Source organism: Sminthopsis crassicaudata, chromosome 1 (genome assembly GCF_048593235.1).
Source record: "Sminthopsis crassicaudata isolate SCR6 chromosome 1, ASM4859323v1, whole genome shotgun sequence".
NCBI classification, from domain to species: domain Eukaryota; kingdom Metazoa; phylum Chordata; class Mammalia; order Dasyuromorphia; family Dasyuridae; genus Sminthopsis; species Sminthopsis crassicaudata.
This window is the reverse complement of record NC_133617.1, coordinates 334,601,463-334,744,053: the sequence shown is the minus strand read 5'-3', so window position 1 is coordinate 334,744,053 and position 142,591 is coordinate 334,601,463. Positions and strand designations below refer to the sequence as shown.

Sequence of the window (142,591 nt, the reverse complement as noted above, 5' to 3'; positions counted from 1 at the left end):
GTTCATATCCTTTGATCCAGCAATGTCTCTACTGGGCTTATATACCAAAGAGATCTTAAAGCAGGGAAAGGGACTCACATGTGCAAAAATGTTGGTGGCAGCCCCTTTTTTGTAGTGGCAAGAAATTGGAAACTGAATGAATGCCCATCAATTATAGAATTATAGAATAAATTATGGTATATGAATGTTATGGAATATGTTTGTTCTATAAGAAATGACCAGCAAGATGATTTCAGAGAGACCTGGAGAGACTTATATGAACTGATGCTAAGTGAAATGAGCAGATCCAGGAGATCATCATACACAGCAACAATAAGACTATACAATGATCAGTTCTGATGGAAGTGGCAAATGACAAAATGACTTAAACCAATTCCAATTTTTCAGTGATGAAGAGAGCCATCTATATCCAGAGAGAGGACTGTGGGAACTGAGTGTGGTTCACACACAGCATTTTCACTCTTTTTGTTGTTTGCTTGCATTTTATATTGTTTCTCTCTCTCTCTCTCTCTCTCTCTCTCTCTCTCTCTCTCTCTCTCTCTCTCTCTTCTTACTGGCTTGATTTGATTTTTCTTGTGCAGCATGATAATTGCAAAAATATGTATGCATATATTGGATTTAACATATATTTCTACCATGCTAAAAAAAATATGGTTCTTTAAAAAAAAGCACAACATAATTATCTCTTCTTTTTCATGTGGCAAAGACATAGTTTAAAACGTTAAAGTATTGTGAAAATGGTCAAATTACAAAGAGAGTTATAGGAAAGGATTTATTAAAAAATATCATGAACTCCTATGGCACTCTGATGAAATTCATGAGTCTTTTTCAGAAGAATGTTTTTAAATACATAAAATAAAATATACACGATTATAAAGGAAATAAGTTATATTTTATACATACATATGTATGCAATTATATATATAATTTATGAGTCTATGTGTGTGTATACATATGTGTAGATACATATATGTACAATTAGAGTTTTTCCATTTTACAATATATCTCTAATTGAACAGAGAAGAAAAACAGAAGTCACAGTGATACTAGTTATAAGTAAATAGTTGGTGACCTCATTTAGCCCTTCATCACTATAATTTATTATTTTACCTCATACAATATTATATACAACAGTACCAAAGAATATGAAAACAATATTTGAGTATGTTTTGATGTCTTCTGAAATCTTTTGGTCTAGTTCCATGTACCCACTACACTATAAGGGCAGGGAAATGAAATTGGTTAAAAAGTTGTTCAAACTTGATTTTGCATTAACTAGACTGCTGAAAAGTTTACTTAGTTCCTACAAAAGCAAAAATTAGTGTGTTCATGATTCACTTTACAATTATATGCTATCTAATAAAAAAGCAACATTTCCTTATATTACTAAAAAAAAAAATCCAACAGAAAAGAGAAAAAGAAAAATTTCTTTCAAAATTACTATAGAAAATATAAAGTACTTGGAAGCCTACATATCAATGCACACAAAGAAATTATTTAAATATAATTATAAAACTCTTATTACAGAAATAAAGTCAGCTTCAAATAACTAGAAAAATATTAATTGCTCAAGGGGTGGCTAAACCAACATAATTTAAAAACCAGTACTACTTGAATTAATTTATTTACTCAATGTCATAACAACAAAGGCCCTCAAGGGATTACTTTTTTAAGAGCTAAAAAAAAAAAAATTTACATATTCACATGGAAAAATAAAAGATCAAGAATCTCGATGAAAATAATTGAGGAAGAAGTAGAAAAGAAATCTAGCAGTACTGAGGGAGAAGGGGTTTAGTTATCAAAAATATACTGGGAGTTTCAGACCAGTGTCTCAGGTATCTCAAAAGAGTTTGTAGGCTTGGTCTATCTCCAAATCAAGATGCATTGCCATTAAGAAAAGGGACAGATTTAAGTTGCCATAAGGCAAGTAATTCCTAATGAACTCTCAATGCCAAAAGATGGACTAAATTCTAAAAAAAAAAAAGGAGTTTAACAGGGGATTATACCACTGACTGGTGGGCTGATCCTTAATAACTTGCAGGATTCTTTAAAGCCAATGGCATTATATTTTATATATATATATATATATATATATATATATATATATATATATATATATGTAGAATGTTTCCTTGTAAATTGAATGAGGACCTTTATCATTGTAGTATTCACCTAGTTGATCTCCTACTAGTTTCCAATTATATGGCCCTATTTCTTCTTCCTTTAAGAACCAAGAGGATGTGCGTTCTAATGTGCCCAAGAGTCTAGCAATCTGTTCCCAAGTTACAATTGAGCCTTGTCCCTTGGTCAACTTAAGTATGCTTTCTATAGTGCCCCTTCCAGGTGGGGGTGGGGGTGGGGCTGGAAATGGAGGATAATTTTTTTCTAATATCTGCCCCATTTCATCTAGAAAAGGTTACTAGTTTAGCCCTTAACAAAGTAAGTTCCCTGTTTGTTTATTAAAACACTCACCCTATTTTCTGGTCACTAGGGGACTTTTTAAGTGAAAGAAGGGTCCTTGGTCTACAAGTTGGGCACCAAATGTGAGGACTGAGTTAGCACCCTGGATGCCCTAGAATCAGCCAGAGTCAGGATAAGCAAAAGTTCTTGGTCTTTATTCTTGGTCTTTATGGATATAAGTGAATTGGAATGGACACAGGACATCTGTGACCTTTCTTTTCCTCCTTTACCACCAAAGTGACTCTGACTTGTCTTACTCCACCCCCTAGTCCCTCCTACAATTCTCTGTATACACCAAATGATTGGGCCAGCACAGAATAGTGAGAAGGGCCATTTTTCAAGCATATTCTAATAGAGTATTGTCCAATAAGTAATTAGCCTTAAGTGCTTGGTTGTCCAAGTGCACCTTCTCAGAGTTTCAGCCCTTGATAGGGAAGGAAATGAAGCAATAGGGAATGACTTAAACTTCTTGAGCAGAGCATGACTTTCTAATCTGTGTTTTGGGAGTATTACTTTGTTCATCTGTGTGGAAAATGGATTGGAAACAGGAAAGATTTAAGAGAGAATAGTAAGGAGAGTCTTGCTATGATTCAGGAAGAGATGATGAAGACCTTGTCTAAGGAGGTGTCTCTGTGAGCAGAATCTAGATAGAAAAATGTAATATAGCACATGATCGAGGTGAAAAAAGAGATCTAGCAAAATACTCTGGGAAAATTTGAGGAGAGAGTACATTCCAGACACAAAGGCTATTCTTCATAAAAAGAATTAGAATGTTGAGTTTGACATATAACTAGTATATTGAGTGAAGAAGAATGTACAATAAGACTGAAAAAGCAGATTGAAGCCAAACTGTGAAGAGCCTTAAATGTAAGGAATTTTTATTTTATCCTATAGGCATTAGGGAGTCATGAAAGTTGTTGTTCAAGGGTGTTAGGATTACTAAGTGAGAACTGAGGTTGTCTGGATAGTGACAAGGTGAGAATTCAGGTTTTCTGGACAATTACAAGGTGAGAACTCAGGTTGACTTGATAGAGGGGGCAAGCACATTGGCTGGGGTGGTTCTTCCCAGAAGCCCTTGCATTATCCCACGCCCATTCTCTGGGAGGATAAAAGAGACAGCACTGGGCCCAGAGAGCAGATCGGCCTGGAGAAGGATAAGAGTTGGAGGAGATTCAGAGCCAGGATTGAAGAAGAAGACTCTGAATTGCATCAGGCTTGACGGGGCTCTCTGCAGGAAGGGAAGTCACTTCTTTGGACAAGAGTTAACAGCAACTGCCTGGAGACAACGGTTCGTTACAGGAAGAAGAATCTGTTGGAGAGATTTGAGTAGACACAGCAGATCTCTTCCCAGAGAGCGATCTGGCAGCTTCTGGAGACGACAGCACGCTACACAAGGGAATTTTAAATATTATTTTGGCAATATAGGAAGGACAAATTACAGATGAAAAGAATGAAAGAGGACTATAGCTAGGGAGGTTATTATAATAGCTAAAATAGAAAGTGATTAGCATCTGAAATAGGTGGCAAATAAGGTGAAGAAAAAGAAAATCTGTGAGAATAATAACTAATATTTGCACAGTCATTTAAGATTTGTGTTGCTCACATGTCATTTTTCATGACCCCATTTGCGATTATCTTGGCAAAGTGGTTTGCCATTTCCTTCTTCATTTCATTTGCCATTTCCTTATCCTTATAGATGAGAAAACTGAGGCAGAGAGGATTAACTGATTTGCCCAGGATCACACAGCTAGTAACTATTGGAGACTGAATTTGAACTGATGAAGACGAGTCTTCTTGATTCCAAACTTCATGATCTATCCACTACTCTACCTAGCTACACTTTTAAGATTTTAAAAACCTTATAAATGTTTTATTTTATCTATATAAGAACTCTAGGATTAATGAAGTTTGGCATCCCTAAAACCTCTTGGGATTCGGCTCAAGGGTAGGGCATTTTGGGGATTCCCTTCTGGTGGCACAGAGGTTCTCTGTAAAGGAATTTACAGACCCAAAAACCTAGATTGATAAAAAGATGTTTATTATAGGAATTGGAAGTAAGGTTAGAAATCCTGACAGAAAGGCATAAAGTTTGGTTCGGGAAATAGGTGAGGAAAAAGAAAGCATAACACTGGAAAAGAATATTATTCCAGTGGGCAGATCTATGGAAAATGGAGCTTTGCACTGAGAATGCAGTTCTCAGTGGACAGAAAGTCCTAGCAGCAAAGGGAGCTGCCTAGGTCCATCTGCAAAGACTTTAGTTGATGGAAGCTCATTATATTGGTTGTCTTGGTGGGAGTTGGGAAACCCAAGCAGATCAGAACCAGTAGGGGCTGAGCAACCCAAGCAAGTCAGAATGGGGGCATGGACCACCAGAGCAGATCAGAACGAGTGGGGGGTGGGTAAGCCCAAGTTGGCTCAGATCTAGTGGGGGTTGGGACAAGCCTGGATCTCCTATTGGAATTCAAAGGGATGCTTTTGACCAGGATTTGTGAATCAAAGGCCCTGGAATCCAGGAAAGACAACTTTGTGTGGGGAGGATATACCTTAGCCAGGAGGGGCTGAGAATCTGAAAGGAATCACAGATCAATAGGAAATACAATTTCTTAAAGGGACTCCAATCCACTTCAGGATGAAGCTAGTAATTACTACCCCCATTTTAGAGATAAGGAGAATTGAAGCAATGGAAGTTAAGTGAAGAAATAATATAGAGATAGAATCATCAGAACTTGGTAACTACTTATATTGTGAGACAGAAGGAAAGGAAAGAGTCAGAGAAGAGTAAAAAAAAGCTCAATGATTAGAACCTGGGGACCATCAATAATCTAGCAGTCATTCAACTTATACTTTATTTACCTACATTGTGTTAGATGGGGTAAGAGACAAGAGTCTTACCAAGAACTCTGCAGACTCACTGATGAAGCCAGGAAAAATTTTTTATTCATGATCTTGTAAGAACAAATGTCCAAAAGAATAGGAATATCCTTAAAATGCCAAAGCATGACTTTTTGAACCCTATTCCCTAAATGCAAGTCCCTTTCCTAATTCCCCACTGGTTGGGTAAACAGAATTTACAGCCTATCTGAAGCCCCTAATTTCTCCACTTAGGTCCCCACTCCTAATTACATCTCCCATTGGCTTTCACTTTATTTGGTCATAGTTCCCTGTAATTATAGGCATAAGTGAACATGTTCTTTGTCACATAAAGTGTTGTCACATAAATGCTACCTCCTCCATGCAGAAGCAAAACTTGTAACTACATTTTCTACAGTGCTGAGAATATATATAAAGAGAATTAAATAAAACCAATTCACAAGGAGTTAGTATTTTAATGTCAGTAGAAATATCAACCAACCAGGAGATTCTCCTTTCTTCTTCAATGAGTTCAGCGAATGACTCACCTTATTTCTCTCCTATCTACATCTTACCCTCATACTAAGGGATTTAAAAAATATATAAATTGATACTCCCTCAAATAACTTAACATCTCAGTTTTTTCAATTTATTTGTTTTCAAAGACATACTTTTCATTTCACTTCAGCTATGCACAAAGATAATATCTTTGTTTTTATAATCACCTACAAAACCTATTTTCATGTTATGAATTCTTAAATTACCTTATCTGATCTCATTCTGTTGTCATTCCACCTCTTCTTCTGTCTTGTAGCCCTAATATTTTTCTTTGTCCTCATTGTACCCTCCAATTCTTTTTCAGTTCTTTCTCAAGACATTACCCTTATATCAGATGTACTCTTCTCTTTTCCTCATTTTTATTTCTTGATGAGTCAGTTCTACTCTATACCATCCTTTTCTCTTAATTCCTCTGCCTCTTTATTCAATCCATGATTTTGCTTTGACAACTCTGAATTTGGATTACTTCTACTGCCTTAGTTCCTTTTCACATATTGTTAAGCAAAATTGGAGAAAATTGTAAAACCAGGAGTAACAGGTCCACTATAAATTTATGTTATGTCTTCTCAACTAGGCCCTCACTGCAGCAAGGCAATCCTTTTATACTTGTCTAACCAATTCTCTATCCCCCACAAAATTCAATAGTAATTCAGTCTCATATTGAATCCTTTTCAAATCTTTTCATTCTCCTTTAAATCTTTCATGATTCCCTACAACCTATTCTCTTAGTTGGGAACCTTGTCTTATATTTAACTCAAAAAAATGGAGGCCATTCATTGATAAGTTAAGCCTGAGTCACCAAGAATTCCCTCTTTTCTTCCCCTCTTCATTTCACTTCAATTAAATGCCTCATTTTCCCTTGTCTAAAATGAAGAGTCCTTGTTGAGGCAAACCCTTCTACATGCACATGATCCTATTTCATCCCATCTTCTCCAGCAGATTGCCCTCTTGATTGTCTCTTTTCTTACTAATCTCCAATTTTTCCCTGTACCCTAGCCTATCTTTTGCAAACTTAGAAACTCTTCATTTGATCTATCCATCCCGGTAGAGAACTCCCAGGAAGCTAGAAACTCCAGTAACTGGGATGTTCTCCTTCTCCTAAAATAAGTCAAAGATGCATATATCCTTGAAATTATGAGAAAACATAAGGTCCTGGCACCATTACTGGGGCATTGTGAACTTTACAAAGATTGAGTCGCTAGAAACTAATAACATACTTCAGAGAGTTAGATCATAGAAAACAGAAACTAGTGTTGGTCACAGAACAATGCCTTTCATAATAACATATAGTTTTAAGATATATGAACAATATGATTTCTCTTCATAAACAGCTCTGTTAAATTATCAGCAACCCCATCTCCTTATTTTCAACTGCCACTAACCATTTGTGTTGTGTTGAGCCCCCAATGTGGGGCTCTCTGATCCTGTCAGGTCCTGATCACATCAAGAAGCCCACAAGGGAAGCAGAAATCTGACAGGGCACCAGTTTCAAAGATGGTCTTTTAGTACTCCCAAGTGGAAGGCAAAAAGCCTAAATCAAGGTAAGGGGAAAGCTACAGCAGGGCCACTTACCAATATAGCTCATCTTCACTTTCACTTTTCCAAACAAATGGAGACATAAAACAATAGAAGGGCAAATAGTTAAAGGACTAAAGAATGAAGGGAAAGATTTTAAACTTTTCCAATTAATCATGTTACAAAGGAGAGTAAGGGCTAAGAAAAATAAGTTAAGAGCATTTCTACAGGATGTTTACAACAATGGGCCCTGGTTCCCCCAATGGCCCACAAATCATTATTAGTGAATGGAAAGTGGTCAGAGAAATTTTATACAAAGCATGTAAAGAGAAAGTCCCTCAGGCAGTCTTTTTTGATACTCTCTTTTTGTATAACATTATAAAAATTTGCTTATCAAAACCAGGAGAGGTAGAGGGTAAGAATAGAACTTTGAAAATCAATTTTGATAAACAAAAAGGGGAGAGAAGTCCCCCAAGAACAGTTTTGCTAAAGCACTATATGTCATTATCTCACATTGAATAACATGTCCCACATCCCAGCTGACTTATTTTTTCCTTTGCTACCTCATTTTCCTCAAACAAAGAGGAATAGAAAAGGTTAAGGGGCCAGTTCTGCTGATGTGGAAGGATGTTAATGGGATATGGAGAGGCCCTGATAAGGTAATAATTTGGGGTCAAGGGTTTTTTTGTATTTCCACAGATGAAGGAGACATATGGATCTTGGAAAGATATAACTGTCCTGTGCAAATTGATCCAGCACCCAAAAATAAAAGAAAAGAAAACTCACAGACTACACCATTAGGGTAATCGAGCAGCATGGGTCCTATACTGGCTCTAATGGTGGAGAAGGAAAAACCAAAATCTTCTGGGATATTATACAAAGCCTACCTTGGGTGAGAGTAGTTGGATGGGAAGAATACATTCCTGAAATTCTCTTGTATGGTAGTGAATCACAATATTTAGTTAAGGAATTTTGGTATTTATGAGGATGGAGAGGACTCAAATAGTTCAATAAATAAGTCTGATTTTACTGGACTTAATAAAGATCCTCCCCCATGTATTACCATAAATGCTAGCTTTGACAGCTATAATATGATACAACCTATTCATTTTCATTATAAATATGGCTCTTTTCACAGGTTTTTGGCTAGTAAGAATGTTGTAACCCTCCAATTGCATAAAAAAGGCTTTAAGTCTGTATTGCCACAAAGCATACATTTCTTCACTCTAATAGCTACTGTTAAGAGTATATTGGGGAGTGAAACAAGATTGCCCACTATCATTATTACTATTCAATATAGTACTAGAAACTCTAGCCTTGGCAATAAGAGCCGAGAAAGAGATTCAAGGAATTAGAGTAGGAAATGAGGAAATCAAAATATTACTTTTTGCAGATGACATGATGGTATACTTAGAGAACCCCAAAGACTCTGCTAAAAAGCTATTAGAAATAATTCAGAATTTTAGCAAAGTTGCAGGATACAAAATAAATCCACATCAATCCTCAGCATTTTTATACATTACCAACACAATCCAACAGCAAGAGATACAAAGAGAAATTCCATTCAAAATAACAGTTGATAGTATCAAATATTTGGGAATATATCTACCAAAGGAGAGTCAGGAATTATATAAGGAAAATTACAAAACACTTGCCACAAAAATAAAGTCAGATTTAAATAATTGGAAAGGCCGAGCGAATATAATTAAAATGACAATACTCCCTAGACTAATCTATTTATTTAGTGCTATACCAATCAGACTTCCAAGAAACTATTTTAATAACCTAGAAAAAATAACAACAGAATTCATATGGAACAACAAAAGGTCGAGAATTTCAAGGGAAGTAATGAAAAAAAAAAATTAAGTGAAGGTGGTCTAGCTGTACCTGATCTAGAACTGTATTATAAAGCAACAGTCACCAAAACCATTTGGTATTGGCTAAGAAATAGACTAGTTGATCAGTGGCATAGGTTAGGTTCACAGGGCAAGATAGTGAATAAAAATAGCAATCTAATGTTTGACAAACCCAAAGATCCCAAATTTTGGGATAAGAATTCATTATTTGACAAAAACTGCTGGGAAAACTGGAAATTAGTATGGCAGAAACTAGGCATGGACCCACATTTAACACCACATACTAAGATTAGATCAAAATGGGTCCAAGATTTAGGCATAAAGAATGAAATCATAAATAAATTGGAGGAACATGGGATGGTTTACCTCTCAGACTTGTGGAGGAGGAAGGAGTTGGTATCCAAGGGAGAACTAGAGACCATTATTGATCACAAAATAGAAAATTTTGATTACACCAAATTAAAAAGTTTCTGCACAAACAAAACTAATGCAAACAAGATTAGAAGGGAAGTAACAAATTGGGAAAACATTTTTACAGTTAAAGGTTCTGATAAAGGCCTCATCTCCAAAATATACAGAGAATTGACTTTAATTTATAAGAAATCAAGCCATTCTCCAATTGATAAATGGTCAAAGGATATGAACAGACAATTTTCAGATGATGAAATTAAAACTATTTCCACTCATATGAAAGAGTGTTCCAAATCACTATTGATCAGAGAAATGCAAATTAAGACAACTCTGAGATATCATTACACACCTGTCAGATTGGCTAAGATGACAGGAACAAATAACAATGAATGTTGGAGGGGCTGTGGGAAAACTGGGACACTGATGCATTGTTGGTGGAGTTGTGAAAGAATCCAACCATTCTGGAGAGCAATCTGGAATTATGCCCAAAAAGTTATCAAAATGTGCATACCCTTTGACCCAGCCATACTACTACTGGGCTTATACCCCAAGGAACTACTAAAGAAGGGAAAGGGACTTGTATGTGCCAAAATGTTTGTGGCAGCCCTTTTCATAGTGGCTAGAAACTGGAAAATGAATGGATGTCCATCAATTGGAGAATGGTTGGGTAAATTATGGTATATGAATGTTATGGAATATTATTGTTCTGTAAGAAATGACCAACAGGAGGAATACAGAGAGGCTTGGAGAGACTTACATCAACTGATGCTAAGTGAAACGAGCAGAACCAGAAGATCATTATACACTTCAACAATGATACTGTATAAGGATGTATTCTGATGGAAGTGGATATCTTCAACATAGAGAAGAGCTAATCCAATTCCAATTGATCAATGATGGACAGAATCAGCTACATCCAGAAAAGGAACACTGGGAAATGAGTGTAAACTGTGAGCATTGTTTTTTTGTTTGTTTGTTTTTGTTTTTGTTTTGTTTCTCTTCCCAGATTATTTTTACCTTGTGAATACAATCCTTCCTTTGCAACAATAAGAACAACAAAATTCAGTTCTGCACATATATATTGTACTTATGATATACTATAAGATATTTAATATGTATGGGAATGCCCGCCATCCAGGGAAGGGGGTGGAAGGAAGGAGGGGAAAAACTCAGAACAGAAGGGAGTACAAGGGATAATGCTGTAAAAAAAAAATTACCTATGCATATGTACTACCAAAGAAAATGTTATAATTATAAAAATTAATTACAAAAAAAGAGTATATTGGGACAGAAATGTGAAACAACAACTCCCAGTTGGGGAATCCATATATCAGCCTACCACAGTAGGTACACAAATACATATACATATAAGTCAAAATACAGCAAATGATATGAGTCCAGATAGGGACTTATGGGGATCTGAAGAAGTTGATCCTCCTTTTCTGAACTACAGAACAGAGCAGAGACTTTGTCATACAATTTGGAATCACACTTATGTGTCCTAGTACAATGACTCTTGTAATTGCCATATGCATGGGGGATACCCCAAACCAAATTGGTGGGGAAGTAATCAAAAGGGGAATGATCAGGTTTGGAAATCATATTACCATTTGCTCCTATAGAGAATATTATCAGAAGAGAAATAAGAATGCATCATATAATGCTATCATGAAGGCATCTTTGGAGAATGATTATGCCTTCATATGGGGAAAAATTGGCCAGGTGACAATAGCAAAGTTAGGAGTTTATTATATTACTTGCAGGGAATACAAGGTTTCTGAATGCATAGAAAGTAAAGTTAATACCAGTGTTGTGTTTGTTATTATGAAGCCTTCATTTAATATGTTACCTATACAGAGTGATTATTGGTATCACACTCGAGCAGACCATTCCTTGGAGAACATTTAACATTTACTCAGCAAAAAAAAAAAAAAAAAAAAAAAAAAAAAAAAAAAAAAAGGAAAGAAATTAAGAAAGAAAGAAAGAAAGAAAGAAAGAAAGAAGGAAAGAAAAAATAAAAGATGTATTTCATGTATTGTTTTTGGTATAATTGCATTAATTTCTATTTTAGCTTCTACTGCCTCAATTGCTATATCTGTAACCACTATTCAAAATCAAGTGATTTCAAGCTAACTATTTGCATGAACTTATTCTGAACATCTCTAATAGGTTTGCTATACAGAACAAAATTAATAAGGAGTTTTATGAATCTATAAATCAATTAAGGGAAGATGTCCTTGAAATAGGACAAGTAGAAATATTGAGGATTAGACAAAGATTGGTGTATGATTACAGGTTTACTAGTTTCTATATGATTAATAGGGAATACAATGAGTCAGAGTGGGAATGGGATAAAATTAGAAATTACCTTAAAGGATTATGGGGAAATTCAAATGTTATATTGGATATTGAAGATCTTCAAAAGAGTACTAATGTGTTAAATAAAGAATCACATGAAAATCTAGATGCCTAAACAACTATTGATTGGATTGAGAGAGCATAAGGAACATTCAGTGTCATTGGGCATGAAATTACACTCATATCATTTGCTGTAATTTGACTTCTATATATCTGCATCTGTGGGCCTACTCTGATAGGTTATTTTCTGACTATTGTTAAGAGTTGCAGACAATATCCGAAGGCAGTATCTCAGACTTCAAAATTTGAGAGCCTCTCAATAAACAAAAAAGGGGGAATCTGTAGAGAACTCCCAGGAAGCTAGAAACTTCAGTAACTATGATGTTCTCCTCCTCCTAAAATCAATCAAGGTTTCATTTAACCTTGAAATCATGAGAAAACATAAGGTCCTGGCACATTTACTGGGCATTGAAAACTTTACACAAGATTGAATCCCTAAAAACTAACAACATGCTTCAGAGTTAGGTCATAGAAAACAGAAACCAGGATTGGTCACAGAACAATGCCTTTTATAATAACATATGGTTTTGAATGGGATTGATTAGATGAAGTTTTCTCAGTTTGAGACTAAGTCACATGATCCCTATTGACCTTGGGTTGCAGGGGGTCCCAGTTAGAAATCAGACCCACAGGAAGCAGACAACACTGGTCAAGGACATATCCTTTTAGTCTATCCAATGAAAAGACTTGGGCCTTTTGCTTTTTAAATCCCGGACAAGCTGGAAGTTGGTCAGGTTCCATGAGTATATCGCGGGAGGTGGGATGGCTCCTAGGTGTGTGTCTGGGCCTCTTCCTGCAGGGACTAAATAAATGCTCTCTCTTTGTTCCTGAAGATGTCTCTGCTTAGGTAATTTGGAAAAGGGGGTCTAGCACCCATCCCACACAATTTTAAGACATAAGCAACATGATTTCTCTTAATAAACAGCTCTGTTGAATTATCAACAACCCCCATCTCTTTATTTTCAACTGCCACTAGCCTATTTGTGTTGTGTTGGTAACAACATAGCCCTGCTGGCTACATTCTATATTTTTCTTTCCTTTGGTGGCTACAAAGTTGTCCGCAATCAATTTCTCTACTTCTGTTCTTTACTTTTCTTAGCTCTTTGCAGTTTGGTTTCCTACTTCATCATTCAACTGAAACTGCTCTCTCCCTATTTACCCATGATCTCTTAATTGCCAGATCTAATGGCCTTTTCTTAATTCTTATCCTTCTTCACTTCTTTGTAGCCTTTGTTCTGTTCAATTGTTCTTTTCTCCTTGATGTTTTTGAAGGGTTTTTATGGCACTGCTCTCTCCTGGTTCTCCTCCTACCTGTCTGATTGCTCCTTGAGCTCCTTTAATAGATCTTCATCTAGCTGCAGCTTATCATTAACATCCTCAGGACATTATTTACAGTCTTCTTCTCTATACTATTCATGCCTTTACACTATTTTGTTTGGCTCTCATAGAATCAATTATCATCTTTATGCAGATGATTCTCAGATTTCACTATGTATCCTTAAAATTTCTCCTCACCTCCAGTCTTGCATCTCTTGACTTGGACATCTTAAACCTACTATGCCCCCAAAAGAATTCATTTTCCTTTATAAAACCTCCCCTCTTCTTAATTTCCTTATTACTATAGAATACTACCATGTTCCAGTCACTCAGACTTGAATCCTAGATGTCATACTCCTTACTCTCTCTCCATATATAGTCAGTTGCCAATTTGCCAGTTTGCCTGTTGATTTTACCTTTAGAAAATGCTAGTTTAAGCTTCTTTCTTTCCTGACAATGTCATCATCCTGAAGCAGGTCCTCATTACTTTATGTTTGCATTTTTGAAATACCCTTCTAGTTGGTCTCTTTTTCAAGTTTCTCCCTACTCTACTTTATCTTCCACTCAATTAGCAAATTATTTTTCCTTATGAGCATGTCTAACCATGTCTCCCTTCCATTCAATAAAATCTAGTGACTCCATATTACTTCCAAGGATTAAATGTAAAATCCTCTGACTTTTAAAGCCTTTCATAATCCAGTGCTCTTCTACCTTTCCAGTCTTTTTATACCTTTTTCCCTTCATGTGCTTTATGATCTTGTGACATTGGCCTCCTTACTGTGCCCCAATCAGGACATTCCATTAACCAATTCCACAAATTTTTCACTTGTCCTCCAGGGCTGAAATTCTCTCCCTCCTTATCTTTACTTCCAAGCTTCTTTGGTTTTCTTAACTTCTTATTCAGAATCTCAACTTCTCTAAGAATTTTCTGATGGCCTTTAATGTTGGTGCCTTTCCTCTGAAATGACAGTCAACTGTGTCTATCTTATTTGTAGTTTTGTACATTGTCTCCATTTGATTGTAAGTTTTCTGAAGGCCTTTCTTTGCATCTCAAGGACTTAGCAAGGTGTCTGGCACATACCAATAGAAAGTTAATAAAGTCTTAATCACCTGAGACATTCCCTGTCATATAAGGAATGCTTAAGAAATGGTTGTTAATTGATTTCAATGTTAGAAGGAATACATATGTTCATGAAATTACAGGTTTGTTGTAATATGATATTCATTTAACAAACACTTACTACATGTCTTAAATGCATTATTGTAGATTAGGTTTAGGTAATGGTGATAGGCATTATATGGTATGTGAAATAATGAAGTGACTTTGGTATCAGGGAAAAAGCTACAAATGAACAGAGATAATGAAAGAGTCAAATGCTCTTGTAAAGATAGGCTTTTGATTTTTATTATTTACTATATTTTTACTGAAGGTAATTAACCAGTATATATATATATATATATATATATATATATGTATATATATATATATATATATATATGTGTATATATATATATATATATATATATATATATATATATATATATATATAATATTTAACATATACTTTAACATGTTTAACATGTATGGAACTGCCTGCCATCTAGGGGAGGTGGTGGAGGGAAAGAGGGGAAAAGTTAGAACAGAAGTGTTTGCAATGTTGAAAAATTATCCATGCATATGTTTTGTCAATAAAAATCTATAATAATAAGAAAACATTTCACTTCTTACTTTTATTCCAACTCTACCTGTCTGGGTAGCACTTTAATATGAAGTTTCATACTGGGATGAGGATTAGATTTATTATTGGCCCAAATTATAAAAAACAATCAATTTATAATATTGCCTAATTTATACTCCAGAATTCATATCACTTGAATCTCTCCTTGTCTTCCAACCCCTTCTTTTCTCCCCTCCCCTCTATTCTATTCCACAAAAATAAAACCCTTTATATAGCTTAAGGCAAGATCAAACTTACAAGCAATATGAGTAATACACCAAGCCAGTGTATTGTGTTTACTCACTGTATCTGGTAGGCTAAAAGCCAGTCACTTATTAAACAAAACAAACTAACCACCAGTCTCAATACTTTCCCCACCATTGGTTGATTTCAATGAGCTCATGCGGGAAGAGGTGCTTGGGGTTCTTGGGATTCATAATTCCTGAATAGACAAAAAAAAAAATGCTTCTTTAGCAACCTGGCTAAGAAGCTGGTCTCATTATTGTCAATGCACAGCTATAGGAAGAAAGGCCCTCTTGTACTTTGATAACTTAAGGGCTCAATAAAAACTGGTTAATTACCTTCAGTAAAAATATTGCTGGGCAAAGCCATTCTTGAAGCAGTAGAATAAAGGATTTCACAGCACATTTCTAATTGTAAGAAATATTTCACGGGTACCAAATTACACATTATACAGAATACCAGGAAAACAATAAAGAAAAAATATGAAGTTAATTAAAAAAAGAAAAAGAAAATGGCTGGAAGTAAAGCAAGTATCAAAATACAAAATTCTGTAGTATGTCATTGGGTACCTGTTGCTGTTCATTCTTCATTCTTGAAGAGGACCAATGATATCATGAAGGTGATGTGTTACCTTAAGCATGAACTGGGCTTAAGTGAAGCAGAACTCTCTACAAAATCTCAGCTTCACTCTCTCCTCCAGAATCCTCAAAGTCCAGTGGCAAGACAAAGTCAAGATGACTGGCAATGGCTCAAGGTACAGTGGGTGGTGACCTTGACCTTTTTAAATGAAGGTCTTTTCCAGGTCTCAGTTTGAGGCAACATTACAGAGAGTAAAAAGAACAGTTGCCTTAAGTCTACAGATTTGTGAACTAGATCCAGGGCAGGGAGCAACTGAGGTTAAACAGGTTGCCCATAGCTATTTCCATACTCTGAGCTCAAACCTCAGACCAAAGAGGAAAATATGGATGAAAGGGCAGGGCTCTGGACAGAAATCAAAATAGCTTTCTCAGATAGAGGGGTTCTTTTAGTACAATGATTCTCAACCTTACTTTTGTGTCACATTCTAATTTTTTTTAATTCATTTTATATTCATGTTTAATACTTTTGATCTCCTATGTATTCTTTTAAAATTATTAAAGCTTTTTATTTTCAAAATATATACATGGATAATTTTCAACATTCATCCTTGGAAAACTTTGTGTTGCAGATTTTTTCCCTCTCTTCCTGCCATCCCCTACCCTAAATGGCAAGTAATTCAATATATGTTAAACATGTGCAATTCTTCCATACATATTTTCACAATTATCATGCTGCACAAGAAAAATCAGATCAAAAAGAAAAAATGAGAAAGAAAACAAAATGCAAGCAAACAACAACAAAAGTGAAAAATACTATTTTGTGATCCATACTCAGTTTCCATAGTCCTCTCTTTCTGGGTGCAGAGAACTGCATCATAAAAAGAACTGGCCTGAATCATCTCATTGTTGAAAAGATCATCAAAATTGATCATCATATAATTTTGCTGTTGCCATGTACACTGATCTCCTAGTTATGTTCACTTCACTTAGCATCAGCTCATGTAAGTCTCTCCAGGCCTCTCTGAAATCATCCTGCAATAATATTCCATAACACTCATATACCATAACTTATTCAGCCATTCCCCAACTGATGGGCATCCTTTCAGTTTCCAGTTTCTTGCCATTACAAAAAGGGTTGCCACAAACATTTCTCCATATCCTATGTATTCTTTTAACTATTATGTATTTTTGTCTATTATTTATATTGTGTCAAACAGAATTATTTTTTCAGTTCTCCACATATTGACATGATTTTTATTATAATCATGATATTTCAATATCTAATAAAATTAGTAAACAAGGAATGGTTAATTTAAAGTAACTTAAAAAACAATGATTCATGGTTAGAGCACCAGCCCTGAAGTCAGGAGGACTTGAATTCAAATCTCATCTCAGACACTTAACACTTCCTAGCTGTGTGACCCTAGGAAGTCACTTAATAGCCTCAGCAAAATAAAAAAAAAAAAAAAAAAAAAAAAAAAAAAAAAAAAAAAAAAGAAAGAAAGAAAGAAAGAAAAGGAAAGGAAAAACAATGATTCAGATAAATATTTATTGCTGAAACTATTTATTTTAAATAAGCAGTCATGTAAAACACATTTCCATATTAGTCATGTTGTGCAAGAAAACCTAGACTAAAATTAATATATATATATATATATACACACATATACTTCAATATACATTCTGACACCATCAGTTCTTTCTCTGGATATGGGTGTAATTTTTATCATAAATCCAATTGTCTTGTATATTTGTATTGCTAAGAATAGCTAAGTCACTCACAGTTGATTATCTTTCAATGTTGCTTTTACTGTGTACAATGTTCTTGGAGCTCTGCTCATTTCACTTTGAATAGTTAATGTAACCCTTTCCAGGTTTTTGAGAGCACAATATAATGACTCAATTTAAGAAAAGGATACAATATTAAAACAGATTTTGGTAGAATTGTTATGTAGCTATGATTTGAAATTGAGAGTTCATTTCAAATGTTAAACTTGTGATTAAAAACATAGCCTAGGTAATACTGCTTAAAAAACTCTGAATTATGAAATTTTATGTAAATTTTTAAAAAAAATTTCAGAATGAAAATCATTCTGAATTTAGCTTTAAAAATATATTAGCTTCAGCTGCAGTTTGGAAAATATATATTTATTCAGTTTTTAAAATAGCTTTTTATTTTCAAAATACATGCAAGGAGAGTTTTCAACTTTCACCTCTGCAAATCCTGTGTTCTAATTTTTTTCTTCCTCCCTTCCTTCTTCCTCCCCTTCCCTAAACAGCAAGTAATCCAACATAGGTTAAACATGTGCAATTCTTCTAAACATTTCTGTATTTATCGTGCTCCAGAAGAAAAATCAGATCAAAAAGGAAAAAAAAAAAAAGCAAGCAAACAACAACAAAAAATGTGCAAATACTATGTTGTGATCTACATTCAGTCCCTCCTTCTGGATGCAGATGACTCTCTCCATCACAAGTCTGTTGGAAATGGCTCAAATCACATAATTGTTGAAAGGAGTCAAGTCCATCAGTGTTGATCATTATATAATCTTGATGTTGTAGCATACAATGTTTTCTTGGTTCAGCTCACTTCATACAGCATCAGTTCATGTAAGTCTCTCCAGGCCTTTCAGGTTATTTCTAAATGATAGCATATTTCATTCCAGTAACTGGAAGAGATGCTTAATAAATGCTTATTTAAGGAATTCCATTCATAAGTTTAATTAATATTATGCAGAATATAAAAATCAACACATGGGGCATCAAACCATCAGATTTCAAATTAATATTTAAAATGCCTATTTCTTCCCCCCACAGAATACCATTAAAATTCCATTAATCACTAATTTTTAAATGTTCAAAGCTGATGATATTGATGGAACACTTGCTTTTCCTCTTAGCATCTTAGAAAACTAATAAAGTTGTATAATGTGGTAGTCATAAATGATTTATGTGGCAGAGCTTGGGTATAGACCTAGGTTTTGGTACTCTTTCCTCTGCATCATCCTTCCTTTGTCTAGGTAGACTTCATTCATAGTTTCCTTCTTCCTTAAAACTTCTGATAAAATTGTTTTTAGGACTTTTTTGGTACTAAGATATAAACATAATTTTTTTCAGGCTTTTGTGATCATGGGATTATTAGTTTATCTAGTCAGAACTGCTGGTTAAGGAAACAGGATAGGGCAGTTAAAGTATAAGGTTACATAGGCAGTGAGAGAACACTATTTCATTACTAGAATGAAATGATCATCTCCATGAAAAATTAGACTTGACAGGGCCCTGAGTTTCAAAGAAGTTAAATTATTTGTCCAAGGTTGCAGAAACGTCACCTTTTGACAAATGTCACATAGTCAAAGCTCTGTTTTTTCTTTGTAGTAAAGTATGGCTGTGAGAATTGGACTATAAGGAAAGCTGAGCACTGCTCAATCAATGCCTTTGGATGGTAGACATGAAAATCCTTTGGACAGCAAGGAGATAAAATTCAATCAATATTTAAATAAATTCAGGCTATTGATATTAAAATTGATCCCATGTCATTTTCGTATTGATACTATTTACAATAACTTGATTTTTTTCCCCACAACTATCATATTTTTTGTCTCTGAACTTAGTTTAGCTTCCCTATAAAAAGTTTAAGTTTAAAAATTCAGTTCTCCTGCCACACGAAATTTAACTGACTTTCAAGAATGTGTGAGAAAGCAAGAGAGTTTGGACCTTATGCCTCTGTTCTACCAAGTTGTCCTTCAAGGATGTTTGATTTGCTGTCCCAAAGCCTGGGCCACTATCTTGAATCTGCACTCAGATAATGAGCACTTCTTAGAGAACAAGGTGGAGGTTATTGCTAGTTCCCATTACCAAATTTCCAATCTATGCCTCAATTCTATAATCAATGATGTTGCCCTTAATTTCATGTGATCTACCCTGCTCTGGTCTTTGTTCTATTGTTCTTTAAGCCCTGTATAAAAGGAATTGTTCTCTTGCTCAGAGTCTTTGGTATTAATGGTAGGCAAGTCATGAACCCCATTTATTGATAGGTAGCTTGTCTTCACTAATATTGTCTTGCTTGAAATCTGGCTCAGTTTACACTTTTATCAAAATCTCAATCCTGACACTATTCACTGAAAGGTCAAATACTAAAGCTGAAACTTAAAACATGTTTGGCCACATAATAAAAAAAACAAAAACCTGACTCATTGAAAATTGACTTTTTGTTAGTAAAGATTGAAGGTAAAAGGAAAAGATAGCAGAGGATAATATGGTAGATAGTGTCATGGAAAAGATTAATATGAACCTGGACAGATTTGGAGAGATAATGGAGGACAGAAGGGCTAGGGTATATAAAATCACAGAATTGAATACAACTGGTCAACAAAAGCTAGGAATAGAAAGGAAGCCTTTTCTTATTGCAGGGCACTATCCACTGCTTTTTAGGTGTTCTATTAACAACTGTTTTTTCAAATTGTTGTTCAACACTCTCAGCTCAGATATTTCTGTATAATCTAGGAAACAAAATAATGTTTAACAAAGAATTTTCCTTATCCTCATAACTGTTGAGGCAAAAGAAAAAAAAAAAGAATTCATGACTATAAAAGTTGTGCTTGTGGGGTTTTTTTGGGGGGTCCACGAAAAACAAAAACAGTATTCTTACCAATGCATGATAAATTTAACATTATTATTTTTGGCTGATGTTGCAAGAAAATAAAGCATATTTCTAAGTGTTATAAATGCTTTTACAAATAATTAATGATCAGATTTGGCTTGCTTATTTAGAATTATATATCTGGAATTCATGAGACCTTAAGGCAGATTAATCCCCCCTTACTCATTGTACAGATAGAGGACACCTTGACCCTAGAAGTTAAGTGACTTGCCCAAGATTACAAGGGTATTAATTCAGAAGCAGTATTTGAACCCAAAGTTACATGGATGGTAATATTCAGTGGCAGTATTTGAACTCAGATGTTCTAATTCAAAATCGAACATCCTTTACAGTATTGCAAAATGGAAAAGCCTATTTTTTTTTTATTATAGCTTTTTAGTTACCAGATATATGCATGGGTAATTTTACAGCATTGACAATTGCCAAACCTTTTTCCAATTTTTCCCCTCTTTTCCCTCCCCCCCCCCATGGCAGGTTGACCAATACATGTTCAATATGTTAAAGTATAAATTAAATACAATATATGTATACATGTCCAAACAGTTGTTTTGCTGTACAAAAAGAATCAGACTTTGAAACAGTGTACAATTAGCCTGTGAAGGAAATCCAAAATGTAGGTGGACAAAATTATAGGGATTGGGAATTCTATGTAGTGGTTCATAGTCATCTCCCAGGGTTCTTTCGCTGGGTGCAGCTGGTTCAGTTCATTACTGGAAAAGCCTATTTGTTAACCAAGAATAAGGAATTTTTTGGACATTCAAAGTAATGTTATAGACTTTCTTCCAGTTTTAGACGGTTAAGCAATGTCATCCTTTCCTCGAATTTTATTAAAATTGATTTTTGATTTTCAAAGGCTTCCTGGGGTTCTCCCGTAATTACAGTAAATTACATTAGAATATATAATTTAAGTTATTTCTACAGACAATCTTTTATTTTTTTTTAATCTGATAGTGCGATAGCTCTAAATATTTGGGACAAATTTTAAGCAGGGCTGACCTATCACAAATAGGTCCATATTTTGGAATCCTTCAATTCTTTACAGCTCTTTATAGTAGTCTGCATTAAACTGGTTTCGCTGGTTAAATAACAGACTTTGGTGAAGGTCGGGGAAGTCAGCTGAGATCCTGCCCCAGCCTCTGCACACTCCCACTCTAAGTGGCCACTCTGGTCTTATCAGCCTTCCAGGGTAACAAGTTCATCCGCGTACTTCCACCCTTCCTCTTCGCTACGTTTGTCTCAAGTTCAGCAACTTCATTTATTCAGGTTTTTTTTCCTTTAAAAAAACCCCTTTTTTTTTTTTTTGTATTGCGAATTTAATAACCATCATAAACATTTCAACAAAGAATAAAAAGGATTGTATATAAAACTGCAAACGCTTTAAAAAGTATTAAAAATGATGACAAGTTCGTGACAAAATTGCCCAATTTGTCTCTTAAAAAATTCAACTTTGTGTATTTTTAAAATGTGTTGATGCTTTTTTTTTTTTTTTTTTGGTTGCATTTTTGACATTTTCCACTCAGATCCTCCTCCCCTGCCAGTCCCTCATGGACGCCTTTCCGTGTAACAGTCATGCCAAATGAAAGGGAAAGTCCGTGTCTGAAAATAAACTTTCCTGCACTAGCAGCTCGCCAGCCCAGGCTCACGCTTCACGGTCACTAGGTTAACGCACCTTCCCACCTTCCCAGCAGGAAGGAAACTTACAGCCTCCACAATTTCACCCCCGCCCTCCCCCCCCCATCCAGGAGTCGGAGGGCACGGAGCTGCCCCAGCCGGACGTGACGCTAATCCCGTCGTTGATGGCGTTCAAGTTCCTTCCGGTCTCCACTGTATGCCTGGGCCTACTCCCCCCCTCCACATCCCCCACCCCTCCCCCTTACCTTCTCACTTTCTTCCTCCCTCTCTCACTTTCTATCTCTCCACCTCTTTCCCCCGCCTCACTACCCCTCACGCACGGCTCCACCTAGCTCTCCCCTTCCTCGCCCTCCCCCTTCCCTCCTCTTTCCCCTCCCCCCGCCTCCGCCCGGAAGGCTCCAGTGTCGGGAGCATCCGCGGCTGCGTCACCGCCGCCCCCCCCCCAGACAAGATGGACACCGCCGAAGAAGGTAACGCGCTGTCGCCTCCTCCCCGTCCGCCCCCGTGACACCCGCACCCTCGCTCCCCCCTCGTCTCCCCGCCCCCGGGCTGTGACAATCTCCCTCAGTCACCGCTGTCCCCGGGTCTCTCGTTGCTATCCCCTGGGCTTCCTTGAAGGGGGAAATGATGGGCGAGGGATCAGTTTCCCGGGCACGGGAGCAGGCGACCTGGGAACCCCGGGGCCGCCCGGAGGCGCCTCCTCCTCCTCCTCTGCTGCCCTGGCACACGCGTGGAGGGCGGGAGTCGCGGCTGCAGGCACCTTGTCCCCCTTTTCCGGCTTCCCGCGGGTGGCGCGCGCCCCTGGCTCGCGAGTGGGATGCTGTGAATGGGGGTGGTGGGGGTGGTAGAGAGCAGTGGAGGGGTGGGGGGAGGGGTGTCCAGGCCGGATTTCCACTGCGAGAAGGGAGCAAGGTTGGAATCGTTCCCACCCAGACTGACCTGCGGATGGGTCAGGCCGTCTCGGGGCGAGGTGACCGGATCGCTGGACTGGAGGGCAGGGGGCAGCCGCGTCGAAGGTGATTAACTTCAGTTTGCCTTACCTCTCTGCGGAGAGGAAGGGGAGGAGGAGAGGTGAAAGGTAGTGTTTGTTTTGGGGTTAAAGGTTTTCCCCATAGGGCATCTCTAGCGCTCTTTTTCCCACTTTGTCCAGTACTGAGGTAGGCTGTAGAAGCCGACTCTTTCTCCCTTTCCTCCTTCCCAACTTGTCTGGCAGTCACCAGCGCCCCAGAAAGAGAAGGGGGCTTCGACCTGCAAAATGCAGCCCCCTCCTCGAAAACGGAGGGATGGGGGATTTCCTTGAAGCCTTCCTTGATTTCCTTTTTTTTCCTCTCTCTTCCTTCTCTCCAGAATTGTGTTGCTTCTTAATCCCTTCCCCCTTGAAAAAATGTCGATAAATTTCTTTGTTGACCTGGAAAACAAGTAACATTGCCTTTGTCACTGCAGTAGAGTGAACTGGCCTGATTAAAAACCAGGTCCTTTTTGCCAACTTGTGTTTGAAAGTTTGTTTACTAAGTCAGCAAAGAAAGGTTAAAAAAAAAAAAAAAGGTTATTGGTAGGAGAGTTGCAACTTCATTCATAAATATATCTTGTTTGCAGTGTAGTTTCACATCCATCCCTGTGTTACTGGAGCTTGATATAAAAATATACATGGTGATGTGTTTATAGTTAATAATCTGATTATATATAGTGAATTAAGTTTATGCTTATTAAAAAAAAAAAAAAAACTTTTCCAGTCGCTTAGTAATGCATTATATGCTTAATAGTATAGTAAATTACAAAGGGGATTGTGAAAGGACTTGTGGTGTAAGTGGGGAGAGAGAGCCTTGAGCCAGAGTTATGATCTTGGGTTGAGGAAATCTTGATTCCACTACTATTAATTGTGTACCATGGACAAGTCATTTAACCAATTCAGTTTTCTCATCTCTTTGTTTGGGGATTTAATTCGTGCTGTGCTTCACTCAGTGGGTTATTGTAAAGAAAGTGTTAAATAAGTGTCAGTGAATTTCCATATTTTGAATTCAGAGAATTGCTATATGTTTTAATTTTCCCAAAAAAATTTGGATTTATACATAATGAAGTAAATATTATTTAATTCAATGATATATGATAAATTGCATAGTTTCAGAATTTATATAAAACAAGTTGGATATCTAACCAAAGTTATAACTGTTATGATTAGGCAAAAGGGGCAATTAAAAAATATTCTAAGTTTCCAGTTTTTAGTATAGTAGATTTAATTTTATAGAATTTATTTCTGATATTTTCTGAAGTGTTTTTATATCCTAATAGTTAAGACTGAAATGATTGTTTTCTTTGTTAGATGATTTTGATAAATTATTTCATTTTTGAGACGTCTTTATGTCATTAATAGGTATTTGCCTCACCCTTTCCCCAAAAATTCTTAATATGTTCTTGAATACCCACTCCAGTAAAGGAAACCACTCAGAGTTCAGAATGGCTGTCTTTTGTCAGAAATTTCTGAAATTCAGGTTTTCTCTCAACTAGACATTTCTGAACTCAACTTCTAATCTGAAAATTTGGAAAGATTGAATTTGCTCTTTTATTCTGATCTATTGGGTAAATTTGTATATAGTAGTCTTTTGGCCAGAACTTTCTCAATAGTTTCTAAGAGATTCACACAATGTGAGTACTAAATGGGACTTTAGAGATTTTGTTCAGCCCTTTATTTTTTAGATAAGGATATACAAAAGACTCAGGAGAGGTGAAATGAACTGCCTTAATGCCATGTCTAGGAAATGACAGTTGTGGGGTGTGTGATCTACATCTCTACTAATTCATGATGGTGAATCTTCTGCCCTGCAGCATTTTGAAGTCTTCTGGGCCAGTAAAGAGGTTATATTATTTTCAGTATAATTTTTGTGTTAAAATATTTTATTGTATACTGGGTTTTTTGTTTTCTGAAAATTGGCAGGAAGCGTGGCAAGGTAGAAAAGAAGTCTGTCAGAGTCAGGAGATTAGAACTTAATGCAGGCATTTAATTTTGGGGTAGTATACCAAAACATATTATTTCATTAATACAAATGAGTACTTCTTTCATAGATGAATGTGGAATTCTGGTTATGTCTTAGACTCATGAAATAAGCTACTATAACTGAAAAATATGTCATTTCCTAGTAGTAGCCAGTCTGGAGATGATGAATCTCTTTGAACGAGGCTGATTTACTTCCATGCCTTTCCAGCTGGATAGGAAGTGTGAGACTTTACTTATTTCAAGACAAAAAAGCTGTAGAGTTTTATTCTCTTCCCATTAGCAGAAAATTAGAGAAAGCAAAAAAGTGTTGTGTTGGCAATGATAAAGGCAACCTCATCCTTCAGAGTAAAACATAACATCAAAATAGAATGAAGAATGAATGGAATACTCATTCCCCTCACAATCTTCCCCAGACAGGTCCTGTGATTTGTTGGCCATTCCTTCCTCCCAGGATTTTATTATAGCCTACTGGCGAATGACATACATCTGAAGACAGAAACCTTCTATCAGCTAGCTCCCTTGGTGTGAAGTCAGACAGAATAACACAGTCCCAAAAAAAGTCTGTCCTTTGGAAAGCATTTAGCCCAGGACAGCTGTTTGTGAAAGCAACAGGATTCATTTCAGGTACAACTTAAAAACATTTTAATCAGTAAAAAACTGGAGTAGACCTTATGTTTCAGTGTCATAGTAAATAATTGAATTTCATTTGAAAACTTTAAAAGTTATTTCTAGTGATGTTGGAGGACATTGAATCAAAATACTTTTAATTTTTGGTGAATTGAGATCATAAATTTCTTTATGAAAAAGTTAGTGGGTGGCTCATAGTAGATGTAATAAGATGAAGTTTATAATCCCAAAATAATTGTGCACAAGAAGCACTATATAAAATATAGTAATGATAATAGTTGCCATTTATATAGTGCCTAAAGTTTACAAAACAGTTTACATGTATATATTTTATCTCATTTGAATCTTATCAATTATGTGAGATAATATCACAAATTTTAGTATCCACATTGTAGAGATGATTAGACACATCTTTTATTTTAGTATATTACATGGGCTCTGTAACATTTAAGTATATTTCTTGTTGACTGCTATAGAGTAAGTATGCATTGGTATTAAACAGGTGACATTAGCTTTGCTTCTGATAGAATACTTTTTTATGTTTAATTTAAAAGTAAAAGAAAACCTTTGAGTTTGGGTTTTTTTTTTTTTGTTTTTTTTTTTTTTGTTTTTTGGTAGATTGTTTTTTATATATGTATTTTACATCTTGAGTATAATGGAATCGGAGTGCATTGATCAGAGTTCTTAAATCCTTCAAAGATGTTTGTCTACACACAATGTTTTTGTTATTGTATAAATTGGTCTTCTAGTTCTGTCCACTTAACTCCTCTCTGTTCCATTCATATAATTTGGTCATCTGTTCTCTTACTAATGGATACCCCTTTAGTATCCAGTTCTTTGTCACTAATTAAAAAGCTTAAAGCAAGATATATTCATTAAAAGTTTTACCATTACCAAAGAGGATGTCCAGTGTAGAGTCTGGCTCCCGGAAGACAGATTTCCTGTAAACAGTGACATCTTAGAAGAAACTGGCATGATTGTACTAAAGCCTCAGAACATTGCATCCCAGCATATTTGTACAGGAAAAATCAAGTGGATGAAAAATGCTTACTTTTCTAGACTATGATAAACATTTGAATGATGGATAACCTATTTCAAGGTCATCAGCATATATGTATCTTGGACAAATAATGCAAACTTGACAGTGACCTATTCCCAGGATAGGAGGAGGATAGTGGACTAGTTTGCTTTTGGGAAATTCTACAGTGCTTTTAATGACCCCAAACTTCTCCCTGGAGGGAAAAAAAAATGTTTCAGGTGATATTATATAAATCATGAATACTGATGTCTTAAGAACTAAAGTTGAGTATCACTTAAAGGCCTATGTTAGGCATAAGTAAGCTGCAGTATATATTTTATGTCAATATTACTGTTTAGTTGTTTGAGAACTATAAAAAGGATCTCTCCTCAGGGAGAGGTATGTGATTAGAAGAATTTGACTAGTCAGTTAATGAGAGTGAGAGAGAAATAGTGAACAGTTCTTGCTTTTTGTATCAGTGAAAAAGTCAAGAATTCTGAAAGAAAATTCTTAATGCATTATGTAGGATATGAGTAGAATGACCTAGTTGGAAGAGCCTTCAACTGAAAGTTTTACTTCCACTCCTGAAAAACACTTGCTATTTTGGAAGCATATTAACATGTTTAATACGTACAGCTAAGAATCACATAGGATGATAAGCCATGGATGTGCCACAATCTGATCCTTTGGAGACAGTACCCACAAGAATGAAATCACAGATCCATTGAAGCATGGGAGAAGAGAATAGACTAGTTAAAATACTTATAAGAATGAGTGAAGAACATATATATTGTTTATGTATATATATGTGTGTGTGTATATTTGATGACAAGTTACTGTGAGCATCATTTATTTTGTTATGTTGCTTCATAATATAGCATTGGTATCAGGAGCTATTGAATGGTATAGAGTTGTTTATTTCTTTGCTATATCTCTAGATTAAGTCTTTTTGTCTGCTTTTTATAGCTGTCATATACTCCCCTCTTACAGCTTTTCTAGTTTGTTTACCTTCAACCTTCTCTGCATCAGAGAAAGGAATAAAATGTAGTAGCTAGTGCCTTCTATCAGATTACCATCATTCATGTTATATATAATTTTTATGTACATATGTGTGTTTTATATCCCTGATTAAAATGTGATGGTTTTGAGGCTGGACATGTTTTTGCCTTTCTTTATATATCCAGCATGAGATCTATTTGAATCATACGATTTGAGAATTGCAAGGAATGTTGGTGACCCTCTAGTATAAGGTATATCCTAAAGGAATCCCCTACTATAACATAACCAATAAGTATGTTTCCAGCTTCTTTTTTGAAGACTTCCAGAGGGAGAATTTATTTCCTCATTTCTCACATGGCTGCATCACTTTAGGAGTTGAGGCTTCCACTGATTTTTCTGTTTCCCAGAAATTATTGAAATAACTTCATTATTTTGTAAGAGCTAAATCAGCCTTGATACTCTGCTTCATCTTTGTACCTGTTTCTGATTTTAGATTGGAACCAGAAACTCTAAACAATACAATTGATTAAAAACTAACTGGAGCTGTCCTAGTCTCTATTCCTGAGCCAGTGAACTATCTGGAGCTGACTAGACATTGTCCTTCCCGTTTCTTGATTGTTTTGCAAGTCTCCCAAACTCTCCTCTCCCAAGATTACCTGGCTTTTTTTGTGTTTTTTTTTTTTTTTTTTTTGTTAATTATTCCAAACAGCTTAATCTAGTAAAACTCTTGAGATACATAACCCTATTCATTGGCGTGCTAGCTGTACTCTCAGCTATATATAAAACATATTCTTAGCTCCCTGCTTGGTACCCACTTGCTATGTGGAACCCCAAACAGCAACTTTAATTGCACCAGTTAAAGATTACCATTTTTCTTGTATTGACTGCTCATTAAAGTTCAGGTTGACACCTCTATTTAAGAAATTAAATGACTTAGACATCTTTTCATTTCTCACCTGCCTGCTGCATTCCTTTGAGATTTTGCTTGATTGACTTCTCCAGGGTGCTGATTTTTTTATCTTCTCATCTTTCTTTTAGTTTGCTTTTGTGCTATATTCCCAGGTTAAATTGTAAATTTCTTTAGGGTAGGGACTATTTTTTTTTTTCTAATTTGTATCATTAGTGCTTAGAATAGTGCCTGGCACATAGTAGATACTTAAAAATGTTTACCTGTTGACTATCTTTCCCCCCTTCCCCCCCCCCCAATTGGGGCTAAATAACTTGTTCAGGGTCACACTGCTAGGAAGTGTTAAGTGTCTGAGACCAGATTTGAACTCAGGTTGTCCTGACTTCAGGGCTGGTGCTCTATCCACTGCTGTTGATTACCTCTTGAGGCAGCCCATTCTACTTTTGACAGCCCTAATTGTTAGGAATTTTTTCCTGATATCAAACCAAAGCTGTCCACTTTATGACTTCCATAACTAGCTTCTAAGGCTAAATAGAACAAATTTAATCTCTTTACAATCATAGATCTTCAGCTCTTTAGATTTGGGATCCTTCACTATGTGGACAAAATTCTAAATAATAAAAGGGTCAAAAATTGTAGAAGCAGTAACCATGGGTCTTGAAATAGAAATGAGGAACAAGGGTATGTTTATTCCTTTTAACACTATTGTATGAAGGTCATTCTGGTACTAGAGGAAATAAGAGTGGTCAAGTATACAGAATTTTGGTGGGGTGGAACCAGTTTTTGCCTAATGGAAGACTGAAAGAATTTGAAAGGAAGAAGTCTGAAAAACAAAGGATAGTTTAACAAATAGGAAGGGTTTGAGGAAGATCATTTAGGATGAGAACTAGGAAGAGTTGGACTAAAAAAAAAAATGAATGGGGATGAGGAAATGAGTTGGAGAAGGGAGTTTTGGCATCTTTTATCTACCTAGTAGTTTAATGTGATTGTATTTCCTGTTTAATCTTTTATAATACTTTGTAAATAAGTCTTTTTTGGTAATATGTTATAGCCTGTTTATATCTGCCATGTGTTGTTTCAGTAATCTTTGTGACTCTGGAAATACTGATGCTTGGATGATGTGATGTTCTGTGTTTAAGGCTATATAGCATTACCAGAAAAAAGTTAATAACAAAATGATGAATGTTTGTGAAGGGTATACTTAGAGATTACTGAAAGCTCTGAAAATTATTCAAATACAATTTCTTTCTTTCTCCATTTTATTCCTTAGCTGCTATTCATTGTTTGAAGTGTCTTTCCCAAGTCAGATTTTGATTGACTAACTCAGTGTAGCAGATGCAATGATCTTCTTTTCTAGCTTCATGCTATGCTGTCAAAAATAGTTATTCTTCATATATTTGGTTTTTTTTTTCCCTATATCAGTATCTCTTCTTGAGTGTTTGTAGATCGATCTCACTGCAGATCACACACACAAATGTGTGAACTAACATTTTGGGGACTGATTAAATTAGCATCATGCTACCCTAACCCTAAAAGAGAGACCTTAACACTTTTACTTGTATTCTGTAAAGGATAACCTTCATACTTATATTGGATCCTCTTTGAATATTTGTCTCCTTGTTTTAATCTTTTCTTGATAGATATTATCAGATCATTGTTGAATATTTTTCTTGTTATCTGCAAAACAAATCTACACTTTTTTCATATCTAAAAATGTATATTACATTCATTATTCTAATAAGTAAGTAGCATGTTTCATCATCTTCTGAAGTCATGATTGGTCATTACATTAATCTTAGTTTTCAAAGCTATTTTTCTTTACAGTATTGTTACTGTTTGAATTGTGCTGGTTCTCCTCACTTCCTTCAACAGTTCATATATGTTTTTGAAACTCCTTTTCCACATTTCTTGTGGTACAATAATAGTTCATTATATTCATATGCCATAATTTGTTCAGCTATTTTTCTGCTATTCATGGTTGCCTCTTTTATTTTCAGCTCTTTTCTGTTACAAAAAGAATAATTACAATTTTTTTTTTTTTTTTAAAGAATGAGTATTTTTTCTTTTTCTTTGGGTATAAACCTGGTAGTTTTATCAGTGGATCGCAGGGTATATAACCACAGTTCAGAAACTTTTTGTATATAATTCCAAATTGTTTCCCAGAATGTCTGGATCAACTCACAGTGCCACCAGAAATGTCTTTCTTTCCACAGCCTCTCCACCAATTGTAACTTTTCCTTTTGGTGGGTAGGGGTTATCTTTGCCAGTTTGAAGAATATGAGTGGAGTCTCAGAATTATTTTAATTTTTTTAATTATTAATGACTTGGACTCTTGGCTTGCAGTCTTTCCAAGTTAAATAATTTAGTGTCAGTGCTATAGCTGGCCTTCATTCTGTTTTTGTCTTCATTGAAGACATCTGAAATAGCTGAAAATATCATGCTAAGAATATGGGAGCAAGCACATAGCCCTGCTTCATTCCATTGAGAAAGTGTGAAAGCTTTGTTCATTATCTAGAACCCATGCAAACATGCCATCGTGTAACTGGTATACAATACTGATGAAAAAACAAATTTTGCCATGATTTTTTGTATGCCCTTGTGACTGATAGTAGTCTTTGGTTAGCTCAACTAACTTTGTATACAAATCTCTGTTCTGCTTTTGCCATTTCTTCCGAAATTATAGGGCATCAAACACCATATGAATCATTCCTTAGTCCTTTGTGAAGCCACACTAGCTCTCATGTAGACGATCATCAATTGAGAAGGACTCGGGCAAAAATCTTGCTGGCAATGATTAAGAGAGTCACAATCACTCTTGTGATTGTCACAGGACAACCTGTTTCCTTTTCTTTTATAGAGATGGACAATGGAGACATCCTTGATCTCCTGAGGGATAACTTCAGCTTGTTATATAATCTGGAAGATTTCTGTCAGCTTTTGTATGAGCACTGGATCTTCTGATTTGTAGATCTCTGCTGGAATGGAATCAACACTAAGAAGAATGATTCTCTATAGCCAGCACTGTACCATCCATACAGGAAACCATCAGTTATAATAAATGGAGAAATTTTGAATGTTGTAGATAAGTTCACTTGCTGTGGCAGTATAGTTTCCTGGATGTACATATCGATGACGAGGTTGATGAATGTATTGCCAGAGTTAGATTTGCATTTGGGAAGTCCCTAAAGAAAGTATGGAAGAGAAGAGGTGTTAGACTGCCTACCAAAATGAAAGTCTACAGACCTTATTATTGTATACCTATGAAAGTCTACCAGCGCCATGCCAGGAAGTTGAACCACTTCTATTTGAATTACCTTAGGAAGATTCTGAAATTCACTTTGAAAGAAAAGGTTGTTTCCTGAGAACTGCCAGGCGTTCATACATTGTTATAGAGAGTTCAGCTGTGATGAATTGGTCATGTTACTTTAATGCCTAACATATATTTGTCTAACAGACTATTTTATGGAGAAGTCATGCAAGACTAGTGTTCACATAGAGGGCAGAAGTAATAGTCGGACATTCTGAAAGTCTCTCTGAAGAACTTTGATATTGATTGTGATACATGAGTCAATACTATCCAACATGGCATACCCACATCAAAGAAGTTGCTGTGTTCTGTAAGCTAGGCAGAATTTGTAGTATCTCAAAAAAAGTGTGAGGGGGTAGCTAGGTGGCACAGTGGACACAGTACTAACTAGCCTTGGAGTCAGGAGGACCTGAGTTAAAATCTGGTCTCAGACACTTAACTTGTCCTACCTGGGCAAATAACTTAACCCCAATTGCCTGAGCAAAAAAAAAAAAGAAAGAAAGAAATGTGAAATACTCAAATTTAGAGAAATCTCCATTCCAAACCTGTGCCCAACCTGTGGTAGAACTTTCTGAACTCATGTTGGATACACCTTATACACTGACCTTGACATCATGATGCCATTTTGATCCTCTTTGAGTACTGAAGGAAAACAATAGTTCCTTGGAGCAGTTTTTTTTTTTTTTTTTTTTTTTTTGGTACTTGTCTGATGTTCTTTCTTTCTTTGAAAACTCTCTTTTCATATCTTTTGACTATATCTGGTAGGGGAACTTCTTATTATTCTGTATATATAAATCAGTTCCTTGTAGACCTTGACTATTAGACCTTTATCACAAAACTTGCCTTGAAGATTTTTTTTCCTCAGTTAACTATTTCCTTTATAATATTAATTGCATGGATTTTGTCTGTATAAAGATATCCCTAGTTTAATTCTAGATTCCTTTCAGAATTATGGCTAAGAGAACAATTTTCTTCCTTATGTTTATCATTTGCATACAACATGACTTTTTATATCTAGAGTATGTATGTAGTTATAGCTTAATGTAACGTAGTATAAAAATCTGATTTTAATTTAAAATCTGCTAGATTACTTTCCAGTTTTTGTTGACTAGTGAACCCTTATTCCAGTAAAGTCTGGGTTTATCAGACACAAAGCTGGTAGATTTGTTTTCTTCTGTATGTTATTCTACTGATGAACCTCTCTTTTTAAATCTGTACAAATTGGGGGGGTTAATTTTTTTTTTTTATATTTACAAAGCATATGGGTAATTTTTTCAGTATTGACTCTTGCAAAACCTTTTGTTCCAAATTTACTCCTCCTTCGCCCCACTCCCTCCCCTAACCTTCCAGGTAGTCCAATACATGTTGAATATGTTGAAATAAGTGTCAAAGCCAATATATGTATACATATTTATATAGTTATCATCTGTACAAATTGTTATGCACTCTATAGTGCATTTTGACATCTGATACTGCTAGGTCTCCTTCCTTCTTGTTTTTTTTTTTTTCCCCCCATTATTTCTCTTTCGACTCTTGACTGTTCTTCTAGATGAATTTTAGTCTTCCCCCCCAAAAAAAAAACTCTCTAAAGTAACCATAAGAAGCTCTCTTATGAGGCCCTCCAGCTACTAAAGCAGATTAGCAACCATTCTCCACTTAAAGTGTAATGGGATCATGATATTATAGATCTAGACCTGAAAGGGATTTTAAAAGGTCATTGAGTCCAAATCCTTTAATATACATGTGAGAAAACTGATGCCCAGAAAGGTTAAATGATGTGCCAAGAGTCATACAATATCTGAGGTACAATACAAACCCAGGCCTTCCTGATTTATAGTTTTAGAGAATTGTCTGGAGGCATTGAGAAATTATTTGCCCTAGGTTCCACATTTAACCTAATATGTATGAGACTTGAATTCAGATCTTCTGAATGAGGCTGCCTTTTTTTGTCATTATGCCATGGTTTCTCTTGGTCAATTGGGAAACACTTATCAATGCTTAGCTATTTGCCAGTCACTGTGATAAGTAATGTAAGGTAAGGTAAGGTAAAAGTGTGCCCTGTTCTTTAGGAGTTTATGTGCTAATGGAAGAGGCACTTAATAAAATATCTAAGTAAATTCAAAATAGTTGTATACATATTAGATTGAAAGTTATCTTGGGGAGGCACTAGTAGCTGAGTGGTGGTAGAGATAATGGGCTAGGAAAGAATTCCTTCAGAAGATGGGATTTGAAGTGAGTCTTGAAGGAAGGTAAGGAAAACCAGAAGGAAGTATGGAGGGCTAGAATTCTACACATTATTGCCCATGCATAGGCACAAAGGCAGGAAATGGGAGTGTCTGGTACATAGCAGAATGTAGGCCAGTAGTGTTGGAGCATAGTGGGGGGTGGGGTAGGGAGAGGAAAGGGGAGTTAAGTGTAAGAAGTTTGGAATGATAGAAAAGTCCAGATTGAAAGGAATTTTAAGTGCCAAACTAAGCTTTATATTTGATCATGGAGGTAATGAGCCACTGGAGTTTATTTGAATAGGGAATGGCATGATCAGTCCTTCACTTTAGAAAAATCTCTTTGATAACTGAATGGAGGATAGATTGGAGTGGGGAGATAGATAAATTAAAAGGTTTTGAGGTAGTCTAGGATAGAAGTGATAAGCTCTGAAGTAGGATTGTAACTAAGTGAAGAGATATGAAGCTTGAATCATCATAATTGTACATAACACTTCAAATTTTGCAAAGTACATCTGTCACATTTTATCCTGAAATAAACTCTTGGAGCTAAGTATTCTAGGTGTAGTGTTAAAGTGCATAACAACATAGGATTCATTGATTTCTACATGTAAAAAACATGAATGAAGCTTTTACATGGTTAGGTAAAGAACTTTTCTATAGAGCTCTAACTTTTTTTTTTGTGAATGATGCAACATGAAGACAGTTGCATTTATAACAAAGCCTAGGCAACTGCCCCAAGGGACAAAATTGATTTCACTCTATTGCTACTTCTCAGATCTAGTTAAACTTTGGTTTGTTTTGGTTGATATTTGGGATTATATTTGAATTAAAATATTATTATTAAATAGTCTTCAGTTTGGTAAGACAGTTTTGTCTTTATTCTTATTGGTTTATTGTAGCAAAAACTTTTGTCATTATTGATAAAATGTCTTTAAAAAAATGTCAGGATTGTGGTGTAGTGGAATGGTGATAAATTTGGAGTCAGTCCATTAGTTACCTGGAATTTATTAAGTGTCTGCTATGTGCTAAGCACTGAAGTCACAAAGAAGGGTCCATTATAGGGATAAGGATAATTGTAAGAATAAATTAGAGGTAATCTCAGAAGGCAATAGCCTTAAGGGAAATCAAAAAAGGCTTCTTGTGGAAGGGGAATTTTTATTTGAGACTTGAAAAGAGCCAGAGAAGCTCCAGAGTAGGTGGAGATGGGGACCAGGAAATTGGGGAGGGAGGTGAGGATGGAGGGCAGAATATTCCAGTCATGAGAGATAATCTGTGGAAACACTTGGAATATGGAGATGAAGTATCTTGGTAAAGGATCAGCTGAGATGCCAGTGTCTCTGGGTTGAGTACAAAGAAGACAGATAAGATAGGGAGGGGCCTAGGTGTGAAGAGGTTTGAATACATTACTAAAAAAGAATCTGTGCTCCTTGTATTCTCTTAAAATGTAAAGGTCTTAGAAGGTGGGGACTCTGTTTCTTTTAGTTATGAGAGAGAGATGGGGAGAGACAGTGAAAGAGGGAGAAGGAGAGGGTTGACAAGGGCATTAAATGCCCTCTCCAAAAAATTATATTTGATCCTTGAGGTAATATATAATAATAAATTTATTGAGCAGAGGTATAGTATGGGTAGTGATGATTACTCTAGGATAGTAGTTATCATACTAAAGTCCAGGGTATAGTATGTTTATACAGCAGTGCAACTAGTGTTACTTGTACTTCACTTGTTTAGTTATGTCTGACTCTATGTGATCCTGTGGACTATATAACACCAATACTGTCTGTCTGTGGATTTTTCTTTTTTTATTTTTTTAAATTAATTTTTATAATTATAACATTTTCTTTGACAGTACATATGCATAGGTAATTTTTTTTTTTTTTACAACATTATCCCTTGTACTCCCTTCTGTTCTGAATTTTTCCCCTCCTTCCCTCTACCTCCTCCCCTAGATGGCAGGCATTCCCATACATATTAAATATCTTATAGTATATCCAAGGTACAATATATATGTGCAGAACTGAATTTTGTTGTTGTTGTTGCAAAGGAAGGATTGTATTCGGAAGGCAAAAATAATCTGGGAAGAAAAACAAAACAAACAAACAAACAAAAACAATGCTCACAGTTTACACTCATTTCCCAGTGTTCCTTTTCTGAATGTAGCTGATTCTGTCCATCATTGATCAATTGGAATTGGATTAGCTCTTCTCTATGTTGAAGATATCTACTTCATGAATTTTTCTTGACAAAGATATTGAAGTGGTTTGCCATTTCTTTCTCCAGTAGATTAAGGTAAATAGAGATTAAGTGCCTTGCCTAGGAATCATGGCTAGTAAGTGTCTGGATTTGAATTCATGTCTTCCTGATTCCAAGATTAGTGCTCTACTCACTGAACTAATTAGCTCTTAGCCATACTACTCAGCAAGTCAAAGTTTAGATTTGATTGAAGCCAAAATTATGAGGAGGAGGCTTCTATGACTAGAGCACAAAATTTTATTGCTCTCAGACTAATAGGGAATAGTTTTTTAATGACATCCTATCTCACCTGGTTTTTAAAAATAGGAACATTTCAATAATACTTCATTTATATACATAATTAAGATTTTAAAAACCTTTGACTCATAGCACCCAGTGAATAGATAGCATAAATAATAACTATTTTATAATTGAGGACATAGAAGCTCTATGAGGTAACTTTCTTAAGCACATAGTTACTAAGTTTCTGAATCAGTATTTGAAACCAAGTGTTTCTGAGGCCAGATCTACATACATCTAGATAATGTATCTATTTTTTATTCCCCCCCCCTCCCTCTTTCTATTTTCCTTTCTTCCTGCTTGCTTTCTTGGCTGCCTTTCTTCTTTTCTTTCCTTCTTGCCTGCCTGCCTGCAACCACACAATAAAAATCCAAGCAAAATCTTTAAGAATATTTGCGATAAAGTTAGGGAAATAAAGCAGTAATATTTACTAAAACATTGAACAATGCAGTTTAAAAAATATTTGTTGAAATACCCACTATAGTTTTTGGGGTGCTAGCTTTGGCAGCACATATACTAACATTGGAATGATATAGAGAAGATTAGCTTGGCCCCTGCACAAGGGTGATATGCGATTTGTGAAAAAGTATAGTTCCTGGGGATGCAGAGAAAAAAATGATAAAGTTTTTATGCTCAAATAACTTTACTTTGGTTAGAGAATGAACGCAAAATATATTCACAAGAAAATAGAAAATAATTTAGAAGATAAGAGAGCATTACTATTGTGAGGATTAAGAATGGCTTCATGGAGTAGATGATACTTGTAATGAGTTAAGTCTGATTTGGAGTGCAGTCTAGGTCTATTTGACAATAGAAAAGTATGAAAATGGGAGTTGTTCTTGAACAGCTTTTAGTCCAATTTGGCAGGAATGCATTTTAAGGGAAATAATATGAACTGTATTAAGAAATATAGGTAAAATCCAGATTATGGAAAGGGTTAAATGACAAGTCATTTAACCTTATTTGCCTCCATTTTTTCATTTGTAAAATGCGCTGGAAAAGGAAATGGCAAATCACTCCAGGATCTTTGCAGAGAAAATACCAATATGGTCAGAGTTGGACTCTACTGAAAAACAATTGGATTTAGACTTTAGAATGTAATCTAAGTTAATAAACATCTTCAAGTGAAGAAAATATTAGGCTAATTTGTGCATAACCCCCCCCTTCTACTCACTGCTAAATTTTTTTTTTTTTTTTTTTGCTAGGCAGTTGGGAGTAAGTGACTTGCCTAGGGTTACACAGCTAAGAAATGTTAAGTGTCTGAGGTTGGTTTGAACTCAGGTCCTCCTGACTCCAAGGCCAGTGTAAATTTTCCATGAATAAAAATATATACTTGATCCACACTAATGCTCCATACTCTTGAATTTTGGATTTTAACTAGAGATACTATAATGGTAATCAGTAATTGATACCTAATAGCTATTGTGAAGTTATGGAGGTAAAGGAGACAGACCAAGGGGTCTATATATACTCCTGGCCAGGTGTACATTGTAGAGCATTATAATACCCAGGGACTGTGTCCAAGACCCAGACCCATATAGGAGCAAGCAGTGCAGGGCATAGGACAAGTGCCAGTTGGAAATTTTGTCACTTTGCTACTCAGTTCCCAGTCACAGATCTAGAGGAAACTGATGAGGAAGCCTGTACCTAGGCATGTAGTTTAAGGATATAGGATGGTCTCAGGCCTTAGCCTGTATAGCAAATAAGGGGGATGCTAAGCCAATATCAGTGGTATCTCAGACCCCAAGGTTAGATCAGGGTTTTAGGACTAGTTTCTAATCCATTCCTAAAGAATAACCAGGGCAGGAATATTAATTTATTGTTTTGTTGATCTGAAGTAGCATAGCTTTTCAGCTGGCTGATATGGACTGAGTCTAATAGTAGTCTGCTTTTGCTTAGTCCTAGATCCAGATCAGAAACTTGTAAAACTCAAACCAGGGATTAGAACCTTCCCTGGATTAGACTATTTTTTGAAACACTGAAAGGTAGCAGGTTCTCATTGGGAGCAGTCTCTGAAAGTCTAGAATAACACAGCACTCAGGACCCCCCAAAAGAGGCAACAAAACCAGCCCAAACTTTTCCTCCAGGAAGGTGCAGATTACAGCCATAACAACTGAGTTCAAAATCAGGAAATAGACTGGAAGAATGAACAAACAAAAGAGTTTAACCATGAAAAGTTATTATGGTGATAAGATAGCTCAAAATGCAAAAACACAAGAAAGGAATGACTTTAAAACATCTACTATCAAACTCTCATAAAGAAAAGCAGCTTGGGCACAATTTTAACTAGAATTCCTGGAAGAAGTGAAGTAACAGTTTAAAAAAATGCAATGAGTGTGCTAGAGGAAAAAAAGAGAGTTATAGAGAAAAGAATTGGAAAAGGAATTAACAGTGTGGCACAAGAAGCACAAAACCATTCCCAAGCCACAAACTAGAATGGATCAAATAGAAGCCATTAATTCCTCGAGACAGTAAGAAATATTAAAACAAAGTTAAAAAAAAGAGAAGAAAGTATAATTTAAATCATAGCATAATTGACTGATCTAGAAAACAGATGTGAAAAAAATTGAATCATTGGACTATCTGAAAACTATGGTTTAAAAAGATCCTCAACATCCTGTTTTTAGACATCATAAATGAAAACTTCCCAGAGCTCTAAGAACCAGAAGATAAAATGGAATTAGAATGAATGGGTTGCCTCCTGAAAGAACCCCCAAAACTTCCTAAAAAGACTGAAAATCCCAGGAACATTCTAGTCAAAATCTAGAGCTTCCAAAGAAAAACCAGAAAGAAGCAGAAAGAATTCATGTAATAAGGAGCCACAGTAAGGATCACACATGATTTAGCTCCCACTCTGAAGAAGTGGAGAGCTTGAAATACAGTATAAGGTGAAGGGTATTTTTATGTCTATATTTCCATGTAACTATATATGAACATATTATCAAGAATAATTTGCTCAGCAAATTATGATTGTATTACTCTGTAGTATAATTATATTATCCTGTAGCAGTTTGGAGGGAAAAAAAGGGGGAGCCTTTAATGAAATAGGAAGCCAAGTATTACTGATTAAAAAAAAAAAATCAGAGTTTGGTAGACAAAGGAATCCAAAGAAACATAAAAGGCAAACATGTACTATAATAAAGGACTAAACTATAGTAAAGTACACTTAGCTTCCAGTATGGGGTGATGATTCATGTATATCCTCTGAACCCTATCATCATCAGGAGTCCTCAAATCTAATTAGAAGGTCTGAGAGTAGTTCTAGTATGTCTTAAAAGAAGAATTGAAAGGAAGGGGAACAGGAATACATTGAGGATGAGGGAAGAGAAAAGAAAGTTAGGGAAAATTATAATCAGAGTACACAGAGTATAGACAAAAAAGGAAGGTGTAGGGGGAGTAGTTGATGCTTGAATTTCACTCTCATATGAACTGGTCAGAAGAGAGAAAATATATACATAATTGGGTATAGAAATACATTTCATTCAACAAAGAACTAGGAAGGAAGAGGGGAGAAAAGGAGACTTGAGGGAGAATAGCTTAAGGAAGGGATTGGCCCTAAGCAAAACATTTGTTTAAGGATGTATAAAAATATTTTAAACTCTTTTTTTTTGAAGTAGCAAAGAATTAGAATCTGAAGGGGTGTGCATCAGTAGCTGATTGATTATGGATTTGATGGTGTGCTGTTATACTGAAAGAAATGATCAAGGGAATGGTTTCAGAGAAATCTAGGGAGACTTGTATGAACTGAAATAAAATGAAGTGACAGAACCAGAACAATTTGTACTTTTGACAGTAATACTTAGAGACAGCTTTGAAATAATTAGGAACTGGTCAGAATAATACTAAACCATAATTTTTGAGGACTAATGAAAATAATGATATATTTTCTGATAGAGAAATGAAGGATTCAAAGTGCAGAATGAAATATGTCTACATACAGATTTTTTTTCTTTTAGACATGACCAGTGCACAAATTTTTTTCTATACGTATTTGTAACCAGAGTTTCGTTTTTTTACTTTCTCATTTGAAGGTGGGAAGGGGAGGATGATGGGCAGTGGGGAGTAAAGACAGATTTTTGTTGATTTTTAAAAATTGGAATTAAAAAATATCAAGTTATAGAGAACCATAAGCCATTTGTAATATATATATACATATATATATATATATATATATATATATATATATATATATATATATATATATATATATATATATATAGTTTTTTGTAATATAATATAGTTTTTTGTTTATTACCAGAATATGGAAAAGATATGTGATTTATTCATCTTGGGAAATTCCTAATATAACAGCTCCCTTCAAAATCATATTTAGTTTATCAATTTTGCCAGACTGTCTCCTTTTATGTGGTTTGATATGGACTTATGAATGGGATCCTGGCATAAAGGACTGGTCAGGAAGAACTGGGTTCAAGTACTGCCTTTTATACATAATTAGGAATGTGACCTTGATCAAGTCACTTCTCACTGCTCCAGGCAACCATCCGACTTTATAAGTTACTGATGAGCTATGATCTGCAGCGCTAGAGAGTTATCATAATGAGGAAACAGATTTGGATCAAAGTTTTGCATAGTATATAATGAAATTTTATTTTTATGAAATGATTGTGATATGAGGTTTTAATTAATTTTTGTCTTCAGTAAAGACTAATTTAGGTCAGCTTTACATTATTTTACTTTCTTTCTGTCTTGAGTATTATAGGATTCACACATGTGCTTTCTTTCCCACCAACTCTTATTTCAACTAGCCAGTTTCTGGTTATTTTCAGAAATGCACTTAGAACATTATCTTGGTCATGACATTCCCCAAAATTAAGAGTTTTACTACTTATTTTAAACCTAAAAACTAGCAATGGGAGGTAAAATTCGCATATTCATTACTAACCTGTTATTTTGTTATAAGCATTTTCTTTTTTTTTTTAAATTATTAAAGCTTTTTATTTACAAAACATATACATGGGTAATTTTTCAACATTGACCCTTGCAAAACTTTCTGTTCCAAATTTTTCCCTCCCTCAGGTAGTCCAATATATGTTAAATATGTTAAATCCAATATATGTATACATATTTATACAGTTATCTTGCTGCACAAGAAAAATCAGATCTAGAAAGAAAAAAAACCTGAGAAGGAAAACAAAATGCAAGCAAACATCAACAGAAAGGGTGAAATTGCTATGTTGTGGTCCACACTCAGTTCCCACAGGCCTATCTCTGAAGGTAGGTGGCTCTCTTCATCACTGAACAATTGGAATTGGTTTGAATTATCTCATTGCTGAAGAGAGCCACGTCCATCAGAATAATCAGCTTATAGTCTTGTTGTTGCCATGTATAATGATCTCCTGGTTTTGCTCAGTTCACGTGGGTCTCTCTAGGCTTCTCTGAAATCATCCTGCTGGTCATTTGTTACAGAACAATATAATTCCATAACATTCATATACCATAACTTATTCAGCCATTCTCCAATTCAGGGGCATCCATTTAGTTTCTAGTATCTAGTCACAACAAAAAGGGCTGCTATATTACTGGAAGACCTCAACTTTACCCTCTCAGAACTAGATAAGTCTAACCAAAAAATAAAGAAGAAACAAAGTTAAGGAGATAAATAGTTTTTTTTTTTTTTAAATATGGTAGAGCTCTGGAGAAATTTGAATATATTAAAAGGGTTTGCACAAATAAAATCAATGCAGCCAAGATTAGAAGGAAAGCAGAAAACAGGAAAAATATTTTATGGCAAGTTTTTTTGTGATAATATAATTAAATCACTTTTATAAGAATATGAGTTATTCCCCAATTGTTTGATGGCCAAAAGATATGAGCAGAAAGTTCTCAGAAGAAGGATTCATATCCATAATCATATGAAAAAAATGCTCTAATTCACTATCTTGGTTGTTTTGTTTTGTTTTGTGAGACAATTGGGATTTAGTGACTTGTCCAGGGTCACACAGGCAGTCAGGTAGTACTGAGTATTAAGTGTTTGAGACCAGATTTAAACTTGGGTCCTCCAGACTCTAGGACTGGTGCTCTATCCATTGTACCATCTAACTGCTCTCTAAATCTCTAGAGAAAGAACTGATGGAGACTGAATGAAGATTGAAACATAGTTTTTTAACTTTACTATTTTTCTTTATGTTTTCTCTTATAGCGTGATTCATCTGGAAATGCTTTGCATAATTATACATGTCTAACCTATGTCAAATTGCTTACCTTTTCAATAAGGGTAGAAATGAATGCAGGAGGAAGAGAATTTGTATTGAGTGTTTAACAAATTAATGTTAAAAATACTCTTCATGTAATTGGAAAAAATTCTTTTAAAAAAACAATTTGGCCATCTCCCAATAGATGGGTATCTTCCCAGCTCCCCACCCCCAGTTCTTGGCTATCAAAAAAAAGTGTTACTATAAATATTTTGGTGTCTATGGGAATTTTCTTATTGATGACTTTCTTGGGGTTTAAGCCCAGTAATGGGAGTCTCTGATTCAAAAAGTATAGACATTTAGTCACTTTATATGCATAATTTCAAATTACTTATAACATTTCACTGTTTCAACTAAGTATTAGTGTGCCTATCATTTCACAATCCCTCCAGCATTGACTATTGCCATTTTTTTGTCATCTTTGCTATTTTGCAGTGTCAGGTAAAACCTCAGGGTTGTTCTGTTTTGTATTTCTTTCATTATAAATGTTTAGCACATTCTTTCATGTAGTTGACAATTCTTTGGTTGACTGTTATTTTCTTTGACTTTTTATTTTGGGAATGGGTTTTAGTTATACATATTTGTTAATTATTTACTTATCTTGCATACCTATATTTAAGCCAAATAGTGTAGCATCCAAATTTTTAAAGGAAAAATTAAATAAAGTATGTAGTAGACCATAAAGATCATTAAAGCTCATTGTTTAAAAGAGTCCCAACCATCAGAGTTAATTATCACATAATTTTCTTGTTGTTGTGTACATTGTTCTCTTGGTTCCAGTCTACTTTGTATCTAGTTCATGTAAATCCTCTCTGAAATCATCCTGCTGATTATTTCTGACAGAACAATAATAATATTCCATAATACTCATATGCCATACTTATTCAGCCATTTTCCAACTAATGGGCATCCACTCAGTTTCCATTTGTTGCCAAACAGAACAGGATTCAACTTGTTCAAATTGAATTTAGAGCATATTACCAGGACCAGAATTTAGAAGTTATAGAAAAATTTCACTCAGTATGAGGAAAAAGTTCCTAACAATCAGATTTTAAAAATAGGATGTTTCTTTGAAAGGTAGAGAGGTTTTCATTCATTATTGGTCTTCAAGAAAAGGCTTAGTGACAACTCTTGAAATTTTCTACTTTCAACCAAAAATTATTTTTTGTGGTGGTGTTGATGATGATGATAATGATGCAAGTCAGAGGCTCATTTTATGCTTACTTCACTTTCTTGATATGAAAATAATAAGCTTTTGATTTTTTGATACATTAAGCAACAAACTTTTTTATATTCTTTTAACTTTTAAAGTGGGTGAATTGTTTGAGAAATTGTTCCCTATGTCCCAGATAAAACTTAATTTTTAAACTCAAGATATTTTCCATAATTTTTGTCTGAAGGTTTCCTTTTTGAAGCACAAGGAGCATTTCATTTTTTTTGTGTGTGTCTTTGTGTCCCTGGTATCTAGCAAAGTATTTTTAACATTTAATAAATACTTTTTGGATTTGTTGAAATCTTCAAGATCTAGCCTTCTTTATTTAGCTTTTTAGAATCCCCTAGTTAGAAAAGATCTCTCTTGCAAGTCGTCTATGCCACTCTGTTGTCCTTATGCTCATTTATATTCTAAAACATGCTCTATATATGTGTGTATATATGTCTTAAATCTTTTGTCCTGCTGTCTTTTGGAACCTCAGTCTAAAGGCACTAGGAAATTGTTTGCTGAATTGATATGGAAGGTATACCTACCTAGGATCATAGAATTATCAGAAAGTAGGAATGTTTAGTCCTTTAAATTTTATCTTTAGCACCTAGTACATAATAGGTGCTTAACAAGTGTTAATCGATTAAGTGATTTATTGATTCTAGATATACTGGAAGGGTCCTCAGAGACCAACTAGTGCAAATCCTTTTTTTTTGTAGATGAGATTCTAAGGTTAACCAGCTGCACTATATTGCTAAGATTACTATAATTCAGCGATGAAATCACAAGATACTGTTGTATAAGCTAACTGTACTTTTCTGGAAAAGAAATGTAGAAATTAAAAGAATTTTTGAAGTAAAGAATAATAGATGTCCTTTTTATGAATTAAATCTTTAATATATAGGTGTGTGTATGTGTGTGTATATATATATATATATAATTGAGGCATTTCAAGAGGTTAAAAAGAAAAGATACATTTAAAGATTTTTACAAATTTTAATGTAGAAAGACTTTTTAAAAAAGCAAAACAGGACTTCCTTCCAGCTTACCAGTTTTGGATAATTGACTTTTAACCATCAATTTAAATGTTCCTTTATTAGATAGATTTTAAGAGAAAAAGAAACAATTTGACCCAAAAAGATCTTTTATTGCCAATTAATATGTGTAACAGTTATGTTAAATATGTATTTAGGAATATAATACATTTTTACTCAAAAAGTTGCTAACGGTTAGACACTACTATCTCTGAATAGAAGTCACTACATGGTTCAGATAAGCTATGATTTTCTCTAGTTTTCTATGATTTTAGAGAGGCTTACATCGGAAAATTACTTTCTTTTGTTATCCATTTGTATATGATATGCCATATACTATAGTTAAGTTTCTCAATAACAATATACTCATTTCTCAATACCTAATAAGTAATTATAAAATACCTAATTTGTGGTTTTGTCTCTTTGCTAAGCACTGGGAATATAAAAATAGGATCAGTATTATACCAGATAAGTCATCAAATGACCTTTCCTTGTGGTTTAGTACATTGACATTGCACTCAAGTTTACCTTTTTTCATACCCTGTGAAGCATTTTGCAAAAATACTACTGTTGAATAGTAGATATATAAACAAAAGATACTATTTCAGCTCTTCTCTGCATGAAATTCTTTTTGAATCTTTACAGATTCTTTTGTTCTTGTGATTTTCATTAAGGAATAATCATTTTAGAGTCAGCTTCCAAATTTCAATTATATGCATGCCAACCTATTGCTATTTTACAGCATAATGCCATTCCTAATTTGCTACATTATAACATTTTTGGATTTATTTCATTTTATAAAGATGCTTAAGCCATGCATAAATGAATTTTTATTCTTGATCAACAGACATATGTAGGGTGTGTCGATCAGAAGGAACACCTGAGAAACCGCTATATCATCCGTGTGTATGTACTGGCAGTATTAAATTTATCCATCAAGAATGGTGAGTAGAGTTTTTAGAAATTATATTTCAAAACTCATTTTTGTTGCTAGTGTAATTTATTATTTAAATGTAGAAATTCCTTTATTTTTGATATATTATTATTTGTTGGGATTTTAAAAAAAAGTAGGCATCCCAAATTTTCATAGGGAGAAATAAAAAGATAAACTAAATATAATTAATTTCATGGATTTAAAATCACTTTATTTACATTGTCTTTTATGTAAGATTTTTTCTCAGGGCTTATATTTATTAGCCAGTTGGCAAAACAGGTTTCTTTAAAGCCAATAAATTAATTTAAAGTATTTATATATGCATCAGTGAATAGAAAGGGAAAGCATTACATTCATAGAGGACTCAGATAGCTATTATACCCAGACTTTTCTACAATATCTGAATTTGGGCATCCTGTTTATTTAGTACATAGACTAAGGCTAGGAGATGAATGAACAAGGTCACTTCAATTAGGCTGGATTCAAAAAAATGGATAGAATACAAGATATAGTTTTGAGTTTTGAGTATAGAAGAAGGAACTTGGAAGGAAGTTATATTTGCTTCCTTGCTTCAAGCTTCGTGAAAAAGACAGTTAAAAGCAGGATTTAATAATGTCAATTCATTTCATGTGAAATAACTTACTCAATAACAACATGCTCAATTCTTAACACCTAATAAGTTGTTATAGAGTACCTACTTTATGGTTTTGATTCCTTGCTAAGAACTGGGATTATAAAGACAGGATCAGTGTGAATAATTGACATCATAAATGCCAAATCACAGAATTTGAAAGTTGGAAGAGACATCAGTGGCCATTTAGTCTAAAATATGTGAGATGTGAAAGGAATCTCACCTATGACAAACCTAAAAAAAACCGATCATCCAGCTTCTGCTTGAAAATTTTCTAAGGAGGAGGGAACCCAACAATGATGCTTTCTTCCCTTTATTTTGTAACTTTAATGACAATACTATATGATATTTTGAGGGAAAGCATGAATATCTTATTTTTAAAACTCTAAAAGATTAACATTGTGCCCCAAATTGCTAACTTCCCTAATAAAATATTATGGATATATCATCCATGTATTTACCTAAATACTTCTCGAATTTATATTTTCAGCTTTTACTATCTGTTGGAGGTAAGGAATTCCATGTGTTGACTACCTGCTGGGTAAAGTAGTATATGTGCACCAATAAGAAATTAAAAGTTTTTTGAAGATAAAGACAGTGTCTTAGTTATAGAGTACTTACTTTATGCTTCGTCTCTGTGCTAGGCACTGGGGATCTAAAAATAGGATCAGTATGAACAATATGACATCATAAATGCCATCGAGAATTGGGCAAAAAAATCACAAAATTTGAGGTTGGAAGAGACATCAGTAGCTATCTAGTCTAACACATATGTGAAAGGAATCCCAATGTCTTATTTATCTCACTGTTTAGCACTGTGACCTGCAAAATAAAATGGTGCAAAATAAATATTTATTGAATTTTTATTTATACAAAATTCTTTCAGATTTCAATGTTTCAGAGCATTTCTTCACTGTTATTAGTCAATGGTTCTGCAAAAACTTTGTTGGCCAAAACAACAATACTGAGGGAGAGAGCAGGGAACATTCTTTTAAATAAGATCTCTGCTGTTCCTTTGCTTATAGTGGTAGCTTTCCTTGGGCTGGGCCAACCACAATTTTCTGATTGGCTAATAAAGTCATATTGACTAGTATTCCCTGAGTTGGGGGATTTGTGATAACAGAGGACAACCACCATTTACAATAGGTTCTCCACAGTGGAATACCAGACTTGTTTTTTAATGTTATTTTGAAATAATGTTGATTAAGAGATTATATGAAGCATGTTTGTCTTCTAGTGTTTGGTGAACATAATATTTGTCCTGCCAATAAAATTCAAGAATTTAAAAAACTTGACTCATCTATCTCCCTTTCAGTTGTTACAGATTGAAGAGTCATAATTACTTGTTCTTTTCTCATATATCTTCTAATTTCTTAGTTGTCCTGCTGTCTTTTCTGTATAGAATCTTTTTAAATAAGGCTTTAAGTAAGAATTATATATGTTTTTCCAAGTGCAAAAAGAAAAAGATTTGAAAAAGAAAACAATCTTTGGTGATGAATTTCACAAACCTATGATTAGTATTAGATTAATATTATTAGTATTAGATGCCATGTGGATGAACAGTGGTATAATGGAAATAACATTCAGGATTCTTCATCTGTTAAGTGGAGGAATTGAAAATAGCTACATATTTCAAATTTAAAAGTATAAAGAAGTAGGAACTTTTGTTAAATAAATGTAGATGGTGTCTGGGGAACAAAATAAAAATCAAAAAAATCTGAACCTTATAGAGCTGGATGGAAGATTTGAAAGCATCTTATTCGGTTTTATTAGTCCATTAAGGTTTTTCTGAGACTAGATTTTTTTTTTTTTCTTAAAATAGTTTCAGAAGTAATTATGTATTACTTGGCCTTTATGCACTTTGTGCTTAAGCCAACCTGGTCTCTACTTTTTGTTCTCTCTATAAAACATTCCATCTTTTGCCTCTGTTTCTTTCAGACTGATCTCCAGGTCTGGAACATTTCTCCCTTCTTATCTCTGCCTCTTAGAATTTCCAGATCCATTCAAAGTTCAGTTCACCTTTTACACGAGGAGATTTTCCCTAAATCCCAAGTTGTGTGTATTTATTTTCTATTTTCTTGTTTATGAACATTCCCTCCAGTAAAACATTAGTTCCTTCAGAGCAGAAGCTATCTAATTTTATATTATTCTCAATATCTGGTACATAGCAGACAATAAATGCTTGTTGGTTAATGTACAATTAGTTTTATAGATAATTTTTAAGCTTCTCAAAAGTAAATATGTTCATAATCTTTTTTGTTGTTGTTAGTTTTCATTTCAATGACTTTTTCTTTCTTATTACATCACTGAAGGTACCATTAGATCTTTAATTGGAAATTCTAGCATTGGGACATAATCATTTGAGGGAGGTTATGCTTCTTCCCTGTGATAGTCCTATCTGCCTTGTGGTCCTCTTTGTAGTCCCATGCTCCTCTGTGACTACTGTGAGGAAGAAGATAACTCTTCCTTTCCCCCTAACTCTTATCCCCATAATCTCTTTACTGTTCTGGTATCATTATGTAGTTGTTCAAAATATTATGTAGTTCTACAAAATGCCAAAATTAAGTGCAGTGTTTTGAAGATGGGGAAACTTTTTGTGAAAAAATGAAAATTATAGTTAATTTATAACCTTAAACTTTAAAAATGTATTTTGTACATGAAAAATATTTTTGCAATATATTTATATTTTATAAATATTATATATTTCTAATTTCAGCTTAGTTCAATGGTTGAAACACAGCAGAAAAGAATACTGTGAACTATGCAAACACAGATTTGCTTTCACACCAAGTAAGTATAGTATTAACAATGTCTTTGTGTGTATTATATCTTTGAAATTTTGAAGTAATATTCTTTATTCTTTCTTTTCATATTTCATTCCTCCTTGATTTTTAATATAAAAAAGTATTCTGAGCTCCTTTTTCTTCTTACCTGGTTTGTTATTAAAAACATCTCAGATTTGCTGTATTGTACCACCAGAGCTATTATGACTTTATTTGTTAAATATCTAAAATATTGAATTAAATTTAACAAATATTTATGCTTGCAAACTTTGAGGCAAAAATACAAGTCACTTGCCCTCAAAAGAGTTTAAATTATACTTCAATATTTAACAAAATATTTATAACACTTTATTAAGCAGGAATAAGTTGCTGATCCATTGAAGGAAAGGTGTGAGAAAAATTAATCAGCCTTTTTTCCTTATTATACAATACTTCTTAAATAGAAACATCCATTAAATTTATTTATGGATGTGTGTGTGTTTTTTCTGCAGCATAAATTCTGCAAAGGTAAATTTTTTTGAGTATTTTGAATGATTAAAGTGTGTGCCGTAGAAATAAACATTATTGACTTTGCATTTTTCCTCCCCACTGGATAAATAGGAATTTTTGATAAAGGAAGCTTCTCTCTTCCTTTGATAAAGTATACTTAATTATAATACTTTCTCTGGAAATTCTTGTACCTGAGTGGGATGAAATGGATTTGACTTCTGACTCTGCCACTTATCTTATTCAAGGACTTGGTTTCTTCAATAATCAGTATCACAAAAGTCAATTTTGTTATTAATTGCTTAGAACTGAAAAATTATCACATGCAACTTTAAAAAATTTATGTCTTTTGGCCTTATAGCAAATTAAAAATCTCAACTATTCCATGTTAGTAGAGTAAGGAAAGGGGGAAAGGATACAGAAATCGGTTTTGATGCTATCCTTGAGTCTGCTAGTGAAGCTTTGCTGCTAATAGTATGAAAAGAAGTAGAAGGATGCTAAGTGAACTCAGGATGAATGAGCATCAGTTCTGTTTTTTTCTAACCTTCTTTTGAATTCTTGGTGTCCTAAACTATGTAGATAGGTGAATTTGCTTTATCTTTGGTTTCTATTTTGGAGAAGTTATGGGAGAAAATGTCTAGTCCACCATCATGTTGCTCTTGTGACCCAAACTCTGTCACAATAACTTCTAGTAAGGATATAGCTCTTCTGGGATATATAACTCTTATCTTTCCTGTAAGCCATTCCTTGTAACAAATATTAAAGAAAAGAGGAAAAAAAAGCAGTTTAACAAAGTCGGTATGCACATCAGATGATCTGGTAATATATACAATATTCCACATACTTTGGAAAGAAGGGAGGAAAGTACATTTCTTAGTAGTTTTTCTCCTAGCAATGTTATCTTTTCTCTGAATTCTTTGAAACATATTATTTCCAAATCAAGGTTACATGTCAAACTTTTCTGAATTAATTTTCAGTTACATCTGAAGTCTTCTTTCTCCCTTCCCCAAGAAATCCAATCAATTCTGCTTCAACAACTAATTCTTCCATTTTGATGAGAATCTGGTCCAGAATTAGAAGCTTCCTTCCTTGATTTTCCCATTTTTTTGAAAGATGGCATCATTAATATGGATCCAGAAATTAATAGTTGCTTTACTTTTGCAAGAGAATATTCCAACAAATTTCCACATAGTTGAAGTTCCTCTTAATGCTATATTTTATATAATGCCATGCTATAATCTTGTGATCTATTTCTTTCTCTCTGAAGTCAATCTACAGTTGTTGTTGTTTTTCCCATGACAGTAAAAGTTCTCTTTTTGGCAGTCAGATGCTAAGCAAATGATGTATTTGATACTCTCATTGTTGTTACTGATAAGCCAAATCTTGAGTTTTATATCCTGACTTTGATAAATTATAAGACAAAAATAATGAGCGCATATAACATATTACAGGTCTTAACATTCTGTTAAATGAAGATTGAAATAATTTAATCCATTTAACCTTGAGCAGTGGAGATATGTTGGGTGTTTTCAACATGTATGACATTTTGGATGTCTTCAAGTATTTAAAGGATTATTTGTCATCTCGACACTAAAAAACAGAATTGGTGTCAGAGGCAGAGAAATTGTTGAGAGGCCAATTTTGGCTCAGTAATAAGGTTAATAGTCCTAAATTTTAAAGCTGTTTAAAAATATAATGAGGTTTTTCTTTAGATATTAAGTTCCTGAATGTTGGATGTTTTCTAATTGATTCTGGATTATCATTTGTTTGAAGTGCTATAGGAGAATTCTGCTTATGTATTTGTTGGATACTTTTCCTTTTTTGAGATTCTGTGTTTTGGGGTAAATGAATTATTATGATCTTGATTTCATTTATTAAAACTATTTATCTGAACTGTCTTATTAAGAATCATATCCTGTCACAAAAATTAAGCTCTAGATACATAATAGCTTTTGTATAAATAATTTAAATATTTTTTGATATATTTTGTTTTGAAACTACATATCCCTCCAGCAAAGACTCAATACAAACTGCATTTCCTTGAAAATTTATTAGCTCTTACAGAAAAGAGGACTGGATCAATTTTATAATAATGATCATATGATACTAATATTGATTTTTTTTTATTAGAGTTTTGTGGCCTCTCAATATTGTTATTTATTCATTCTATACAGTGGGTTGTTTTTTTTTTTTTTTTTTAGTTCAGCTTTTTATATAAGTAGCTATTTTTTTAACAAAATATAAATTTTTTGAGTTCCATTTTTTTTTCTTTCAGTTTATTCCCCAGATATGCCTTCAAGGCTACCAATCCAAGATATTTTTGCTGGACTGGTTACAAGTATTGGCACAGCAATACGTTACTGGTTTCACTATACACTTGTGGCCTTTGCATGGTTGGGAGTTGTACCTCTTACAGCATGTAAGTATTAGTTTTTCAGTTAGGGATTTCTTAAATATTGTTTAATAATAGATACCATTATATGATGTTATTTCATGTGATATTCTTTAATGATTATATAAAGTATATATTCTTAAACATAAAGAAATTTCACTTAAAGAAGTTGGGCTCTAGATAATTCAGGCCAATTCCAAGAGACTTGTGATGGAGAGAACTATCCGCATCCAGAAAAAGGACTGTGGGGGCTGAATGTGAATCACAACATAGTATTTTCACTATTTTTGTTGCTATTTGATTGTTTTTTTTTTCTATCTTTTTTTTTCCCTTTTTGATGTGGTTTTTCTTGTGCAGCATGATAAATGTGGAAATATGTGTAGTAGAATTGTGCATGTTTAACATATTGAATTACTTGCTGTTAAAGGGAGGAGTAAGGGATGAGAGAGGGAGAAAAATTTGGAACACAAAGTTTTTGCAAGGATGAATGTTGAAAACTATATTTCTATATATTTTGAAAATAAAAAGGTATTATTTTAAAAATAATATTAAAATATAGTGATAAATACTTGTATTAGTAATTCATTTTTGGCAGTTTAATCTAGACAGACATTTCCCAAAGAGAATATAGGAAAGAAAAAATGAACAAAATATGGAAAATATTATTTAGATGACCAAACTTATACTCTGGACAAATGATGGATTTTAATTCCTTCAGTCATATTGTAATTATCCTCAAATTTTGGATTTTTAGGAAGTTTATGTCATGCCCACTAGGATTTCATTTTCTCTTCTACCTTGTTTTTATTTTTATTTTTTAATTTTTAAGTTTTAAAATTTTATTTTAATACTTTATTATTTTTCTAATTACATATATAGTTTTCAACATTCATTTTTGTAAGATTTTGAGTTCTAAATTTTTTTTCTCCCTCCCTCTCTCCCTTCCTTACCTTCTCCATTCCCAGAACAGAAAGAAATTTGATATGTTATTTATGTGCAATCATTTTAGAAAATATTTCCATATGAGTTAAATTGGAAAAGAAAGATCAGATGAAAAGGGGAAAAATAGAGAGAAAAAATAAAATAACAAATGTGAAAGTAGTATGCTTTGATCTGCATAGAAAAAGTCTACATAGTTCTTCTTCCATATGTGAATGACATTTTCCATCCTAAATCAGTTGGAATTATTTTTCCACCTTGTTTCTAAAACTTGCTTGTAAGGCTAAATCTGGTATATATGGGTGCCTACTGAAATGAATGGCATAATGATCTCAAGTAGGCAAAGTGAACTGAAAAGGCTCCTCTTCTCTCTACCCTTTTCTCTCCTTCAAAAACAACAAAAATACCCTCATGTTCTGTGATAATGAAAGATGTTTCAAGGCAGATTTAATATATTCTGTAAGGTAGATGACTTATATAAGAGATATAGTGGGAAATTCTAGAGTGTGAAGTTAAACATGAACAAAAAGTTCTTTGAATATTTTATTTGATTTACCTGAATTTGAGAAATTTAAGTAATTGATACTAAATTTAAGTGATTCTAATTATAATTTATGGGGCAGATAGTATTTTAAAAGAATTTAATAGTATTTATATTTTGATTCACTCTAAGGATTTGATGTCCTCATAAGAGAATGTAACTTAATATATGATTACAAATATGAGCATTATAAATCCCCAATTAAATACCAAATTTGAAATTCTGAAAATAAAATGGGAGAGTAATAAAACTGAAAGAAAACTATTGAATTAAATAAAACTAAGAGTTGGTTTTATGAAAACCAAAAAAATAGATAAACTTTTAGTTAATTTGAAATATAAACATTATAAATTTTTTTTAAAAGTTGCTATTGTTATAGTATTTTTAAAAAATGTTTTTTGTTTTTGGATAGGCCGTATCTACAAGTGCTTGTTTACTGGCTCTGTGAGCTCACTATTGACACTGCCATTAGATATGCTGTCAACGTAAGTATAAACGAGTATAATATGAAAAAAAATACTTGATTTAAATGATTCATTTTCTCTCCCCCCCCCTTTGCTTTCTCCCTTTCTTCCTTTCTTCCTTCTTTCCTCTTCCCTTTCTCCCTTCCCTCCCTCCCTCCTCTCCTCTTCCTCATCTGTTAGGGTAAAATGACTTGCTTAGGGTCATACAGGTAGTGTCAATCAAGTATCTGAGTAAGATTTGAATTCAGAGCCTCCGGATCCAGGGCCAGTGTGCTCTATCCACTGCACCACCTAACTGTCCTGGGAATGATTCATTTTTATTGCTTATTTGTTTTTCTTTATTAAAATTTAAGATTTCTCCCTTACCTTGTGGGAAAGCATATACTTTTTATAGCTCTTTGTATTATCTTTGAAATAACTCATTCATATTAGATTTGTAATTTTATAAATACATTGTTTATATAGGATATTCCACTTAAAGCTACATACTTAAAGGATGGTTTTATAACTTAAGATATGTTTTCAATAGAATAATTAATTTATACAGTAAGTTCACATTGAATTCATTAATGACTTTACAAACAAAACAAAAACTCCAAAAAAACAGCAATTATTTTGAGTTGAATTATATTGCATTTGTCTGTTTCATGACATTTAGGATTATACTCTCTGATAACATTTCACCTAGTTGTCTTGGTGCTTCTTAATTCTAATGTGTAAAGTATTTGTAACTTTCTAAAAATAGAAGAGAGAGCACTTGGCTCCCTGTTAATAGTCTTCTTAGAAGCAATGTAAATTGTTGACCTCATTTCATAGTTTTGCCCATTTCAGATTTACTTGGTTCTTATATTTAGCCTTTATTAACTCTTTCTACTGATCCTTATTTTAATTAGGAAAAGACTAAAAGGATCTATCTAGAAGGATACATTGAAAAATCTTCTAAAAGCACATATATCCTTGCAATTAACTTAAAAAGAAAAGATAGGAAAAGCATAGTATTTTACACTTTTAGTAGACTTTATAGCTATATTCCTCTTAGATTAACCCAGAGTATTGTAGGTCCCTTGCATGTACTGGAAGCATATTTCTTTAAATTGTTTAAAACTGATCATTACATTTAGAACTTTAAACCTAATTTCCACAATGTGAAAAATCAAGAGTTTTGCAACAGTCTTATTAACTTTGTAAACTGAATTTAGATTGGAATAGAAATTTGTTTCTTTATTACACTTAATGTAATTAAAAAAAAAAAAAACACCTGACATATATTTAAGGTTTGAAAAGTATTTTGCATATCATTTGAGCTCTGTGAAATAGATAATATAGATAATAGCCCCTTTTTATAGATAAGCTATTAACTTAAGTTTTGTGACTTTCTTGTGATCATGCACTAGCAAATATAGGAAACCAGATTTGAATTGAAGTCTTTCTGATTTCTTAAGTTTAGAATTGCATCTAATACAATGCAGCTCTCTTTAAAATATAATTTCTGTGTCTGTTTTTCATATATAAAGTGGAAATTTTAAGAGGAATGAATTTTGAAAGTTATGGAAGTTAAATGTTAAAAGTCCTTTCTTAGGGAGGAAAAACACGGAATGTTTATCATGAAGATCTGAAAGGATAATAAATAAAGGGCTTCTTAGAAGATAAGGCAATGAAAAATTAAAAGTAGAAAAAATATTATGAATGAGTAAATTAAAAGAAAAAGTTGGATCTTGCCCTACTGAGACCTTAATTTCTATGTTTCCTTTTTATTTCTATGGTTGTTGAAGTCCAGAAAAGGCAAAAGTCTGGCATTCATATCCTATACCAGGGAAACTTGGTCAGGACCCAAACAAATCATAAGTATTTGATATGCCTTAGGTAAACTCCCCTAGAATTATGATGCAATCCCTCCTCCCTGGGGGAAAGGAAAAACCATACCAGGCTTGGGATTACAGGGTTAAGTGTGTGGACCTGTTGAAAAAAAATTCCCAGAATAGATGAAACCATTAAAAATATAATGAATATAACATCAGGGAGGATTCAAAATATATGACAACACATACCAATTTAAGAAAGTATAAATATTAGTAGAAGAAATTACATTTATTTATTAATTTATTTCCTTTTAAATTGAAATTTTATTCTGTACCTTCTTTTCTAATTGGTTAATTTTCATTTTTCCTTAATATTCTTCATCTGTTTGGAACCTTCAACACACAAATCATTTTTTATAGTTTTATTTTATGGGTAATGGATAATTTATTGAATATGTAAATGAAGTCATTTTGAATTATTTTCATTACTGTGGAAATAATTATGTATATTTCTTTTTAATAGGGAAAATTTATTGGCAGATTGTTTGCAGGGTTGTTTTGTGGTGACCTGCACTCTTTGTGCATTTATCAGCCTTGTGTGGTTGCGAGAACAAATAGTCCATGGTGGAGCACCACAGTGGTTGGAACAAAATCATGCTCAACCTCTCAATGCTGCTGGACAACAAAATGAGGTAAGGTGCTTGTTTTAACTTTAGTTGTTATGGAATTATTTCTGATTATTCATGATCTGAGCATCTATTTGCTTCTTTTCTCACAGGTATATTTGTAAATTAATCATACATGATATTGAAATAAGCAATGAACACATGGAGAAATAAATTAATTTCTCTTTTTGATACCTGGGATGATATTTAGTAACTCTCACTTGAAAACAGAAAAGCTTTGTCCTGTTCCCAAATCTGTTTCTGAATTGCTTTATGGATTTAAGAAAATAATTTTATTCTTTTCCCTCACCTTGTTTTCTTCAGTTAGATAATGCTAATCCAGTCAGAACTATGAGCAATGTTATAGTTAGAGAAATTGGAAATTTATGCTTCCACTTTTGTGATTACCTGTAGAAGTATCCTTAATTTTTTTCTTCTTTATGTGGGTGTTAGCAGGCACAGGATCAGATATTAAAGCCCGAAAAACAGTTGGTGGACTTGAGGAATATTTTAAAGATTATATAGATTAACAAATGGATGATGTTTAACTTTATTTGGTAATTGTGCTGACTGTATAATTATTTTGAGTACTCACCAGAACTAGGGGAGAGCTACAGAAAGATAACATTTTTTAGACTATTAGGCATAAAACAGTGATCCAAACTTTTGCCAAAAGTGTCATTGTCACTTTGTATGCAGAAAGCTTTTGGTGTCCTAGTTTTCACTTTCCCTCACGTATTTGTTAAGTAGCGATAACACAGGTACTTAGCTGATTAGGAGGATATATAATATATAAAAATATGTGAATATATTGTTAGTGACCAAGCAAGACCATTGGAAAGTACTAACTGGAACAGTTAGTGAAAAGCCGGAAACTATTTAACTAACAGGAATTTCAAGCCTAATGTAGTGTATCTAGGTATATACACTTCATCACTATTCTATTTATGGAATGTTAAATACTAATAAACTGCACTGTTATCTTTTTGTATAGTAAGTTGTTTAAAATATATGAACATATTCCAAATAATAAATGAAAGTTTGTATATTTGGTGTCAAATGAAGTAATCATTTTCTTACAAATTGATAAAAAACATAGCAAAACTAAGAAAAGTTTTCCACATATCTGGAATATCTCATCAATTTAGGCTCCAGGTGTGGGAAATGGTGCTGAAAATGTGGCAATTGATCAGCCTGCTAACCCACCAGCTGAGGATGCAGTAGTAGGGGAAAACCCTGAAATTCAGGAAGAACAAGCTGATGAAGAGGAGGAAGACAATGAGGATGAAGAAGATGCTGTAGTTGAAGATGCAGCAGATGCTAATAATGGGGCACAAGGTAACAGCTAGTAAGATAGCATTTCTTTTTTAATTTAAATTTAATTTTAATCAAAAGAATGTTTTATTTTTAATATTCATAAATCTTAAAATATTTTAACTTACTATTCTTGTCTTTGCATGTTTTGTATAGACTATAAATATGAACTGTCATTTATATATGCATGCATACACACATATACTTATATTTCTTATAGGAAAGGATGAATGACAGCTAGATAGTAGTTTTTGAAGTGTTATTAAAGTTTGAGCTAATTTATTAAATTTCTTCTAGTGTTTCAAATAGATGTGTTTTGAAAGAATTAAAGTACCTTCCAGGTACTATGCTCATAATGAATTTCTTTTTTACTTCCTTCTCAATAGTAAGATTAGGTTTAGTATTTGTGTATAAGTATCTGCAAGGTACTCAATTCAAATATAGTTCCTATAATATTTGTAGTACAAGGTACCTTTAAACTATAATTATTATTTCAGATGATATGAACTGGAATGCTTTAGAATGGGATCGAGCTGCAGAAGAATTAACATGGGAGAGAGTGAGTAAGAGCCCTTTTTATCAAGTACTAGAAGTTGTAAGCTCTCATTTTCAGAGTTGCCTAAATTTTCAATTAAAATTAATTGTACAATATTTAGTAAGTTATTATTTCTATTTAGATTAAGTTGGTGATTCAATGGACATTTTTAGAAAAAAGTATGATACCACAGTTGGTTTTATTATGGGTGAATTTTATTATTTTATTATTGATATTAAAGTTTCTTTTTCAGCTATCTTCATAAGTAATACAGTCTGTCCTAATGTGGTAAAGTATTGAAGTATATTTTGAAGACTATATTACTGAATTTTTTTTTCAGTGACAAACAGTGCATTTCCCCCCAAAATATTTGAAGAAAAGAATGAAACAAAAGAATATTATGTGCCTAGGAGAACATCAGAGAGGATTCAAAATATATGACAACAAATACCAATTTAAGAAAGTATAAATATTAGTAGAAGAAATTATATTTATTTATTAATTTATTTCCTTTTAAATTAATATTTTATTCTGTACCTTCTTTTCTAATTGGTTAACTTTTTTTAATAAGCTACTTGTTTTTCTTGGATGGGTTTAATTTTTTTTCTTTAGTTTTTCCTCAATGTCTCTCATTTATTTGGTTTTTGAATTCTTTTTTGAGTTCTATAAATGCTCTCTGGACATAAAGCCATTTCACATTTTGGGGGGGTAGAATTTCTAGCTTTTTTTTTTTTTTAACTAAAGTATCCTTCTCTGAAGATGAATCCTGGTCTTATCTGTTCCGAAAATATATTTCATTGGTGGGTTTCTTTCTTCTTTGCCATTTTTTTTTTTTTTTAATAAGAGGTATTAGTGTAAGAGCCTCTAATTGAGGGGTAGAGGGATGGTGCCATGTCATGCTTCCCTTCAGCTCTCCACTCTAATCAGGAACCCCAAACCAGGAGCTTCCTCTTCCTGCAAGTGCCCACAGTCAGCAGTGTCCCTTCCTGCTGCCTCTGTACTCACCAGGTACTGGTTCCTTTTTTGCCCAGGGCCTTGTCCCAGCCTTACAGCTGGGCTTGGTGTTCTTAGTCAGTTGAAGTTCACTCTGTATTCCCAGACAAACCCCCAATGGACAAAACAGTTCTGTTGGTTCCTGCTGAGGCTCCGGCCACACCCAGCCAGCTCATGGGATCCCCACTTGATGTTTCTGGAGATCTAGCCTGGAGGTGTCTACACTTCAGACAGGTTAATCCCCTAATCCCAGCCTGGGTCTTTCATCAGATCTTGTCGGGTTGTATCAGAAGAACCCCAGTCTGCCCCAAATCTTGGTTTTTCACCAGTTTTTGATCAACCTGACATGCAAATTTGTTCTATTTGTGGGGGAAATCTGGAGAGCTTAAAATTGGCCAACTTGTGCCATCTTCCCAGAATCCTCTCCCCCAAATCAGTGCATTTTGAGAGCATTTTAAACTTGTATTACAAATCACTGCTAGTTTTAGTTGAATTACTAAATACTTTTTCAAAGTGTAAAATAATAAATTCATGTGTAAACAGAATGATAGTTTCAAACATGCCTGTATTGACTGTGCTAATGAAATACGTAATGCTACAACTAAGCAACCAAGATATTATGTTTATTTAGACTTCTTTCAGGGAAATGGAAAAAAATAGCATTCTAATCAATGAAATGTACATGAATGGAAATGATCTAATATGAACTCTTAGTACTTCCTTGCTAAGCAAAAATGCATAAAGGTAAAGAAGGTTCTTAAGAATAGAAAAGCGTGCTGACTGTTATTATATAATTATTTTAATTTTTTTTTTTTCCTTAGATGCTTGGACTTGATGGGTCACTAGTTTTCCTAGTAAGTAAACTTATCCTGTTTTAAGAATAGAATTGTGTTTCACTTCTTTAATCCCTGTTTCTCTTGATAATTTGAATGTCTTAAGATTTATAGCAGTATAACTTAAAAATAGATTTTTGTTATCTTTTGTTTTTATATTGCTTAGATTTTCCCTGTATACTTCCCTTCTTCCTGCCAGAGCCATATAGCAAATATTTAAAAAAAAAAAATAAAAAGTTGAGCAAAACTAGTTAATACATCCCCAAAATGTAATGTTATTCATTATGCCACATTTGTGAACTCCTTGCCTCTGAAAGGGAATAAGGAAGAGGATTATTGAACAGGGTAATTTTATATTTTAGATTACAAGACCACTTAACTTTTGTTTAGTATCAAGAAAAATGTTTGTATTTATTGTATGAAAATGCATTTTAAAGAAAAAGTATAATTTTGAATAAAAGTTTAAAATATTTATTAAGATTAATTATGTGAAGTACTTTGTTCAGTGCTGGGGAAAATATAAAGATAAGGCATGGACCTTTATTTCAGTCTAATACGAGAATATGACAAAACAATTGTAATATGAATTGGAACATGTGAGTTAAATAAGAGATGCAGCACAAATATGTAAGAATCCAGTCATTTTTTTACAATTCAGTATTTAGAAAATAATGAAACCAAAGCAATTCTTCGAGTATACAATGGGCAAAACTTTAATGCTGTTCTTTATTATCTACTTTCTTCTCTCTAGTGATCTTCAATTCTAATTTTTTTTATATCCAAGAAACATTTTTTTATTGTTTCTAAAATACCACTCAGAGATATATCTGTTAGAGGCTATATTCTCCCCTAGGAGGGATGTCTGACTGTGTTCTCAGGCTCTCCAGGGCTAAAAATATGATATAAAACTGTGTGTGTGTGTGTGTGTGTGTGTGTGTGTGTGTGTGTGTATGTGTGTGTGTATTTATATATATTCTAAGGTCATTAGTTCCTAAGAAGGAGACCATTTCATGTGTGGAAAGATAGCCATTATGAAGGCCTATGTATAGGATATGGAATATTGTATATGGGAAACTGTAAGAAGGTCTGTTTTGCAGCATCATAGAGTGAGTGAAAGGAAATAATATATAAAACTGGAAAGATAATTTCTGCTAGGTTATGAAGAGCTTTGACTACTAGTAGAAAAATTTATATTTGATCCTAGAGGTTGGAAGGAACCATGGAGTTTGATTAAGAAAGTTTTGCAAGATGTGTGGCTTAGGAAAATGACTTTGGAGTAGGAAGATAACTAAGGTATAGAAACCAATTAGAAGATTTTTATAATAGTTCTAAGTGAGGAGTGGTGACTAGAACTCAAGTGGTAACTGCCTGAGTTAAGAAAAAGAAACATATAAAGGAGATGTACTGAAAGTGAAAATAGCTAAATTTGAAAAATTGTTGGATATATGAATGGAAAGAAAGTGAGGAATCAACATTGACAACAAAGTTCATATTTGGAAGAATTGTGGTACCCTTGGAAGTGACAGGGAGATTTGGTGCTTCTGGGGATTTTTCTTTTTTTGACTTAATTTTTTATTGCTTTATATTCTTCCAAATACATGCAAGCATTCACTTTTGTAAAATCTTGTGTTTCAAATTATTTTTCTCCCTCCCCCTAGGGACTTTTCAAAAGGAAAAGCATACTTTTTTTATCTGTTGAATTAGAGATGCCTGTGGTACATCCAGTTTGACATGTCTAAGATATGTAGATTTGGAAATTATCTATATGCAGATAATTATTAAATCCATCGTAGCTGATGAATTCACCAGTTGAAAAGAGTGTAGAAAGAATTCCCAAGACAGTCTTGTAGTATCCTCTTAAAGGGTATAGCATGGATGATAATACAGCAAAAGGCAGGAAGAGTAGTCAAACAGTTTAGAAGAGAATCAAGAGAATAAGATAACATGAAAACCCAGAGAATAGGGAGTCGTAAGCAGTGACCAAGAGGTCATGAAGATGGAAGATTAAGAAAAAGCTAGATTTGACAATGAAAAGATCATCACTAACTTTGGATAGAGAAATTTCAATTGAGTTCATAAGCCAGACTGCAAAGAGTTGAGAAGTGAGAAGAAAGAATGGAGACAGACAAGGAAGGATAGATTGCTTTTTTTTATAGAAATTTGACAGTCACAGGGAAAAGAGAGGATGTTAACTTGAAAAGATTTAGCAAGGGTTATTAAAGATGGGGGAGACATGGACTTGGTTAGCCATCTTTATAGGAAGGAACTGATGATAAAGGTGAAGATAAAGATTAACAATTGAAAAACAGTGATTGGGGGGCCAAACTGTTGAGGAAAGATACATGGCAAAAGGTGTGTATGGTATCTTTTTTTTTTTTTTTTTTTTTTTTTTTTTTTAAATGTTATTTTCATTTGGACTGGTTTATTTAGGTAGAACATGGTAATCAAGAAGTTGAAATTAGGGGGCAGCTAGGTGACGCAGTAGATAGAGCACCAGCCTTGAATTCAGGAGGACCCGAGTTCAAATCTGATCTCAGACACTTAGCACTTCCTAGCTGTGTGACCCTGGGCAAGTCACTTAATCCCAGCCTCAAAGGGGGGGGGGGAGGGAAGAAGTTGATTAAATCATAAGCCAGTTTGTTTTACACAGAGAGAAACTGTAAAGTGCCCATAGTATCTCATAGGCCTAGCCAGCTCTCACAGACTGGTTACGTGCTTATAGGTGAAATTAGGTTATATTTATTACTTTAAAAACAAACCAAAAAAAAAACCAATTTTAACTCTTAGAAAAACAGTTCATTTCACAATAGTGATATGATGGCATCACCTTTGTACAGAAAATAGAACAGAATTTGCTTTTCGGAATGCTTGATTTTTTTAATAATTTAATAAAATAATTATATTGAATTGTTTTAAATAATACTATTGAAAGTATCAAACATTGCACTAAAAATTATTCATTTATTGAGTTTTCCTAGGAAAAGTCTCACTGAAATATTGTTTTTTTAAGTTAGAAATACTCATATACTTTAAGACTTTAGATTTGAAAATTTAAGAATTAAAATCTTTCTAATTAAAAATTACCTATATCTAACATTTTGTGTTACTTAAATTTACAATGTGAACTAAGCAAAGTCTTGTTATATTGGTATGTAATTTTGTCCTTTGAACTTGTTTTTATTAGTGTGTTGTTGTTGTTGTTTTTTTTTTTTTAAAGGAACATGTCTTTTGGGTGGTGTCTCTGAACACATTATTTATTCTTGTCTTTGGTAAGTATTCAATTCAGTAAACCTTGATTAGCTGCTAGCTCTTTTATCTGGACTAGATAAATGCTAGGGATACAAATATGGAAAACACTGATGTATCCACTGGCTCATATTTTTCAAATACAACTCTTTGTTAGGATGCTGTATTTTAGGTTATGGAATATTGTTTCAGATCCTTTATTTTTTTTTTAAACTGGTAATTTTTGACTTAGAAATATTTGGCAAAAAAAATGTCTCATACATAAATAGCTGTCCTATTTGAAGAATTACTACTTTGACTACTTAGACTCTCTTATTTTCCTGTCCCACTACTAGGACTGACTTCTACTACCACTGTTGCAGCAAATTGATATCATTACCCTTTGTTCACACCCTGATCATCTAGCTAATCTGACCTGCCACCAATTCATTTATCTTCCTACTGATAGAAATACTTCTTTTTTTTGCTCCCATCCTCATCATTCTCACCCTTCATTTCTATTCCATGTTACTGCTTTGGTTCTAATTCTGCTCTTGCATTCCTCACCTGCAGCTAACCTGTTATCTCATCTAAGTGCTAAAGATGACCCATTTTGTTATTATTAACTTCACTCCTTGTGTTTACAAGCATTCTAGTTCCATCACCCCTGATCTATTTCTGTAGTAGAATTCCTTTTCTCAAGCTATTAGAGTGGTCCCTGCTTTTCTATTCAGAAACTTTGTCCCAGGAGCCATGAGCAGTGTGTTGAGCTAGATGTGCTTCCATTTCCACTATCCAACAAAGTTTTTGACAAGGAGAGGAGAAAATGGAGTAGTTTGGGGGTAGTGTATGGTATCTTTCTTCCTTTTTATGATTTCTTAGTAGTGAAACAGAAATTTTAACATTAATTGCTGAACACATTTTCCTGTCAAAAAGTTTTTATAAATGGTATTAAATTTGCTGATATCATTGGTCAGCAGTTTAAAATAGTGAAAACAATTCCAGATTTGTCATTAAAGGCCTGGATTTTATTCTATCTCTGTAGAACCTTAATGGAATCATTTAATAGAAATGACAATACCATCTAAATTAATTTATGGATTTAGTACTAATACCATTCAGACTTACCAATGAGATATTTTTTGGAAGTAGACAAAATAATGTCAAATTTTTACTGTACTTTTAAGTATTTTTCCCATTGACTTCTAAAAGTAAATAAATTAGTTATTCATTATCCTTTCATTTGAATTTATTAATGTTGGAATCTGTTGCAGTAAGTTTTTTTAAATAAGCCACTTGTATTATTTAGTCAGGCGTTTTTAAGTGTCTGGTATGGGCTAGATTCTGATAAATACAAAAGTTAGGACATCAGTGAAGTCCAACATTATGCAGTATTCAATGTCATTCCTTTAGACCTACAAAAATGAAAGGCATGTTCTTACTTTTTTGGAGCTTACTGGGCTTGATTGTGGTTTTTTACAGCCAGTAGCTTTTCTTTTTCTGGAGAGAGGAATGAGTCAGTCAGATCAATTGATTTGAAATATTATATACATGAATAGTCCAGGAAGATAGGCAGCTTTGATCATGTATGTATCAGAGAGGTTTGAGAATGAATACCATTCTCTTACCCTAGTTCTTATCATCTTATTCCGTATTTTTTATGATGGTAAAGTGTAGACTGTTCCAGAAAAAAGTATTATTTTGAAGTTTTCATGTTTTAATTTTTTTTTTTCTTTTAGCATTTTGTCCTTACCACATTGGTCATTTTTCTGTTGTTGGCTTGGGATTTGAGGAATATGTAAGTATGATGGATTAAAAAACTTTTAAAGACTTTTATTTTAATTACTATTAAGTTCTTGGCAACTTTGGGATAAATCTTGAGGCATAAAATATATCTTTTTTTTTAATATTTCGAGAATGGTTCTCAGTGTAATTGATCCTTTATTTTTATGTTACATTAGTTTAATCTTTTGCACTCATTAACTTCATCAAAGTTTCTAAAATGAGTATCTAGTAATAACTGTTCACAAATGATAACTGTAATTAATGAAGGTAGGAGGAAGACATTCAGACTAGCAATACAGAAGTACTGATATATTGCACTTCTTTCCTAACCCATCTAATTACATTGAGACTTTATTAAAAAGCTTTCTCTTAATGATTTCATATCCTGATAAATACTGATATTCTCTAATCTACTACCCTTATATTTTTCTTTTCCTTCTATTATCATAGTCAAGTTTATTGTTTTTCCAAAAAGACCTGATTTGCAATTTTCTCCATCAGTATAATTATGACACTTTCATCAAAAGAAAAAAGTAATCCCTCGTCCTTTAGCATTAAATTACTACCAATTTAGAAATAAAAATACCATGTTATATGAAATTTAATATAATTTGAGATGTGGATTATGGGGAACATCCAAGAAGAGGAGAGATCTCTTTGATGGGTATTTTTGTTCCTGAATAATGTAATTTTATTTGGAATATGAATTAAATAATATCTTAAATATCTGCATGTATAAGAGCTTAAGATTACTCTGGAAAAAAGTAGAGAGAAAGATTCTTGTTTGTATTTTCAAAGCAAAAATAGATATGTAGCATGGGGATTTATTATTTTATCCTCCTCTTAGGTAAGTAAACCGAATGTCTTAGAATCTGAATAACAACCAAAACAAATGTTCCTAATTTTCCAATATTAAGTGCTCAGCCACTCAATGTATAAATAAATGTATATGTATTCTCAAGTTTTGAAAGTTTTGCACTGATGTAATTTAATGGCATATTTTGATTCCTCTCAGATTTTTTTTTAAACTATATATTCTTTAACATATAGCAGACAGCAAGGGATGGTGATTTGGGTTGTATAATTTATAGAATATCTAAATGAAAACTTAGAAGGCCTTTTACTAAAATATGTCCTTTGAATGTTTAGGTTCCAGCATCTTGAATTGTTCATTTTTTTTCTTTCTAGGTCCAAGCATCTCATTTTGAAGGCCTAATTACAACAATAGTTGGCTATGTACTTTTAGCAATATCACTGATAATTTGTCATGTATCCTTGAACAAATTGATTTAGTTACTTCTGGTAATTTATAGATTTATCTTTACATGTCCTCTGCTTGGAGAAGCTCCAGTGGTTCTTAGGACAAAATAGAAGAATCTTCCATTTGGCTTTTAAGTTCCATACCAGTCTGGCTTCATCTTACAGTTACAGTTTTACAATGCCTTACTCTCTTGTTCTCTTTTTCAATAGGACAACCAGATTGACTTTTTACTTATCCCTATATGTGACATTTCACCTACCATTTCCATTCCTGTTCTTAGGCTGCCCTCTATGTCTTAATACACTCCTAGAATCCATGACTTCCTTGAAATTTCTTTTGAGAAAATAACCTATAAGAAGCCAATCCATCTAGTTACTAGTGCCCTCCCTCCAGGAATCACTTTGGATAGTATATTAAATTACTATGCAAATGTTGATTCCCACAAATAAAAGGTATGCTTTTTGAAGCCAGGAACCTTTTGTTTTTGTCTTTATATCCTTGACACCTAGTACAGTGCCTGGCATATAGCAGTCTTTAAACTGAGTTAAATCTCATTATAACTAATTACTGCTCAATAATTCGCTTTATAACTTATTATCTGTGAGAGGGTAAGCTTTGGTAGCTGAGATTATTTTCTTATCTTTTAATAGCTAGGTGGTAAAAAATGTTAAACTGATAGTCAGAAGATCTGGGTTTGTATGCTTACTTAGTAATATCATGGGCAAGCCATTTGAACTTCTCAGACACTTTCCTTACTTGTAAAGTTAATGAACAGTTTCCAAATTATGCTCTTTGAAAATCTTTTTAGGTGGAGGACATGAGAGCTATCTAAAATTATTTGAAAGGTCTTATATAAAGATTAGGTCCATTACACCTGCACTACAGTGTAGGACTAGAATCAATAAGTGAAAATTTAAAAAATTAGTTTTTGATTTGCCATAAAGGAAAATTTCATAAAAATCAGATTCTTAAAAAAAAAAAAAAATGAGCTACCTTAGGAATTGGTTTCCTTTCACTGGTGGGCTATACACAATGACTGATTTTATATTGGGGATATTGTAGAGATTATTATTCAATTAGATATAGGTATGTAACCTCTTGAAGTCTCTTTCAATTCTAAGAATTTTTGGTTGTAATCTTTTTCTTTCTAATTGGGCTTTAATTTTGTTTTGCTCCTGTTATTTCAGTATTTGATAATATGCATACATAAAGTTTGAAAATGACTCCTACAATAAGTAACCAGTGAATTCCTTTGTCAGATATAGTTTTATAACAGTGTTTAGTTATTGTCATGTATAGCATTTTCTAACTCTTTAAAAAGTTGTTTATGTTATACAGGGGAGATACTTCTAAATAGTCTACAGTATTCCAGCTTTTATTTCTTACTCTTTAATATTTATTCTGTTTTTTTAAATTAGTAAGCATTTATTTTCTTTTTCTCTACCTTTCCCCATTGAAAATAAAACAAAATCCTTATAATAAAATATGCATAGTTAAACACAGCCAATTCCCATTTTATTCATGTTCAAAAATATATGTCTCATTCTGCATCTTGAGTCTGTTACTTCTGTCAGGAGGTTGGTAAACATTCAGTTTCTTTGGATCTTAGATGTCATTATATCGATCTAAATTCTTAAGTCTTTCAAAATTGCTTATCTTTATGATGTTATTTTATAAACTATTCTAGTTCTGCTCACTTCTGCATCAATTCATAGAAGTCTTCTCAAATTTTCTAAAATTGTCCCTTTTGTCATTTCTTACTACACAATAAAATTCATTGTAGTGATATACCATAATTTCTTCAGCCATTCCTCAATTGATGAGCAACGCCTTCGTTTGTACTTCTTTGTTGCCATAATAATTGTTGCCATACATAATTTTTCTATATATGGGTTCTTTTCATCTTTCTTTAATCTCTTTGTGATATAGAGTTGGTAGTAGTACAATTAAATCAAAAGGTTCTTATATGTGGACATAGTGCCTAATTTCCAAAATTTACTAAATTGATTCACAGCTCCTACTGCTATTAATGTTCTTGTCCTGTAGCTCTTCCAACATTTGTCAGATCTTTTTGCTAACTTCATAAATCCGAAGTAGAAGCTCAGAGTTGCTGTAATTTGTTATTTTTAGAGATTTGGGGCATTTCTTTTTCAGGTAGTTCTTGACAGCTTTAGCTTGAAATTCTTCCTTTCTATGGTTTCTTTTATATCCTTTGACCATTTATTAGTTAAAGAAAAACTTCATTTCTTAATCTTGAACCATATGTTCTATTAATATATTGTTCTTCTCCCATGCACAGGTTTATGTTGAAGTCACCAAATATTAATATTGACCTGGTCCAATTCTTCAACTCCAAAAGATGTTACCCTGTAATATCACAGTTTTATTTGTGGTAGTTTTTTGCTTATGCTTATCATGAGTACAGCAAGCTGACATGACTCCAGTATCCCAAGAAATTGTTTCTTTTTGTCTTTATATGAATAATGAAACCAATTCAACCAACTACTTTCTTTGTCTTTCCAAAGAGAACCCGTAAGCTATCTTTCTCTTTAGTTGCATCTTCTTTATGCTTTTGTGTAATTATTGTTATGACAACTTAATAAGTATCTATTTTCAAATGTACATCATCATGCCAAATGCTTAGTACACAGACAAAACAAAAACCAGTCCCTGCCTTCCAGGAGATTGCAAGTTAACAGAAAGTTAGAGTACCAAAAATTAAATTTATGTTTATGGATTATCTAAAACAGTATTTATCACTGATAAATGAAAGTTTGTAACTGAATGCATTATATATTGTTCAAGTGCTCTTGTTTTGATATTTTATTGAGTTTTTTCCTTGACCAGATGAAATAAATAGGGTTTGGCAGCTCTTGTGAAATTTCAACGATCTCGTCGTTTACTAGGGGTCTGCTATATTGTTGTTAAGGTAATTTAAATATTTTTTAAATAAAATTATTGAAAATATTTATCTGTTCTATATTTATCACAGTATTGATGAAATTTATTTTTACTTAAGGTCTCTTTATTAGTGGTAGTAGAAATTGGAGTGTTCCCTCTCATTTGTGGCTGGTGGCTAGATATATGTTCTCTGGTAAGTATTATATTTTTTGGATTATTATCTTAATTTAAGATTTCAGTCATGAAATTACTTTTGAAGGAAAGTATGAGTCTTTATCAACTAGGTAATTTTTTTGCCCTGAAAATTTAACTAAAATGTTACTAAGGAATCTTCAGAAATCAGATTTATGTCTAATCATCGGGCTATATAAATAAGATATAATTGTAATAGGAACTTTTTTGTAGTATTGTATTTTAATACACAGTATTTTTGTGCCTTTAATAACAGGCAAAGAGTAATAACAATAGTAGTCATTTTAATATTAATTTTTTCTAGTATCAAGAAATATAGATAATTATTAAAAGGAAGATGAAAAATTAATAAGTTAGGATTTTGTGCTGTTTTCTATAATTTATATTAATAAAAGACTTTTTCATTAGGCTTAATGTCAGTTTGTAAAAGATAAGATTTCAAAAAAATTTAAATCTCTATCTTTGATTTCAGTGGTATTAGAGAATCCTATTGAAGAAACTTCATCTATGGATGCTGATTGGCTATTTTTAACACCTTATTTATACTTCCACTATGTATCAAAGTCAGTACTTGAATCTAGGTCTTCTTGACTTGGTACTTAATACATTATGCTCTACTATTTTTAGTCTGGTCTACTCTTACAATTTTATAAGTAAGGATTTAGAAACATGAGATATCTGAGATTTTGGATATTATATAAAGTGATACAAATAAATTTTAAACCCACATTCTCTTAGCTCTGAATCCATAGGTCTTTCCTTTTTATTACTGTTACTTGTATTTATAATTTGAAAAGCTATTAGCTTTTTAAAATACTTATTATCCCTTTAATTATTGTTGTTGATCATTACTTTTTCATTACCCAGCAGGCAGTTTTACAATTGTGAAACTGAGTTGTGTGGCCAAAGTAAATTGATCACCCAGGGACAGTTCTGTGGATTCTTACATCTTAGATTTGTTCTCAGAGCTTTATAGCTTGATAGAATATGCCAGAATTTGCAGTCTTCAAGTATCCAAGACTATCTTCATGTCAGAGTGAGACATTAAAATAGGACTTTAGTAAATAAAATAGTCACAGTCATGATTATTAAATACTTTGAATCAGCTAGTGCCACAGTGGATAGAGACACAAATTCAAATCTGGTCTCAGATACTTACTAACTATATAACCCCAGGCAAGTCATGTTTTCTCACTTGTAAAATGGGAATAGTAATAATACCTACCTCCTGGGATTGTTGTAAGAATCAAATGAATTAATCTTTGTAGAAGTGCTTAGCACAGTACCTGGCACATAATAGTTACTATATGAATATTTATTACCTTCTCTTTTTCAGAAATAAAATTAGAGATACTTAGAAGTAGTGTTATATCTGCAATCAAGAAAAAAGAATCGTCACTTGTTGTATCAGCGTTTTCCATCACAGAACTATAACAAAATATTATTTAATTTGCTAGGCTTTTATTTTATGTTATTCTTAGGTGGTATTGTATATACTGCCAAGCATGTGAATATATTATTAGCACATAATCTTTAGTTTTCCTTTGGAAAAACACTACATTTTCTCTATATTTAAAGCCATTTTAAATTTTGCTTATGAGTCTCTAGAACACTTTCCCAGTCTGTTACAAATAACAGATGTGAATACTGAGACATAGAATGGAATTTTGGGTCTAAAATGTGTTAAATATATATAAAAACATTTTATTTTGTTCCTTTATTTAAAAAAAATGAAATGTGTAAATTGGGCAAATTTAAACTATAGAAAAAATTGCTTCTATTTTATTTTCTGCTTTGGTTCAGGAAATGTTTGATGCTACTTTGAAAGACCGAGAGTTGAGCTTTCAGTCTGCTCCAGGAACCACGATGTTTCTGCATTGGCTAGTGGGAATGGTCTATGTCTTCTACTTTGCTTCTTTCATTCTTTTACTAAGAGAGGTAAGTTCTCAGAAAAACAGTTATTAAATTGTTAATTGGTAAAAAGTATCACTGCCATTTTCCCCAAAAGGATTATGGATGTTTTTGTGTATATTAATAACTTTTTTTTTTTCCCATTCAAGAAATGATATGTGAATTTAGCTTAACTTGAGCATTAAAAGGGACCATAGAGTTTATCTAAGAGTTAAAAGTTCAGTTTGACTATTAGTACTATTAATGGAAGATCTTTGTTCATTGACCCATGTACACATTTTGCTAGAGCAGCTGAATTTTATCATTCTTAACATTTTTGTTATGAATGAAACCACAAGAAAAAAGGAAGTTTCAACTAAAATATAAAGATGACTCACAGTTGCTCCTTGGAGAAGTAAAGAAAAAAAGGTAGTAGAATAAGTCTCATCAAAGTCAGCAAGAAACATTTCATGAACTATTTGGTTTTCATGTATTATAGTACTAATGGTATGCAAATTAATTTGAAAAAGACCAGCATAAAAGTAATTGCTACTTATATAAGAATATCAGTGGCTGAGGACTTAGAAGAGATTATATGAAGGACTTGATAATATCTTCCAAAACAGTTCAGTCTACAGTTTGACACTCATGACAGAAGGAAGACTAAAACCCAAAACTCCATCTGATTTAGTTCAATACTTCTGTGAACTCTCATGTTGGTAATTCTTTGTGTTGAGTTATTAAAGTAATACCACAAAATATTTTTAAGTTAATATGATTAAGGTATCAAAAGATTAAAACTTACCCAAAATCAAATAGCTTCTCTGTGTGGTACTAAGACTAGAAACAGGTCTCTCAAAATGCTTATTTGCAAGTAGTATCACCTCTCATTGTAATTTATTTACTAGATGATTTACTAGGCAATTAATTTATTTTTTTTGCTTAGGGATGACCACTTTCCTTGTAATCAACCAACATTGGACATTTTAAAGCAGCCTAATTTGAAAATTATAGTTTAATACAATATCTTTTTCTTGGCAATATTTGGTTTTTGGAAATCTTTTGTCTTCCCAGAAGAACTATGTTAGTTTTCTGTTTTTTGTTTTTTGAAAAACATTTTAAGTGAAAATATGGTCTAGAATTTTTGCCACAAAAACTGTAGTTAAGCTTACTGGAATGTAGATTAGAAATACCATTCTCTTATTTTGAACATCAGGATAATATTTGCCCTCCAGCCCAATCCTGGGCCCTCCAAATAATATTGGTATCATTTCAGAAAAGGGAATGTCATTTGATTTTCTTGTGGATTAGTTAAATTCATCATCCTTGTAAATTCTCAAACCAAAATTCCCTTCCATGGCCAACATTCCTCTCATCATGTTATCTCTTTTCCATTGTAACATAAACTTGTAGAAAGTATAGAAGTCACCACAAAGAGAAAGTAAAGCTTTGTAGAGCTTGGCCATAGCCTCTGCTTCTCGTTGCTCAAGACTCTGTTGCTACACTGAAAGCTACTGTCTTCTTGCCCTTACCCAATCATTGATGCAAATTGGAATATTTATTTCCATAATAACTCAAAGAGCAAGTCTTGATAAGGAAAGATAAGGAGGGGAAGAAGTTTTAAGTAATGCAAATGTTGTTTTAGTTAATTTTTATAGTGACTGGGGTCATTTCAGTCAGTTGTGTTTGATATTTAAAAAAGACTTCAGTGTCATTAAAGACTATGCTCCAGATATGGTATACTAGAAATCTCTAATGAATTTTAACATAGCTTGTGCTTGGTTGGACTCAAGATTAATGTGATGTTCTTGTTCAGTATATAGTATTTGAAAACAGAGGGGAATTGACAGACTTTGGCTATATTATAAAACTAAATAGTCCAACAGTTTATAAGTTAAAAAAAAAAGTACAATAAAGTTTTTATATGCTGACTATGGTAAAATTCAGATATACGTTTCCACGTGTACAAAAAATACCAGCAGATTACCATGTTTGTAGCCATTGACAGTCTTTTCAGATTTTAAGGATTTGTTGATTCCAAACAAGCTCCTAGCAGTTTGCATTAGATTTGCATCCTAAATAATTGCAAAGAGTTTCATCATAGGCCTGATTCTTCTGTTGTTGCTTCTGGACAGCACACTGAAAGCAGCTGTAAGTAGTTCACTAGAGAGCTTCTTTCAAAAACTGGAACCCAGAGAATATAGATATACCATATCAAGGAATTGAAATGAACTTTAAAAACTTGGGGGGGAAATTGCAAACCTTTTAAGCCCCAGCATCAGATTATGAAGTGGAAATAGTAAGTTTATATATTTATAATTTTACATGTACTTTTATTTCGAATATACTTCACAAAAAACTTTTGAGTTCTTAATTCTGACAAATCAGAGTGTATGATTTGGAGGTCATTCTTTAAAGCCCTTTTGTTAAATTTTAAAAAGAAAAATGTATCAAGAATTCCATTTGCTTTTTTGAGTTTGCCTTTGTTCCCTGCAAACCTTCTTAGATATTGCCAGAAGATAGCCATCCCTTCCAGGTCAAGGATTGCCTTTAGCCTTTCTTACTATCCCTGGTGTTGCTTGGCACAAGGAAGAAACTTACCTTGTGCTTATTGACTATTAATCTATGCTGGCTCATTAAATAAGACTCAGGATGCCTGTTAGCATAAACTCATTTTTTCCCCCCTTTTCTTTGTAGAGGAACAATTTTGTTGATATTATCATTGTCACGTTTCTCACAACTTAAAGGGTATATATTCTTCATTCTTGAGAAAGGAAAAAGAGGTGAAAGATAATATTGTCCCACTGTTTGTATGTGAATCCCTAGTAAAGTGCTTAGCACATAGTAAGGGCTGAATAAATCCTTTTTAATTCACAAATTGCCAAAGTGATAATAAGAGCTTTTCACCCCCTATTTTTCCATTTTACTTTGTCTCATGCATATATAGATAGGTCCTGATTAGTGCAAATAATTTATTTTCTTCAAGTGGCTTCATATCTTCAAATTCATATTATTTAAAGTTGTAATTATGTAAAATATTGTGATTGATTTGAATTAATTCAATTAATCAAACACAATATTAATTCAAATAGTGTGCCCACTTTGGGAATTTATTATTCACATTAATTGGAACCTAGTGTATCAGGAAAACTTGATAAGTGCATTTTTACATTTTTGAATTTATTTTTTATAGGTGCTGAGACCTGGTGTCTTGTGGTTTCTAAGAAATTTGAATGATCCAGATTTTAATCCAGTACAAGAAATGATTCACTTGCCCATTTATAGACATCTCCGAAGATTTATTTTGTCAGTGGTAATGAAACATTTTTTTTTAGTTCTTAAAATAACATTTCACTCTTTATATCAGCAGTCCTCAAACTTTTTAAATAGGGGGCCAGTTCACTATCCCTCAGACTGTTGGAGGGCCGGACTATAGTAAAAACAAAAGCTCACACTCTGTCTCCACCCCTCAGCCCATTTGCCATAACCCAGCGGGCCACATCTGGCCCACAGGCCATAGTTTGAGAACCCCTGCTTCACATATATAGCTTGCCTAACATTTATTATACTCTTTCTATACTGCTTTTTTTCAGCTATATCACAAGGGACTTTCCCTCCCTTAAAACAACAGAACATAATTTTATTTTTACTTATTGCTCTCTGTTAAAAATAAAATTATTACATTGATAAAAAACAAAATGGTTTCTTTAATGTAAATGCAAAATTAGTTATAATAGTTGAAATTTGCATAGTGTTTTAAAGTTCACAAAACATTATAGATTAGCCCTATAACCTTATGAGGTAGGTACCACAGATTTTTTTGACTTGGGTCTGTGATTTCTTTATTGTAGCAAACTTTCAGTAAGAAAACCTTTTCCAATTCAGAGCAACACTGAGAATTATGTATGAGCTTGTGTAATTTTTCCTTCCCTTCATTACCAATTTATTAGCGATGGAACTTGAACCCTAGATATTACTGACTCCAAAGCTGGTTATTTATCCACTATGCTGCATAGACACATAAACATGCACACACACATCTAGATGCTGGCAGTGCTGGATTTGGAGTCAGGAAAACTCATCTTCCTGTGTTGAAATCAGATACTTAAATAGCTTTATGATCCTGGGTTAGTCACTTAACCCTGTTTGCCTCAGTTTCCACACCTGTAAAATGAGCTAGGGAAAGCAATGCCAAACCACTTCTGTATTCAGGCCAAGAAAACCCCAAATGGGGTCCCAAAAGGTTGGACACAACTGAAAAATCGCTGAACACCAACATTAATATTCACATTTTATAAATAATAAAACAGGTTCACTTGACCAGGGTGATACAGCCAGTGTTAGATGAGACTGCTATCTTTGTTACTAGTTTTCACTGCTCCTGATGTGCAAATTTCTTCCATTGATGAAGACTGTTTGCTCATCTATGAGCTACTAAAAAGTATTTTATACTTAATTACACAGCTATTATATGTCAGAGGCAGAACTGGCACTGAACTCATCTTGACTCCAAGATCACAGTCACATCTCTCTGTCTCTCTTGCTGTCTGTCTGCCTGTCTCTCTTTATAGATAGATAGATAGATAGATAGATAGATAGATAGATAGATAGATAGATAGATAGATAGAGGCACACACTCATACACACGTGCACACACATACATACCACCTTTAGTTTCCTCTTTAAGATCAATCTGATAAAGTATAATTCATCTTTCCATATGGTCCTGATTATAAAGAAAAGGACATTAGACTCTTACAAACTGGCATAATTTGGAAAACTAATCATAACTTTTTTATCTTAAAGGTTTGACTTGTCTCAAATAAGTTGTTAGAGTTTAATGTCATTTTATTTGTTGCAGATTGTCTTTGGTTCCATTGTCCTTCTTATGCTGTGGCTCCCTATACGTATTATTAAGAATCTGTTGCCCAATTTTCTTCCATATAATGTCATGCTGTACAGGTAAGCTTTTTGTACTTGAAATTTCCTTCTTCAAAATGTGGATTTTGCATTCTGATTCTGTGTTTTTATTTTGTTGATTTTTCTTATGAAAATTTCTGGGGGAGGGGTAAGTTCATGAGGTTAACTTAAATTTTGGGAAATTTTAGAACTGAGAAACATTACTATATTCATGCATTTTCTAGAAAATAAATTTTTAAAATAAAATCATTTATTTAATATTAAATTGTTCAGAACATAGTATGTGGCATCAATTTTGTATATCAAAAAATGATACTTAATTATCAAAAAATGATACTTAATTATTTCCTAATAGTATCATTTTGCAAATGGTCTTATTTTAAAACTTAAAAAAAAAAAAAAACGATACCTTGTAACAAAAAATTTGAAAAGAGAAGGAAAAAAGCCATTCCATAGAACTAAACCAAGACATGTTATGTAATTACATTTGGCCTCTCTCTTATATTTGGAATTTTCATGAATTTAGAAAAGTGTCTTTTCCACAAAAAGAAATTAGTATGAATTTATAAAAGTATTGTTTTAACTTCCAAGAGAAGGAAAAAATTAGCAAAACCATGTATTTCTAATAGTCTTATATTACTGCATAAGATCCTTTTAATAGAAATAAGAATTAGGAACTTAACAAATCTGTATTATATCACAGTAATGATCAACTTAATACACATTTACATTATAATTTATCAAGTTGTTTTTGTTTGCTTGCTTTTTTTATTGTTATAGTGATGCCCCAGTGAGTGAACTGTCTCTTGAGCTGCTCCTGCTACAGGTGGTGTTGCCAGCTTTACTTGAACAAGGACACACTCGACAGTGGCTGAAGGGTCTTGTCCGAGCATGGACTGTTACAGCAGGATACTTGTTGTGAGTATAAACAACTGACACCTTTATTATATTACTTGTTTTCTTGTTCTATTCATTACTTTATATAGGCAAAACTGAGTCTTGAGGACAGTAACTAGTATATGAAGGTATTTGAGTATTTTATTTTATTATATTGGTTAAAAATGCTTCTTATGCTTCAGGTTCATTTTTTTTTATTTATTTTATTTGGAAATTATTTCTTGACATATATCCTTCAGGGAGTTAGTATTTATTTTAAAATAGCTCTTCTTAAGAGTACTGTTTTTTAGTTTTGTGAATGTTTCTTAGGCCTTGACATGATCTATACATTTTTGTTTTACATGCTTTAAGCTAAATTTGTGTGGTAAATATTATTTTTGGAAAAGATGTTGCCTCTCAGATTTAGTTTCCTATTGCAGCTTGAAGTGAAAACTGAATTGCCCCATTGACCGAGTGTGGTAGAAGAGAATGAGAACTGGATTTGGAATTAGAAGCTTGGGTCCATAATCTTTCTTTGCCATTTATTATCCATATGTCCCTAGGCTGGGCAAATCATTTAGTCTTTCTTGTCCTCAGTTTGTTTATCTTGAAAAAGAGGGAGTTGGACTGGATGATCTGTAAGGCATCATCTATTTAGAAATCCTGTGATTTTTTGACTTTCACTAAAACATATGACACTACTTTTAATAGGTGGCATGGTTAACATCTCTTTGTATAGAAGGAAAATATTTTAGAAGTTATTAGTTTTTGGTACTCTCTTGAGATAAAAAATATTTTATCCTCTGCGCATATTTTAGATTATTAATTTCTTTTTTCATGCTCAAGAGACCTGAATCACAATAGGCCTGATTTATACCACTAATACAACTCAGGTTAGTTAATGATTTTTTGAAAGGTATGGAATAGATGTCTACTAAAATCATACTCTTTAAGCTTCCTCTTTAAAAAAAAAAAAAGACCGCTTAATTTTATATTTTAAAATGTCATGGAGAAGTTTGCTAAATAGAAAGAGGATCAAATTTGATCCCACCTCTGTTACTTATTACCTAATTATCCTAGGTTCACATCGAAAGCTGTGTCTTTGGACCTCAAACTAGAGATGATTAATTTCTGCAAAGAATTTCTGCTGGATTTTGTGTCAGTCAATATAAGCTTAGCCAAGTATAGAAAGGTTAGAAAGTTGGTAACCCAGATGATTCTTTTTACTCTTTCACAGTGTAGAAAGGTTGTGATTTTTAATATCTGTACTGATGAGATTTTAATCTTGAAACAGTGGCAGGATCTACCTATATAGAAAATATCTACCATGTTATCTTTTGCATTAGAAGCAGTGATGGTAGCATGGAAAGAGCATGAGACTGTGTCAGTAGACCTCTGGTACAGTCTTGACTTTGTCATTTGCCAGCCAGGTGAACCTGGGTATTTTTGATACTTGGACTTTAGTAGGATCAGATTAGATCATCATAAATATGGTTCTTTGATTCTGTATTCTTTCCCCTTGACTTGATTTATATTTTGATCTAAAGGGAGCTTTTTCTTATTAGGGATCTTCATTCTTACTTACTTGGGGATCAAGAAGAGAATGAAAACAGTGCAAACCAACAAGCTAATAACAACCAGCATGCTCGTAACAACAATGCCATTCCAGTGGTGGGAGAAGGTCTTCATGCAGCCCACCAAGCCATACTTCAACAAGGAGGACCTGTGGGCTTTCAGCCTTACCGTAGGCCTTTAAAATTTCCACTCAGGGTAGGTATAGTAAATTTTTTTTGGAAATCTTCTGTTATTTAGATTTGTATCAGGTTTCACTTAAGAAATAGTGCTCTTGTAATCACTGAACATTATGGCTTTCATAGTCCGTTCTGTATGTCATACCTTTGAAGGTTAAATGTAGTATATTAACAAATTTTCAAAGCCTCTTAGTATTAGATGTATTATAGTAGAACTTTTAATGCATAATGAAAATGTATACATTTCAAGCTTTTCCAAATTATTTCAATTTCTTAAAAAAAAGAAATCTTTTAAGGATTTGTTACATTATAATTAGTCATTCACAGTTAAAAGATGTCATAGTTTTATTACTATAGAATTCAGCTGCCAAACATCTTAGAATTTTTAAAAACAAAACTAGACTTCTATAAGAAATCCTGAATTTGCTGTTAAATAAAATGTACCAATTAAGAATTTTTATCCTTAATTTTGTATAATAAACTCATTTAAAACTATGCTGTACTGTATTTATGTAAAAGCAAAATCCCATACTTTGAGTTCATACTATTGAGTAACATTTTTTCATAGAATAACCTCTGTTGTGTTTACCATACATATCATATAAGTAGAATATATTTATGATTTCAAAAAGTAAAATCAGTTATGATGTGTATAGAATTTTTTGTATTATTTATTATATTCCTTTGCCAGTCTAGTGTAGCCTGTGGATCCATGGGTTCCTTTTCATCATAATATTTTTAAATAGTTGAATTAAAAGCCAAATTTTAATTGGAAGTTAGTGAAAAGTCATTTATCCATGGACTCTCAATTAAGTATTCCTGCTATAAGTAGCTGATGAAAACACTTGGATTGGTGGCATTTCAGGAATGTATGTAAAGTTAGTAATTTTCCTTTTTGATAAGGAAAACTTGTTATGATCTTTACTGATTTACAAGGTTAAAGACTAGAGTTTCTAGTTTTAAGTAAGATAAATCAGCTGGGGAAAATACTTGATTGTCCTTTTGCAAGTTTATTTTAAATGTTCTCTTTATAAAAATGCAGTTGCCTATAACTTGTCAGTGTATCTGGTTATATAAAAACAGGAGTCTATAGACATTTTTTTTGGTCTGACTTCTAGTTGACATTTTCATTAAATATTTTTTCCTCCTTTTACATGTGGTGGAGTTAGCTTAATATAAAACTAAAATTGCAAGCAATCTTTTAATGCTTGTTATAAAATAAATTAAGTACTCTTAAGATGTTTATACTTTGTGCTTTATATCACAGATATTTCTGTTGATTGTCTTCATGTGTATAACCTTACTGATTGCCAGTCTCATCTGCCTTACTTTACCAGGTATGTTTTTTATTCTAATCTTCAGCTAAAATTATGCTTAATGCCATTATTTTAAAAGGAAATGTATTTAAATGTGTGTTCATCAGATATGATTTTTAAGTGGTGTTTATAACATATTGGATCAAATAGAACTTGTACACCAAAAGAGTGATGATCTCTTTGAAAGGAAAAAAAAAAAAAAATAGAGATATTAAGCTGTGCTTGCTGTACTCAAGTTTTATATTAGCCAGATTTGAGGAGACGTGTATCCTATTTTCAATTAATGATGCTTTTATTTTTGATTCAATATGGATTATCCATTTAAGATTTTTTCACCTTGGATTGTTTTGACCTATATTTATGTCAGACAGTTGGAAAACATGGTCAAGGAAAGAATTTATTGTGGAAAAAAATCAGATTACCAGCACCCATATTTTTTATGGACATGGTATTTTTAAGTTGTGTAAGCAATCATGAAACATTTTTTTTAAATTGTGCCGATTTGGATTTTTACTTCATTACATGTATTACTTTTACCGTCTATTACATAGATACATAATGCTCATTAGTAGTGATTCTTATGATTTTGGAATGGTTTATATTCCAATAGTGAGTTTGCGATTATTTATAAATAATAAAATGTTTTGTTTCAGCCAGTTTACAACTTAAATTTGAAATCTTAGTTGTAACCTTAGCTGGATGTTGCTGGAAATAGAAGTTATGTTATAACATAACAGTAGGGCAATAAACACATAAACTGGCAATAGACCCAACAAGTATAAATATGTGTGCAAGTGTGTCTACATAAAATATACATGTTTTTTTTAATTCCAAACTGAAATAACAATTTCCATACCTTCCCTACTCTCCTTTCTATAAAAGAAATATCATTTCTAAACACATACCAGAAAAGAATAATAATTCATCATCTAGTTCTCTGATTCCATTAGTAATGATATTGTCTGTGTTTAGCCAGGTTGTTTTTGGGCTGACTTAATCAGTTACCAAGATCATTTTATTGTTGTTCAGTCATGTCCAGCTCTTCTTGACCCCATGAGCCTATTGTCCATGAGATTTTCTTTTGGTTATTCTTCTGGATGGTTGCAGGGTGAGATGCTACAGTAGCTGTTGAATCTTGTGAGGTGTCATGAAGACAAACTTTATGACAAACAGAGAAGTAGGATTGTAATCAGAGAAAGCATTTTTCATAAGTCCTTCATCAGTCTTCTTACTGGGTCTCTTCTCCCTTTCCTTCCCTTCGGGTTACGGAAAGACCTCTCTTGGGAGGGTTCTACTCACGAACAGTTCTCAAGTGCTGCTGCTGCTGCTTCTTTGTTTCTTGTGTCCCGTGTTGGGCGCTATTTGTTAGGGAGCAACCTGCTAGTAGCTTTTGGGAATTTGTAAAGGGCTAGAACTGAGCAACGCACTTGGATAATGAAGCACGTGAGACTAATTGCCAATTGGACAGTTCCCTTTTAACTTGTTTGAAGGTTGACCCGCCCCAGCTCTTCTGTGTTGACTTGATTGGTGGGACAAAGAGGGGGAAGTGACGTGTGTGGGAGGAGTAGGAGGAGGAAGAGGAATTGAGAAGCTGACTAGCTGAATAGATCCATTCATGGGAGAGAATAATAGCAATACAAGGAGACTGAGAGGCACTTGCATTCTCTGACCTCTCTCCTCTTCCCTCTTGCCTTCAATTTATTTCATTGCCAATTCATAAGCAACATCTCGGTCAATAAAGGCTGCTTTGCAATTCTTTCAAATGTGTTATGATTCACAGCTGTGGGGGCTCTTGGAGAATCGACCTGCCTCTTCACACTTAGGGATGGTCCTTAACGCATGATTGTTTCAATTATTGCAGGAAAAAAAAAAAGCCTATAATAGTACTTTGACCTAAAATACAGAAAATACATTGGCATGCATGTAAAAGAATTTGAGAGCAATCATGAATTCATTTGGCCCCTTTGTTTCTTAGTTTCCTCATGGCTTAGGTAATTTTTTTAGTTCTTTTCTGCAAACATTTTGTGATTCTTAAGAGAAGTTTTTTAAAATGAAAGAAATTGATACATTGTCTAAAGTTTGGGATAGTCATAACACATCAACATAATAAAAACTAACAAAATGTATCCTATTAATATCATTGTAAAGATAATAATTGTCTTTACTTAGCCATATGTCTCATTTATCAGTCTTTCTGTTTTCAGTATTTGCTGGCCGATGGTTAATGTCATTTTGGACGGGGACTGCCAAAATCCATGAACTATACACAGCTGCCTGTGGTCTTTATGTCTGCTGGTTAACCATAAGGGCAGTGACAGTTCTAGTTGCATGGATGCCACAGGGACGCAGAGTGATCTTTCAGAAGGTTAAAGAGTGGTCTCTTATGGTAAGTTTTTATAAAAAGGTTTATTATTGTGATAGGTAAGAATATTTTTTTTAACTTATTTTTTCCCTTCCCTTCTGTTTTAGCATCAGTCACTTTCCTTTTTCAAAAAAAGATTCAATTGGAGAATAGTGTCTTGATTCTCTTAAGAGACAATACTAATGTGTATTACTCTTTGACATTTAAGAGAATGTATAATGTAATTTCCAATTTTTTGCCTCAGACTAATATTCTGTAAAATTGACTTATACTCTTAGCAGTATCATAATTTTAAATCTTAAGGGTTTTTTTAAGTATTACTTTTAAGAAGGAATTTTAAAATTCTGCTAATAAAAGTAACATTCTAAAAGAGCTTAGTATTACAAAGAGCATTATAAACTAGATATCTATTCTTTATAGTCAGTGCTAATTCAAGAAGCTTCTAGAGAAACTAGAATTATTATATCGATTTATTGTTAGAACCTATTTTGAAGCTTCATTCTCATTAAATGAAAATTTATTTTTAGGTTATATCTGTCTTTGTGTGTATATGTAAATATATATCATATATATGTAAATATATAACATAAGTATTAATTACTAATCAATATAGTTATCAGTTCACTTTATAATGAATTATCATTGACAAATTTTACAACTGATTGGCTTCTTTCTTATGCTTGTTCATTTATCTAAAATTGTCATACTTGATTTTGAGTTTATTTTTCATCTTCAGTTCTAGTGTAAGTATCTAATGTTGATTTTGAATACAAGAATAAGACTCATTCTGCCATTGCCTACTAAAAAGCTTGAGAAATAAGTTGAGGGAGGGGTTAGATTTTAATTGCTAAATTGTGAAAGCTACTTATTAATATACTCAGCCATATGTCATCATAGTTTTTATTATTACTTTTTGGATTTTCTTCTGTTTGGAACAAAGAAAAAACACACATACACAGATTCAAGTACTATATTCTCTATTGTCAGCCTCATTATATATAATAAAATAAAATTTCCAGTTTTCTTTATCTCTTGGTACCTAATCAAAACAATTTTTCATCATTAAAATTGAATTGAACAAGGACTACTTTTCCCCAAATTTTATGTTGCCATGTTCATGAAATCTCGATTGCCATATGTATCCCAAAAGGCATCTAGGGTGATATAAATCATCATATTGGCTGCTCTTTTCCTCCAAATCTAGTTTGTTTAAAAATTGAGGGCAGAATATTATGTATATAATGGGAAAATCAGAAAAGAGGGAACATCTTCATCAATTTTGGTGCTAAAGGAAATAGTGAACATCAAAAATGAATAAAATTTATTTGATTGGAAAAACATGTAAAGAAAAAGTTTTACAGAAAATATAATATTGGATGAGTATTTTTTAATGCCTTTTTGTATTTTCTTTCATTCAAAATTACTTCTTTTAGGGCTACATCTTATTTTGGGGGAAAGCTAGGCTAAAGTCAAACAAATACAATACACATTTTTTTCTACTAGTAGTCACCTACAGTAAGTTTTTCTCTCCTTAGAAAACGGTATTAAAAGTTCTGGTAAATAAATGTCCAAAGCGTGTCATACTTATGATATTTTGTTTGTAATTAGATAATGAAGACTTTGATAGTGGCAGTACTACTTGCTGGTGTTGTTCCACTTCTACTTGGACTTTTATTTGAACTGGTAATTGTTGCACCACTGAGGGTTCCATTGGATCAGACACCTTTGTTTTACCCATGGCAGGTCAGTTCATGTCTGTTTCAGTTGTTTTTTCCTGTGAAGTTGGAAAATTTAAGTAGAGGCATTAAAAATAAGTCAACATTGAATTTTTTAGATCATCTACTATTGTTTCCTATAGCAAGATGAGATAGGTATAATAAGTATTTGCTTTATAAATATGTTTTTAAAACATAATGTTTTATAAACATTTAGAGAGAAATGAACAAATGCTAATTTCTAGTTAGCTAAAAGAAAATTTTTTTCCCTCAAAGTTCCTAAGTCTAGAATAATTTTAATATGTATTTCTCATAAGTTAATGTCTTGTTTAAAATAGCATAGTGAGAAAACAAGATATTAAGGTTATAAGAGATATCTGTTTTCCATATAGCTGCCAAATACATATTTGATCATATTGTTTCACTGTTACAGAAGCTTTATTACTTCTGAGATCAAATACAAATTCATTTGGCATTTAAAACATTTCACTATCAAGTTCCAGTCTTTTTTCTAACTTTTTCCTCTATTCCCTTCCTTGACATTATATAGTCCTTGTAAATAGGTCTTTCCTTACATAACACTCCATCCAGTCTGTGTACAAACTGTCCTTCTTCCATGGAATGTTCTCCTACCTCATCCTTTTCTCTTAGAATGTTTAGATTCCTTTAAAACCTAACTCAAATTCACCATGAAGTCTTTCCTGGTCCCTTCTGATGCCTTCTCAGCAAACCAACCTCATATTTATTTTGCATGGACTTATAAGTATACATATTATTTCCCTGATTTAATGTATGCTCACTGAAGGTAGAAATTTCTCTACCTTCAGTGAGACTTGTCTTTGTATCACCCATACCTAAATGTGTCTGATAGATATTTTAGCTACTTCATGACTTTTTTTTAATCAAGTAAATTAAATGTAGCATCATTAGAAATTATACAAATGTTTTTATATTTCCATACTTGGTTTAAAGCCATTCTTATGATCCTGTGGTTAATAATAATAGCTAGAATTTCAAGTTTTCCCAAAAAGCATAAATCAAAACCCCCTAAAATTATTAATTTCTGAGTGTCTATATAGCTTTTGATTTCTTTAACAGCAATTAGATAATATCTAGAGATAGTCATAGCATAATTACTAAAGAACTGGACTTGGATTCAGGGAGATCTGGACTTAAGTATTATTTGTAACGTATATTGATTGTCTCTTCATCTTTCAGTATCCTTAGGAATCTGTCAGAGATTAAAAATGTAAAATGAAGAGTAAGTGCCTGTCTACATTGGCAGAGGAAATTTCTTCAATTAGGAATTTTCCTATGCCAATGAAATCACAGGTCCAATCTAACAGTAACAGTAATAGTAATTGACATTTTGTATCGTGCTTTACATATGTTACCTGATTTAATAAAAGTAATCAAGAAGATGTGTAGTTCTAATTTCATCAATTTCTGTCTGATTTTGTGTGTTTCACTGGAAATGAATGGAAGGCTTTCATTTTCTCTTTTTTAAAATAAGGAAGTTGAAATAAATGACTCCAAATTTTTTTCCAGCTGGAATAATATGTTGTGATTCTTTGTAACTAGAATGTTGAGTGGATGCAACTAAGAATGCAAATACAATGAGTGAAACAGTCTTTTTTTCTCCAGGAGTTTTACATTCCTTCACTATCCAAAGAGATTACCTGTTTGTGGGCCTGAACAGTTATTTCTTTAAATAGATTATGTCTCTGGGTCAGTACAATTTCAAGGACTATAACTGAAGCAGAATATTTTGAAGAGTGATCTTTGCTCCTTTCTAAGAAGTGACTAATTAGAAACCCAGTAAATTTTTACTTTGGATCTAGGATCCAGCCTCACAATTTATTAACTAAATTAATTTGTTCATTTTCAAGTAAAGATCACTGGGACATTGGTCCCTACTCTAAGGTGAAAGCTCAAATTAAAGGTTTTCAGAGATCTCTCAAATGATCTTATGAAAAGGTTCATGGACAGAGTTTAGCACATTTATTCAAAGTACTTTCTGGGCAATATGTGTTGCAGATAAGCCCTGTTAGTATTGCATTTTCTTCTTCCTTCACTCTATCCTTTCTTCCTCTTCCCTCCTCTCTATTCCTCTTTTTCCTTTTTCTTTTTTTTCCCCCTCTGAGGCTGGGGTTAAGTGACTTGCCCAGGGTCACACAGCTAGGAAGTGTTAAGTGCCTGAGACCATATTTGAACTCGGGTCCTCCTGAATGCAAGGCTGGTGCTCTATCCACTGTGCCACCTAGCTGCCCCCTTCTTTTTCCTTGAGTGTATTTAGGGCATTGAGCTAAAGTTCAGGTCTGATTTGGTGGTAATTGAGAAATTTGGTGAATCCCCAAGTACATCTTTACTGGTGTTTATATTGAACAGTGCTTTTCCGTTACTCTGGATTTCTTTTAAGTTAAAATACATTTATGTAAACAAGGAAGAAGAATAAAGTATGCATCTGAAGTGTCAGGTAAGATTGTATGGAAATTGTGTGATCCCCTGCTGAAATTACTAGATGAGTTATGCTTCAGTCACTTAACTTCTTTGGTTTAAATTTTTCTTTAGGAATCTATGTATTGATTATTGAAAGGCAGTTTTGGAATATATTCCTGTAGTGATATTAGGACTTAGCTTTTGGAAAAAGCAAGATTTATTTTCTAGTACTGGTTTACTAGTATGTTAGCATAGACTAGTGCTATATAATTTTTTATTAATTTTTTTATTCTTGGCCTATACTTTTAAAAAGAAATGTGAAGCTTCTTACTGATTGACCAAAGAAATTGTTAGGCCTGTCTACTGATAATAAACTCATTTCATTACTAAAATTGAATAGCTAAATGTCTTTATACACTAGGATTGGGCCCTTGGAGTTCTCCATGCCAAAATAATTGCAGCCATAACATTGATGGGACCTCAGTGGTGGTTAAAAACAGTGATCGAACAGGTAAGGAAAATTTTTTCTTAAATTTTGGTGCCTCTTATATAACTCCATTTAATTGATTGTCATGTATTTGAACTATCAGGAATAAAAATATCTAGGAAATAAGTTAAAGGTTTTGTGATGCCGAAATATTTTGGCAGTCTGTGATCTAATATTGTCATGCTTTATTGGTAGACTTTCACTTAGAGCAATTTACTTTTATTTTGCTTCTATAAGTTGGACTTATTAGATCCTTAGTTTGGGAAACCAAATAATTAAGATTCTCAGAAAGATTATGTTTGAGACAAGAACTCTGAAAGCATTCAGAAATACAAGTAACTACAAATAAAGGTAAAGGAAATACTTAAAAGTAGATACAGAATGCCATGTAAGCATCTTGGAATTTTTTGGTTAGAGACAGAAAACCCTAACTTTGTTATCCTTTAATACCATCACTGTATTAGGCAACATTCTGATAATTTGTTTTTCACAATGATAGCCCTGTTTCAAAACTATCATCCTACTCCATTAAGACAAGCAAGTATAAGTCATTTTAAGGAAGATTTTTCATCCAGAATGATTTTGTGCTTTAAGGGATAAATCTTTTGGTACTTTAAGGGCTAACCTTATGGAAATTCACTAGTATATAAAAATCTCATTTCTGCACTATAGATTAAATGAAATATAACTATTTTTTAAAAATACAGGTGTACTTTCACTTTCAGCAGACCCTGTATTTGAATAACAAGATCCATAAAACAAGTAGGTCATAAAATCAGCACTAGAACCATGCACATCTCAACATAGTGTATATTCATTAAAATGAATTGGTATGCCAGTTTATGTTCTTTTCTTAAGTAATTGTCTTTTCCTAAAGTCTGTGAAATATAAAACCATTTTTAAGAAGGCAAAGTTGTGTGGTAGTTTGTGATTGCATGTTTATTTAGAAGTGTTTATTAAATATATTTAGTTCTGTAGGTTTTAGTTTTATAGGGAATGGACAGTATGTCAGGCTGTGCTACGTTGTCTACCATATTGAAAAGAATGTTTAAAAAAAAAAACAGTAGAGACAACATTTTTCCATCCTTCTATTCTGTCTTACCCAGATACGTTGTTTGTTATCTAGAATCCTGAATTATGTTCTACCCAGGCTTGGTTTTTTTTTATTCCCCCATTGGGCTTTTCATTCTCCAAAATTCTCTCTTCCTCTTTATCAACTAGCTCATCCATCAAATCCTCTTAGCTGATGTTTGTTGTCCTGACTGAGAAAAATTCACCATGGTTTGGATGGGTTATTCTAGTTTAAATAGACTTTTATTTCCAAAGAGGAACCTATTAAAACAGAAGAACCTTCTAATTGCTCACATTTATAGGAGATATTTTTTTTTTCTTTTGGAGCATAGAATGCATGTTGCCTGTTTAGTACAGGATACAGAATACAGAATAGAGATAAAGGACCTATCCTTCCTCCAAGATGAATCTTTCCAGTTATAGAATGTATGTGGGCAGCATTGTTGAATAGGTATATGTATTCATAGAATTATAAATTAAGAGCTAGACAGTGTCTTTTATAGATGAGAAAATTATGACCTAAGAGGTTAAGTGGCTTATTCTGTTCTCTAAATCATACTGCCTCTCAGGATACAAAGCATACTCCCAGAACAATGTTCTGTCAAAACACTCGAGTAGTTTTCTCATGTCTGTGTTCTACCACTTACCTAAACGTTTAAGAAAGAAAGAAATTTTAGTTATTTTGGTTTGGTGAATTGAATAGTTAGAGCTTTGGATCAGTTGATATCTTTTCTATCTTGGAGGCTTTTTTCTTGTTTACCTACTCTTACTCTGCTTTTTTCATTGCTATAGGTTTATGCAAATGGCATCCGTAATATTGATCTCCATTATATCATTCGAAAATTAGCAGCACCAGTGATATCTGTACTGTTGCTTTCCCTTTGTGTACCTTACATTATAGCATCTGGCATTGTACCTTTACTAGGTGAGTAAAATTCCTGTTGTTGATGGTCATATTTTAGTGCTTTAAGAAAAGTTGGATTTTATTAGTATTGTGTTATATATTCTGTGTATCTTGTGGCATCATTTTTCAAATTTTGTATACTTATTTTTTCAATAAAAAATTATTCCAAATTATAATTTTGTCAGATTGACTATCGAGAGCCAGAGGAAGAAAAGCTTAAAACTTGGATGTAGTTTTTACATTACCTACTGCAAGTTTTGATTTTCTAAATGTTGGATCTTTTAAACTGTCAGTTTATGATTCTTAACTGCTGTTATAATTCAGCCTTGGTGATCCATGATTATAGGAGGCACTTAGTTCAAAGGGAAGAAGTTATAATTTGTGTGTTAGGCAGTTGGCTAATTTTTTTCCCCAGTGTTTAGTATTGTTTGATTTGGTTTTAATGAATTAATGATATTAAAAACATAGTTAAAGGCAGTGTTCTTCAAAGTATTTCTGTAAAAATATTAGTATTGAAATATACTTTTTTTCAAAGTAGATAGGAATCTATTTACATGACTTTTCTACTATATAATTGTGACAAAATTTTCTGTAGTTATTCACATTCACAATTTAAAATATTTTAGGCTTTGCTGATTTTTCTTTGAACTCAGGAGAAATAGGAAAAACCAAAACATTCATTTGTAGCAGTGTCATCCTAATTCTTTAATGTTATTTTAATAATAGAAAAATTTAAATTGTACATAGCCTAATATTCATTAATGAAAAAATATACTTTGAATAGTTCCATTTTGTCACTGGAGTATAGAAATAGAGTACTCAGGTATGCTATACTTAAAATTCAGACTGCTTTTATCATCTTATTACTTGATATATATATATATATATATAATGTGTGTGTGTAATAATTCAACACAAATTTAAAAGAAAGCTTCAGATTTTTTTGCCATTTAAAAAGAAGTTTTTTAATATTGCTTATAAAACATGTAACATTAAATTTGCTTTGAGCCAAAGAAACCATTTAGTAGTATAGGAACTGGCACATATTAAATTCTTATTAAATGCTTGTTGACTTGATCAAGAAACCTGGATTCTCGTCCTGACTGATATTAACTGTGTGATCTCACATAAATTGCATGGCCTCTTTCTAGGTTTCAGTTTGTACATCTCTTAAGTGAATGGGGGTGAACTAGATAAAACTTGAAGTTTGTTTCAGTTTTTAGTAGGGATATCTTTTGTACTCATATGATATTTATACCATCCTAATCTTCCACAATGAATGCTTTTTGAAACCTTACCTTCTAGATTCCATGGAATTTTGTAATTGGAGGTGACCTCAGAAATCCCCTTGCTTTATTTCCTAGGTGAAAAAAATGAATATGAGAAGGGTAGACTTAATTATTTGCACGATGGGCCACACTGCTAGTTAAAAGAGGACTGAATTAGAACCTCATTCCCTTGAATCCACTGAGTTTTCTGCTATATAGTACTGCCTCACTATTAGGAGAATAGATTTTACTTTCAATTTTGACTACATAGAAGCAGGCACATCCCTTATCACATGTGATAAGTGTTTATTATTTATTTTACAGGTGTTACTGCTGAAATGCAAAATTTGGTACAGCGTCGAATTTATCCTTTTTTACTAATGGTGGTGGTTTTGATGGGTATCCTGTCCTTCCAGGTTCGACAGTTCAAGCGCCTTTATGAACATATTAAAAATGACAAGTGAGTCTTCAAGTTTATTTTTGGATAATGTTTCTTAACATTATCATAATAATTCTATTTGTGTTACTAAAATCAAGATTAACTGGCATAATGGGGAAAAAAACCAAATTAGGCTTTTGTAACATTACATTTGGGGTTCATCTGAACCATTAATTTTAAGACTCTTTTAAGTCTTTAATTTCTGTTAGAGTACTACCTACTAGTGCCCCCCCCCAAAAAAAAAGTAAGTACAAACACACGTGTTTTCAAAATTAATCATCTTTAACTTTCTAAACCACTTTTCATGCTAATTATGTTGTTTCCCCATTTTCTCAAATAGTTTTAGTCATGGAAAAGCAAAAATAATACAGAAAGACTGAATAAACCCCCTTACATACACCAAATAGCAAAACTATTAGTTTAATTATTTAAAATAGTGGTTGGGAAGATTACTGCAAAGTGAAAAGGACTTTCTTCTGTTATAAGAACATCAGAAATAAATTGTGAAAGATATATTGTAGAAAGAATGAAAAACTGAAAATGAGTCAGTTTAATAAATAGTGACTTAATGCTTTTGCTTTCTATTGACTAGTTAAAATTTTCTTAACTTTTAAGGAAAAATAGTAATTAATTACCTGAGCGCCCAATAATCAGAAGGTACAAAGCTAACAGAATGTTCTTTCAGGCAAATTTTCAAAATCAAGATTACTCCCAACAATGCACAGTAAACTCTTCCTTTACCCAGTGATGTGAAGAGAGGAATTTTCTGTGATTAAAGTCAATTCTGGATTACTACAAATTAATGTAATGACCATTTTAGGAAATTAGGCCTTAAGTACTTCCTCCTAAATCTTAGAAAAAAAAAAAACCCTATCAAAATCATGTTAGGGGCTTATATGTATAGTTAGATCATTGAAAAACTTTTAGTTGGAAAAAATAATAAAAACTAATGGTTATGTTATATTGATAGGAGAAACAAAATATATCTAGAATTTATTATTCAACTATTTTTTGCATAGAAGATTGTATATATCTTCAAGAAACTAACAGTCTCATAGAGGAGATAAAATACCAACACAGATAGTCATACTACAGTGGCTGAGGTACATATAACAAACTAGTGTGAGAAGTTTGAAGGTTAAGGTACATTGTTTATAAGAAGTCTATGGATGGCTTCTTGGAGATGATAGCATTTTAATTAGACTTTAGAGGATAGTTAGGAAAATTAAATAGGTAAATAGGGAAGGTTGCATCTAGGCAGAGGGACCAATAACCTAAAAAGGGCTGCAGAAATAAAATGTGTATTCAAGGAACAAAGTAGTTTAGTTTGGTCTTCAAAGGCTGAGAAGAGTTTAAACTTTACTGGATAGCTAATGGGCCACCATTGAAAATTTGCATAAGAGAATATCTAGTAGTTGGGTCAAGGATGAATTGACATGCTGTATAAGGAGACTATAATAGTAATTTTATCTAAGCAGGTAGAAAAGAGAGCCTATTACTGGGGTTGTTTCATGGGATTAAAAAGTAGGGGAAAGGTTTTAAGAGTGATTATGGAGATAGAATTGAAAGTTCTTGATAAATGTGAAATGTGAAGAAGTAGAAAGATAACATTAAGGTTAGAGACATGAGAAATAACGAATGGTGATTACAGAAAGAAATAGTGAAATCAGAAGGGAAAGTAGATTTAGAGAAAGGTGGTTAACTTCTGTTTGAAGTATCTAGGATATTGAGGAATAGTTTTTCTCTTGAGTGTTATGGGCTAGAACTTGAAACAAGGTGCTAAGTCAGTGGAATTGATCTAATTTAGCATGGTGCTTAACAAATCTCTAGTTCTGTACCTGTATTTAGTACTTACTCTAGTTCCACAAGATTCACACCTTTAAGAGAAGTATATATAAGCTAGGAGCCTCAACCAGGATTCAGTCCGGGAGATTCAGAAACCAGAGAAGGCAGTCGGGGAGAACTAAGGAAAACAGAGAAGTAGTGGCAGGTTGTCCTGTGGAGAACATTGAAACCAAGATCCAGAGAAGGCCTCCAGAAAACTAGCCAAGCCTCAAGTGAAGGAGATAAGACTTTGAAGGAGACAATAAAGGATTTGGACTTTAATCCCTGCCTGATTATTGATTATTGAACTGAAATGAAGGCTGTTCCCAGAAGCCCCCAAGAAACCTGCTCCTGGAAAATATTACATTTTAGAGAAGAATATACATCTAAGTAGCTAGGGATAAGAACCTGGAACTTTAAAAAAGAGGTCAAGACTAGGGAAAGATTTAAGGAGTCATCTGCATAAATTTGGTACTTGATGACATACTGAAGGAGGTTGCCAAGGTTAGCTAGAAAGGGTAGTGAAGAGGACTAAGAAGAGACCACAGGAAATACAGATATTTAATACATTAGACCTTAAGGAGATTAACCTGGGAAGGAGTTTATAGATTAAGGAAATCATAGATTAAGGAAGAGTATGGTATCTATAAAGCTAAGGGGGAAAAGGTTATCCAGTGGAGTAGAGCTTATTTACAGGTGCAAATGAACCCTAAAGGCTCTTTGAAGGAAGAAACTATCCAGAGAACAAACTAATAAATAGTGACAAGTATGACATAGTTTTCCATACTTTTATAAGTCTGCATCAAATTGCTTTTTTTAGTGCTTTGTGGGAAGGGAGGGAGATTCAGAATTTAAAATGTGACCCAAAAATTAATTTAATTAAATTTAAAGGGGAAAAAAAACAAACAAAACTTTTGAAGTGTAGCCTATGGATATATAGTTGTTAGTGAAAGTAGAGGGGAGAAAAAGATTGAAACAGTTGTCATGGAAAATAAAAATAAATAAAGCAGCTAGCATTATAACACTTTAAGGTTTGCAAAGTTCAATTCTCACAATAATATCTAGTGCAAGTATTATTTGTCTTTGGTCTAGCACAATGAACACACAGTAGGTATTTAATAAATGATTGCTGAATTATATCCATTTCTCAAATAAGGAAATTAAACTTGTAAGGTATTTATTAAATGATTCACCAGAGTCACACAACAAGCAAGTATATGGGGGTGAATTTGGTTAAATCAGTTAAGGTCTTTGAGTCTCAGTTTCTTCATATATAAAATGAGATTATCACTTTCTCATACAGTGCTTTGAAGAAACTACTATAGGAGCATTAAAACATTATATAAATCTGACTTGTTAGGGCAATTAAGATTTTGTGTTTGTTACTTGGGTCTTCTTATACTCTTATCCTTGCTTCTCAAACTTTCCATCTTCTCTCTCTTTTTTTTTTCCCCTTTCCCTTTTTTTCTGTTCCTGTTCATAACAACTTTTAACCCAAGGAGCTTTCAAATTTCTAGTAGTTATTGCTAAAACTCAAACCAGTTAGAATTGATGCTCATTTGTTTCTGTTTCTTATTCTGTATTTTTCAAATGGCAAAATGTCATGATCCCATATGCAAAATGGTTTAAGCCTCAATATTCTGTTTAATTGTATGTTTTCAAATGTAAGGAAGCATTAATTTTTCTTAATACTAATTCTGCTCTTTTAAAATTTAGATATCTTGTGGGACAACGACTAGTGAACTATGAACGAAAGTCAGGTAAACAAGGCACGTCAACACCATCTCCACAGTCTTCTCAAGAATAAAATAGTTGTCTTAAATATCTTGACCTTCCTTTTGCCTTTATGTGTCCTTTTTTGTGGACTCTTCTATCTCTGGATAATATTTTTCCCGGTGATCCTCACAGCAATGTTTTTACTTTAACTTTTTTTTTTTTTAAATTCATATTCTTAGCATTTAGATAGCAGTTGAAGACCTGCTTCTCTATCTGCATCTTCTTCATTTTTCATTGCTGTCTGAGATCTGTATATGTGTAAATAGAAGTATCCTGACACCCTAAAACCTTGGATTAAACAGAATGTGCATTGTACATCTTTAAACAAAATGTATATTAATTTATTAAATCTAGTTGTCACTTTATTTTGGACCTGCTGTTCTGTTGACAAGAAAAGTGCCACAAAGCAATGGCGCAGAGAGGCAAGACTTTTCAGTGAATTTGGAGCTCATTTTATGGTGTTCCTAATAGTTCTTATTAAATTGAATCATTCTGACTTTCTTGGGTGGAGAGGCCTTACCAAGAACATGAAAAGAAACAAATACAAATCATCAGTGAAGTGTCTGTGGTAAAAAAACATGAACTGTGTACTTCACTATCAACCTTTTTGAAAGTTATTTTGTATAACACCAAAGCTGTTGTACGTTTTCTACTGCCTGATTTTTTTTCATGTGTCTGTGTTTGTAATATTGTACAGTAACTTGCTGTAGGTGAGGAATTTATTTTTAATTTTGATAACTTTAATAACCTTGGAGATCAGCATTGAAAGTCAGGTTTTTGTGCTTGTTAAGGGCATGTCTACATTTACCAAAAAACAAAAACACCAAATCAAGACTTTTTTGTTTTTTCTTTTACTTGCATTTGTTGGCAGTAGTGGCCAAAAATCATACGTCACAAATCTTATAGAATAACATCATAAACAATACAGTACTGCAGTTTTATTGAAATTAGTACATCTTTGTGATGTTTTTGCTAATTGTAGATGTGGCTTATTTCCTTAGGTAAAATATGTTGGAGAAGATTATTTGGAAAAATCTAGCCCTTTGAGCTAGCAAATGACTGGGTGGGATTTAGGGAATGTATTTCTCTTTATCATCTCCCCAGATCTCAAAAGTTTTATATGTGAGTGAATGCATTGATTCCCTTCTAAATTTTATCAGGAGAAACTAGCTGAGCTGGGGGGGTTTTTGTTTGTTTGTTTGTTTGTTTTGAGGCAATTGGGGTGACTTGCCCAGGGTCACACAGCTAGGAAGTGTTAAGTGTCTGAGGCCAGAGTTTGAACTCAGGTCCTCCTGACTTCAGGAATGGTGCTTTATCCACTGCATCACCTAGCTGCCCCAGCTGTTTTTTCTTTCTTTCTTTTTTTTTTTTTTCTTTTTTTTAAAAGAAATGCAAGCTGTCATATTACAACTTTGCTATGAAATCTCATTCAAAAAAATTAATTTTCCTTGTAACCAAAGCTGCAAATTAGGAACTTTACAGGGAGAACTGATGGGCAATTGGGCCGATTATTTTAAATTACATATTGCATGAAATGATCGAGTATGCCTTTTTTTAAAGAAAGGCAGAATTAACTTTGGTGAGTCATAAATGGCCATAGGAGAATGATCTTTGTAAATTACAGAAAACAATTCACATAGTATTAAAATATATAAACTGAAATCTCCAGATTTTTTTATACAAAAGTATAGCCAAACACAAACTACCAAATCAAATGCAACAATTTCTAGTAGTTTCAGTTATTTGCAGTTATTCCCAATCATCTTATCCCCTCCTAGGTTATGAGTGATTATCTTCATTTAAATTTTTTATTAAAAACAATATGGATGAAAGAAGCTTTACATGGGGTATAGTATTGCATTATTTCGCACTTTGTAATACATCTCTATGTGTTTGCAGATTTTTTTTTGTACTGCATTAAGGAATGTTTAAGCTAAAGCTCTGCTCAGTCCTTTGTCTAATAAAATTTTTGATTTTCTTTGTTCTAAATACTTGATAAAATCTGTCATGTTAAATTTTTATAGAAATTGCTCTTTAGAAGAAAAAAGATTTGATAAGTGAAATTCGATTATTATATTTACTCAAATTCTTTGATGTTTTATTTAATTTAATGTTAACAAGAATTTAAGTTCCATCATACAAAAGTTTAATAACATGCATTTGTTTAGCAACAGAAGGTCTGGGCAGTTTCCCAAAACATTAATAATTGATGTTCTTCAGAATTATGTAGGTTTCATAAATTGTTGGAAAATTTCTGGTAAAACATAACATGAAAAAAGGCCAAAATGATTTTCTCTGATTCATTTATACATGTACACACACACACACACACACACACACACACACACACACACACACACACACACACCAATAATTAAATGTAAAATTTTGATTACTTTTGCCACAAATTATTTTTGGCTTGAATGTCAGTATTCCTTTAGCATTCTGTAATTTCAGAAGAATCTTTTTTACAAAAAGACGGGATTTGCCAATAGTAATTTATTGGCATTAAGATTTTTCCTTAACAGTCTTGTAAATATTTAAAATCTTTAGGGTTGCAGCCCTTCAATAGCATCCCTCTCCCCTCCCGACCAGGAGTGCAATCTCATACATTTTACACAAACTGAAAATTCAAGTCTTTGAGATATTAAAATTTGTTAGAAAAGTAAGTACTTTTGGCCTTATTTATTTTAGTTTTTTTTTTTTTTAAACAAATTTTTAAAAATTAAAATTTAGGATTGGCTTAACGTGACCACCTCATTAATTTCATCAGAGAAGTCGTTGTTTATGTCAAATAAATAATTGTTCTTTGTCAGTAAATTATGAATTTCATTTTAAAAGGAATTAAGCAATGTTTTTAAAAAACTGCTAATATGAAGTTTGCTGATTATAGCTAGGATCCAAAAACCTCAAAATGTTTTTCTTTAAATGATTTTCCTCTTATATATATGGAGAAACAGTGGAGATTGAAAACAAATGTCACTGGACACCTTAAGTCCAGGCACAAATGTAAAATAATTTTTATTTTAAAGTTTAATATGCCTCTTAAGTAATATAATATAACTATTGTCTTGTGGGGTGGTTTTTTTTTTTTTTTTCATTCCCTTATTGAAATAGCAGAGGCTAATTTTCCTTCAAATGATTTGATTTTTATAATATTTACTTTTCTCACACCTTGAAAAGCAGCCAATTAAAAATATGACTTGCATTTGGATTGCAATGAAGATTTAAAAAAATATATATTTCTGCATTAATAAAATATTTGCAAAAAAACACTGGTAAATACATTTGGTGAATATTGACACACGTAAAAAGTAAAGTTTTCAGTTTTTTCATTTTAAGAATGCTGCATTTTAAATTTATTCGCTAAGGTCAATTTTATAGTATTAAACTTAGCTATGTTTAAAAGAGATTTTTCATAATGAAAAGTAGAAAGTATCTGTTATATTACTACTTCCATTCATGATGAAAATTGTAGAAAACACAAAGTATTATTAAAAAGCATGACTAATATAAATTCTTTCAAACTTTTGTTTAAATTATTTTATCCAGGTTTGTTGTTGTTTTTTTAATCTAATATTTCTTTTATAAGAGGCTGTGAGCCCATATTTTTTTTAATGTCCTGTCCCTAGAGACTTTCTTCCTTCATATTTTACTTCCTAATATTCTGTATTTTGAATCATATGATAATTAGACAATGTATCTTTTATTCCTGTGTACTTTTTATATGTCCTTTTCACTTTTTATTTGTCATGAATGTAAGTGATTTCCATTCACAGAACCCCCATCAATAAAAATGTGAAGAGTGGAATGTCAAGAACCTTTGATAAAAAAACAGACAAAAATCCCAGAATATCTGGAATTCAGAAATCAGATTTTATTTATAGTTTTTCACTGTAAATGACATTGCAAATGACAGCAACTATCAAAGCTAATCTCAAGCAATTTTAATAGTTAAGTCATATTCAGTTGTGCCTGACTCTTTGAAACTGCATTTGAGGTTTTCTTGTAAAAGAGTAGTTTGCCATTTTTTTCTCTAGTTCATTTTATAAATGAGGAAACTGAGGCAAACAGGGTTAAGTGATTTGCTCAGTGACATACTTTGTAAATGTCTGGGAAAGACTGGAATTCAGGACAATGTGTCTTCCTGACTCCAGGTCTAACTCCAGCTCTTATCCATTGTGCCATCTAGTTAGCCTAGCATCATACTCTTATAATTAATAGTTCATTATCCTGAGGTAGTTTGTTCAAAGAGCATATAATCTGAAATCAAAATAATCTGAATTTTGAATCCCTGTATTGTCACTTGCTGATTGGGTAACTTAGAATCATTTTGTTTTTCCAAACCTCAGTTTCTTCATCTTTAAAATAGGAATAATGTTTTGCTGGCCCTGCCAATCTCACAAGTTAGTATAAGGATCTAAAGAGCTAATGTATATAAAGTACTTCACAAATATCAGCTGTTATGTTCTATGTGTGTAATATGCTATGTATGGGAAGACATAGATAATTTAATACGCGGTCTCTTTCGTTTTAGTAGTTTTTAGCATTTAAAGAATATAGGATATGTTCTGGGTGACACATTTCAGGAAGAACATTGAAAAGCTGGAAAATATACTGAGGATGGCAGGTAGAATGTGCCATATGAGGAAAGATGAAAGAGCCTGGAGAAGGCTTAAGGGAAACAAGTGCTGCCTTCAACTATTTGAAAAGCTGTTATACAGAAGATGGGCTTAATTCTTTCATTTGGCCCCAGGGATCAGAACTTGAAGCAATAGGTAGAAATTATAAATTGGCAAAATATCCCTATAATTTAAGTTACCCAGAAATGGAATGGGCTGTCACTAGAGGTAATGTTGGGGTGTCCTATCAGTGGAGGTCCTTTACCAAAAGTAGGATTATCACTCATCAGGTGTATATTGGAGCAGAGCTACAAAATGCTGCAGATAACTCTGGAATGCCCCGAACCAGGTTAAAATGTAATTGGGAAATGTTTAACAAAATAAAGTATAATAAAGGAATGCTAATTTGTGGTTTTCTAACTCATTATGATGCTCACAGGGATCCTTATGTACAATTTAGTGGCCCTCTTATATGAGTTTGATGCCATTACTGTAGAGAATAACCTTGGCATACAGTTGTAATTTTATGCATAGAAAATGGGGAATTAGAATAGTTTCAGTAAGATGAAATAATCTAATTAATTTCATACCTGAAGGAATAATACTTCCAAAATGTCCTGAAGTAATAAGCACTGATTGAAAGCCATTAATGAGTAGAAGCTCAAACTTTTCCCAAAGTAGCCCATCCCATATCTGGATAGCTATAATTGTTAGTCCACTCTCCTGAATGGATACAGGAAGGTACACTGAGCTTGAACTATGAGACCTAAATATGAATCTTGCTTCTGCTGCTTACTATCTTTGAGACCATAGCCAAATCACTTGAATGCACTGGGTCATAATTTTCTTATCTATAACATGAGGAGATGGGATTAGATTACCTAGAAAGGCTTTTTTACACTTCTAGACCTCTAACCTTAGGCTTTGACTCTCTTATTGTCCCTTGGTTCTTCTCTTTGGAGTTGACACTAATCACATGACTAGATTTTGGCACATGAGAGCCTTTCAATTACTTCGTAACCATTGTGTTTCTTCCCCTTCAAGCTAAACATCCATAGTTCATCTTCTGGCTCCATTTCTATCACCATCCTCATTGCTCTTCTCTGTATGCACTCCAGCTTGTAACTGCTCTTCCTAGAATATGACCTTCAGAATTTGACATACTTTATTTGTAAAATAGAGTCATCAAGTTCTCTGCTCTGTAAACTGTACCTCAGTATAGCCTGAGTTAGTTTGCATTTGTTGGCTTCTGTGTCACAGTGTTGATTAATATTGAATTTGTAATTCACTGAAACCTCGTAAATCTTTTTTTTTTTTCACATGAAATCTTTTGCAGGTATGTTTCATCATATAACTCGAAAGGTGATTTTTTTGAAATTTAAGAAGTAAAAATTTATTAAACTACACTGCTATACTCATCCCATAGCTATACTGGAACAAACTCAAATTAAATCCTAATTCTCCAGTCAAAGTATATTACCTAACTGTCCCGATCTTACATTTGAAATTTGACAGGCATGCTTTGTATTATATCTTCATTAAAAAGTTGATTTAAATTGTTAAAATAGCACAAAGCAAAGGACAGATCGTAAAACCTATAAGCAAGGTAGATGACTCAGCTGATTTCTGGGATTAGTCGTTCAATTAACTCTCAAATCTACCATATTACAATCATCTAGTCTAAATATGTCCATCTCTTCTCATCATAAAATCTAGAAAAAGATGTCTAAACTTACTGCATTCATTTTTTTCTTATGAGATCAGTTCCTAAATCTTAATCAATTTTACTTCTACATCTTTAGTATCTTTCCCTACTTTACACTTATACAACTGTCATTATTAATTAGTCTTTCATCTCTCACTTTCATTACTCTTTTACCACTACCTCTTAATTGATCTTTCAGCTTCCAGTCTTTCCCCTTTCCAAGCCATCCTCCAAAGATGCCAAACAGCATTTCTAATCATTTTTGTATATACATTTTTTGTTTCTATAGCATTGGTTTGACAATTTCACTTCCCTACTCAAATCTCGGTGGCTCTTTATCTCAGTTTTTAATGGTTGAATTCTGTTATTTGTTCTAGGCTTGCTATGCAGTACTTTTTCTTCATGCACTAACATTCCTTTCAAGTTGACTGTGACTTTCTGCATAATACATTGCACATTATGTAACCATACCTTTGCATATGCCTTCCCTTATGCCTACAGAATGAACTTATAAAATTGCATCTTATAAAATTCTTACTTTTCTTCAGAGTTCAGCTAAAGCCCACCTATAGGAATCTTACCCCTTTCCCACTAATTTTTAGTGCTTTAATCTCTCACCTCCCACCCCAAATTCTTTTTTTATACATATTTTGTACATAGTTTTTTTCTATACATACTTTCTGCAAGATCATATAAATTCTTGCTTAATCTTTCCTTGGCACTTAAAAACAAATCTGTAATGTCAAACACAAATAGAAAAAGATCCCTCTAAGGTGCATATTTAACTTAGCCATAGCCCTATCATGAATTCTTTCCCATCAAAAATCAACAATACTTATGTATCAAATGAAAGATGTTGAAATGGCTGAAGAAACAAAGGTTCAATCTTTGGAACATACTCTTTTAAGCAATAGGAAGGCAATTGCCTGACAAACAGATCAGACCTCTTTAATTTAGGCCTAGATTCCATATGTAAATGAAGACAGACTTTTGTATATTAAAAACAATCAAAACCAACTAACTAAAAGGAAACAGTAACTAAGTAATCTGATTTCTAATTTGATGAAAGATTAAGGACTTTACAATTTGAGAAAGGGAGACCAAACAGTTATAATTTCCTGACATCAGAAAAAGTATCCTTCCTTCTCCCTCCCTCCCCCCCATGTCTGTGAACAATCAAGACTATAGAAACAATAACTAATTGGTACAAGGACCCATTTTCAGGTAAAGCATGGATTTGTTTGAGAAGTGTGATTGTGAGAAAAGTTTAATCAGCCTTTGGATCTGACTGGGGTTCCTTAGTTAAGGATTTTAAACAGCCAGTAGAGGTGGCTCAGTTTCCCCAGCCATGCATTCAAGCAGTGTGATAAGGGTTTCTTCCAATTTCCCCAATTGCATGAACATTTTTTACAAGACAAAATTTGGACTAGGACCCTGCTTGAATAGAAAAGGAAATGAGCTAAATCCAGAATTGTCACAAAATGGAGTCAAATATTGTTGACTTAATTCAACCACATGCTATTCTAATATCCTCAGTTTTCTCGAATATAAAGTTTTGTTTCCTTGTGAAGGTCACTATTCCATCCAATTTGTTATTTTTGTTTTGAACCTCTCCAAACATGAGACTATGAATTTATTGCTGGTTTTCTTAATTGGATTTTGATTTCTTACTATTTTTTTTTCTTCTTTTAAACCTGCTACTCTATGGTATCTGGCTTGGCAGGCAAATGTGAACACTTTGCTCCTTACTCACCACCACCCCCCCTTTGATATTTTTAAATTTGAAAAAAGTTAAGAAAAAAAGGAAAATAGAAAAGAAATACAAAAGAGAACATTGTCTTGTGCCCAGCAGAACCTCAGGGAGGATTCAAAAATATTTCCTTGTAAATTTTCTTTGGTTCTTTGCTCACCTTATTTCCTTTCTTCTTCATTTCCCCCTTTCATAGCCTCCCCCCACTTCCAAGCAAGCTGCATTTAAGAAAAGATATGAGGTATACATATATAGATTCACACACATATACCATATCCACCCCACATACATGTATCTTTTTTATCCTTGCTGTCTCTTTAATTAAATTCTGCTCCATAACTTGCGTTGCTGTTACTTAACCTCCTCCCAACAAGGAATCCTCTCTTGTCTTCTTCCATTAACATTTTGCTTCCCCATTTGTCCATCCCTCCCCTCTTACTTTTTTTTATAGATTTTGGAGTCTATTATAGAACTGTGATCTCCCTCCCCCCTCTAATGCTTCTATTTCTATTCTTCCTCTGCACCTCATTTGTGTAATATGACTGCTATTTTTATATTAACTTTGCCAATCTTTTGAACTACCCTATTTGTTGATGTGAATCTTATATACATACATGTATATATTTATACACATATGTATATATGTAAACATTTTGTCCATGTTAAAGTTTGTCCATCTTAAGTTTCTTAAAACTGTTCTTTCATATTGGCTTTTATATATTGAATTTTCTGTTAAGTTTGGATTTGATTGGTAGAAAGTCCTGAAAATCTGCAATTTCATTAAATGCCCATTTTTTTCTCATTCAGGATTATAGATAATTTTTGCTGGATGTGATATTTTTGGCCTTAGGCTTTGTTCTTCTGATTGTACATAGTTATAGTTATAGGGCCTGTAGTCTTATTATAGCTGCTGCTAAGTCTTGTACAATTTCTAATTGTAGCTCCAGCATATTTGCAAATTTTTTGTTTCTTGTTTCTTACAAAATTTTCTCTTTGATGTGAAGGTTTCAAAATTTGGCAATAACAATTCTCTGTTTTCCACATAGAATCTCTTTGAGGTAGTGAGTGGTGGATGTTTTCTATTTCTATTTTCCTCTCATGTTTTATCACTGCAGGACTATTTTCTAGGTTGTTTCTTGCATTATTGTATCAAGACTCTCTTTTTGGACACAGTTTAAGACAGTCCATTTATTCTTATAATTTCTGTTCTTGATGTATTCTCCAGATCTGTCATTTTTCTTGTTTCACATTTTACTCCATTTTCTCAATCTTTTTATAATGTTTTATTATTTCTTGGTCTCATAGCTTCACTGGTTTCCCTTTGCCCAATTCTAATTTCCATCTTTAAGACTCTGTAACTCCTTTTCTAATTGGTTAATTTTTTTTTAAATAATTTCCTTTTTCTTGAGTGGTTTTAATTTTTTTCCTTAGTTTTTCCTCAATGTCTTTCATTTGATTTTTGAATTTTTTGAATTCTATAAATTCTTTCTGAGGAGGGAGCCATTTCACATCACTTTGGGGAGTAGAACTTCTAGCTTTTTTTTTTTTTTTAAACCAAAGTGCCCTCTGAAGATGAATACTGATCTTTCCTGTTTTGATTATTTCAGTGGTGGTGGTCTTCTTTGCTATCTTTCTCTCTTTTTTTTTTTTTTTTTTTTAAATAAGCATTAGTGTAAGAACCTCTAATTGTGGGGTGGACAGATAGTACCTCAAACTTCCCTTCAGCTCTCTTCTCTCATCAGGAACTCCAAACCAGGAGCAACCCCCCTCCCCCCCCCAGCAGCATTCCTGGCCCCTGCCTCTTCACTCCTCAGGTTCTGGCTCCTCCTTGCCCATGGCTGTGTCTCAGTGGTTTGCTCAGTCTTCCTGGACTCCACAGAAAACACAGACTCCATAAACAGTCCAGTCTCTCTAGTTCCTGCTGAGACTTAAGCCACACCTAGCTAGCCTAAGGGGGATCCCTGCTTTGTTTCCCAGGCACTAGCAGGAAAGTGTGTGCATTTCAGGCAGGCTAATCTCCAGCCCAGGCCTTTCTTCAGATCTCAGGTTGTATCAGGAAGACCCCAGTTCTGCCCCAGCTGTCTTAATTTTTCATAAATCTATGTTCACTCTTAGATAGAGATTTGTTCAATTTGTGGGGGAAGAACTTGAAATTTACCAATCTAGGAACAGCTAGTTAGTGCAGTAAATAGAGCACCAACCCTGAAGTAAGAAGAACTGAGTTCAAATGTGATCTCAGACACTTAACACTGCCTAGTTGTGTGACCCTAGGCAAGTCACTTAATCGAAGTTGCCTCAGCCAAAGAAAAGAAATTTACCAACCTACTCTGCCATCTTTCCAGAATGCTCCCCTCCTTACTTTTTCCTTTTAATTTTAAAGCCCTCTAGATTTTCAATATTCCAGGCAAATATACATTTTTTTTTGCACTCTATCCCAGTTCAAAGACTGGTTTTAATTTGTTCCCAGTCAAAAAATACAAATTACTTTTTATTTGCTACATTCATTTATAAAGAAAAAAAAAATTCAGTCTAGGATATCAGAAAGGTCCGTGGCATATAACTAAGTTAACTGAATTCAGTAAGATCTTGCCAGTAAAAGATGAAAAATTCTGTATCAGAAGATTCAAACAGCTTTATCAGGAAAGTATAGTCAGGTGGGGGCAGATTTAAGTCCTAGAAAAAGTAACCTTTTCTCTATAGACTTTGGATAGATGTGACTCTAATGGTCTAGAATTCCATTTTTCTACTCAAGTGACTTCTAAGGTCACTCATAAGTCTACTTGGATCTCTATCTCTCTCTTACTCTTCAGTCTGAACCTTTGCTTCTACTGCTTTGTAGTATAATCTGAGTTGTTGTAAAAGTTAAAATAGCATCAGTAATTCCACAATAATCTTGGAGCATGTGGTCACAGAAAATATGTTATACAAACCTTTTTATACCTAAACATTGTCCCCACTCCCTTTTATTGAATTTCTAGATAATCCTAAGCCAGAGTTTTCCTTCCCCTCCTCACTATCTCCCACTTCTTGAGTCCATTTGTTCTAAGTCATGATCAGACAAATTTGTTTATTGTTTTTGCTGAGGCAAATTGGGGTTAAGCGACTTGCCCAGGGTCACATAGCCAGGAAATGTTAAAGTGTCTGAGGTCATATTTGAACTCAGGTCCTCCTGATTTTAGAGCTGATGCTCTGTCCACTACACCAAACATTTTCTTAACTAGAAGTTCATACATCTACCTGAAACACCTAATTTTGATTAGAAATCATTCAGTGAAAACTTTACCTCCAAGACCTTTGGTTTCTTCTCCAAGATTTCATACTTTTTTAGGAATGCTTTAGAGGTTCTTTCTGGTAGTATCCTTTGTGGGACACTGGGAAAAAAAAAAAAAAAAACAACCACCTCGAAATCACCTCCATTCCATGACTCACTCTGAAGCACTCCATCTAATTTTTTAAAATAATTTTTTTCAGTCATCAACAATACAGTTCCCACTCTTCACCCCTCAGTTGCATGCTTTGAATGTTAAAAGTGTGGGTCTTTAGAAGACAATGATGAATCATTAAAACTTGAGCAGTGTAGGCATACTTATACCTGTGTACAAAAATGGATTTGCTTCCCAGCAGTTTGCAGAATATATACATATATATACATATATATATATATATATATATATATATATATATATATATATATATATATATATATATATATATATATATATATATATATATATGTATATAAGGGGAGCTCAATTCCTTAGTGAATACCTGGTGCTGGTTCAAGCCATACAGTTTACCAGAGGGTAGGATCATTCTAGAGTACAAAGGTTTATGGTTATACCAAGCTGAAAGTACAACCTCTTTGCTAGGCCTCAGTTCTGGAGAACTGGGTATCTCCCAAATATTTGGACAGTGGTATCTTAGAAAACAACTAAAATTTTAGTTTTAGACTTTATTTTGATGTGTGACTGCACTTCATTAATAAATTTTCCTCAGTGCAAAGAACTTATGTTTCACATCAACCCAAGTATCTTTCATATATTTCAAATGGGATGTTCCAAACATATCTCAGATTCGCTATGTCCTAAAAAGAATTAAAAAAAAAAAAGAAAAAGAACTTTTTCTTCCAAAAACCCTTCCCTCACCCAGAGCTTTTATTTTTGTGGAAGTTACCACCATTCTTCCCATCTTTCAAATTCATGACCTTGGAATTTTCCTTTACTCTTCACTATCTTTAACCCCAAATATCCAGTAAAAGTTGTCACATCCTGCCATTTGCCTCTGACAGTATTTTTTTTTTAACCCAAGATCAATAAGAAAAATAACTTTACAACTTTCTATGTGATTGGAATTTTATTTGCAGTCATATTGTATGCATTTAAAAATGTTCTGAGATCCAAAGATTTTGCCAGACTACTATAGCAGATAACAGAAAGTTAGGGCCCCTTCTTTAACAGCTTCCTTTTTGCCTCTTATCCATTCTTCTCTCTCTCTCTCTGTCTCTGTCTTTGTCTCTCTCTGTCTCTCTCTCTCTCTATCTCTGTCTTTCACACACACACACACACACACACACACACACACACACACACACACACATTCATCTCTTGCTTAGTGTACTAGATTCCTAATTGTTTTCCTTTACTTAAATGTCTTCTCCACTCCAATCCATTCTCCACATAGGTTCCAAAATGATTTTTCAGTGGATCTGTCCAGGTCATTCCCCCAACTCGGGTAAACTACAATATTCCAGTATTACTTCTAGAACATAAATTTGTTTTGTCTCTAAAGTTCTTTGTAAACTAGCTTTGTACACTAGTATAAATTCATTTATACATTACTCTCCTTCTCTCTGTGTTCCAATAATACACTATTCTCTTATTTTAAGGCACTTTAATAATTTTTTTGCACTTTGCACAGATAATCCTTTGGAAAACACTTCCCTTCCCCCCCCATCTTGTCCCTTGTACCTCCTCTTCAAATACTTTGCCCTTGAAGCATTTTTTGATTCCATCAATTAGTAGTGCCATATCTTGTATTTTTTATTAATTCTGTATAAATTTAAATGTGAGGTTTTTTTCTCTAATATATTAGGTCCTTGATAGTAATTGCATTGCTTTATGTTTGTGTCATCTTTGTCCAGTACAGTATCAATAAATGTTTCTTGATTACAGGAATTTTGAACATTAGAATTTAATGGAAAAAATTATAAGCTTTCCAATTTCACATCAGAATTTTAAATTTAAAATGTTGCTGTTTTAAATATAAATAAGCTTAAGTTAAATATTATTAGGTGTCAGGTGTCTTCCATTCATTTGGACCAGGCAAAAAGGTGAGAATTAACTCATCCAGCTTGAAACATGACCAGAGATAGTTATTTTAAAATATCCTTAGCTTGCCCCTATTATTAAGGATACTAGGCGTTTATTCATTCTGGTAACTTTAGGAACCTACTAAGTGTTCTTGTGCTGTCCCTTGTGGCTGGTAATACAGACACCCCCATTCTCCCAAAACTTGGCCTTGACAAAAAAATTATTCAGGGGGTTGTTAATCAAACGTTGCAAATTACTCATAGTCTACAAATTGTTTGTGTAACATTGGGTCCCCAGGGTAAAAGTGGTAGTACAATAAACCAAATCAGCGTTCTTTTCAAATTCCCTGACATGAATTGTTTTTACTTAGATAATTCAACCTGTTCCCTCCAAAGCTTATTTTTTTGGAGCCGACTTGTGTGGGAATCAGTCATTGATTGGTATGGAGCTCCCAAAGAAGGACTCTCCTGTGCTGGGGCTCACCAGCAACTGCTGAGACTGGGGGCTAGGGGAAGGGGCGGGGGTAAGGGAGGGGGAGGGGGCAATGAGAAGTTAAATGACGTCCAAGGTTACACACCCAGTATATGTGTTGAAAGCAAGCCCTGAACACCAGAGTCTCTCCTGACCCCGAGGGCAGCCAGCCCTCGTCCTCCGGGCAGCGATGCCCCGCTGAAGGTCACTACCCATCTCCATGCCTCCCTTCCAAAGACCAGGTAAATTAGGCTGCTGCCCCGCCTTCAACCAGAGTTCGGGGTAAATATGGAGCATGTGATAAACCAGCTACCCAACTCCGCCTGTTAATGGAAGGTTTAGACACCATCTCCGCGCTCTCCTAAGCCCAAGCGAAACAAGTACAAAACACCTCTCCATTCATCTTTCCAGCCCATCCCCAAACGTCTGTGCGCTTGCGCGACGGGATTCAGCGGTGAGAGAGCAGGTAGGTGCACCCTGCGCGCGTCCTCGTTGCCTGGATACGGCGGGAAACAATCGTGACCCCACCCCGTGACCCGTGGCCTGGTTGGGTGGGGTAGTCCGTTGGATCCGCCGTTGGTCCTCATTTTCAGTGGATCAGGAGGAGCCGGTAAGAGCTTCCCCTACAGCCTCATTTCTCCTTCAGGAAGCCTCCCATGTTCATGTCCAGCCCCTCAGCGGTTCCCTCGAAACTGCTCCTTTCTACAGGATAAGTCCGAGCGCCACAGCCTCTCTGTTCTGGGGTCTGGAGCCTCCCAGTCCCTGAGAGGGAGGCGGAGGGCGGGGGTCAGCTTTCCCGCAGGCACGAGCCATCCGAGTTAGGAAACTCTTATCCCGAGGGCCGGCTTCCCCAAAGGAGTTGTCTGGACGCGGACGAAGGCCGGGCCGGAACTGTGGTTCGATAGTTTTCAGTCTGTCCATCTCTTTGTGACTCCGTTTGGGGTGTTCCTGGAAAAGACACTTGGGGTTTTTTGCCATTTCCTTCTCCAGCTCATTTCACAGATGAGGAAACTGAAGGAACGGACTTTCCCAGGTTCATACAGCTAGTGTCTGAGACCGGGATTTATGGATTCAGGAAGATGAGTCTTTCTGACTCCAGGTCCAGCGATGGGGAAGCTTAAAAAACAAAAAAAAACCCTCTCCCCGATAAAAAAAAAAAATTCGTGTGTGTGTGTGTGGTGTGTGTGTGTGTGTGTGTGTGTGTGTGTGTGTGTGTGTGTGTGTGTGTGTGTGTGTGTGTGTGATTCCCTACCTCTTCTCTCCTCTCCCCAAAATATCCAGGAAGCTTTACTTTTTGCAATCAGCCTCGCCTCTGCTCTTAACTTTCTCCCTTAAAAAAATCAGGATAACTAAACCACACCGGTAAATATGATCCTCCTCTTAGGGCATATAGAGCAATAAGCCTTTTAATTATATCCATAGGACATTTTACTTAATCTTTCTTTTCAGGCTTGGGTTGCTAAAATCCCGAAGAATCATGCCTCTTCCAGATACCATGTTCTGCGCTCAGCAGATTCATATACCCCCAGAACTTCCTGATATCTTGAAACAATTCACAAAGCTGCTATTAGAACTCAACCAACCGATGTATTACAGTGGTCTGCAGGGTAAGAGTCTGTCCTCTTTGGAATCACCTGAAGCAGGTCCTCTGCTTTGCTTGGGTTGGATTTTTGTTTGAAATCCGTGATATTTCAACAAAGGAACTCTCAAGCCTTTTTCTTAAATGGACACTATGCTGTTGTAACTTTTCTTGTTAAAAATTATTTAGTGTAAGTTTTATTTGCCCCAAGTTATAGGATTTTTCTTTGGCCACAAACTGTTTCCCTTTTTAGTACTATTAAATAAGTCTATGCGGACAACTTTGGGATAGCTCACACTGCCTGTGATTGGTCTGCGCGAACACCTGCTGAGAGACTACTCCCTGATTGGCTGCTCCATTGTTGGTTTTTTATGTTTAGAAATGTGATTGGGGAGAACTCGAAAAGCTAAATATACAAACTTGCAGGAATTAGTGAAGACTGTCTAAACTCAGATACCTTTGTGACATTCTTTAAAAAGTGTTGTTTTAAAGTGAGGGCGGTTGGGATGTTTGTCTACCTCATAGTTATATTCTTGTGTGTCAAGGTCGCTGCTGCTCATAGAAAGTGTGGAGAATAGTTTGGAAGGAAGGAGTTCCCTTAACCTAGGTTCCTAGCTAGAGAGAGATTTCAGAGAAATCTGAATTTTTAGAAAAGATTTTATTTTGATAAGTGTATTTAAGTATATAATTGGTTTCTTTTCTAATCCAATGTATTTAATTTTCTGCATTTAGAAATGTTGTTCTGTGGCCACCAGACTGGCCAAGGCGTTGAGGGTAGCACTTTACATCTTCTCTCCCCCTCCACTTCACTTCCTGAGGGTTGTGAAGGAAGACTAAGTTCATTAATCCTTTCACGTTCCATTGTTGTTGTTCTTTGTTACGATTGTAGTTCTTTTCCCTAATGCTTTATATGGCCATCCTTTCTCCCAGCAGTTCCATTGTTCAGTAGGTCACAATGGGTTCAAAAGTCCATGCCCCATTCTTTTATGATTCTTGGTGGAAATCTTTTGCCTATGCTTCTATTATTGAATTCTGTAGTAAGGATTTTTTTGGGGGAAGTGAGGTCAACCTGTCATCTGTTTAGGAATATCTTGGTGTGGAAACTCAGTATATCACTACTTATAATTTAAAGTTGCCCAGAAGTCCTAGGAGATTAGATGAATCTAAACAGTCAAGCAACTAGTGTGTCACACGCTAACCCCAAGGCTGGCCAGTTATCCAAACACCTTGACATATTTTTAAAATTATTTTTTACTACTTTGGTTATTTCCCTACAAGGGGAAAAAAACAGGAAACACACTTAAAAACAGCTCCAACCTACTAGAGTTTCTGAGATACAAAGAAATAAGACTTAGTAAAAGTTCTCTGCAGGGCTTTAAAATGCTATATAAATGTGAAATGTAGAGTTTTAAAGTTTTTTATTCATCTTCCTGAGATTGTTTTAACGTTTTCCCATTTCAAGGAGTGAGAACAGATAATGCTAAATCACAAGATCAAAATCCATGTTCTCTGACCAGCAAGTTCATTTTCCCTCCTTTCCAAATTTATATTGATCAAACTAGGTGCCTCTTAATTAGGTATCTCATTTTATTTTATTTATATCCATAAAATGGGAACTGAAGTATTTTCAATTGGTACTTATGTATGTGGTTTAAACCTCATTTTAGTTTTGTGGAATATTTTATACTTTCATTAGTATAGACAATTAAACAATTAGGCAATAATAGTATACAGTCTAGATTTTAGGGAAGGGTTATGTTAAACACAATGAAAGGTCATATAAGCTGCCATGTGTCAGAGGCTACATTTGAACCCAAGTTTTCCTAATTTGTCTTTTAGCCATTTGTACTAGTTAGCTCCCAAACCTTCTAAATTAAGATATTTATGTATTCCAAGGATTGTTATCTAGTTAACTCCCCTAATCCAAAAACATGTAATCCAAAGACATATTGTCTTGGTTTGATTGACTGTGATCAGCAATGCTTAAGAGATCACTGAATCACCTCCCCTTACAAGTTTTAATTTAAAATATTAAATCAAGAACTTCATCATAATGGTTATTAACACTGATTTTTTTTTTAGTTTTGAGGTGAACTTAAACTTAAAATAGTATTTCTCTGTGGTCAATTAAAGACAAGCTTCTAATGTCATGTTCTTACATAATAAGAGCATCTTAGATGATGGAGAATGAATTAATTTTAATTCTTATTCAGCCAAGCTTGCCTTTCCTATTTAAAAGTACTTGCCAGAAAAGCTAGTCCTACTTTGTTTTAGTTTACTTTTCATCGAAATTGCATAATTCTGGCCTTTCTAGATTTGTCCTCCATTTCACTAAAAATTAATTTTTAATGAAAAATGTATAAAATTCCTATCAATATTCTGGGGAAAGTTTGATGCAATATTACATCTTGGGAGTCCCTTGTTTTAGATATCATTATGATGCATAGTTGTCACAGTTGACTAAAAGGACACATATCTTAACAACACTCTTGAGCCTTAATTGATGAAGTAATAAAGGATGGTTGTTGTCTTTGTCTAATATGCCATAAAGGATAATATTTAAGCATAAAAATATGTGTAAAACTGAAAGTATTGCAGATATCATTGACAGATTTCATAAATTATGTTGGGCAAAATTTGTGAAACAGAAGAAAACATAAAAACATGATGAACAAAATAAATCACCTTTGTAAATATGATTTTTCAGCCCTTAAAATATTAAAAATAATTTTGACCACAAATTCTTTTTTTATGGCATTTTAAAAAATTTATAATTTTTATTTACCAGATATATGCATGGGTAATTTTACAGCATTGACAATTGCCAAACCTTTTGTTCCAATTTTTCCCCTCCTTCCCCTGCAGATGGCAGGTTGATCAATACATGTTAAATATGTTAAAGCATAAATTAAGTACAATATATGTATACTTATCTGTACAGTTATTTTGCTGTACAAAAAAATAGGACTTTGAGATAGTATACAATTAACCTGTGAAGGAAATAAAAAATGCAGGTGGACAAAAATAGAGTTAGGAATTCTATGTAGTGGTTCATAGTCATCTCCCAGAGTTCTTTCCCTGGGTGAAACTGGTTCAGTTCATTACTGCTCTATTGGAGCTGATTTGGTTCATCTCATTGTTGAAGAGGGCCACATCCACCGTAATTGATCATCATATAGTATTGTTGTTGAAGTATATAATGAGCTCTTGGTCCTGCTCATTTCACTTAGCATCAGTTCATGTAATTGACCACAAATTCTTAATTAAAAATAATTTTGGCCACAAATTCTTAGTAAACCCTATTTTTTAAAAATATTAATCTTTTTTGTTTCTTCTGTTAGTCAGAAAACCTAAGATTGTGGTTTAATTCTTAAATAATCTTTAATTAATAACATTGGATACCACTTTACTCCTCTGGAATTCCATTTAATATAAAATTTGTGTATTGACCTACCTCATAGGATTGTTTTGATGATCATTTGAACCCATGTATATAAAGCATTTTGAAAATCTCAAGACTATTAAAATGCAAGTGTTTTAAATTCTTCCTCCTCATATTAAAGAGGATTCAATGGTTACAGGAGCTAGTAAGGGAAAAATAGTATTCTTACAAGATCATGAATCTGTTACCTGAATTCCATAAGGTTTTTTGGTCTGGAACCCCACCTTAGTAAGATGTTATTTCATACATGAGTGCTTAAGTTTCTCTTCAAGATAAGCCTAATGAATAGTGTGCTAAAATGAATTAGGTTCAAGAAATGAGCTATATTTGCTAAATATACCAAAGAGCAGCAAAGAAGTCATTCTGCATGCATACACTTAGTAGTAGCCAGTAGCCAGTGCTATGACCACCTCTGCTCAAGTATTTCTCCTCTTTTCCCAGAGCCTGACAGTATACCAATTTCCAATTGACTGAGTGTATTTATTCTTTGAATCCATTGGGAAAGGCTTCAAACCTGAGTAGTCCCTACTTATTTTAGAAAGGAAAAATGAAGGGGGTTGGTGGGAAAATGGTGGAGGGTTATGACTATTGGAGAATGAGGAAAAGGCAAGTATAGATTAAGATGTCTTCCTTAGTGCAGCAGAACTCAGGTGATTAGCATCTGGTTTTATCACTAGTTCATTAAGAGAAAATCTGCTTGAATTGGGGCTTCTATGAAATGATAATCATAATGGGGGAAACTTATTGTTGTATTTTAGAAAAACTTCAAAGAGGGGAACAGAAGAAATTTTAACAGAAGAAAATTTAAACAATGCAACTACTTGAGAACTCATTTAATTAGACTTGATGCTTTAGATAGGAAATGTCAAAACAGATGGCCTGCAGATCACGAGATCCATAGAACTGAATGTAGCCTGAAGCAGATTTAAATATAATTTTAATTTAACAAAATAAAAATGCAGCAAAACATAAATATTTTATAAATATGTAGTATATGAAGGCTCTTTATATACAATTTAGTGGTCCCTGTTTGTTTGACTTTTAATCTTTGTTCTAGATGAATGCAAGAGCCTAAATGAAAAGTTTAATTTTTTGGCTAACATCTTTTGACTTTTTGGAACCACTAGCAAAATTAATTTATTCATATTATAGTGATCCTATGAGCTTTTTCTAAAATGCTTCTTTTACTGTTAGATATTTTTCAGCTTTGTCAAAAGGTGATCCCCTTCCTGTAAAGGATAGAGTTGAATTGCCAGTTGCTACCCAGAAAACAGATTCAGGATTGACAAGAGGACTACTTAAAGTTTTACATAAGCAGGTACAAAAAACCTATCCGGCCAACAACCAGTTGGTTCCCCTGCCACCCTTCCTCCCATTTAAAAAAACACCCATATCATACATAAATAAAACACCCATATAGTATCTAGTATCTTTGAACTGTAACTCTAATATTATTTCTGTAGTTTAGTTTTTTACTTCTTGAAATCAAATCTATGCAAGTTTTATTTTCACATCCAACAAATTTTAAAAGTTTAAAAGACTCTTATATAGCTTTAGGAAAACTACTTTGTCTCTTATGACTTCAATTCCCTCATAATGAAGGAGGTTGAATTAAATCATCTTCAGTGTAGCTTCTAGTTCGAAATTTTTGACATATATTATTATACATTATTATGAGTTTCTTTTAATTTTTTCACACATGAAAGAGAAAATAATTTTCTTAGAGTACTTGAAATTTAGAATGACAATCAGTATTTTTGTTTAAAACTGCCTTTCTATTCTACATGATTTTAACTTTTCATTTCTATTTCTTAAAGCTTTCTCACAAAAAAATTGTGGATTTAAGAGAACTTCAGCAGAAATGGAAGACTCTGTGCTTGCCAGTAGAAACACTCGGTTTCATTCTCAGAATGGATCCTATGGAAGAAGACGCAGTAGAATGGATGAAATTTTTCTCACTTGCCTGTAGCATGCTGGGTGGGGTAGGTGTCTATAGATAACATTTAAATAACTTTTTTGTATTGGATAGCCAAAAGTGGAAGGGAGGGAGGGAAGAGAAGGAAATAAAGCATTTATATATAGTGCCTCTTAATGTGTCAGACACTATGCTAAATGCTTTACAATTATTATCTTGTTTGTTCCTCACAATAACCATAGGAGGTATAGGTGCTTTATAACCCCCATTCTGCAGTTGAAGAAACTGGGGGAAAAAAAAAAAGGCTAAGTAACCTGCCCAGCTTGTATCTGAGGCTAGATTTGAACTTAGTTCTTCCTAACTGAGCCTAGCACAATCTAATCTACCGAGTTCACCTGGCTGCCTCTAAACATCAAAAACATATATTTAAATAGATTTATGACTTTGAATAACTAAAGTTGAGAAGTACTATGACCTCTTCAGCAATTTTATTCATGATCTGTAATTTTCATTTTATAGTTTATTTCCATAATCTAAAACTGTACCTCTGATGTGCCTTCTTGTGATGTTCCTCATTGTAGCATGACAATAACCTGACTTCAGAGATCATGCCAGGTCCTTTAAATATGAGTCTGGAGCCAGCCTACTTAAGTTTGGAAAGGACCTCATTGACAGATTGACCCCTAGGGCCATACATTTTTTGATCACATCAACTCTTAGTCATAATGCAATTGTGATCTTCTTTGGAGGAGAGGAGTATCTATGGAATCGCCAATCTGTTTTAAATCTTGATCCTTTTAAATTCAGTGACATTATTTAAATGTATTTTCTGGGGAAAAAATCGCATTACTAAACACAGAAAAAATGTTGGCAAATTAAAAAACAAATCTATCATCACTGTTAAATAGAAAAGTCCTTTCATTTCTTGTCTTAACCTAATCTGTTTTTCACGCTTTCCTTGTTTGTAAAGAAAGCATAAAATAATTCTAATTCAAAACCATAATCAAATAAACTACAATTAGTGATTTGAGTGTTTTGCAGATACTATGTAAAATATCAGTCAGTAAACATTTATTAAGCACTTACTATAATGCTAGCACTGGGGAGATAGAAAGAAACTAAAATAATCTGTCCTCAAGCAACTCACAGTCTAATGGGAGACAAAAAGCAAACCAAAGGAGCTGTAAATGAGAGGGAAAATACTGGATTTAAGGGAGGTTGAAGAAAATAGAAGATGGGATTTAATTGAGATTTCAAAGAATATAGGGAATTCAAGAAGACTTCAAAGATAGGGAATTCAGCAGAAATGAGGAGGGAGAGAATTTGTGACATGGAGGCAGCCAACAGAACCTGAGCTGAAGGATGGGAATGTCTTGATTAGGATAATATGGAAGCCTTGCCATTGAATCAAATAGTCTGTGACAAGGAGGTAAGATATGGGAGACTGAAGGAGGAAGTTATGAAAGGCTTTTGAATACCAGATTATTTTATATTTGTTCCTGGAGGTGATTAAATGAAACTCATTGTGGGGGGAAGATCATTTTGGTGAGTTGAAGGGAGGAGGATTAAATTGGAGTGAGGAGAGATTTTTGAGGCAGCCTGACCCACCAGCAGGCCACTGCAATAGTGTGGGTGGTATATGAGGGTAATGAGCACACCTGCACCAGAGTGAGAGGGTATGTAATAGAGATTGCAAAGCGGAAATTGACAGGCTTTGGCGACAGATTTGGTATAGGTTGTGAAGGAGAGTGAGAAATCTAAGATAACTCCTAAAGATTGTGAATCTGAGGAACTGTGGAAGGATGATGTTGCTCTTTACAGTAATTGAAAGATTGGATAATAGTTATGGTGGGATAGGATTTAAAGGAAAAGAAACGATAGTGAATTCAGGATTGGACATGCTGGACATCTAGTTTGAGATGTCTTAAAAAGCAGTTAGAGATGCGAGGCTGGAGGTCAGCACAAAGATTGGAACAGGAAAGGTAGATTTGAGAATCATCAGCATTGAGATAATTAAATCCTTAGAAGCTGATGAAATCACCAAGTGAAATAATTTAACAGCTAAAAGAAAAGACTTGTTAAACATTTAAGAGGACATAGATGTCCTGTATAACACATAAATGAAATAATAGTCCTAGTTATAAATTATTCTCAAGAAACTTCTATATTTCTTGGATGCCCACAAAAGAAGGTGTTGGGGAGAGGAAAGAGGGCCAGAAAGAGAATTTCAGACCTTTGCAAAATGGAATTTCAAGTGTCAGAAAACAGAGGAAAAGATAATTTGAGATGATAGTGTGTTTAGTGAAGGATGATTCTTGATTAGGGAAAATATTAAAAAGAGATAACCTGTTCATATGTGAAGGAGATAGCTCTAAAACTCCAAAAATGGAAATAAACAACTGATTAGTCTGGATAAAAAAAAAAAAATGGATGTGTAATGAAAAAAATTTTGACTTTGGACACAACTACTTCAGGTTAGGGTTTATAATGTCAACCCTGGACAAGGTCGTAACTATTGGCCCAAGAGCTTCTAGTAATTGACATAATAAATTACTGCTATATCTCTGTTACAAGTTCAGTATGTACAAAAGGGGGAAGATCAGAATGACATTGAGGCATCTCAATATACATATGGAAGGACAAGAAAGTAAATTCAATTCTCAGAGGAACACCTGTTTAAAATGTTTTTACACTAGATGGCGACATTTTGTCATGAATAAAGCTACACATTCTATCAGTTGATGGCTAATAGTACACATTTATTGTACTGGCAAATGAGTCCATTGCTCACATGTATTAAATTTAGATTATGCCATTGAGGAAACATCTCACCAGATATCATGTAGGAGGAGAAACTTTAAAGTTTTTGCAAGCCTTAAAGCAAAGGTTTTTATAATGTTATTTTTAATAGTGAGATATACATATTTTTCCTTCTCTTTTCCCCCTATTAATTTTTATTCTAACTAGATGAAATATAGTAGGGATAAATACAAAGTTAAACATTCCAGTGTCAATTTCACAAGAAAAGGTAAGAAGGGTGGAGTGGTAGCTTGGGTTAAACAGCAGTTTGAAAAAGATGGGTTGGGAAAGAAAGTCATTCTAATGGACCACAAGCTAAGTGAGAGCCTAGAAAGCTATCATGTTCTTGGAATCCATTAAGACAACAGCCTCACTTCAAGAAATTAAATGGCAGTATTCCTTCTGTACTCTTCTCCAGTTAGATCAATCTAAAGCATTGTGTTACGTTTTAGAGGATACCACAATTTAGGAAATTTAATGATAAGCTGAGGACCATCCAAAGGATGTCATCTGGCATGTTACAAGAGCCAATTCTGACCTGTAGAAGGATTAACAATTGAAAGAATTGGTGGAAGCAATAAAAATGTTTTTCAGATACTTTAAAAGGTTATCATTTGGAAGAGGGATTTGTTTCCTTTGATTTTAAGGGGCAGAGCAAGAAGCAAGGGGGCAAAAGTTACAGAGAGGCAGATTCAGAGTTGATAGAGCTATCCAAATTAGAATGGGTTGGATTTCCTGGATAGGCCATCAGAACACTTGTTTGCAGTATATCATTGTAGGAATAATCGTATGTCATTGTAGGAATAATCTTTCAATTCTGGGAGGGGGGGCTGGATGACTACTGAAGGTCCCTTCCAACTCTGTAATTCTGTGATATGTTGCTGGAAAATACATTTGTGATTAAATCTTGTTTTACAAATTTATATGGTTCCTACCCTACCCCAGTGCCCACCCTTATGGATGCATATAACTCCCTACACCAGTGCCCACCCTTATGGATGCATATAACTGGGGAGTAAAGTGAATATATATATATATATATATATATATATATATATATATATATATATATATATATATGTAATAGGGTTTTAAACTCTCATTCATTGAGTTCAGTCTTAACTTTGAACTAATTATGACATTAGTTTATGCTATCCTCTTGTTTGAGGATATTTGCCAATTTTTGTATGCCCTGACCTAGGAACTCTGACATTTTAAAAAATACAACAAAAGTTTTGGGCTTGCTGGTAGTATAAAAACAGGCTGTTTAATGTACTGTGTCCCTGGACTGGAGAATAATGAGTGAGTTATCCTACATGACTATGTTGATTATGGTGCGTAGACATGGAGTAAATTTTGACTGAATAGCTGAGAAAGTACTTCTTTCTTTATACTTGAATATAAAAATACTAATAGACATTACTACATAGATTATAAGAGCATGATTGCCCTGCCCTGTATTTCCTTTGAGGGTTTTCATGAAAAGCAAGCAGAGGCAAGATGGAGACTAATCATGGAAGTAAATACAGCTCCTAATAAGTAGACTGGGGAATGAGAATCCGCCTCACATATACTAAACCTGTATGTGGAAAAAAGCACTAATTGTTACACTAACCCACTCCCAAGGGTGTGGAGCAAAAGGTACAACTAGAATCCATTATTTCAGTATTCACATTGAGTACTTGGCAGGAAATTAATGTCAAGCTATACTCTTGTTTTTGTGAAAATGAAGTAGAACTATTAACAAGAAATAGTTTGGTTTTGGGAGACAGCTAGGTGGTGCAGAAGATAGAGCACCAGCCCTGAAGTCAGGAGGATCTGAGTTCAAATCTGGCCTCAGATACTTAACACTTCCTAGCTGTATGACCCTGGGCAAGTTACTTAACCCCAGCCTCAGGGGGGGAAAAAAAAAAAAAAAAAAAAAAAGTTTTGTTTCTCTAATGTGGTGTCTTTAAAATTTTTCCCATAAGAAATGAGTTGCTCTTTAGCTACAGTTTTAGACAATATACTTGTTAATATACCTTTGCCCTCTTGCCATTCTCCCTTTCCTCCGAATCTTATGGTTGTCTCTCTAGTAGAAACATATTGCTCTGTAAGAGTCTTGTCTTTTAAGATCGTTTTCCTTTGTTCATTTTAATTGAATTTAATTCTTTCAAAGCTCTCACAGGTAATTGAGGAAACTTCTTATGCTCAGATTTTTAATTTCATGAATTCTTGGAGTATAATGGGTATATCTGACAATATATTTTAAGTTAAAGATACATTGGAGATACACTTTAAAGCTGAATTACTTCAGATTTTACAGTGGGTTCCATAATTTTCCTTTTTGTTTTCATTGTGCTTCTTTAAAAAGATGACATGACATATTGGATCATACACTGTTGTCTATGTGGTATTTAGTTAATAAACTAAATGTTAAGAATGTATGCCTTCCTTAGATTTCAAGGCTTTATAAAGCAAATTGGCTTCTATGAATATCATTCAGGTTTTTCAGATACTTTGAAATTGATTTGTCATACCAACAACTGATCTTGACTTGAATATATGGAATTTTCAACCTTGTAGATTTTCTGTGAAAAAACATCATTTTTATTTATTTTTTTGTGGTTTTTTTTTTAAAATTCTCTTAATAGTTTTTATTTACCAGATATATGCATGGGTAATTTTACAACATTGACAATTGCCAAACCCTTTGTTCCAATTTTCCCCTCCTTTTCCCCATTCCTCCAGATGGCAGTGTTAAATATATTAGAATATAAATTAAATACAATACATGACCAAACAGTTGTTTTGCTATACAAAACAAATTGGACTTTGAAATAGTGTACATTTAGTCTGCGAAGGAAATCCAAAATGCAGGCAGACAAAATTAGTGGGACTGGAAATTCTATTTAGTGGTTCATAATCATCTCCTAGAGTTTTTTTGCTGGGTGTAGCTGGTTCAATTCATTATTGCTCTGTTGGAACTGATTTGGTTCATCTCATTGTTGAAAATGGCCACATCCATCAGAATGGATCATCATACAGTATTGTTGTTGAAGGTATACAATGATGTCCTGGTCCTGCTCATTTCACTCAGCATAAGTTCATGTAAGTCTCCAGGCCATTCTGAAATCATCCTGCTGGTCATTTCTTACAGAACAATAATATTCCATAATTATGGAATTGCACCTCAGAATGATATTTGACCTCAGGGTAGGACATAGCCTATGAATGCAGTAGCTATAACAGTTAATAATAAGACTACTCCTATATTTCAGGTTTCTTTATAAAGGTATGATCCGTAATAGATCCCTCGGCCTACATGTAAAAATAGGCATATAAAGAATATGGAGGCTCCGTTGGCGTGAAGGTTGCAAATTAGTCAACCGTAGTTGATGTCGCAGCAGATGTGGGCGACTGAAGAGAAGGCGGTCAGGGTGTATTCATACACCACAATTTATTCAATCAATCTCTAATTGATGGGCATACACATAGTTTCCAGTTTCTGGCCACCACAAAGAGGGCTGCCACAAACATTCTTGCACATACAGGTCCCTTTCCCTTCTTTAAGATCTCTTTGGGATACAAACCCAGTAGCAACACTGCTGGGTCAAAGGGTATGCACAGTTTGATAACTTTTTGAGCATAGTACCAAATTGCTCTCTAGAATGACTGCATGTATTCACAGTTCCACCAACAATGTATGGGTGTCCCTATTTTCCCACATCCCCTCCAACATTCTGCATCATCTTTCCCTGTCATTCTGACCAATCTGAAAGGTGTGTAGTGGTATCTCAGAGTTGTCTTAATTGCATTTCTCTGATTAATAATGATTTGGAGCATCTTTTCATATGACTAGAAATAGTTTAAATTTCTTTATCCGAGAATTGTCTGTTCATATCCTTTCACCATTTATCAATTGGAGAATGGCTTGATTTCTTATAAATTAGTCAAATCTCTCTATATTTTGGGAATGAAGCCTTTATCAGAACCTTTGACTGTTAAAATGTTTTCCCAGTTTTAAATCCAATATATCTATATGTATTGGTTCTTAAGTCCAGTAAAAACGTCATTTTTAATAGCTTCTCACTTAAAATACCTCATTGTTGATGCAAATTGTTGGAAACTTTTTGACATATGTGCTAGAACTATATCTTCAGAGATCTCTGAATAATGAGCGAATTAATCCTTAAGAGTACAATACAAATTATCTGCCCCATTCTTTTTCCCTCTTTACCTCCCAATACCTATCCTTACCCAAGTCAAGTTTTTAGGATCTACTGCACCCCATATCAACTGAGTACTTGGCCATAAATTAAGATCAGAAATATTCTTTGTAAGGTAATACAATTTGCCAAATATTTTGCTAGTTGTATCTTGACACTAGATGGCAGTAGAATAGGCTATGAAAAGTCAGGCCTTTGTAAAAACCCTGTGTTAGAAGATCGACAAATCCAAATTCCATAAAGTGGGATTGTTGGTCTTCCATTTTATTATCTACCCCTGGGTCTTTCCTGCCAACAGAGAGAATGTTTTTTGTTTTTGTTTTTGGTTTTTTTTGTTTGTTTGTTTGTTTTGGAGTAAAGGAATTTATTATATTGAAATGAGGTTGGGCCAATTAACCCTATTTCAAAATGTTTGCTTATATTAAGCTTAGGATCCATTTAAAATCTCAATTTTAAAAAAGTATGATCTGTTATCTGATTTTGCCTTTACTTGTAAAGTTGAGGGTTTTTTTTGTTGTTGTTTTTTTGAATATAATCATATTGGAAAGTCTTTCTCAGAAACCTCTTGTTTTTTTTTTTTATTAATTTTATAATTATAACGTTTTTGACAGTACATATGCATAGGTAATTTTTTACATTATCTCTTGTACTCACTTCTGTTCCAAATTTTCCCCTCCTTCCCTCCACCCTCTCCCCTAGATGGCAGGCATTCCCATACATATTAAATATGTTATAGTATCTCCTAGATACAATATATATGTGCAAAACCGAATTTTTTTTATTGTTGTTGTTGTTGTTGCAAAGAAAGAATTGGATTCAGAAGGTAAAAATAACCTGGGAAGAAAAACAAAAAATGCAAACAGTTTACACTCATTTCCCAGTGTTCCTTCTCTGGGTGTAGCTGATTCTGTCCATCATTGATCAGTTGGAACTGGATTAGATCTTCTCTTCAACAGAGAAAATGTTAAAGGAAACAATGAATACTTTTAGATACGACATCATACTTTGAACATTATTTTATCCTTTGTGTACCTTATTTTCAAAGTTGAGGTATTCTTTGGATAATCAGGCATTAAACTTAACAAGATTTGTCATTTAATAATCATTCAAGAAGTTGATGCCATTCTAAGATGACAGGAAAAGATGATGATAAATGTTGGGAGAAATGTGGGAAAACTGGGACATGCATTGTTATTGGAGTCGTGAACTGATCTTCTGTAGAGCAATATGGAACAGTGTCCAAAAGGCTATAAAACTATGCATGCTCTTTGATTTAGCAGTATCTCTAATGGGCCTCTATCCTAAAGAGATCTTAAGGGAGGGAAAGAGACCCACATGTGCAAAAATGTTTATGGAAGCCCTTTTTGTAGTGGCAAGAAACTGCCCATCAATTGGAGAATGGCTGAATAAGTTATGGTATATGAATGTTATGGAATATTATTATTCTATAAGAAGTGATCAACAGAATGATTTGAGGGCTGGAGAGACTGAGATGAATTGATGTGGAGTGAAGTGAGTAGAACCAGGAGATCATTGTACACAGTAAAAAGAAAATTATGTGATCAATTCTGGTGCAGTGGACGTATATGTAAAATGTTGCAAAGGTGAAATCAGCAGGCCTTGGCAATGGTTTGAATATTGTGGGATTGGGTATGTGTGAGAGGGTGTGAGAAACAGTGATTCTTAGGTTATAAGCCTGAAGAACTGGGTCGATGGCATTGCCCTCTATGGTATCAGGAAGGTAATAGGAAGGGGAGGATTTTGAGGGGAAAGATAAAGTCATGTTAAGAAGTCTACTGAATATCCAATTTGAGATGTCTAAAAAGCAGCTGGAGAAGTGAGATTAGACATCAGTAGGGAGATTGAGGTAGGAAAGGTAAATTTTTTGAACCATCATCATAGAGATGGTAATGAAATCCATTGGAGTTGATGAGATATCAAGTGAAGTGTAGTATGGAGGGAAAAAAGATGACTCAAGACAAAACCTTGTGTGATACTTAAAAATTGGAGGGTGTGATCTGGAGGAGAATCAAGCAAAGGAGATAGAAGGAGCAGTCGGAAAAGAGAGAAGACCAGAAAAGAGCCATATTATGAAAACCTAGAGCATTGAGGAATAAATGGTCCATAGTGTCAAAGGCTAAAAATCTTTCTTCATATTATATTAGCCTATCCATGAAGAATTCTGACTATGAAAAGTGTTTTTCAATTGAAAACAGAAGTCTTAATGGAAAAAGATAGAATGTAAAGGAGAGATCAAAGAGGATTGAAAAAAGGTCATTAGATATAGAAAGATAATTAAAGAGAACTGTTTCAGTGAAATAAAGTCAGAGGTTAAGGAATTAAGCATGAGAAAAAAGGGACAACTAGGAGGGGCAGTGAATAGATCACCAGCCCTGAAGTCAAGAGGACCTGAGTTCAAATTTGGACTCAGACACTTAATACTTCCTAGCTGTTGTGTGACCCTGGGTAAGTCACTTGACTCCAATTGCCTCAGAAAAAAAGAGAGAAAGCAAAGATATCCATTAAGACAGTCTTTTTGAGTCTAGTTACAAAGAGGATGATAGTGGGAACTGAAGGACCAAATAAGGGTTTGGGTTTATTTTTAGGTTATACATGTACTTTCATTTTTTTATACATTTCCATATGAGTCATATTAGGAGAGAAAAATCTGGAAAAAAAAGGAGGAAAAGAGAAAAAAAAACAGAAGAAAAAAAAGGTGAAAATAGTATGCTTTGATTTGCATTTAGTTTCTATAGTTCTCTCTCTCGATGTGAATAGTATTTTCCATCCCAAATGTATTGGAATTGTCTTGGATCACTGTATTGCTGAGAAAGAGCCAAGTCTATCATGATTGATCATCATATAATTTTACTGTTACTGTATACAATGTTTTGCTTGCTTCACTCAGCCTCAGTTCATGTAAGTCTTTCCAGGCTTTTCTGAAAGCCTGTTCAGCATTTATTACATTCATTCTGTTATTCATATAATAAAAATTTATTCATTCATTCCCCAATTGATGAGCAATGCACTCAGTTTCCAATTCTTTGACACCACAGAAGCTGCTACAATTTTGTACACGTGGGTCCCTTTTTCTCATTTTATGATTTCTTTGGGATACAAACCCAATATTGGCACTTCTAGATCAAATGGTATACACAGTTTTTATAGCCCTTTGGGCATAGTTCCAAAATGCTCTCCAAAATGGCTGGATCCGTTCACAGCTCTACCAATAATGTGTTAGTGTCCCCGTTTTCTCACAGTTCCTGATAGTTTAATTTTTCCTGTCAGCCAGTCTGATAGGTGAGTGTGAAGTGGTGAGTTGTTCTAAATTGCATTTTTCCAATCATTAGTTCTTTAGAGCATTTTTATATGACTATAGATATGACTGAACAATGTCTATTCATATCCTTTTATCATTTGACTTGTGTTCTTATAAATTTGAACCAGAATCATTGGCTGTAAAAATTTTCACAGCTTTCTGCTTCCTGTCTAATCTTGGCTGATAATTGGTTTTGTTTGTGCAAAACTACCTTAATTTAATCAAAATTATACATTTTGTATTTAATAGTTTCTTTATATTTTGTTTGGTCCTAAATTCCTCCCTTATCCAAAGATGGTCATAAATTCTTCCCTTCTATAAAAATCTGACAGATAAACTATCATTTGTCCTCCTAATTTGCTTATAATATCACCCTTTATATCTAAATTACAAATCAATTTTAACCTTATCTTGATATAAAGAGTGTGAGATGTTAGTCAGTACTTAGTATTGCTACAATACTATTTTCCATTTTTCCAAGCAGTTTTTTTTTTATTTTTTTTATCAAATGATGAGTTCTTATTCCAAAATCTGGAGTCTTTGGATTTATCAAACAGTAAACAAGTCATTGACTATTGTGTTTTGTGTACCTAATCTATTCCATTGATCCAATGCTCTTACTTCTTAGCCAGTACCAAATAGTTTTGATGACTGCAGTTTTGTAATGTAGTTTTAGGTCTGATATGTCTGGGCCCTACCTTCCTTTGCATTTTTTTCACTAATTCCCTTGATATTCTTGACCTTTTGTTCTTCATATGAATTTTGTTAAAATTTTCTCTAGCTCTATAGCATAATTTTTTGGCAGTTTGATTGTTATGGCACTGAAGAAGTAGATAAATTTAGACAAAATTGTCATTTTTATTATATTAACCTATCCATAAAGAATTTCTGACTTTATGTGAAAAGTATTTGTTCAGTTGAAACAAATCTTAATGGAAAGGATATAATTAGGCCTTGAAAAAGGAGTTCCCTTGACAAAATATAAAAACCAACTACAAAACCACCTCACCTACTTTCATGAAATATGAACAATCAATAAATCAACAAATACCAATTATTGGGAGTCCAAATATGAAAATGAAGCACTCTTGCCCTATTGAGGGAATATAATGCACATATATAAATACAGACTATATGACTTATATACACAATAAATACACAGTGATTGGAGTGTGGACATTAACAACTGAGAGGAATCAGGAAAGATTTCATAAAAAGAGGTGATTAAACAAGATGAAAGATTCTTAAAAGGAGCTTTGAAGATCTTGAATTAGGAATTTCAGAAAAAATAGAAGAGAATACTCCAAGCATCAGGGGCAATTTATACTGAGGAATGGTGGCAACAGATAGAGCATCATCATGTGCAAAGAACAGAAAGCAGGCCAATTTGATTAAGATGTAGAAGTATGAGAAAAGTATTGCTTAATTTGTAAAAAGAAAGGTGAGAGTCAGATTGTAAAATTGTTTAAATATCAGATTAGAACAGTTTATATTTTTAACCTTAAAGACAATAGGAAGCCACTGAAATTGAATAAAAAAGTGACACAGTCAAACTCATGCTTTGGCGATATTAATTTGGCAGTAGTGTGGAAAACAGTAGGGAGGAAAGAGACTTTATGGACAGATTAAGAAAGATGTTGTAATGTTCTCAATGAGATATGTATGCTGGGGGCCTAGCCCATAGGGTGCCTGTGGTGTTAGTGGAGAAGTGGGATAGATGGTAATGACAATGGGGAGGCAGACAAGGCTTAGCAGCTAACTAGGTATAGATGATTGAGAGAAGAGTTGTGGACCTTGAGGAATGGTGGTACCCTCAATAGAATAAGAGAGGAGAATAGTGACTTTAGGAGGAGGGGGGTAAGGAAGATAATTTCTGTAATTGTTTTGGACATGAGCTGAGTTTGAGATGTATGTAGGAAGCACACAAGTGCAGCAGAAAATCAGAGATGTGTATGTGGAGCTCAGGAGTTGAGGGATTTTGAGAGTTGTCTGCCTGGACAGCTAAAATCCAAGGGAGCTTGATGAAGTCCCTGAGAAGATAAAAGATAAGATGACTCAAAATAAAGCCTGTTTTGGCACTCATTGGCAGCCAGGATATGGATGATGAATCCTGAAAAGCAGATCAAGAATCAGCAACATATTGGAAGAGAACCATAACCAACCAATGTCACAAAAACCTTGAGAAAAGACTATTAGTGTTCTAACATTGTAGAGGGGTCAGAAAGACTGAAAAATGGCCATTGGATTTTGCAAGAAATTGATTACATTTTGCAGAGAAGACTTTCCATTAAAAGTATGAGAAAATACATTGAGATTTGGGAGAAGCCAGGACAGGAAGAATTAATATCCTAGTATAGCTAGAACTACATGAAAGAAAAGATTTAAAAATAAAACTAGACATTGGTACATTTGAACCAATTGTGGAGGACCTTAATTACTAGACAAAGAAGTTGTATACGATACTTGGGAACCATAGAGGCTTTAAGCCAGGGTGGTAATGTAAATCAGATTAGTATATCAGGAAAACTAACTGTACATTAGAGATTGAAGTTAGGTAGTGTTGTTACTGAGAACAACTCCTGCTATAGAAATGGGGAAATTAGTCATTTTACCTTAAACTTTAGAATGAACCCTTTAAGCTTCAATTTTACTTTGCCCCCTCATAAAATTTATTAAGGAAATACACCATATAATAAAAAAAATTAAATGATTTTAACTCCTTAGAGTTAGTGTCATGTGAATATTATCAGATATATTACAAATATTTGTAAAGTACATAATGTGCCTGACACATAGTATTTACTAATTCTTCCCTATCCTCTAACCATTTTTTATTTTTATTTTTTCCCCCTCTGAGGCTGGGGTTAAGTGACTTGCCCAGGGTCACACAGCTAGGAAGTGTTAAGTGTCTGAGACCAGATTTGAACTTGGGTCCTCCTGAATTCAAGGCTGGTGCTCTATGCACTGGGCCACCTAGCTGCCCCTCCCCTAACCATTTTTAATCACTGAGCCTAGAAAAAGGAGTAATTGGGTTTAATTCAGACAATTGACTAAGCTATTTGATCTTGAGCCAAGTTATTTAATCTGTTTCTCTTAGTTTCTTAAACTGTAAAATAAGGATAATAATGACACTTAACTTCGATTGCTGTTAAGAAAAAATGAGATACAGATAGCTCTTTTTACATTAATTTGCTATGTGCAAATTCTACTTTACCTAAAGAATTATGAAAAGTTTGGAAAGACGTAACAAACTTGTATAGAGAATTTTTGGGGAAATATACCTCACTTGTTCATTCCTGATTTTTGTGGATTTGACAAAGATGAAACATTTGAAGGAGTAACAAGATTGTAAAATTCGCACAAGGATGAGAATGTAGAGGAGTTGATTGACTCTTAATGGAAAAGAACTGTTGAATTAGGATTTTTCAATTTTTGGTTGGTTTTCTTGATAGATCTGCTTTGTTCTATAATTGAGCAAAAATTGTACAAAGCTTCAAAACCCAATGTCAAACCAAAAAAAGGTTCACAGCAAAACAGTTGGCAGAAATATTAAATCATTTGAGTGATTTCTTTTTTTGCATAGTAAAGATAGATTCAAAGACTAGTTGAGGATAATATTGCTTGCAATACAACGGGGAGAAAAAAGAGAATCTCTACCCAACCATATCTCAAAAGCTTGCATAGCCAATCACCAGTAAATAAAGGCACACAGGTTCTGTGATGGGGAAGGGGCAGCATATACTACATGCCCTTGTTAACTTTTGTACAGTTATTGTGCATACTTTTATCATTAAGTTTATCTTTAATTTTATAATTCTGTTATGATGGTAATGTGAAAGTATTTTATATATGTCTTTGTTATACAGGCTAAATGAAGTGAAGTGCGTAGGGATAAATTAGTGTTACATAAAAATTGCTTTACATTTACTACACAGTCTTAAGTAAAGCAAAAATGTCTGTATTTGTAAAGTGTGTAGTGTAAAGTATGTAGCACAATGCCTGGCATGCAATCATGATAGCATTTATAATAGTGTCTTATTACTGATTTTGCTGTGATTGTTACTGTTACGTAAATACAAAGGAAGTGAGATTTCTTGATTTGTCATAGTCAAGTAAGACTTGAAAAAAAAATTGAAACCAGTTCTTAAAAAAGATTTGATAGAAGTACAATAGGCAGAGGGAGGAGGGAAGGATAGGTATATATAAGTCATAGGAAAGAATATGTATGAAAAGTAACAGAGGTAGAAAAAACAAAGTTTGAGGAGCTGCTTTAACCTTTTAGAAGTTCCAGAAGGTCAGATAAAAACTCCATTGTATTTTCAAGATAAGTTTTACTAACAATATCAACTTTATTTGCTTATTTTCATTTAACTTAACATTTTTACTATACATTTATAAAACATATTCCATTCCTTTTTTGCACTCATATCATGCATAGTTTGGAACTGAGAAACATTCTTCCATGAGAAGTTATATTTGATCCATCGAAAGTTCTTTAAGAAAACCTCATTTTTTTTTTTTTTTGGAGTGGAGATTTATGTTTAAGGATTTTTGTAATTTGTATACATATTTTCACATTAGTCCAACATTTATGGAACAGCACATAAAACGCACTGTTATTTTTTTCTGGGTGGGAAATTATAGTATGACATAATTATTGGGTGGTGATTATTTTATGTTACCTTGTTGTGTTGAGATTTCTGAACTATTTGTTTCAATTATACAGCACTCATAAGGATAGTAAAAAGTAGAAAAATATTTATTGCTAATATAGCACAAATGCAAAATATATATATATATATATATATATATATATATATATATATATATATATATATACAGACACACATACAGAATTAAATAAATATGAGCAACATGCAGAATCAATTCCTGTCTTTTAATGACTGTTACAAAAATAAAACCTTGGGGGGACACCTTCAAAAAGTGGTAAACTCTGCAAAGCTGGAATCTGTAATACTCATAAACACACTTATAATAATATCAGGAAAATAAAAATAAATTATGAACATAGCAAATACTTTTTAATTCTCCTGAAGATCTGAAGTTTATTTAGGACACACAAAAGAAATCTCAAAGTTTGTTGAATATGTGTTTATAATATTAAGACCCATTTTAAAGAGGTTAAAGCTTCAGACCAATAGCATCTTAATAAATTTTCTCTTCATTTTCATGATCTTTCATTCCTAATAATTTTCAATAGTACACAAAAATATGTTTTAGATCAATTCTATTTTACTTTTCCCCCCTTTTTTCTAGTTAACTTGAGAATTTCAGTAAAAATTTTCCCTTTTGTTGTAATTATTATATGAAACTAAATAATAAATTTAACATTTTTCTCTTTGGTGATATTGTTTCCAGACCTTACATAGTGCAATGAAGCATGCTTGTGAAATTCTTACAGAAGACCCCGAAGGTGGACCTGCTCGTATCCCATTTGAGACTTTCTCTTTCATCTTCACTTATCTATCAGGATTAGATGAGGATAGACCTGAGACTGAAACTAACCTTTTTCTCAATAATCTTGAAGACAGTGTGTAAGTGTTAAACTGAATTTGATAATCTTTTATGATAATGACTGTGAAAATCTACTATAGTAAATTCATATTTCCATTAGATTTCAACTGAGCCAATCTTATAATGTACTTTGTTACACACTAAAAGTGAGAGACTGATTTTGTGATTGCTTAGAACATAAAACAAAATATTTTTAAAGATAACATCTTGATTTTACTGTGTTGGTTAATTTTCTGTTCTATTTTTGTCATTTGAAGAAAAAATTTCATCTCATTAAATAAACTTTTCAGTAAGTTTATATTGGTTTTTACATATAGTCGGCATTCAAATAATTTTGACTATGATGTGATGTAAAAAAAAAATTTAGAAATACATTAGAAATACATCAAAGAGATTTAGATTTCTGGTATGATAAATTAGAACATGTTACTACTGTAGATAGCCAGAAAAGTACAGTATTGTTCCACATTCTAAATGCCTGGGGAAAATGCTTCTTAAATTCCAATTCTTGCTTCAGTGAATTGATTTTGCTTCATTTATATATGGTGTATTATGTGATGCAATTAAATGCTTTTTTGAGTGTGAGGTGCTCTGACTAGCATGTGTCTCAAAAACTAACCTTTAAAATGGAATTCATTAGACAGAAAGAGGAAAGCTATTATAGACATAGAAAACTGTGAGAGAAAAAAAAAAAAGAAAAAATCTGTGCAATGTGTGTAAAAGAAAGCAAAAAATAGTTTAGTTAAATGTATGAAAATCATAGAAGTTAAATTATTTCTCTAAATTAAATAGTTCCACAGAGCAGATGCCATGACACCATGTTTTTTGTTTCAGTTATCTGGTTAGCTACCCAAATAACTTCTTGGCCTCAAGGGAGAGAGGTGTATGTTATCTATTATAAATACCCTAAGCATGAGAGAAAACAGGCACATCAAGTAATGCAAACATCTTATTATTTTGAAATAATTTTCATCTTATATTTATTTGCATTGTAAGTAAAAATATATACATACTGTATTAACACAACTTGGTTCTTTGAGTTCTTAAATTCTTTCTTTAACTTAGCTGCCTAATAAGCATAATCATAATTTTAAGTTGTCTTAAGATAAATTGGTAGTAGTTGGTGTCATTTGTGTTAAAACATAAATTATATTGTTGGTGTAATTTGTTTTTATTATTTTTTTAACATTTTCTTTCTAAAGGAAGATAAAGGAACAAGATATTAGGTTACCACCAGTGGTCAAGACGGGGAAAGGAGAGTACATAGTCAGTATAAAAGTTATGGTCTGTGTTTAGCTGCAGAATTGGGGAAGGATAAGAATGGAAGGGAAGCTAAACCAAGAGTAATAAAATTGTGGAATTGGAGAGTGTCAGAAAAGGGTGCCTGGAGTGTGATAGTCAAATAGCTAGTGAGTATTTAGACAGACAGTTCACATCCAGGTCTATCCATTTTCTATCCATTGCAGGACATTGTGCCAATTTGACTATTTTCTGTATATTAAAAAAATCATTGAACCTATGGGAAATTATGGGTGGCAATTGTAAAGAGGCAAATTTAGGTTTAATATAAGGGTAACTTTCTCTAGTAAGAATTATCAACAGGTAGGGCTGTATGCAGGAGCTATACTAATCATCCTTTCACTGGAGGTCTTCAGCTAAATACTCTGATCACTTGTCAGGAATGAAATAGAGAGAATTCTTATTTGGGAACAGATTAGCCAAGGTATCTCTGATGGGCTCTCCTAACTTGAATGTTACATCCTCTTAAGCACATTTGTACTTTTGGGCTTCCTTTTAACTTGATGCCATGAACTAAATACATAAAGAGTCCAATTTTTAATCTTAAAATAATTAATAAGCATCTAATCATGATTTTTCATTTTTTAAGGTCTTAATATTAGATAAACAGAAGTTCACTAAATTTCAACTGGCAAAATAAACTAGTAAATCCTAGTTTTAAAAAAATGTTGTTCAAAAGACAATGTTATTTAGTAGGAAAGTTTTAGCCTTTTAAGGTAACCCTTAATGGTGTGAAGTACCTTAATATGAATAACAGTGTAACTTCAGTATTCACATTATTTCATGCTCACTGAATTTTTAAAATTTCCATGCTTAACAAAATATTAATGTCTTATTTTTCTTAGAGCTTCTAGTAAAGATGGAATGATAGGAGTTTCAGATTTCTTCATAGAAGACAAGAAGAAATACCGTTCAGTTTAAGAAGCAAAATTGGGGAAATTTTCTCAGAAAAAACATATGGCACTACTTCAGAGAAGAGAGCGCTTTAAAAAATCAAATAGTGCTTTATGAAAACTTAGCAACAAATACAGCTTTGCATAACCAACATACTTGTTTGCAGTGATTTTTTTTTTTTAAGGAAATATTGGCTGTAATAACTTTGACAAATCATTAATTTCTCCATGCTTTAAGCAATGAGGAGTCTTAAAATGTAGAGTATGTTCCTCTTCTAGGAGATGTAATATGGGTCCAGTTTTTAAAAAATGACGTAAGAATGTGACTTGTAAGAAAAATCTTGTCTCACCTTCAGAACCCTCACTTTCCAAATAAGAATTAGTTCCAAGAAGTCACAGGAGTAATAATTTTGGTCTCCATGTTAATATACTTTCAAAGTGGACTTGTTTGAAATCTCAATTTTTGTCTCCTCATTCATATATAATAGAAAAATAACTAATTCTTATTTGGAAAGTGAGGAGTCTGAAGATGATACAAAATTTTTCTCCTGTGCCACTGTTCTCATGAACCATTAAGATACTAGAGAAATTTGGAGCAGATATGATGCAATGGAATAGAGCATAGAGCACTAACCCTGAAGTCAGGAAGACCTGAGTTCAAATATGGCCTCAGACACTTAACACTTCCTAGCTGTGTGATCCTGGGCAAGTCACTTAACCCCAAGTGACTTTTTTTTTTTTTCCTGAGGCAAAAGAAAAATAAAAGAAAAAGATAGTAAGGAAATTTCAATATTTTGGCAATTTATAACAGGAATTACCATTACAGTGAAAATATAAATGTCACAAAAGATGAGCCACAAAATTGACCAGCTATGAAAATGAATAAGTATTAAGTTTTTAATGCTTGCTTTGTAAAGCCTGGCACTGTGCTCTTAAGTGCTGCAGACTGCCTTCAAGGAGCTCGCAATCATTTTCATCTCTGTTGCTGATTAAAGAAAAAGTAATTTAGAAAAAAAGGCAGATTTGAAAATTACAGCTGGCTAGTAAAATTTGAGACTTTGAGGTTGCCCCTTAAAATAAAGGAACAAAGTGCTTCTAGCTAGAAAAGGGAGGAATAAATATAACAAGGACTAGTCAAATGTATTTACCTGACCAGGTTTAGTGGCAAAATATTAACTTTAAAAAAAAAAAAAAAACTATAGAGAAATGGTGTAATGGTGTGATATAGCAAAAAGAGAACTACTTGGAAACAAGACAACCTGTATTTAAGATCTTCCTTTGAACAATATACTGTATGTGTGAACCTGGATAAAAATTAACTTTTCAGTATTTAAGTTTAGGCAGCTCTCCAGATTATAAGGGAAGGTACATTGTCAATGAAGTTTCCTCATCCAGGAATTTCCTACATCAGTGAAATCACAAGACCTATGTGAAAACACATAGGTTTGATCATGTCATTTCCTTCTCAAAAACCTTGGGTTATCAATAGGACAAAACTTCCTAGCATTTTAGAACTTAAGAAATCTGATTTTCACATCTATTTCCAGGCATTTTTGGATTCCTTCTTGCCATGAGCTCTCTCTCCAATGAAACTGAAATACTAGCTTTTCCCCAAGTTTTGATATTTCATGTTGTTCCTCCATGAATTCAACATAAGCTCTCACCTAAGTCTAGCCTGAATTCCCTCCTCATCTCAGAATTCTAGTCTTTTTTTAATTTTTAATACACATTGTTTTAATGACATATTATGAGAGAAAAATCAGAGCAAACAGGAAAAACCATGGGAGAGATTAAAAAAACAAAGAAAGTGAACATAGCATGTGTTGATTTATATTGTCTCCAAATGGCATTTTCTGTCCAAAATCTTACTGGGATTACATTGGATCACTGAACTGTGAGAAGAACCCAGCCTTTCATAGTTTATAATGGCACATTCTTTCTGTTATTGTGTACAATGTATTCCTGGTTCTGCTTGTTTCACTCAAAATCAGTTCATGTAAATCTTTTTTTTTTTTATTAAAGCTTTTTATTTTTCAAAACATGCATGGATAATTTGACATTAAAAAACCTTGTATTCCAATTTCACCCTCTTCTCCGTAATCCCAATATATGTTAAACATGGTAAGAAATACGTTAAATCCAATATATGCATACATATTTATACAGTTATCTTGCTGTACAAGAAAAATCAAATCAAACTGGAAAAGAAAAGTAAAATAGCAAAAAGTGAAAATGTATGTGAACTACACTCAGTTCCAACAATCTTCTCTCTGGGTGTAGATAGCTCTAGCCTCAATCATTTCATTGTTAGAAAGAGCCACGTCCATTAGAATTGATCATCGTATAGTCTTGTTGCTGTGTATAATCTCCTAGTCCTGCTCATTTCACTTAACATCAGTTCATGTCTCTTCCGGCCTCCCTGAAATCAGAATTCTAGTCTTTTAAGGTTCATTTCAGATGTCATATCCTTAATGAATCATTCCCAGATTTACCTTTAACTTTTTTAGTTGAGAAAACCCCCAACCCTAAAAAGGTTTTAGAATTTTTGGCAGAGGGGGAGAGAGCCTTAAGTTTTACATTATATGGAATTCAAAGTACACCAGAACAATCACCTGAATAATCTACACACAGGCAATTTCCAGATAAGGCATGTAATTTGCTTGAGAGATATATCAGCAGACTTAAGTGAGGTTCAAGCATTCCTTGCAACAATCAGACTTTCTGGAGGATCTCTGATAACACTACTACTATCCTGGGTTCAACATCACCACACAAAGCTAGGTTCAAATCTATCCTACTTGTGTACATTTTATTCCATAGAACATTTTTAAGTTGCTTGAAGACATGATTTTATTTGTCTTTGTATTAGTGACTTGCATATATAGTAGCAGTAAGGGTGGTTGAATAGAATCTTTTTTTTTTTTTTTAAATTTTTTTTATTATATATATATATATATTTTATAATATTATCCCTTGTATTCATTTTTCCAAATTACCCCCCTCCCTTATTCCCTCCCCCCGACGACAGGCAATACCATACATTTTACATGTGTTACAATATAGTCTAAGTACAATACATGTGTGTGAATATCATTTTCTTGTTGCACAATAAACATTAGAATCCGAAGGTACATGCAACCTGGGCAGACAGATATTAGTGCTAACAATTTACATTCCCCTCCCAGTGTTTCTTCTCTGGGTGTATCTACCTCTGTCCATCATTGATCAACTGGAAGTGAGTTGGATCTTCTTTATGTTGAAGATTTCCACTTCCATCAGAATACATCCTCATACAGTATTGTTGTTGAAGTGTACAGTGATCTTCTGGTTCTGCTCATTTCACTCAGCATCAGTTGATTTAAGTCTCTCCAGGCCTCTCTGTATTCCTCCTGCTGGTCATTTCTTACAGAGCAATAATATTCCATAACCTTCATATACCACAATTTACCCAACCATTCTCCAACTGATGGACATCCATTCATCTTCCAGTTTCTAGCTACAACAAAAAGAGCTGCCACAAACATTTTGGCACATATAGGTCTCTTTCCGCTCTTTAGTATTTCTTTGGGATATAATCCCAGTAGTAGCGCTGCTGGGTCAAAGGGTATGCACAGTTTGATAACTTTTTGGGCATAATTCCAGATTGCTCTCCAGAATGGCTGGATTCTTTCACAACTCCACCAGCAATGTATTAGTGTGCCAATTTCCCCACATCCCCTCCAACATTTGTCATTATTTGTTCCTGTCATCTTAGCCAATCTGACAGGTGTGTAGTGGTATCTCAGAGTGGTCTTAATTTGCATTTCTCTGATCAGTAGTGATTTGGAACACTCTTTCATGTGAGTGGATATAGTTTCAATTTCTTCCTCTGAGAATTGTCTGTTCATATCCTTTGACCATTTATCAATTGGAGAATGGTTTGGTTTCTTATAAATTAGGGTCAGTTCTCTATATATTTTGGAAATGAGACCTTTGTCAGAACCTTTGTTTTTAAAAATATTTTCCCAATTTGTTACTTCCCTTCTAATCTTGTTTGCATTAGTATTATTTGTACAGAAACTTTTTAGTTTGATGTAATCAAAATCTTCTATTTTGTGATCAATAATGATCTCTAGTTCTCCTCTGGTCATAAATTCCTTCCTCCTCCACAAGTCTGAGAGGTAGATTATCCTTTGTTCCTCTAATCTATTTATTATCTCCCTCTTTATGCCTAAATCATGGACCCATTTTGATCTTATCTTGGTATATGGTGTTAAGTGTGGATCCATATCTAATTTCTGCCATACTAATTTCCAGTTTTCCCAACAGTTTTTTCCAAATAATGAATTTTTATCCCTAATGTTGGAATCTTTGGGTTTGTCAAAGATTAGATTGCTATAGATGTACCCTTTTTTGTCCTTTGTATCTAATCTGTTCCACTGATCTACCGGTCTATTTCTTAGCCAATACCAAATGGTTTTGGTGACTGCTGCTATATAATATAGCTTTAGATCAGGTACACTTAGACCACCTTCCTCTGAGTTTTTTTTCATTAGTTCCCTTGCAATTCTTGACCTTTTATTCTTCCATATGAATTTTGTTGTTATTTTTTCTAGGTCATTAAAATAGTTTCTTGGGAGTCTGATTGGTATAGCACTAAATAAATAGATTAGTTTGGGGAGTATTGTCATCTTTATTATGTTCGCTCGGCCTATCCAAGAGCACTGAATGTCTTTCCAATTATTTAAATCTGATTTTATTTTTGTGGCAAGTGTTTTGTAATTTTTCTCATATAATTCCTGACTTTTCTTTGGTAGATGGATTCCCAAATATTTTATACTATCAACATTTGTTTGGAATGGAATTTCTCTTTGTATCTCTTGTTGTTGTATTTTGTTAGTGATATATAAAAATGCCGAGGATTTATGTGGATTTATTTTGTATCCTGCCACTTTGCTGAAATTTTGAATTATTTCTAGTAGCTTTTTAGCAGAGTCTTTGGGGTTCTCTAAGTATACCATCATGTCATCTGCAAAAAGTGAAAGTTTAATTTCCTCATTTCCTACTCTAATTCCTTGAATCTCTTTCTCGGCTCTTATTGCCGAGGCTAGCGTTTCTAGTACTATATTGAATAGTAATGGTGATAGTGGGCAACCTTGTTTCACTCCTGATCTTACTGGGAAAGGTTGCAGTTTATTTCTATTGCATATTATGCTTACTGACGGTCTTAAATATATACTCCTGATTATTCTAAGGAATAATCCATTTATTCCTATACTCTCAAGAGTTTTTAGTAGGAATGGATGTTGGATTTTGTCAAATGCTTTTTCTGCATCTATTGAGATGATCATATGGTTCTTATTAATTTGATTATTAATATGGTCAATTATATTAATAGTTTTCCTAATATTAAACCAGCCCTGCATTCCTGGAATAAATCCTACTTGATCATAGTGTATTATCTTGGAGATGATTTTCTGAAGTCTTTTTGCTAATATCTTATTTAAGATTTTAGCATCAATATTCATTAAGGAGATTGGTCTATAATTTTCTTTCTCAGTTTTCGATCTACCAGGTTTAGGTATCAGTACCATGTCTGTGTCATAAAAGGAATTTGGTAGGACTCCTTCATCCCCTAGGTTGAATAGAATCTTAATACTAAATACATATGGAATGAATTTCCCAATAAAATGCAAAAGAATCAGAATGAAATTTCAATCCAATTTAATCCATAAAGACCTAAAAATGCAAATTTATCCTATCCAATTATGTATGTTTGATCTAAAAACATAAGGGTCAACTCATCCTTGTTTTATCTATTCATGAAGTTCTTATCAATATCTCATAAGTTTGAGAGTCAAACCCTTGGGGTAATAGCCTCCAACATATTCTCTTAATACCACAGGGTACTTGTGAAATGCTGTCTTGACATCTTTAAGGTCATTGCATTTGATTAGTCCATTAAATTATATGTGTCAGGCACTGTGTTTGGGGATACCAAAAGATAGCCCTTGCTCTGAAGGAGCTCATACTCTTAAGAGACAGATATACTTGCAAAGGAGCTATAAAAATAAGATAAGTAGAAAATGAGAAGGTGTTCCAAATCACTATTGATCAGAGAAATGCAAATTAAAACAGAGATACCACTACACACCTGTCAGATTGGCTAAGATGACAGGAAAAAATAATGAATGTTGGAGGGGATGTGGGAAAACTGGGACACTGATGCATTGTTGGTGGAGTTGTGAAAGAATCCAGCCATTCTGGAGAGCAATCTGGAATGATGCCCCAAAAGTTATCAAACTCTGTATACCCTTTGATCTAGCAGTGCTACTTATAGCACTGCTGGGATATAGCTTATATCCCAAAGAAATACTAAAGGGGGGAAAGGGACCTGTATGTGCCAAAATGTTAGTGGCAGCCCTTTTTGTAGTGGCTAGAAACTGGAAAATGAATGGATGCCCATCAATTGGAGAAGGGGTAAATTAGGGTATATGAATATTATGGAATATTATTGTTCTGTAAGAAATGACCAGCAGGAGGAATACAGAAAGGCTTGGAGAGACTTAAATGAACTGATGCTGAGTGAAATGAGCAGGACCAGGAGATTATCTTCAACAACAATACTGTATGTATTCTGATGGAAGTGGATATCTTCAACAAAGAGAAGATCTAATTCAGTTCCAATTGATCAATGATGTACAGAATCAGCTACACCCAGAGAAGAAACACTGGGAAATGAGTGTAAACTGTTTGCATTTTTGTTTTTCTTCCCAGGTTATTTTCTTCAACAAAGAGAAGATCTAATTCAGTTCCAATTGATCAATGATGGACAGAATCAGCTACACCCAGAGAAGAAATACTGGGAAATGAGTGTAAACTGTTTGCATTTTTGTTTTTCTTCCCAGGTTATTTTTACTTTCTGAATCCAATTCTTCTGGTGCAACAAGAAATTCGTTTCTGCAAAGATGTATCTAGGATATACTATAACATAATATGTATGGGAATGCCTGCCATCTAGGGGAGGGGATAGAGGGAAGGAGGGGAAAATTCGGAACAGAAGTTGAGTGCAAGTGATAATGTAAAAAAAAAAATACCCATGCATATGTACTGTCAAAAAAAAGTTATAATTATAAAATTAATTTTAAAAAGTTAAAAGAAAATAAGGTACTAGAATTAGGAAAGTCTTCCTGTAGAAGATGGAATTTTAGTTGGTACTTAAGGCCAGGGAAGGTTGTAGGTGGAGATGAGAAGAGAAAACATTTTTGGTCTGGAAGATAGCCAGAGAAAATGCCTAGAGCTGAGAGATGGATCCAGTCTCATTAATCAAAATATTTTGGGGAGTTAGAAGATTGAAAAGGTAGGTAAGTTTTGAAGGTCATTGAATTCCAGTCGAATGATTTTGATCCTGGAGATGATAGGGAGCTACTAGAGTTAACTAAGTAGGGGTGTGGCATAGTCAGACCTGTACTTCAAGAAAACATTAATGACTGACTGGAGGCTGGAGTGGGATGAGGAGAGACTTAAAACTGGTGAATCCACCAGCAGGCTATTGCAACAATCTCAGTGTGAGGGGAGAGAGCACACATGAGAGACCTGGAGAACTTTGGCAGCAACAGATATATACGGTGGGGGGCAGGAGGGAGTAAGAGGCGTTGAGAATGACTCCAAAGTTTTGGAATCCTGAGGATGCTGGGAGTATGCTGTTGCCCTCTACAACAATAGGGAGGGAAGAGGAGGGGGTAGGATTTAGGAGGCAAATAATGAGTTCTATATTGTACATGTTGAGTTTATGATGTCTACTGAACATCTAGTTCAAGATATCTGAAAGGCACTTGGTTAGCAGAGGAGAGTGATCTGGAAGTCTATAGACAAGTTAGCAGGATTTTAATTGCATGGTAGAGGTGAATGGCATGAGTCTCAAAGGAAGAGATGTTGCTTATTAATAAGGTTAGGAGGAGAACCTAGAAGTGCCAGAAGGGAGCAAGAAGTATTTCAATTCCCTTGCCTTGAGCAGTGAGCAAAAGTGATTAATTGAAGGTGCAGCCAGTGTTGGAAATGAGGTCTAGAAAAGATGGGGTCTCAGGAAAAAAAAAGATTTAGGATAAAGCAAATCTCAGAGGGTACAGTAGGAGGGGGCTCAGTGATGTTTGAGTGGTATGAGAATAATGAATTAGAATAGTGGTAAGTAGGAAACAAAGTTTCTATGATGACTTGTGAGGGTTCAGAACCACTAGACTATTTGGGGTATGACCAGGTGTGAGAACATTCATTACTGAGCAGAAGGTACATTCTTCTTCCCAAAGGAGGCTGTGGAGGAGACAAGTGCAGCATGAGATACGAGAGCCACCTTCACTACTACTATTCCCTTTAAACGGTGGAAAGTAGGCAGAAAAGTGTGCTTTCCTCTTTTTCCTCAAGTGCAGCAGGAATTGGGAGCCCAAGGTCAATGAAGAAGATTGCTTGTCTTACACTGGACATTCTCCAGATCCTGGCTGAGACACTGGACTGACAGCAGGAGGATGGGAGAGCTTTGTGGATGGAAGATTCAGGGCCTGGAATTTTGTCTCCTTTCAGGAGCACATGGTCAGAGGGTTTTTATACAAACAGGCTGTCTGTGAACCGTGTAAAACTTTGTATAGGAGGGAGTTCTTTTGATTGCATTTTTTCCATAATAGTAGTGTTCAATATTTTTTCCATCCTTCAGATGCAGAGTGATCCTTCCAACACCTTCACAATTGCATGATCTCCAATACAGATCTTGATATAGTCTGGCTACTTTTGTGTTCTT

General features: G+C 33.6%; 2 protein-coding genes, 1 long non-coding RNA gene and 1 other non-coding gene across 4 annotated transcripts; 3 read left to right on the top strand and 1 right to left on the bottom strand.

The window, feature by feature from the left end:
- Positions 1-22,362: 22,362 nt before the first annotated feature.
- MARCHF6 (membrane associated ring-CH-type finger 6) lies at positions 22,363-95,340 on the top strand. The gene is given in 28 exon segments (XM_074279126.1): positions 22,363-22,509; positions 22,511-22,648; positions 22,650-22,683; positions 46,112-46,208; positions 49,546-49,619; positions 52,374-52,517; positions 54,383-54,455; positions 56,757-56,925; positions 58,047-58,236; positions 58,710-58,771; positions 60,562-60,594; positions 63,791-63,842; positions 65,538-65,596; positions 66,772-66,852; positions 69,705-69,773; positions 69,864-69,938; positions 71,741-71,875; positions 75,021-75,140; positions 76,689-76,789; positions 77,528-77,665; positions 79,189-79,393; positions 80,642-80,711; positions 82,895-83,076; positions 84,661-84,795; positions 87,628-87,717; positions 89,557-89,689; positions 91,261-91,396; positions 94,916-95,340. Coding segments are annotated over 28 exon segments (3,018 nt in total). The 5' UTR covers positions 22,363-22,377; the 3' UTR covers positions 95,007-95,340.
- LOC141552292 (U6 spliceosomal RNA) lies at positions 37,310-37,415 on the top strand. The gene has a single exon (XR_012485098.1). It is a non-coding gene; the product is annotated as a U6 spliceosomal RNA (small nuclear RNA).
- On the bottom strand, positions 84,742-106,422 carry LOC141549524 (uncharacterized). The gene is made up of 3 exons (XR_012484374.1): positions 106,336-106,422; positions 90,967-91,028; positions 84,742-84,826 (listed from the first exon to the last, which is right to left on the bottom strand). It is a non-coding gene; the product is annotated as an uncharacterized LOC141549524 (long non-coding RNA).
- A 3,861-nt stretch (positions 106,423-110,283) lies between these two features.
- Positions 110,284-133,973, top strand: ROPN1L (rhophilin associated tail protein 1 like). The gene is given in 6 exon segments (XM_074279127.1): positions 110,284-110,391; positions 110,394-110,439; positions 115,048-115,171; positions 115,671-115,835; positions 131,474-131,649; positions 133,774-133,973. Coding segments are annotated over 6 exon segments (669 nt in total). The 5' UTR covers positions 110,284-110,309; the 3' UTR covers positions 133,850-133,973.
- The last annotated feature ends 8,618 nt before the right edge of the window (positions 133,974-142,591 follow it).